Here is a 109990-nt window from a genome sequence, read left to right on the forward strand (position 1 = left end):
TATATATATTTTTTTACACCTTTGATGGATTAATTTTTGCAATTAAAATATTAAATATGTCGTTGTTACGAATATAATAATTGATTGTGCTTTTGGCAATTAGCATTTGCTAAAAATCATTAACTTAGTTAACATTGTTTTATAATTTAATGATAGGGAGTGTGTGAACTTTTGAACTACTAGCCAACAACGTTGTTGATGTGTAGTCGTGGATGATATAATGGTTGAGGGTTTTTTTAATTAAAAAATCATCTATTAAAGTATTCACTATAACAATTAAAAAACTCAAATACCAATCCGTAACTAAGGGAGTATTTAGCTCACGAAAGATTAACAAAATTAAAGTTATTATGTTGGAGTTGGAAAATTTTATTTTCGAGTGGAGAGTTGTAAGATTAAGTTTCACAATAGCTACCAAAAATTTAATCAAAATGAGAAGTATAAAGTTTATTGGTAATGGTAGCATATTAAAAAAAATATAGAGCAATGTAGATGTGATTTTGTCTTTATTTTATAAACTCATGACTTGGTAGTTATGAAATGGGGCATAACTACTACACTATAATCATATTTTATTTAAAATAAAATAATATTTAATATATATTATAATTTGACATTTTAAAATTAATATTAAAATAAGTTAAAGGAGCCCACTTGTTTCGTTGGCTCCTACATAAATCCGTCTATGCTTGGTAAAAAAACTATAATATAAAATGGTGAATTTACTCAAAACGCAAAATATAATAGTGAGTCTTCATCGTTAAAGTTGAGTGGTCTACGTGTAAGGATTAAAATATCAACGTTATCTTGATATCAAGATTTTAATTTTACATATATATATAAAGAAATTTCTAAAAGCCATCGAATTTGTTTAAGTTAATAATAAGTTGTTTTTATGTCAAACAAAATTACGACTATAGTTATGAGTATTAATATTAGACTAAATAGATGATATGTTGTATTTCACATGACAGTTATATAAAAAACATTAAATATATCGACGAATATTTATATCAAAAGAAATAGTAAAAAACAGTAAATTTGACCAAGTATTTACTACATAGTAAAATTTTAGATTATATTAATAATAAACTTCGATATTTTTATTAATACAATTTAAAATTTTGTTATGGTAAATAAATATTTTAATTTATTTTATTTTTTTAAATCTCATATATTAATAAAAATATATTTTAAGCTTTTGTTAGGGTAAAAAGGTGTTTTGGTTTTAAATTTTGATTCGAAGAAGAAAAGAAAAAGAAGGAAAGAACACGCTTTAAATCCAAATTGCGCGGGAGGAAGAAGTTTCCACAGAACTCAGGAAATGGGCGGACACGATTTGGAATTGGAGAGAGCTCGGTTGTTAAGCTTGGCAGCGGAACTCGGTTTCGACGAACAATCGGCCCAGGCTTGCTTGGACCGCATAATCAACTTATATGGTAATTCCTTCCATTTCCCAACCCTAAAATTGCACTTTCAGTTTCATCTCTATAACTTTTTTTCTTACTGGAATGAGGACAATGGATTGGAACATCGTTTACTCTATATTTCCTTGATTCTGAGACTGTTCTGAAGGAATGTGAATTTGGAAACATCTTAAACGTAGCTCTTTTGTTAACTTATGGATTGAGTAAAAGGAACTGTAATTCTTCGTATTTGTTCAGTTTTTTTTCACATCCGAATTCATGTAACAGGAATTGATGGATAGTTTGAGTGAGAGTATGGTTATATCGACATGACATTGAGTGTATTAGCCTAGCCATTATTATGTTTGATGGATCATAAAATTCCTGTTGAAGCAATTCAATTGGTTTTAAATTTTGCTTGCATGGTATACGTTGAAGGTAATCTGACGGATTAATGGGTTGGATAATGTTATTAGATTTAGATTGATCAGTAATAGTACACCTTCTTAGGGAAAACCTTCCACTTCTACTGAACTGCAAGAATAAACTGAAAAATAAGAGAGAAAGCAACAAAAACTAGGAGCACAAGAATGTGTAAAAACTCCAAATTGGAGAAAAGATCAGAGCAGAAAAAATTTACTCTGTGCAAGATTAATACAATCACAAAAAATAATTATTTCTTCCGATCAAATTATAAGAGCACTCTCTCAAAGCCTTTATACTACTCACATACTTTAGTTTCACTCTCAAACTAGAAAACACGAAAGAGACTTTAACTAGAGTTAGCACACCTAAGCGTGAAGTGTTCCTAATTTAGACGATTTGTAACCGAAGGCATAGACTTCTTTTATAGTTGGATCCCGTGACTTCCTTGTACTTCTTCAACGTGGAATAACTGCACTTCTAAAACCCAACAATTTCAACTCTTCTAGTTGAGCTATTAAAGTGAAAAGTTGGCACTGTCAGTTATTTGTTTGTGTATGTGCTTCCTTTTTTAGGTGATGATGGGAAGGAATTTGTCTCTGTTGAGCATTGTGGAGATGATTTTTTGGCTGCTCTAGCAGAATCTGCTCCAGACAATGAGGAATGGGATGATTTACAGGCAATGGAGTCAGAAGCTTGTGGCGCTCTAGATATTATTCTGGATGAAAGTGTCCAGGAAAAAGATGGAGCTCAAAATGTTCATAACAGAGAATGCCCAATCAATATAATAGAGGATTCATCTGAAGGTGAGGAAAATCCAAATTTGGTTAATATCGATTCTTCCAGCGAAAGTGATGAAGATGCAAACTTCAACGCTTCAAAGAAGAGAAATCTTGATTCTAGCACCTCTTATTGTTCCGATCAAGCTACTTCTATACTCACTTCAAGGGTAAACTTCTTCATGAAAATTTATAACATTTTAAATATGAAAGTAAATGGTAATTTTTTTTTACTCTAGTTGCTTTAACATAGTACTCTGAAGTAGGTAAATGCAGGCCTAAACACAATATTTTTTACTATTTTATTTTGGATCAAGGCAAGTAATGTATGAAAACATTACTTATTTGGTCCTTGATGACAGTTAAACGTTTAGCTTATTTTAAATACTGACTTAATAAGTAATGTTTGAAGGCTAGCAAAAACAGCACTACTCGGGGTTCAGTTTATTCAAGTCCAGGAGAAAGACAGTACTCTAGAACATCGGAGGCTGGACCCAAGACTCTTACTTATGAAGAGTTACAAACTTTGGATGATTTTGAATTGGCAAATGTTGTTATTTTTGGAAACAAAGCATTCCGACCTCTACAACATGAGGCTTGTAAAGCAGCTGCATCGAAGCAAGATTGTTTTATACTAATGCCAACTGGAGGAGGCAAAAGCTTATGTTACCAGGTCATTTTTCTCTTACTTTCCTACACACCCTTAAAGATCAAGCATAGAAATAGATGGTTAATCAAATGTGTGAATTGCAGTACAGCTGAGGCTGTGGCACTTATAACCAGTCATATTGGATACTTTTTATCGTCATCCCTTTATTTAAGTTTATAGTTCATTCACTTTCTCTTTTTATGTATATGAAGGCATGCTAGAGTTTAAGTTGTTAGGATTTCTTTGTTCCTGATGACTTTTATCTATCTTATTTTTTGAAAATCCTTTCATCGAGGAAGCTTTATTTATCTCAAAAGATAGAGCAACAGAATAGTTTGTGAGATGCACCATATATCTGTAATTAATGTTGCAAATTTTGGCTGCTATGATCCCTAAAATCATCTGGCTGCTACTTCGCTTCCTGAATTATCCATGGCATCAATGCATGTGGTGTGGAATGTTGTAGACTAATGTCATCCATCTTGAGTGCATTGTCCAGTCATTTTTTGCTTTGTAAGTATATTATTAAATTCTTATAGACATTTTAAATCTTTTGTTTATTATTTATTATTTTTTACTTTTATGTGAGTTTTGAAAACTGAAGAGGAGTTTTGAAGGTTTTTTTGTTGATCATATGCATGGCTTTCTGCTTTTTCATCCCGTTTCATATTTTCACAGTTATTTCTCTCTGTACAGCTGCCTGCAACAGTTCAACCAGGTGTTACTGTTGTCATATCTCCCCTCCTTTCTCTAATTCAAGATCAGATAGTCACATTAAACCTCAAGTTTGGAATTCCCTCAACGTTTTTAAATTCTCAACAAACTTCTTCTCAAGCAGCTGTTGTTCTACAAGAATTGAGGCAAGGTTTACTTCTTTCTCTAGGCATGATATTTGGTGATGTTTTAAATTTAGTAAATTTATGTCCACATTTCTATAATGTATATGATGTATAGTATTCAGAAAGCCGTTTCTTATCTCAGGGAGAATTATATGCATACTACTCTACTTGGATACTTATTTTATTGTTTTCGGAGTTTTTTGGGTCAAGATTCTTTGAGAAAACATGTTGCACGTGCTTTAAGTAATTATATGTGGAAAGTTTCAGAACCTTTTGACACTCATTGAGCATATTTTCAAATTGCGTTTTCTTTTCTCATTTGTAGGAAAGACAAACCTTCATGCAAGCTCTTGTATGTGACTCCTGAGAGAATAGCGACTCAGTCATTTTTGGAGATTCTTAGATTCATGCATATGAAGGTGACCTGTCAGAACTTGCTAAATTAATCTGAAGCAATTTTTAGTTCCAACGTAAGATTTCCAAAATTTTCTCTTACAAATAATGTCAAGTTTAAAATATAATGACAGAAACAACTTGCGGGTTTTGTTGTTGATGAAGCACACTGTGTAAGGTATGGCATGCTCTTTGTTTAATTTGTTAACTTTTTGATGAATTAGATTGCTTATAAGTCTTGGAATATAGATGATACCCTAATTTAAGCAATGGGCACTCCATCAATTTTTATTTATTTATTATTGGTCTTTTTAATGTAGGACACAAGACAAATTGTCAAATTATATTCAATTGAAAGAGGAGAACACAGCCTAAAGGCCTTAGGGATGAGAGGTCCCTGAGGCTAAATCAAAGGTTTGAGAAAGGAAGATTGTCAATCTAAATTAATGAGATAACATTGTGTTTAACAAAAAGAATAGTGTAAAGCACTACACGTAGAGGCTGTTAACTGTACACTTCAAAGAAAAAAGAAGAAGATTAAAGAAGATCATTTGAAGTGGTCTTATCTAAGAACAACTGACTATTCTATTCTAACTGCACTTCAAAGTCCTAGCTTTCTCCTTAAACCACCAACTAAAGAGACTCAAAAAAGCTAGCATTATCATCTTTAGGAGGGCAACGGGCCATATCAAAGAGATTGAAGATAGAAATCCAAACCATAAGGCAAAATGGTAACGGAGGTCGTGGTGGTTACTATTTTCAGAACTTCTATTGCAAAGAAGACAAAAGTTAAAAGAGACGAACGATTAAATTTGGTGTCTTCTTTAGATTCTGTCCACAGTGTTGAGACTACTGCGAGCTAGGGACAATAAGAAAATTTTCACTTTCTGGCTGTTTCCTTCCCAAAGCTGCACACCATCCATTTTTGAAGAAGCACCAATATTAAAGAAGAACTAACATATACATCAATCTAATTGGTTATTTAGACTCCGCTGGGAAACCATTTTGTTTTTAGAAATTAAGGTTATAGAAATTACTTACACCTCTAACTTTTTTCCTCTGTATCTACATTCTACCAACGGTTTAAAAAACCAAGTGAAAATTTAAAAACTAAAGAAAGTGCTTTCTAAATGTTGTTTTTGTTTATAGAAGTTGCTAAAAATTCAACCATTGTACTCAATAAATATGCAGATAATTGTAAGACATAAAGAGGAAATAAACTTAATTTTCAAAACCGAAAATAAAAGGTGAAATGATTACCAAATATGGTCTTAGTGTTCCAATTTTAAGATCATCAGTAATCTGTTTACACGAGGAAGCATGACAATCTGTATAGTAGGTTTTTTCTAATTGAACATGTTTTCTGAAGTATTATATCAAATTGTTGGAGGTTGTGTTGTGTGAAAGTGGAGGAGATAATTAGCAGATAAATGGGAGATAACTTCTTAAATGGCTTTAGAATTTTAGTAAAAAGCTAAATGTGGTGGGATAGATAAATCAGGTTAGTCTTACCTTGATATGATAATCATGCCATAAACTGCTTTCTGTTTTCCAACGATGCAGCCAGTGGGGACATGACTTTCGCCCAGATTATCGAAATCTAGGGTGTCTAAAGCAAAATTTCCCTGATGTTCCAGTGATGGCACTGACTGCAACAGCAACACACTCAGTTCGCGAGGTAACAAGGGATGCCTTAGACCTGACATTTTCTGTTTTGCTTGAAATGGTATTTTCTCATTTCAATCAGTATGCTGCAGGATGTACTAAAAGCTTTAAGAATCCCTCACGCACTCATCCTTGAAAGAAGTTTTGACAGGCCTAACCTGAAGTACGAAGTAGTGTGTAAGACAAAAGAGCCTCTGGTGCAGCTTGGACAGTTCATAAAGGAACGTTTCAAGAACCAGTGTGGAATTGTGTATTGTCTTTCAAAAAGTGAATGTGTAGAGGTATCAGAAACTCTAAATAAAAAATTTAAAATCAAGGCAGCATATTATCATGCTGGTTTAGCTGCTCGACAAAGAGTTTTGGTACAGAAGAAATGGCATGTGGGGGATATTCAGATTGTTTGTGCTACAATTGCCTTTGGCATGGGGATAGATAAGCCAGATGTTGTAAGTTCATTTTATTTTTCACCATCATAATACCAATTTTAGAGTTTGGTTTTGACATTGCATGAATGAATGAATTACAATGACTTCCCTTGGATATAGGTACTGTGTCAATGAGCTTCTTTCTGTCTCTGTCTCTCTCTATAGCACTCCTACAAATTATTGGATTAAATACCACAGCTTTTTTTTTGTCCTGAAAGTTAGGAATTTGTTCCCTTTTTGGTGTTAATCTCTTCTGAAAAGTCGACTTTCTTAATGGTAGCTTTGGAAACTTGGCCGATTTCTTTCACTATGCTTGATGCCTACAAGTAAAGCTATGGTCCAAATCAATCTGTGTCTTTCCTATCCACCACCCTTTAAATTCATCATTGCTTTATGAATTTATAGCTGGCCTCAATTGCTGTAAAACTTTTCTTCTTTTCCATTTCCCGTAGGCTTATCTTAGATCTAACTCTCAATTTTATGCTTAAGCATGTTATATTACTTGCTAATGTATTCATTTGGTCATTGTTACATTATTCATCACCCTTTCATTTCTTCATTTATTTGTCCAGCGGTTTGTTATTCACAATACAATGTCAAAATCAATTGAAAGCTACTATCAAGAATCAGGAAGAGCTGGAAGGGATGGTTACCCTGCTTCATGTATTGTCTTGTACCAAAAAAAGGATTTCAGCCGTGTGGTATGCATGTTACGCAATGCTCAAGGATTTAAAAGCGAAAGTTTTAAGATGTCAATGTCACAAGGAAAGAAAATGCAACAGTTCTGTGAACTCAAGGTTAGTAACTCCATTTCATCATCAAACGTATGCTTTTCCATTATCATCCTTAATTCATCACCGTGACAATTCCTGCTCCATTAGTTTTAGTATTTTTAGAACTTTGATTTGTTGATGCAAACTCATCTTCCTGAATTTGTGGCAAAATTTCACAGGATGAATGTCGGAGACAAATGTTGCTTCAGCATTTTGGAGAGTCATTTGATCGAAAAGCATGCAAATATGGCTCTAATCCATGTGATAACTGTCTTAAGAAGTCTTCCTGATAAGCATATGGCATTTCTAGCTGTTAAGGCGATTTCAAACTGAAGACCATCTCACCTTAAATCACGGGACAACATTTCAGACCTATGTTATTGGGTCAAGGTGCCTTATAGTGCAGTGGAAATGCATTCTTCTTGACTACAACTGGCCTGTCCGCTTCACAATCCAGGTATTCTGCTAAATCCATTATTTTGATCACATTTGCTCTATCACTGTGGCATAATGATTTGTATTTGAGAGCATCGAGTTTTTTTCCTCTCACTAAATCCTTATTATTTAGAGTAGTCATGGTTTAGTACTTGTTTATTGAGTTCCCTTGCGTCAGCACATTTTCGTATGGTTACTACAAGTCTTTCTTTGCAAATACTGTCTAGTTGTGAGTGAAACTCAATAGACATTATTCTTTTGCTCCATTTACCTGGATTGTGAAGCGAGCATGGAGCTGATTCCCAATAACAATAATGGGTAGCTTATACTTTTTAACGAAGATTTTCTCATATTTTGTGTGTTTGTTTTTAAAATGAAAAGGAGACCTTTTATTGAAATAATAAAAAGAGACTAATCAAAATACAAATGTAGAAACAAAAGAAAATAGAACTGAGCCACGTACACTTTGAGCAAACGAGAAGCAAAACTAAAACTTGAGCCGGTAAAAGAGTAATGCAATCTAGTATAAGCAAATGTCTCGAATAGAATAATCTGCAAACAATGTGGAGAGAGAACACCATGAAGAAGCTTTAACTCGAGCAACTTCATAACGGGCAAACCAAGATATAGACTTTCCTTGGGGGTCGATCATGGTGCTTCGTAACTTTTTGAAGAACATCAGATTTTAGTTCTAAAAAATGTCAATTGGGACAATGAAGTCCTGTGATTTATTTTTTCGAAGAATATCAGACTTCATTTCTAAAGCCTTAGGGTCTTTTTCTTTTGAGATAAAACTGTTGGATCCAATTAGAGAAATAGTCTCTTGAAAATAGTTAACGATAAATATTCCCTTTGTTTTTGTCATAAAATAAAATAAAATAAAAAACAATTTAGCCTGTTGATGGTTTGTTTTTTGTTTGTATATTTTTATTTCTTGAAAATTTTAATTCATGCAAGAATTTGAGATTTTTAAGGTACCTTAATTTTAAGAAGACATAAGAAATAAGGGAGTTGATTTTCTTATTTTCTTATTTTAAGTTTATGTTTCCTTTTATATGTATATATAATTTTTTTTATTTCTTAAATTTGTATACTCTTCATTTTCTTTGCTTTTTAAATTAGTTCATTTAAACCATACTCAGCTAAAAATCCATCCACTAAAGAAATTAATACATAAAGTGTTTGAATATTTATCTTCATAATTTCCAACTTGAACTTTTATTTTTAGTAGAAATTTCAACACGTTTGAATCTTTTTGTCTTTTAATATAAAAAGGGAATATCCTTTTTGTATTATTATAATAATGTTAACTAAACATCTTTTTCATTTTGAATCAAAATTTAAATGGAGGTTCAATTAATTGTGTCTATTTAGTAACGTAAAAAGATAGTCATGCCATTCATACAAGTTGGATAACATTTTGATTGAGCTTATATGCAATAGTTTTATACATTAATGTATAAGAGAATTGACAAACCATAATATGATTTAATGTACATTTATTTAGGTTGCGTGTTCCATTCATATTGTTATTTCTAGTCAAACTTCCAAGTCGAATCAACGGACCCCTCAACAAAGTTCAATATTTTAGCAATAGCAAAAAAAAAAAAAAAAAAAAAAAAGTACAAATTTACAATAACTCAAATAATATATAGTAAATTTATACTTTAGAAACTGCACCTGAAAGGTTGTGAAGTTAAATTATAATTTATCCCGAAAATAAAAATATAAAAGAATGAAATAATTTGAATTTTATTAATTGAACTATGGTAATCACTGCTTGATAATTATACTTTTACGAGTATTGTTTTTTATACTAAAGTATTATAGGATGATGTAGATTATTTTGTGAAGGAGACGTAAATTGGTTGGGAGGTGGATAGGAGTGTGTAATATAATAAATTGAAGTGGTACCAAATTGGCTGTTGAATTTGGCAAGAAGCAAAGCCCAATCATGGCTTTACCGACCCTATTTGTTTGTCAAGAATCTATTGTTCTTCAACTCAAATTTTGTATTGGATTATTATTGTTATTAGAAATAAAATCTATGATCTTAAATTCCATAATTAAATACAATCTTGTAGTATTTTAGCGTAATTAAATACAGACTATAAATGGAAGATTGGATATTTTGCAATTACACATCATTGTACTATGTTCAACAACAAAGCATTCAAAATTTTGGTTTAAATAATTTTGTAGGTTGGTTTTGATTAGCTTTTATTCTTTTTCGTCAATGTATTTATAAAATAGCTAATTAGTTTTTTTAAAAAAAGAGTTCATTCTTATATCTATTTGCAAAATTTCAACACAAATTAGATACAAATTTATAGCTACATTTTAAGAAATCACATGATGATGAATAAAGAGACCGAAATAAGATGATAGTCAGTTTGGTTTTGTCGGTTTTATCGGTTTTGTATCGCCTCTTACAACGTTAGAGACATATAGAAGCAAACAAAATTACTATATTTTATCAATCATTTACATATTTACATCAATAAGTGGATGGTGAAACTCTATGTATAGAAATAATAGTTTACTCATTACCTCATACAATTTATTTATTTGTTGGCATTAGTGTTTGACTTGAAACAAATAATGTTTATAGTTGCAAGAGCTCATGGCTACACATTTCAAGAAGAAAAATTAGGAGTCCAAGCTTCTCTCTCATACTTCATGGTTAATCTCTTCTAAATTTCTTCAACTCCTTTTACTACATTTTTAGCAAAGTATCTTTTAGGTTTTGATCCTTTCTTTGGTATTTTAACCTATTTTTATACCTCCTACCAATGATATTTTAGATGGGACGGTGTCTTCGTGTTAGGACTACTTTGTTCGTGACATTTAGACTCATGTGAGTAAGTAACGGAGCAAAAATAAAAAGTGAGATTTGAATCCGAGTCTATAAATGATTGGATGACTATGGACTAACCTACTAGTATTTGTATTATTTCAGGAGTATAAAGTTGAAGGGACTTGCTAGATCTATACTAAATATGTCGATGATATACATAAATCTTTTATTTTTCGTTGTTATTTGTATTATACTATTTTAGGTTTGTTTGATTATTTGTTTGGTATTCTGTCAATATAGTTTAAATGATTAGATGCTTCTAGTGACTACTATTACCAATAATTTAAGGGAGACGAGAAATCATTATTTCTTTTTCTTTGGATTTATTGAAACTTCCAATTTTTATAATATCTTTAATTTTAGCTTCACGACATTGAACGTTCTTATAAACATATTAAAGGAAAAGATCATGAGTTGAATTTATATGCTTTTTTGTTATGAGATATTTCATCTTCTCATTTGGAAATTCAAATTTGTGTTAATTAGGGGCGAGAAGTCCGAACTCGAAAGTTGATAGTTTAATTCTTAAAAATCAGAAACCAAAGTTGGACCCAAAACCAAAGTTTAAATGTTATGTAAAAATTTTGTTTTTTCTCCATTTTGAAATCTCTCACCAAATTTGATAGAATTATAGAGTACCTCTAATTTCAGCAGTTTAAATTATTTGTAACTTTATGAATAATTTTGTTCATATTTTTCTCAACCATTCTCTTAAAATTATTGTACCAAAAAGGAAAGAAAAAACTATTCTCAAATAATTGAAGCCATCAATTAATATATTAATTTCTCTTTTTGTTACCTAATTGAACTTGCAAGTTATTACTCAATACATTTGGCTCTGCTCTCAAAATTAGTAACTACACATTATAACATCGGAGGTTGGACGATTGTTGTGTTGAAAATAAATCATAATTTAGTATTTTGAATTTTAGATGTGATTTTTTGTATATATAAATTCTATAATCGATAAAAAATTGAAATTTGGTTACATTTCGTAAATATTTTCAACAATTTTTTTTATTTACCATAAGATTGAATTTATAATTTAAGCAATAAATATATAATCAAAAATCAATTATTGTTGTTTTTGGTGAAACGTTGAAAAGTTCAATTATCCACAAATATAAAATTGATCGATCATCCCAAAATTTCCATCAACCAATAAGAAACCTTATTTTATTTTATATCTTAAAATTTGAAAAGTTTATAATATGTAACCAATGGAAAGAGAAAGAATGAAAGAGACAAATAATTTAAACAATTTGGTAAAGTTAGAATTTAAGTATTTTTAATAAATTTAACGATTTAGTCCTTTAACGTTGTTATTATTATTATTTTTGAATTTGTAAACAAAAATGGTGCATGGAATCTCACATGCATTCATTGTAATCATGTGGATCTTCTGTGAACTTGATTGTTTACTCACTTCTCTTAGTCTAATCTCAATTTTATAGGGTGTGTTTATTTGAAAGTTTATCTCACGAGTACAATGTCTAGCCTAACACATTTTGACTCCTAAGTTTGGACTGTCTTAAACTAATCTCAAGAGTTCTCATTAAGATATTACTTACTATTTTTTCTTTGAGTTCGTTGATAATGCTATTCATAACACATTTTATTTGACATGTATTTGTGGTTATATGTAAATCCAACGACGTGTGGTTATATGTAAATCCAACGATACTGTTATATCACATAGTTTGCAATTCTCAAAGTAGTAGGTTGTTAGATCAAATGCAACCCAATTCTTTTCATATTATTATACATTAAAAAATTCTAACTAATCGACACCATTAACCCAAACTTTGACTCGAACACACGTTTTTCTACATCGCCTCTAAATTTTTACCAGATGAACATACGTTTAACAAAAAAGTAAAAGAGAAATTAAGTGACAAAAGTTCCATTTGAGAATATATTTGTGGTAAAGAGAGAAAAAAAAATCCAAATATATTGTTTTATTTTTTTCTTATAAATTTTAAAATTTAAAAATTTGGTGTGTGTGATTTTTTCTTTTTGACAAAGTGGGACCCACCTCGAAGTTTGGTTAGTCCCTTTGGTGTGCAAAGCAAAGCAAAGCAATATGGGCCAAAGCACAAAACCTTCTTGCTTCTCACATGGCAGTAGAGAGAGAGAAGGATTAGCATTCAAGTGAGAACTTCAGAGAGGGCACAGAGAGAAAAAGCACAGGGGGAAGGAGGAGGAGCCTTCAATTCCTTAAATTTTTCCACCTCAAACACCGTTTTTTAAGCTTCCTCTCTCTCTCTCTCTCTCTCTCTCTCTCTCTCTCTCTCTCTCATTCTGCCATTTTTAAATGCTCCATCTTCCAACCTGTCTTTTGCTTTCTCTTTCGTCTCTACTGCTTCACTACTGCCGATCTTCATTTTCACCCTTTTTTCTTCTTTCTCAAACCACCCCCTTTTGCTCAATTTTTGTACCCTTTTTCTTAGATCTGTCTTTCATGCTCTCTTTCATCACTTCTGCCCCTTTTTTGCTGGCCAGCTTGCGGTTTTGAAATGGGATCTGTTTGCTGAGAGGTATGTGTTTTGTTTCCATGGCAATGACTTGAGCTGTTGGTTCTGTTTGCAATTTGAAAGAGTAACGGACTGGTGAATTTTTTTTTTTCATGGGTTCCGGATTAAACAATTTGGGTTTGGAGAATGTGGCTTAGTAGATTGTGTGTTTTTGGTGAAATTTGTCTTAGAACGGCGATGGTCTTTACTGGTGTTTTTTCATTTGTTTTTACTTTGGCAAATGTGGGTTGCTTTATTATGAAGCTAAATGGTTTCTTGATTGGAGGATGATTTAGATTTCCCCAGCTTTACATCTCTTGTTGTAAGATTAGGGTTGTGTCTAAGGCTCATTGGACTGGAACAAGAAATGTGTATGTTTATAGTTGTTGCTTGTTCTCTCTTCTTCTTATTCTTCATACTTCTAACTGTTTAAATAGTTAAGTATTGGTTCAATCTCCTCTGTTGTTTGATTATGCTGTTGGGATAATGTGTGAGATAAATTATGAGAAATTTATGGTTGTGGATTCTGTTTTTGTTTGTTTTCCCTGTTGTGAAAACAATGGCTGTTGTCCAGGCCTTTTGCTGATTAGAAGATGGAGGTTGAGAAAAAACGCTCAAAAGGAGGCTTTCTTAACTTATTTGATTGGAATGGAAAATCTAGGAAGAGGTTGTTCTCAAGCAGCAATGAGTTATCTGGTACATAATACTTTTTGGCTTATGTTATTTCAAGGTTCTTTGCTTGTTTTATCCTTATAATGGAATGAATCAAATGAGTGTTGAAGAAACTCATTGCATTGTTTATTTCATTTTATGATCCTTCTGTTTTGCCAAAAAAAGGGCTGAAGCAAGGAAAAGAAAATGTTGATAATTTGTCAAAGTCACAGCTCTTTCAGGTGAGAACTGCCATTGAGATGCATCTTTTCTTCTGCTTTCATTTTCATTACCGTCTTTATTGGATGATTCTCTATCTGCAGTTAGAGGCAAGCGAAGATGGAGCAAGTTCTAGTTATAAATTAAATGGTGATTGGGACTTTTCTTTGACCAAAACCAGTGAAGAAAAATGCGGGGGCCGAGTCCCCAGTGTAGTTGCTAGACTTATGGGTTTAGATTCATTGCCTTCTAGTGTACCTGAGCCTTGTTCTACCCCGTTCTTAGAATCCCACTCTGTCAGGACATCGTCTCATCATGATCACAGTAATGGGGTATGGAACAGTCATTCTATGGAATATATAGATATGCCTAACAAACTAGAGAGGTTTTCTGGGAATCTCTTAGACTTTAGGGCGCAAAAAGTACCTAAGAGTCCAATTGAGAGATTTCAAACTGAAGTATTGCCTCCCAAGTCTGCTAAATCTATACCCATAACTCATCATAAGTTGTTGTCTCCTATCAAGAGCCCTGGGTTTACCCCAACGATGAACACGGGGTACTTAATGGAGGCAGCTACCAAGATAATTGAGGCAAGTCCAAGGAAAACTGTGAAGAGTAAAATGACACCAATTACCAATTCCTCAATGCCGTTGAGAATACGGGATTTGAAAGAGAAATTGGAAACTGCACGCAAGTCATCAGGGATCGAAAAATCAACAGAAAATTATATTGGCAAGTATAGAAAAGGGAAGGCAGCTAGTGAACGGAATTATAGTGGATCAGAACATCTTTTAGTGTCGAGGACAGAATCTACTGGAGGTGATAGAAGTAACACCAACACTTCAAAAGATAAAGGAAAACCAGTTTCCCTATCAGTTCAAACTAGGGGCAATCTTCAGAATAAAGGGGAATCAACTTCTTGTAGCGAGAGGAGTTCAATGGATAGGAATGAACATACTGAAGTAAAATCAAGCCAACTTTTCAAGAGCCAGCCTGGCATTCAGAAAACTATGCAGAAGAGAACCATGAAGAGGAATAACAATATTCTTTCACAAAACAATCAAAAGCAAAATTCTGTACCCAACAAAGAAAAATTGCCTTCAAAACCTCCAGTCTTGAATCAGCCTGTCAAAAGGACCCAGTCTTCTAATTCTCACCTACGTTCTAGGAGAACTGTAAATAAGGTTGCTATGAGCTCTGAAGTTGAATCGAAAATCACACGCACAAGAGAAACAGATGCCAAAAAAGATTTTGCATCTTCCAAGAAAAATGCTGCCTCAAGGAAGAAAAGATCTGTCAGTCAGGATGTTTGCAGTGAAGGGACTTCTGGATCCAATGCTTTGATCCACGACAGTGAGAGATCTGTCAAATATAATATTGCTGTTGATGGTTCAACAAACTGTGATGAAAACAGGAAGCTGGGAATGGACATTGTTTCTTTTACATTCACATCCCCACTGAAGAAGTCTACATCTGAACCTCACTCAGATGAGGATGTGAAAATTAACCACAGTTTGGTCTTTGACTCGTGTAGTGAGAACGATTATTTGCAGAATCTATCATCATTTTCACCCAATTTAAACGTCTTAAATGGTGATGCTTTAAGTGTTCTGTTGGAGCGAAAACTTCAGGAATTAACATGTAGGGTTGAGTCCTCTCAATCATACATGGCCAGAGAAGGCATTTTTGCTTGTTCTGAGTCCAATTCGCAAGACGTTTTTTCCACTTCAGAATATTCCAAAGAAGAGAATGGTGTGAATTGCAGATATTCAGATAGCGCCCATGATTGTGAACACTCGTCAAATGATAGCAACAAACTGATAGCTGATAAATGGCAGCAGGTATTGCATCTTTCAGCTGTTATCTTCATTGTGGTCCTGATACTGAAAATTGAGTCATGGTCATTTGAGTTGTGAATTATCAATTGTTTCTCAACACCTCTTTCTATATACTAAACTCTTCCAGTTCCAGGGAGTAAAAGAAATGAAAGAACCCGAAGATAGCAACAACACTGAAACAATTACCATGAGTGGATCTTCAGTTGAGTATGAATTTTCCCCGGACGATGGAAATAGCATCCATGGTAAATCTCTCTCTCTCTCCCGGACAATTGAGTCGTGTGAAGTACATCCTCCGAAAAGTTAGGGTCAGAAACAAATTTCACTGCAAAATTTATCAGGAAAGCTGCAATATTATTTTTTTTGGGATAAAAGCAACAACTTCCATTGAGAAAAACAAGATCCTAGCTACAAGAATGGACTCTAGCTATAAAAAATTATGAATTGATAAAAAAGAGAGAATATACAGGCATACAACAAAACCAGCCCACAAAACAGGATTCCAACTATTAGCAAACTGCATAATGAGATTCGAATGCAATTTAAATGGAAACTATTTGGTATTATTTTTTTATTAGCATAACTTCTTGAAAAGATATTAGAAATTTGCATCAAACTGAAGGGAATATAGGAACAATTATTGAAAGTAGCTACCAAGATATGGCTGTTCATTTCATTTGGTCAATATAATTTTGAATCTCATGCATTTAGTGGCATAAATTCATCAGCTACATTTTTTGAGTTTCCTTGTATTATTTCCTGAAAAGAAGAAACTATGCAAAGTTAGTGAATATGAGTAGGGGAAAAAATGAGTAGGGAAAAGAAAAAGAAAGAATATTGCCCAAGTTTTCGAAAATCTGCTGGTATTGACCCTTTTTTTCGGGTTGTCTTCAGTTCAACATGGTGATAAAATCAAGTTAGACCCAACAAATCTCTACCCAAGAATGCTTGGCGAGACACCAATATTCGACTCCGCATCAAGCATCGACGAGGGAGACAAGTATGGAACTTTGTCGCCTACAATGACAAGTCCAATAAACTACAACATCTATAGATCAGATGATTGGGAACTGCAGTATGTGAGGGATGTTCTAACCAAAGCCGAGCTAGCATTTGAAAACTTCACATTAGGTGTTACCCCAATGGTGATTGCTACTGGTCTCTACAACAATCTAGAGACTGATGAAAACATCAAGAACAGTGACGAACCAGAACATTTCAAGCTCGAACGGAAGGTTCTGTTCGACTGTGTTAATGAATGTCTAGAACTACAGCTCAAACAAGTAGTAGTTGGAAGCTCCAAAACATGGGTTCCATGGACAAAACTGTTTGAAAATGATTGTCTGGGTGATGAATTATGGAAAGAGATAGAGAGTTGGAAATGTATGGAAGAATGGATGGTTGATGAACTTGTGGACAAGGATATGAGTACCCAACATGGGAAATGGCTAAACTTTGAACAAGAAGCATCTGAAGAGGGGATTTTGATTGAGAGAGGGATATTAACTTCTTTAGTCGATGAATTGGTCAGTGATTTGCTGATCACTGGGGGAAATGCTTAATCCTTTTTTTTCTTTTTTTTTTTGTTAACTTGTTGATGATGTAAATTGGTCAGATGGTGAGTCTCTGTTATGATTTTTTTTTTCCTTCTTGGAAAAGAAAACTTGTCATAGTGATTGTCCTCCTTACTGTAGTGTAGAGATGGTGGTGATGGTACTGATGGATTTCCAGACAAATATTGCAGAGGAAGCTCTGATATCTGGTTTCAAGTACTTTCCATCTTCATTAACATTGTTTTTCTTTTATAACAATATTTCCTTTTATAATACTTACTCTTACTCTTTAGCAAAATTGTAGGGCTGTCATTCTCTTCAAAATCAAAGGTGGGGGAGATGGGGAATTTTTTCTTTTTCTTTTTCTTTTTGGATTTTGTTTTTCAGGATGGAGATGAAAAGGCGACACCTCACATCTTTTATAGGTTCGGTTTAGATTAACTAGAAAAATTTTGTAAGTCATTTTTGCTTAGTTAAATACTTTTTCATACTTGGGATCTCATATTGTTGAGAATTAGAATTTTAAAAGAAATTATACATATTTTTCACTAAAAAGAAATAATTACTTGTCAAAATTATTCCCACATATCATCTAAATTATATATATATATATATATATATATATATATATTTAAAGATTAAATTCAAACATACTTTTTAACTTAGCAGCTAAAATAATTGTATTTTTGGTTATGTTAGTTTATTGTAAATAAATTAAATAATAATATACTAACAAAAGGAAGTTCTTCATCTTTGTCTTCATTTACCTTATAGGGAATATAATATTTTTATTTTAATTTCTAACCTTTACGCAAAGAATTTTTACATTCTTAATATGCATATCTTAACTAGTATAAAGTTAATTATTTGTTTATTTTCTTTAAAAAATTATTTTATATTGAATCGAGTTCATTTTCTCAAAATATTTTAAATAATAATTATATTAGTTTGAAATGTGCTCTTATACGGAGTTAAGAATTAAAACATCAATAGTTGTAAATATAGCAATCTAATGCATAATCTTAGTAAATAAACTTAATTAAAGAACCAATATAGAAATAAAGGGAAAACTTCTCTAATCTTTTTTTTCTCTTAAACTCTCAATTTCCTAAAGTTTTCTAAAAATAAAATATAATAATATAAATAAATAAGGAAATTTTGTTGGAATAGCACAGGAAATGAAACTATGTGTAGCAAAATTTTGAAATAAGTTAGAAAAAGTTTGATGAATTTTTTATTAATGTCAATCTTGTGCTATTTTTTAAAATGTCCCAATAAATAAATTAGGAAAATTAAAGAAAATAAATTCTCTTTCCAATATTTATCACTTACAAATCCACTAAAAAGAATTTCTATTATTTATAGACAAAATGATAAGTAGGCTGTAACAAACGATGAACACTAACGTGTGTCATATCAAGACACATAGATAACAAATGAGATAGTTATAAATTGACACTTGACAATAGATATGGAGAATGTGCGTCTACAATAAAATCAATCTTTTATTTTTTTGTCAATATTTTTATATCAATATTTTTTAATATTTGAGTATATTCTCTTGATCAATGTCAATAAATTTCAAAGGTGTTTAATAATTCAAAATTCATTGTTTAAACGCATCTTGAGCTTGATTTACAATACAAAACTCCTCATTGTTACGACATTTTTTAATTCAAACTTCTTTCTTACTCTTTCCGTTCTCCACAATATCATTTCCATTTCGAGTAATATTATTTACATTCTCTCCTCCAAGTAACCTCTTAAAGCGAAAATGAACCCAGATTGACTTCGAAATATTTCATATTTATAATTAATGCAAACAAATGAAATTACTTTGGTTTGATTATGAATTTAAAGTAAAATTAAAAAAATATGATTAATTCACATGTATTACATTTGACTCTATATTCCTTTTTGTCATATTTTGAAATTAAATAATATTTTACAGCCTACTTGCTTTTTTTTTTAATGTATTTTTCTTTGGTTATTTAATTATATTCGAAGATCGGAATCCAATCTATTTGATAACCACAGTTTATTAAATACTAAATTCTCATCAAAAGTAAAATTTCAGATTTTCACAAAAATAAAAACGATAATTTTGACTTTTTATTTTAATAATTAAGTTAGTTTAAATTATATATTTCCCTTACAAACTTTTAAGTTTACATTTGTTTTATCTTCTTTTCCAGCTATAAATTTATATTCTAAATTTCTATATATTTCAAAATTTATAGATTTGAAAATGAGAATTATTCATTTTTATAAATTTGTATGTGATAGTTTACTTAATTCGTAAAATATTTAAACACAAAATTAAAATTTATTAAATACAAAAAATATAAATATTAAATATTTTTAAAATTTTAAATTTAAACATATACACAGACTAAACTCATAATTTAAACTATTAACTTTTGGAGTTTGTTAAAAAATAGAATAAAACGACAAAATATTTACGCCATATAAAATAATTTCTACATCGAAAAAAGTTCAGAGACCAACAATAAAAAAAATTAAAAAATGTTTCCGATTAATTGGCCTCAGGTGCTTAATATCTTTGAAAAATCATCATTTAGTATTTGGGAAATGATCGTTTAGGATTTGATCGTTCTCCTAAATCTAAACGATCAAGTAACGATTTATTCTACTTTTTAATAATTTTTTTAAAGATTATTTGGTATAAAAGTAGGATGGTATAACAAGATAAAATATAAATATATATGGAATTCCGAAAAAACAACTTTTCTTAGATTGTTTTACTATGTGTAAATATATTTTGGTGTTCTATTTATGAAAATTAACACAACTTTTGTAAAGTACAAATTTAACTATTAACTTAGTTAATTTTACAATATTTATATTATGCATTTTCGTTTATATATATATATATATATAAAAGATTAAAAATCCACACCATATTTAAATTTAGAGTATTTTAAATAGATTAGTTGATGAAGAAAATTTTTGGCTAATCCAAAAAAATTTACTCAACCTACAATTAGTATATACCCTTAGGTAAATTTAATATGAGTATATAGCCCAAAATATAGGTAGATTTAATGCCACAAACTTTAGTTGCAACCTTAATAGTATAAATTCAATCATAAATGCATCTCTTTTTGTTGCGTTTAACCCAATAGATTTAATAAATCACATGCATTTTAGTTAAGTTGGTAAATTATGATTTAAAAAAAAAACTAAACTAAACTAAAATATATATTTTAAAAAACGATTGTTCTCAATCACCGTCAAAACCTTATAACACTTTATATAATTTACCCTCATAGATTTCAAATGACTAAACTATAAAAATAACCTCGAGTTTTGTTTTGTTTAAAAAGAAAATTATCGTTAAATAAACGTAACTCAATTAACATACAAATATATTAATATTAATGAAAAAAAAACGTATATAAATGTTTGAATCAATTCTACTTTTGTACCGTCCAAAATTTTGATTTCCAAATTTTGATTCAGTAGTTTTAAAATATAAGATGAAATTGAAGAGTATTATTGTTTGTGATGTAAATGGCCTAATCCAAATACATGTTTTGGTTGTTTTTGGATTTGTGACCCATAAAAAGGGGAAAGTATTGGAGGGTTGTTTGGGTGCCAATATTCTTGTTTTATTGGGAAGAGAGCAATTAAATAAATAAATAAATAGAGAGATTAAAAAAGAAATTATGGTAACTTAGATGCAATTTTGAGTATTACATTAATTCCATATTCTGATTAATCTCACTAATTTAATCAAACAATTGATGGGTTTCATCATTTGATTATTGATTGAAATTTGTGTCTTTAGGTTCGGATTCCGAGCCTTAGCTTCCGCGAATCTCCCTTTTTACACTCTAAGCTTAGAATCCTATGTGCTAACCCCCACTCCTTATTTATTTCTCCCATTTACTTTTCATTTTTCTCACCCCTACACTTTTACTATATTAACTCCAATTTAGGGTTACCAACTTTTCCTTTTCGTTTTTCTTCTTTTAACTACTCGTTTAGAGCTACGAGATTGTGAATTAAAACAGTTGACAAAATATAGACGACTAAAAAGTGAATTTAACACAGTGATGATTGACGTGATCTTACATATTATAGGTGGGAGGTTCGATCACTCATTCACGTGTCTTTTGTATAATTTCTTAAGTGTTTAATTTTGAAAACATTCCAATAGTTTACCTTTTCAACAATTTATTGTTTTTTTATTAAAAGAGTTCGAATAGAATTATTTTTATAGTCAATCCAAAATTTGATGAATGAGTACTAAATGAGGTTTTTTATTTTTATTTTTTTCATAAAGTGAAATTGAAAACTAACTAATTGATTTAGTACTGTGGATTTTGATTAGTTTGATAATTGATTTTGATTAGTTTGTGTAATTTAGTTTTTGAAAGCATTTGATTTTAGTGTAGACTTGTTTTATATAATGTTTGGCAATGATTAGGTTGCACACCTACATCATGCATTGTGTGTTTTTAATTTTTCTTTTTGTAATATTGTAAAAAATAATATTATTTTACTTTTTTAAAAAGACAAATATTATCATATAACAAATATGTTATATTTGTTTGTTTAGGTAAAACTTAGATAAAGTTTTAAAAAATATAGTAAAACTAGTAGAAAACCGAAAGTATATCGTAAAATAAACTAACTTATTTATAAATATATCAAAATATTAATGTACTGTAACTCTTTAGGAATAGGATTATAAATTTAGATCTCTCACATAGTCGTGCATCCTTTGTGACCTGACAATATCATAATTACTTGTCTTAAAATCTTATTAAAGTGAAAGTTCTTCCTATAAAACATAACGAGTAATTTCAGCATGTTTTGTTCTCACTTATCTGCATCCTAAAGAAAAATTTCAAGAGACCACCAAACATAGAATCGATTTAACTTTGAAGTTTTTATGATCGAGCCACCGAAAAAGAAAATGCACTTTATTAGTATAGGTAATAAGTTTTAATCCTAAGGATCTCTCTCATTCAAATGTGATAGCGGTTCATTCATGTTCCATTTCTAAATCTAGAGCATTACATGAACAATGATAAAAAACTCACGATAGATGTATGTCGGAAAGTAAGTGCAATTTTGTTTTCTTTTGATATGGGAGTTTAGAAGCATTTGCTAAATATCAAGAAATATCATTTAACTTTCTATTGATTTAATGAGTACTTTTGTTGTTTTAAAAGTTACAACATCATCTTTGATCTTTCACGAGTATTTTAAAAATATACTTTAGATTATTATTTGATGGAAATCTACAATTTTCAAGAAATGGACACATAGAATAGTCTACTTTACAATAATTTAATAGATGCTATATATTAACGTATCTTAGGGATACCCATACTTGTGGTCTTTTGATACTACATGATATATCATGACTTTTTAAAATATTAATGTTGAGGCAACCATGTCTTGATGCTTTTCCCATTCTTACTTTCTCTTTTTGGCATCAAATTTATTACAACCCTTTTTATCTATCAATCAAAATTTAGTTTCTAATTAAAATAAAAAGGGTTGTTTTTTAATTAAAAAAAAACTCAACGAAATTAACCCTATCATATATTTATTAAATAAAAAAATATCAAAAATAGGACATTTCATCAAATATTTATAATTTATAGAAAAACGAATGTAATAAATTTTGTTCTATAAGTTTAAATAGTTTGTTTACTTTTTTTTTTTAAAAAGACTCATTTAAATGATATAATATATAACTTAATTTATTTTTTATATTAATTTTAAAATAAATATTGCATAGGTCAATCTAGTTGACATGACCATTTATTTTAGGGTGAAATGTTCGAATCTCCCGACCCATAATTGTTGAAAAAAAAGAAAGTCTAAAGTATGTCTATATATATATATTTATACTAAAGTTTCAATCGTGATTAGGTAGTAATAAAATAACCAAAAAATAATTTATATAAAATTAGTGTAAACTAAAATGGATAAAAATAGGGATTTTTTTTAAAAATTATTTGAATCACTAAAAACTAAAATTTATTAAATTTAATTTGAGGCATTTTTAAAAATAGTAAAATAAATTAAAATATTTACAAATTATAACAAAATTTTAAATTCTATAACTGATAGTATTCTATCACTGTAGCATATGAGTGACTATCCGTAATAGACTTTGTCTATAAGCTGTAACTATTTTATAAAATCTACTATTTTTAAAAATGTTTCTTTCATTTTTCTATGAAGAAGAGTAAATATTTTGTTAAATGTTTTATTTTTAACAAATTTTCATAAAAAGAAGAGATTGAGATTAAATAGTAAAGATAAAAAGGTTAGAGACATTGTAAAATATAGCAACTGAAACTAAAATATTTTGAGATATAACATACAACAAATTTCAAAAGAGTAATATATCTTAAAATCAAATGAAAAAGTCTAGAGTTTTTTTTTTTAAATAATTAAAATTACCATAATGCATATCTTTTCATATACTTTTAAAACGAGAATTGATATTTTATCGGTTTAGATATGATCAAATTAGATATACAATATTGTTTATATATCTTACTATCGACAAATTAATAATGACACAATGCATTATATCGATGTAAAAACAAAAGTACAGAACATTAACTAAAATTAACTCCACAAAACATATATTCGGAACGAAAAAGTTAGATATTCAAATTAGATGGGGAAATAAAAAGCAATAATGAAGCATGACACATATATTTATAAAATATGATATAAATAGGCCAATGAAAAAAAATGTCATATCAAATAATAAATGGGGCCTTCCCTTTACATGTAAGGAATTAATATTTTTCTATTAATATGTTGATACTCACACCACTAATTTATTAAAAGCAAAATACATTTTTGTCAATTTAATAATTATTTATTCTTTTTAAATCAACAAATAATAAATATAAGATGAAATTAAAGGACAGAGATCTAGGGGTGTTTTAGAAATATCATTAAATAATAATGGTTGTAGGTGTAATAAATGGAAAACTTTGAGGGCCTTTTTGCAAACCCATTCCGAAATTAATAAGTTTGCAATAACGCTCCTTTCATTTCTTAAGAGCTTCTTCTTCTTCTTCTTCTTCTTTCTTCTTCTTTGTCTTCTCCGTTTTGGTGGTGAGCTGATGAACAGAGCGATGGAGCTCCAAACCAGCAACAATGGCGGTGAAAATTTGGATTCAGGTATCAAAACGGAGCTTCAAGAAACCTTTAATGGTGGAACTTATGGTGCTCATGAGCCACAGTCTGTTTTTGAAGACGTTGATAGTGCCTGTTCCACTCCTTATGTTAGTGCTCCTTCGAGTCCCGGACGTGGCCCTGTTGGTGGATTCTATTACAGTGCTCCGGCTAGTCCAATGCATTTTGCTATAACTAAGTCATCGAACTCTTCCTCTCAGTTTCCGTCGTCGAAGGACAGTCATTCGTTTTCGTTCGAGTTTGAGTTTTCTGGGAGGTTTGGGTCTAATGGGTCGGGTTCAGTAGGGTCTATGAGCTCAGCGGATGAGTTGTTTTTGAACGGGAAGATCAGGCCGATGAAACTCTCGACTCACTTGGAGCAGCCGCAGGTTTTGGCGCCATTGTTGGATCTGGAAGGAGAAGATGAAGATGATGAAGGGGGTGAAATTGTTGGGTATGTAAGAGGGAGAGATCTGCGACTTCGGGATAAATCTCTCCGGCGAAGAACCAGATCTATGTCGCCGTTGAGAAATACGCCGGTGGAATGGACTGAAAATGACGATGAGGATTTGAATGCTGATGGGTTTCTTGAAAACGATTCCGGAGAAGGGAAAACGGTGAAGAAGATTGAAGAAGAAGGGTTTATGAGTTCAGAAACGACGACTCCTTCAGTTTCAGCTTCGTCGTCAAGATCTTCATCAGCAGGAAGAAACTCGAAGAGATGGGTTTTCTTGAAGGATTTTCTATACAGAAGCAAAAGTGAAGGAAGAAGCAGTAATCACAAATTCTGGTCCAACATTTCTTTTTCTTCAGCAAAAGAGAAAAAACCAACAGCATCCACTTCCACTTCTTCTTCCACTTCATCTTCAACGAAGCAAAAAGCTATGAAACCATCAGCACAGAAGGTGAAAGGGGGAAGTGGGCAAGTTCCAGCGAAGAAGCCGGCGACCGGAAAACCTACGAACGGTGTCGGGAAACGGCGCATTCCGCCGTCGCCTCATGAGCTGCACTACACTAAAAACAGAGCACAAGCAGAGGAGTTGAGGAAGAAGACATTCTTGCCTTACAGACAAGGCTTGCTTGGCTGCTTGGGGTTCAGCTCAAAGGGCTATGGAGCTATGAATGGCTTTGCAAGAGCCTTGAACTCTGTCTCTTCCAGGTAAAGAAAAAATATGAAAAAAGAAAAAAAGAAAAAAAAGAAAGATAAATAAGATCAATCAGATATAGCTAGCTTTTTTCATTTCAAAGGAAATTGTATAGCAAGTTTTCCTTTTTCTTTTCCTCAAACTTTCTCTATGCTAAGATGATGATTATATTAATGTATTCTTGTTATTGATTTGATCCTCTTTTTTCCATCCAAGAGATCTTAGTTTCTGAGACCCAATCTCTAAGAGGGTCTTTGTAGAATCTAGAAATTAATGGGGTGTTCCTTTTTTAACTCCCCAGTATGGCTTTTGTGTTAAGTTACTGTTCATTTCAGCATTGTAATATATACCCATTTTCTCCATGAATCTGTGTCTTAGATGAGCCTCCTTAAGCTTGTTTAAGTTTATGATAATGGAAGTAAGAAGAAGTTCACTTGTGCTAACATCTTTTAATCAAATGTTTCTCTAATGGAGTTTATCTGTTGAATTTTTGTAGCCTTTTTCTCTGATTTATTGATTTTTTCTTTCCTTTTCAGAACTATGATCAAATAACCAGTAAAGAAATCCATAACTTTGGAAACGTTTTTAGTTGTCCTAATTTTTTAAAACACAGGACAGAGGAAGTTTCAAGAAAGATGTTATCCAGATTAAAAGAAAGTAAGTCTAAGAAAAAAACAATCATCCAAATGTATTTGATTGAATTTTGTTCTAAAAAGTTAGAATCCTTGTTTTTTCTTTTTCTTTTAATAACTTGGGTATCAAAGAATACACTCTTTGCATTATGCTCATGGCCCACCTCTACTGATCTCCAAAGAGGTTCCACCCATCCTAAAGCCAGATCCAAGAGACAACAAGGATTTTAGATTCTTAAATTTTTCACTTGTGACACTAGACTTTATAGAATATTTCCAAATGTCTCCAAGTCCTAACCCCCATAGCCATCATAAGCTATTTTCTATAAGCAACTTGGGGAACAACTTCTTAGATTTCCCACTACCTTTTCCACTTCAGCCAAAAAATAAAAGTGCATCCAAGAAAAATAAAGAAAGAAAAAAAGATTGTAATGTGTTCGAATCTGTTACATTTTATTATGGTTGTGCGATGATGAGTGATTTATTAGTGACTTTTATGGGGGTTGTGTTGAAAGATAAAAACCTAAAATAAAAAGTGATGATGGTTGATGATTGATGATTGATGATGATGATGAGAGAGAATGTTGATTTTGGTTAGTGAGAAATGAGATCAAATTATAGGGCCATGGCTCACATGTTGATGGGACATTGCTGTGTGAGGGCTACAGAAGAAGGCCCCATGTTAACCTACGGATCCACAAGGGGATGACTCATTTACAGACAAACAGCAAGAGATAACTTTATGTTCTCTTGGTGCCATTCTTATCTTCTGTGGCCCAGCCGACCTCTTTTTCTACCTCCCTCACATTGTTGCCTGGATGCTTGAAAGAGATTTAAGGTAAGTTTCTTTCCCTTTTTTCTTTTTAATTTTCGATTATCGGGTAACAGACGGTGTTTTACAAAGCCCTCTTCAGTGCTCTCCTAGATGCACTAAGGCGCTAGCCGCAGCTAGTGCCTTGCCTGTTCAAGGTGACGCTCACAAAGTAAGGTATGGGTAGGCACACGTCTTTTAAGAAGATATAGCACGCTAGGCGTTAGACGCTTGTCTAGGGCATGCCTATTTTTCATATTTTCACTTCAACTATGGTTTCTTGTATCTATGCAGTCTACTTTTATATCCACTGCATCTGAAAAGAAACAAAGACTCACGTTCTTTTTCTTTTTTGCGGCTTGCGTTTAAGCTGTAGAAGACTATTGCGCTTGACCCTACTCTCCTTATATACTATGCATGTCCCTGTCCCATAATCTACGGGGAGGTTTTCCCCACCCCAAGACCAACCCTGAGAGACAACAGTTTCACATTATTAGGGCTTTGGTTCGAACTATGCATTTGGGAGTATGAGGGTGTATGGAAATCTTCTAGGGTTGCCCTAGTCCCTAGTACATGATCCCTTTATTATTGTTGAATCATATGATCAGTAGATGTATTATTTATAAAGTAGGGTCTACACTGTTAATTTATTTTAGTTGTTGAAGGAAAATTTTCTGGGAGGGTACTTCTAAGTGTGTAAACATTACACAGTTCTAATTGCCACTGTTATATCTTCATTTTTGAAACAAAAGTAAATTTCTTTTGTTTCAAAAAAGGTTGTGGGGATAAAGGTAAACTTTGGAGAAAAGTTAGGAGTTTGATTTTGTTTTTGCCTGAATTAGGAAACTCAGTTAAAATAATTGGGAATAGGGTGGAAAAGGATATGGATATGTCATGTTCCCATGAATTAACCCCAGTGGATTGTGTTCCTAATCTCTCTGTGGCCATGATGTTTCCTTGATGTTAGCATAAAGGAGAAAGAGATAGGTGGTGGTTGAGTGATGGAAACATTTGACTTTGATTGTTTTTACATGTTAAGCTTTTGGGTCGGTTTGCACATACCTTAATAGATCTTATAGGACCACAACTTGATCCTTTTGTGTCAAAAATAAAACTTGTGGTCGAGAGGGAGATCTAAACCAATGTGATTTTGATCTTTCATGGTGAACTCGGTTTTTCTAAGGGTGCCTTAACTGATCGATCTCACTCGATCAAGACCTGATTCTCTACAACTTTTGATGTCGGAAAATTCGTGTTGTGGTGGAGGAGAGGGAGGTTTGAACCAATGTTGTTGATTTTGATCTTTTTTGGTGAACTTGAGTTTTTTAGGTGTACCACGATTGATCGAGCTCATTGATCGAATCATGTTCATCAAACATCATTTGGGAGGTGTTTTGACCCACCTACTTCATAAGTTGGTGTTAAATAACTCAATTCTATCAACTTTCGTTGTGTTTGCTATTGAAATTTGTAGGTTTATTGAAGAATTTCATCTTCCCCTAGTTCTCTCTCCCTCCGTTACGTTTCTTAATTTCAGACCAAACAACTATGTACCCAAAACATAGATTCCTTAGCTCCAACGTATTAATTTGAGACTTTAGATATGGTCTCAAACACTCCTCAATGTTAAGATTATTTGTGAGAGTGAGTCCTAACTTGATGTTGTTGATTTTCATCTTTGGAGGCGAAATGCAAATAATAACTCCAGGAGAATGGGGACCTCCATTGATCTCACAGGACCACAACTACGATCTTGCAATATCCTAACCGATGTTGTCGATTTCGATCTTTAGGGACGAACCCGAGGTCGAGGGGGAGAAATACCTACTTTCTACCACTAGTAGATGTCTACCTTGTGAAAGGGTGGAAGTGGGAAGAAGTTAAAAAAAGTATTTGTTTCTTTCTTTTCATACACATCTGAAATGACCAACTTTCCTAGACATTTCTTACTCTAATGCTTTGGTTCCCACAAGTTGAAGGTAGGTTTTTTCAGATGCTCACATGGGGCTGCCTTCAACAAACAATATCAATCATTGTGATTTCTTGTAGCATCTCATTGCCTTCTCTTGCTTGCTTCATTTCATAGTTTTATATTTCCTATTGTGTTAACTTCTCACCTCATAGGGCCCAAGGATCTGTTCTTAATCATGAAACTTGTGGTGTTCATTGAATATTTTGTTGGTGAGTTGTGTGAGATATCGTAAAGTTGAGGCTGTTAATGCACTAATCATCTCTATTTTGTAACGTCTTTTCAAACATGAACAAAGTTTGAAAAATCTGAAAGGTTAAATTACATCGAGTTTGTAAGTTTGCCTCAATGCGTTATTTTAACCTTTTAAAAGGCTTTATAGGTTTCCAACTACGTTTTATCCGTTAAATATAAAGTTAAATTGTCTAATAGAGTGATAACCTTTCAATTGTGTATCTAATAAATTTGTAAATTTAAAAGAAATATTTGCTGCATATACGAATTATCATGTTAGATTTTCATCATTTTTATCGTTAATGGGAATATTTAGTTTTAAAGCAAGTTTAGTTCAATTGTGTTTGACATATTTTCTTTTATTTGAGATTGAAGATTCAATTCTCAATCATCACAATTGTTGTACCAAAGAAAAAATAAATATAGTAACATTCGTAACCAATCGATAAAAAAAGTTAAATGAATCTTATTATCATAATGGAAAGTCTGGAAGTATGAGTCAAACTACATGTTAGTTGTTAAAACAATCATGCTGATTAAAGCCAAAAAAGACGAAAGCATCCAACAACTGAGGGGTTCATAAGAAAAGGCTTAGATTAAGGGCAAAGGCATCTTAAAACTATCCTATCAACAACACGCCTCAAAGATTAAAGCCAAATCACCAAAAGAATACAACATCATCAAACCGAGATATTCTTCAACATCTATCAATGTATGTATATATATATATTTATTTCACCATCCCTAAAGAAAAAGATGATTGGTGATGGTGATGGAAATATTATTTAGGGGATGAGAAACAAATCCCCCATGGTCCAAAACCATCATTTTCTTTTCATGCCAAACAAAAACCTCATCAAACAAGAAGTACAGAAGAAATCTCTTTCAGTGTCAACCTCTTATCAAACCCCAACCCCACACCAAAAGCTTCCTTTTCTCAACCTACCCACCCCTTTTTGGGCCTTTTATGGGCTTGTTTTTGTAGCCCTAATGCAATTGGGCTGGAACAGTGTTCGTGCGACGAATGTGAGGCGATTTTATAGAGAATTTTAATTAATCATAGATAATGTATTGGTTAAATTACCATTTTCATCTCTATATTTTGAAATTTATTTAAATTTTAGTTATCTTCAATGAAGTTAATTTTTTTTTATTGAAATTCATTAAGTAAATTAATATGAAGTAATATTAGTAACTAAATTTAATATTTACTAAAACTATGTTAACAAAAATTAAAATTTAAAAGTACGAACATTACAATCAAATCGATCATTTGTTGGATGAATTTAAATTACTTTTTTAAGCAATTTTTTTTCCTTTCACTATAGTAATGATATTTTGTTGGATTTCACTGAATTTTGAAGTAAAATTCTTATTTTACTTTTTAATATATGCAAATACAACTAACATAATTAGTTAATTATCATTAACATATTTAATTGATATACCAATATTTTTTTCTTTGAAGATTTTCTCAAAACTACAAGAATAGTAATTGAAAACATCACCAATTTTAATTAGGAACTTTACAAAAGTTATAATAGCATGTTCTATTTATAACTCGAGTGACATATGGATGTGCTAGTTAACTATCTGTATGGTTTAAAATATATTTAATTTAAAATAATAGATGCTAAGATTAATTGTTTATTTTAAATATAGTAAACTGAATTAAATTATTTACAAATATAACAAAATATCACAATCGATAGACTACAATAGACTATGCTATTAGCTATATGTGCTTATTTGTATCATGATAGACACATATATTGTTATATTTTGCTACATTTGTAAATATTTTCAACAGTCTTGTCATTTAAAACTATAATAATAACAATTTAAGAATATGATTTTTGAAATGTATTACACATTTTTTTTGTTTGTGTAGATATGACACATTTTTAAAGTGTCTCAAATGTAGACCAGTGTATTTTAGTAGTATATCAACTATATATTGTGTATTAGGTTTATTCGTACATTTTTTATTTTTATTGGGTTGAATTTATTTCATTTCTCATTTTTACAAAAACAATAAATCTTACTTTTAAAACTTATTTTTTGAAATATTCAAAAAATGCATAAAGTAAATTAATTTTTTTAAATAAGGGACAAAATAAATATTTTAAAGTAATCAAAACTAAAACTAAAAACTATATTAACGAAAAGTTATCTAAACCCTTTTTTGGGAGAACCAAATTCAAGCAAAAGAAAAGGGAAAAAAAGAACGAGAAAATCAGGGTCGAACCACTGCCGTCGCACTAGTGAAATTGCAGGGACCAAAAGGGAAACTGAAAACGCCGCCGGTAGCCGACCGGCGATTGGGGGCGTTGCGAGAATCGAACTCACGACCTCTCGCACCCGAAGCGAGAATCATACCACTAGACCAAACGCCCTGTGTGTCCTATCACCTTATTTCTCTACCTTAACATGTGATTTCACGCTTTCATCACCTTCTCTCATTTGCTGTTCTGTTTTCGAATCAATTCATGTTACTTTCTTATCTTTCTTATTGGATTCTTTCTGGGATTTGTTTTTTTCAGAAGAATCCCATCTGAGTTTCGGTAGTTAGGTCAAGGTTTTTTTGGGCAGCGATGGCTCATACCAGCAATACTGTAAGTTATAGTCTCGTCTTTCGTTTTAAACCCTAACTTACTGATATTCTATTCACGCAGATTCCTCTGAGAAAAATAATTAAGAATGATCATTAATCTTTGTTTTTTTTTTTTTTTTTGGATTTTGGTGAGGTTTGTACTTGGAAGTAATTTGGTCGATTTCTTGTATGTAGGCAGCTGGAGTTGATAACACCTTTAGAAGGAAATTTGATCGGGAGGAGTATTTGGAACGAGCTCGTGACCGTGAAAAACAGGTTGGGGCTTTTGGAAATTCTCGTTTTCATCGTCATCTTAATGCTTATTCTTTATGAGTGTTCCTCAAATGTTTCAAATTTTGCTGATTGTGACGTCTTTTATCTGTATTTCAGGAGGTTGATAGGGTTAAGTCGAAATGTAAGTGTTTCTTTTCTTCAAGTTCTTGTTGAGCAATTGCTTGTGTTCACGTGTAGCTATAGAAACTAGATTATGTAGATTTGGGTTCAGAAGGATTTAATTTGCCAACTTTCTTCAGTGAAAGGTCCACCAGTGCAAAGAAAACCATTGAAACATAGAGATTACGAGGTAGATCTTGAGTCCCGATTGGGAAAGACCCAGGTTAGTCAGGCCATTTCTCTTTCCCCGTCTTGAATTTATGTGTATTTTAGCCATTTTAATGTTGAAACTGTATTTGCACTTCTCTTCTGTATTTCTCTGGTGAAGTTAAGGCTGTCTTGAGTTGCTAATTGTTCATTTTTTCATTAACTTTCAAAATCTTTAGCATGTTAACTTTTAGGTTGTCAGATTTTCACCTGTGGCCTCTGGATGGATGCTCCTGTAGATTCAAGCTCTCTGTGGCATTATTTTTTGACATATAAGACTTATTTATTATTTCCTGTACCGCACGTAGTGAACCAGCATGTTAGATTTCCCCTGCAAGGCATTTTTATGATGATGGGGAAATACTATTATGTATATTCACTTTATAGTTTGTCTTACAGCTAATAGTGATGGAAAATACATATAAAAGGTTATATCCATTAGGCCTGTCTTGATGAACTCATATATGAATTGGGGAATCACACTTGATTAAAGGCAATCGACTATCACCTCATTATGAACAATATTTTCTTTGTACGTCTTGCACGTGTCAATATAATTTTCTCAATCTTAGGTTTCAGTTGATGTGCTTAATGTCTTATGATTCTGACCTGTTTCATTCTTTTTTGATCTTTAATTCATCTTGTACAGGTTGTCACTCCAGTTGCACCTCTAAGCCAGCAGGTATCACATTTGACCATCTTTTCTCTTAGAATTACTGGAATTAAATCTTGAATAACAATTGAGTAATTCCAAATTTAACAGTGTGTAACTTATTGACTTGAGAAGAAAAACTGGAGGATAAATGAGAGGCTTTGCATGTATGGTTTTGGTTAATGTGCTCTTGAATTGAGTGTCCCCCATTTGGTGCTTTGCGATGAAATATAAATTGCACTTGATCTCATATTGCTTATTTTCTTCTTTATATCAATGAATTATTTTTCAGGCTGGATATTACTGTTCTGTTTGTGAATGTGTCGTCAAGGATTCTGCAAATTACTTGGATCACATCAATGGAAAGAAACGTATGTTATCCCTTTTTCTAGATCTTTAGCCAATTAAGTGGGTGAATATTCAGGTTTTGTATTTTCTTTACCTTCTTTTCTATTGACTCTGTGTTGTAGATCAGAGGGCCTTGGGTATGTCCATGCGGGTAGAGCGGGCATCTCTCGAACAGGTACCACCCTAAATAGTCAGAAAAATGAAACTATTTCTCATCTCTATTATTGTAAATGCTCGTGAAATCTCAGTGTTCAAGAGACTGAATAGCTTTATATGAAATAGGTGCAAGAGCGGTTTGAAGTTCTTAAAAAGAGAAAAACACCAGGAAGCTTCACAGAGCAAGGTAAAGCTTAAGAATTCAGAGTTAGTTTTAATGAGGGGAAAAAGATAGGATTTCCCTCCCAATACTAGTTTCATTGATGAATGGCACTAGGACACCATGCTTTTAACTGCAAAAATATACTAGCGTTGGCTATTATCACTATTCTGTGTTTCATGTTTTAGAATTATGTTTCTCTTTTTTAATGATGCTATCTTCCGTTTTTCCTTAGATCTTGAAGAGCGTATACTAAAGCAGCAACAAGAAGAAGAACAACGAAAGCGCGAGCGTCGAGAAAGGAAGAAAGAAAAGAAGGTTAGTACTATAATAACCTCACGATTTTGGCAACAATTTCTATCATGAAAAGTGGGGATCACATCTTACACTTGTGTTTATTCTCCTGGAATGTAGAAAGAGAAGGCTGCAGAAGAGGAACCTGAAGTAGATCCCGATGTTGCAGCAATGATGGGATTTGGAGGCTTCCGTTCATCCAAGAAGTGACAATTATACAGGTTCATCTTTTACGACCTTAATTAAACAAGATATGTTCCGTAGGTTGTACAACTGTGTGCTTGAGTTCTAAAAAGATTACAGGTTCATCTTCTTCAACTCGAAGCTTGAGCTTTGCTCTTGTGATCCATGTGGAGTTGCTATAATTTGAACTGATGTGCATGGGAAGACGAACTTGGGCTTCCCAGCTTCTTGGACTTGTAAGCTGTATCTTTTAAAGATAATCTGGCCTTTTTCTGTAACATTAAATTAATATGTTATTAGTATACAATGTTTCTTGATGTCTGGAGATGAAGTTTGTTGCTGAGGCAGATTTTAGATGAACCTAATCCAAAAAATGAGAAAGAATATATTAGGTTTTTCAAATATTGGCTGTGAACACCCCTGTGAGGTGCAAAAAGTGAGTGATGTTAAATAATGAGATTTGGGGTATTAAAAGTTAGCCTAACTCAATGGTACATGTCCCCTTCAAATTCATTTGATTTAATCATGGAATACTCAATTTTACCAAGGAAAAGGTTTTGACATGGATATTTAATATTATGGATATCTCAAACTTTATATATATATATATATAGTGGTTGGTAAAACATAAAAACTGCCATCTATTCGGTCTTATGTCAATAGAAATACTAATATCAACACTCACGAGAAAATAACCTACAAATATTCGTTGATATCTATATTTGATTGACATATTCATATAACTTAAATATCAATATCATCTCGTGTGTCATTCATCTAACCTATCTATGATAGAGTACGAGTAAGTTAAAATTCAGGTCGATTTTTTATTTGGTTTTTAACCTTTTAAGAGTTTAGAGTTGAAGGTTTTATTCTTAAGTTGATAGATACAAATTTCATGAGAAGGCAGGTTGATGCCATGGAGGCTAAGTTAGAATTTGCATGGGAAAAATGGATTAAGAAAAGATAAACACTAGGGAATTGACAATAACTCACTGTCACTTTTTTTTTCCTTGAAAGAAACTTCATTGAACCCTAAAATGAAGAGACAATGAAGGAGAAGGGTCACATCAACAACATTTACAGGTCAAGAAGAGAGGGTTCCAACACTTTCCAAAATCTTACCAACAGCTACATAACAATCTGTTTTTGAGCACATGAACAGAAAGAGAAAGTGACATTTTTAAACGATTGCCTCTCTTAATTGTTGAAATTGATAGGTCAAACATGGAATAATTAGACTTCATAATTCATTTCTACTTAACTAAACTCAAATATCATGTAACTTCAAATAAGATGAAATTAGAATGGTCAGTCAAGCTCAAAGGTCAAACAACTTCAAAAATTAGAATGGTCTAAGAAGGAAAAAAGAAAAGAAAAGAAAAGAAAATGAGATGAAAATAAAATGTGAGAAATCATTTGAATTAACATTTTTTAGAAAATTCATTGAAATAGTTTTTCTCAGTTAATTTCAGCCGATCGATTATCGAGATTTAAATTTAAAAAAAATCAACCTTTTCATTTTATCAAATTTCTTAAACTTACAAAGTTCGAAAAGAATTAATCATTAATATCAAAATTCTATATATTTCAAATAATTCCACTCCCCGCCAATTTTCATACTCTTCGTTCACTTCTTCTTCTTCTTCTTCTCTCCTCGATAACATGAGCAAGAACTGTATGGAGATCGAGCGGAGAATCCTACGCCTTCTTCACGGCCACAAATCTCGAACCCATCTCACTCAAATCCACGCCCACTTCCTCCGCCATGGCCTCCATCAATCCAACCAAATTCTCGCCCATTTCATCTCCGTTTGCGCCTCTTTCAACCGCATTGCCTATGCCGATCGCCTCTTTTCCCAATCTCACAACCCCAACATCTTCCTATTCAATTCAATCATCAAAGCTCACTCCCTCTCTGTTCCCTTCCATCAATCCCTTCTCCTGTTTTCCTCCATGAAGAATCACAGGATTGTTCCTGATCAGTACACTTTTGCGCCGTTGCTGAAATCCTGTGCCAATCTCTGTGAGTATAGTCTTGGTCAGTGTGTGATTTCTGAAGTTTTTCGTCGTGGGTTTTACTGTTTTGGGTCTATTCGTATTGGGGTTGTTGAGTTGTATGTTTGTTGTGAGAAGATGGAGGATGCATGGAAGATGTTTGATGAAATGTCTCACAGGGATGTGGTTGTTTGGAACTTGATGATTCGTGGATTTTGCAAGACGGGAAATGTTGATTTTGGGCTGTGTCTCTTTAGACAAATGAGTGAACGTAGTCTTGTTTCTTGGAACACTATTATTTCCTGTTTAGCTCAAAATAGGCGTGATGTTGAAGCTTTGGAACTCTTTCAACAAATGGAAGAACATGGGTTTAAACCAGATGAGGTTACTGTGGTCACAATGTTGCCTGTATGTTCTCGTTTGGGAGCTCTTGAAGTTGGACAAAGAATCCATTCTTATGCAAGTTCTAAGGGAAATTTGGTAGGTATTACGACTGTTGGGAATTCACTCATTGATTTTTACTGTAAATGTGGTAACATAGAAAAGGCTTACAACATATTTCAGAAAATGACTTGCAAAAGCGTCGTCTCTTGGAATACAATTATTTTGGGCTTTGCTTTAAATGGGAAGGGGGAGTTTGCTATTGACCTTTTTATGGAGATGCGAAAGGAGTACTTGAAGCCAAATGATGCAACATTTGTAGCTGTCTTGACTGCTTGTGTTCATTCGGGATTGTTAGAGAAGGGTCGAGAGCTATTTTCTTCAATGGCTGAGGATTACGAAATCCAGCCAAAACTCGAACATTTTGGTTGTATGGTTGATCTTTTGGGACGTGGTGGGTGTGTGGAGGAGGCTCATAAATTGATTAAAAGCATGCCAATGCAACCAAATGCCACTTTATGGGGAGCTGTGCTTGGTGCTTGCCGAACCCATGGCAACTTGAAACTTGCAGAAATGGCAGTGAAAGAGCTCATCAGTCTTGAACCATGGAACTCTGGTAATTATGTATTGTTGTCAAATATGTTGGCAGAGGAAGGAAGATGGGAAGAAGTTGAGAATGTCAGACAGTGGATGAGAGAAAAGAGCGTCAAGAAAGCACCTGGGCAGAGTGCAAGTGGGTAACTGTTAATGTTGTGGGGGAAGTTACCTCATCATTGGGTTGTAACATACAGGCTTCGAGTCTGGTTCAAGGCATATTGTTGAGAATATCTGTTGAAATGAAATGAAGTTCAGCACTTTCAGCCACCTCAACGTGCTCTGACGTGATTAGTAATACGTAAACTCTATTGAAACTAGTCACCGGCTGTGGAACTCGGGTGAAATCAAACTGAAGAGGATAGAATGAAGTTTGAACTGCTGTGTCGTGCTGAGTACAAAACTTTGCCTTCAAGATCCATTGAGTTGTTTCTCTGTAGTCTAAAAGAAGATTGATCAGAGGCTCAAGAGTCGAGAAGAATAAGGAAGAAGTAAATGGGAACGAACATGATATTACATGTAAAGAACAAAGTTTCCTCATCAAAACGTCAAACTTTGAGCCACAATGTAATAATTTCTACTTTTTAATAATATTCTGTTTTCTCCCACAACGTAAATTTTGACACAGACCACATATATTTCTTTTGATTTTTGGATCAGTTATGTGTCCTGGTGAACGAAGTTGACCACAAAAAGAAAGAAATGGAGATGCGGGGTATCGATCCCCGTACCTCTCGCATGCTAAGCGAGCGCTCTACCATCTGAGCTACATCCCCATACATGGTAATCAAAATCTCCCTTTATATTTTATCTAAATTTGTTGCAAATAACATAGCTTTTTCTCTTACATTTGGGTCAGTGTCAGTCATGATGTAGGGTATTGTGAGCCATATTTCTCGCATGCTAAGCCAGCGTTCTACCAGCTGCATCCCATTTGGTTGAACAAACTCCACTAATTTTTTTCATCTAAATCCAAGACAAATAACATAATTTGCCTCAATCAAAAGTAAGAAAAAATATAAATTGGAGATGCGGGGTATCGATCCCCGTACCTCTCGCATGCTAAGCGAGCGCTCTACCATCTGAGCTACATCCCCATATATTTCAACTAACTTCTCCTTTCATATTTTATGTAATTTTATTGCTGTCATGATGAAATTTTAAAAATGCACATTGGAGATGCGGGGTATCACATTGGAGATGCGGGGTATCGATCCCCGTACCTCTCGCATGCTAAGCGAGCGCTCTACCATCTGAGCTACATCCCCTTGATGTTCCAAGAGTGTAGCTCCCAATTATTTACCTACTAAAAGATGAATTGTTGCTAAATTCATCATAAATTCCTCACATTGAAAAATAATTAACAAATTCAACGAAACCTCAATTAGTATTTGAGAATTATAGATTACTGCCTCTGTGAATGGAATGACAACCGTCAACTTTTAAAGTGCTTTGTAAATGTGCAAGGATAACCATCCATTTTTGATGAACTATTCGACCTTTAGTGCTTAAAAAATATACATAGAAACAAAAACCTCCCAGAATACAACTTTATGTCTGGTATGAGATAAATTGTGTTGTATAGGGCACACAACTCATATATCTTCTTAATTTGTATGAGACAAATAATCAATTAAAATAGATCTCGCTCAAATTAATTCATACAAGTTTTTTAAGAATATCATCCTGAACATAATATATATTGAATGAAGTATCAATTACTCTCTAAAAGGATGGATCAATTTCTCAACTAGCAAGTTTTTAAATCAAAAGAAAAGAAAAATTGCACAAATGATAGAGAGAGAGAATTGTCCACTGATCACAAGTGTATGGAGAGAAGTAATGAAGAATAGAGTAGTCAGTTCACTACAGCATTTATAATCAAATTTTGGTGTGGGAGTTTCAATTGGAAATGAAAAAGGTAAAAAAACAGATCTTACCCTCATAGATTCATACCAACAGAATGACAAGTAAAAGGTTGAACAAATAATTTGTTTCTCAGCATAAAGAAAATAAAATCTATTTAATATACTGAGAAAGCCATTTGAAACCATCCCCATAACCCATTTTCCTCACAATGCTACACATGAAAACCTCCAGAGGACGAACGTTTGAGTCGCCCAAGTTTACCTTGCCTTTACCAGTGGTGAAGTTTGTTAGGCCTAAGTTGTAACGTAACTCATCTTCAGATGCAGCATATGGAATATCAATCTTATTGCCCAGAATCAGAAATGGAACGTCGGCTAATGATTCATCGGAGAGGAGAGCGTCCAACTCTTTTTTTGACTCTGTAAATCTTTCCTTGTCATATGCGTCGACCAAATAAACTACTGCATCCACCTTCATACAACAATGCGAACATTATTAGTAAAAGACTAGGACACGATAAAGCATGAGGCTAAGATGAAACAAGAAACAATCGGAGCAGCATGAGGCTATACGAGACCACTAATGGCATATAAAAATCATACATGATAGAAAATAAACAGCTGAAAACAGATGAATTTGAAACTTGTTGTAGACCACATCTTATAGCCACATTTTCAAAAAGGTAGATGAATCTAATATATATGTTAAAACCATTGTAAGCCATTACAACAATCAAGTAATTTGGGATCTCAAATAAGTTAAATAAAATATAAGATATCAGAAGGTATAGTTTATAGTTAAAGAATGTTTTTGGTGACAAGAAAAATCTGCGGTTACATACTAAAAGCAGACCCTTTCAGTGAGAAGATATGCTATCAGCGAATAACCATGTAATTTCTGCCTCCCATGAATCAGAAAAACACAAAAAAGGTTTGGCTGGGATTATGAAGGCAGGGAAAACATTATTTAAAAGCAAGAGTATGTTCAAGAATTAAAATAAAACCCTCAACCTCTCAAAATCTCAGAACTTGGGATCTTAGATATGGAAAATGTCAAGCAAAATATCAGCACATAATTTACAGTAATTCTTTCCAAGAGCGGTTCTGTTGATGAATAAAATGTATGGTTATGTACTAAAAGCAAACCCTTTCAAGTAGAAGATGTACTATCAGCGAATAACCATGTGATCTCTGCCTCCCATGAATCAGAAAAACACAAAAAATAGTTTGCCTGGGATTATGAAGGCAGGATAATGTTATGAAAGCACTAAGATGGTTCAAGGCTCACAAAACTGCAAAGGTAGAGAAAACAGTGTATGATAAATGCAAGTAAAATTCAGGCCATTCCACAGAAAAGGCAATGCTGTAATTCAGTACATTGCACCTCAACGATGGAAGATGGAAAATGGAAAAATATCAGTGGGTACAATTTATAGTTCAAGAATAGTTTCAATGACAAGAGAAATGTACGGCTATTTACTAAAAGCAGACCCTTTTCAAGGAGAAGATATGCTATCAGCGAATAACCATGTAATTTCTGCCTCCCATGAATCAGAAAAACACAAAGAGGTTTTACTGGGATTATGAAGGCAGGAGAACAATTTGAAGAATGCTAGATGGTTGAAAGTTGAAAGACAAAATGGTGAGTCCAATAACTAAGCAAAAAATGTATGGTTGTATACTAAAAGCAGACCCTTTCAATTAGAAGATATGCTATCAGCGAACAGCCATTTAGTTTATGCCTTCCATGAATCAGAAGAACAAAAGAAGGTTAGTCCGGGATTATGAAGGCAGGGAAACATTTTGAACATGGGAGATGACTTAGAGTTCAAATAACCACAATGATGATAGGTGAAATCAATGTACATTGACATCGTAGTTAGAATTTGGAAACAAACGTTTCAATCACTCCATGACAAAAGATGCAAGTACATTCGATTTCAAAACTGGAAAATGAGGTACATCATATTCAGGCAATATGACTTCCAATTTATTGGTTTGAATGATGAAACATTGTATGGTTATGAACTATAATCAGACATTTTCAAGGAGGCAAAATAGCAACGAAGTACATGAGATTTCAAATCTGGTAAATGAGGTATACATCACATTCAGACAATATGACTTGCAATTTATGGATTGGATGATGAAACAATGTACGGTTATGAACTATAAGCAGACCTTTTCAAGGAGAAGATATGCTATCAGCGAATAACCATGTAATTTCTGCGTCCCATGAATCAGAAAAATACAAAAAGTTCGTCTGGGATTATGAAGGCAAGAAAATAATTTTGAAAATGGAAGAAAGTACATTTAGAGGAGCTCAATGTGTTGAAATCATAGTTAGCCTTTGGAAGCAAAGATGTGACCTTTCCTTGAAAGCCTTTGGATGTAACACATCCAGAATTAGGAATATCAAATAAAGAGGTGGACAAAATATACCTTGGCATAGTAATCTTTCCAAACTCGTCGAGCAATCTGATGCCCTCCTAGGTCAAAGGCCTTGAACTTGATCTTACCAATACTCAACTCTTCTGAAGTTGGATGCTGGGTCGGCTGATGTTGAACTAATCTCTGCAATATGATAACAAGTTAACCAAAAGAACTCTTTAATAAGCCATCTACTAAATCTAAGCAACAAATCAGATTAAAAAACAACGAGAAATTAACGAAAAGCAATCATTTACGCTTTCTGATTTCTAAATCCAAACATCTATTTCCCTCTTGGAAAGCATTTCCATACATTCCATCCATTTGGGTAATGATTCGGAACTAAAACATGATCCAAAAACAGCAAAAAAAAAAAAAAAAAATCAAGATTTACGGTTTGTTATATTGCTATCTCGCCATGGAATGCGTTGCATCGATTTTCAATCATGTACACAGATTGAACAAAACGAATTAAGAAATTAAACTAAAAGAATCATAAAGAAATGCACCTCGTCTTTCAACATATGAAGCAAGGTGGTTTTGCCAGCATTGTCAAGCCCTAAGAAAAGGATCTTGGCCTCCTTTTGCCACAACCCAAGAGATGCAAGAACTCCATAGAACCAATCGACCAAAAACATATTGTAACTTCCGACAAAATGGAAGCCAAAAAAGACCTCGAAAAGCTGCAAAATTTAACCGTGAACCCACCAGATCGAGCCCCTAAAATCCCCAAAAACCAGAGCAGCTAAGCAGCTCTAGAGATTTAGAATAATACAAATAAAAAGAATATGAATCTGGAAAACGTAGATATTAACATAATAAGTAGGTAAGAAGAGAGGAGATGGAGGAGAGGAGAAGTGTGGCCGCCATTACAGTTGGAAGCATAGGGAAATGAAGCCCTAGACAGGCCCATATGGAGATTTAATGGGCCAATTAATGAGAGGCCCACATTGAAGTTTAATGGGCCTACATCTTCCCTCATAAACTGACCCACCTTTTTCTACAAAGTTGTTTATCCTCTACACTTCAAACATATATATATCTAATTACTTGAAAAAAATCACCCAAATCTCCTTTATCCTCTAAACTTCAAATTTTCAAATTAATTAACATTCATCCCAATTTAATCTTATATAAACCAACTTATACTTTAAAGTAATTATAATTCAAGATAATGAAGTTAAAATTTAGGGTTATAACATATGTATACGTACGTGTATGTGTGTGTATATATACCATGTATGTGTGTCTCTTCAAATATCAATTGTTTTAGAAGGGGTTGTCAAAACCGACAAACTATTTACGCTTTTAATATGACAACCAAGTGTAATGAGTTTTTGTTTTTAGTGATTTTTTTTGTTATAAAGTGTAAATAGTTTGTATTCTTTTTTATTATTCTTAAGAAAAAACCCCTTATTCAAATCTTAGCAAAAAGTAATAATTTCTTTTGATCACAAAAAACAATCTATATAAGTCAAAGGCACGACAAATGTTATGAGTTGTAATGTTAAAGATAACGACGGAATATATAACAATATAACTCTTTTGGTCTATCGATTATAAACCATCAACGATTTAGTATATTACTGATAGACATGTTAGTTTATCAATGACAGAAGCTTACTGTTGATAGATTTTGATATATTTATTATTTTTAAAATGTTGTCATATACGCTACAATTTTGAATTTGATTGTTGTAATTGCAACAGTTTAAACTATAATTTCCTAAACATTTAATCCTTTCAAAATCAACTAATATAGGAAGTCACACTTTTAGACCTAAATTTTTATTAAATTAAAATTGATTTGGATTAAAAACATATTGTTTCAACAAAATTTTAAGTATAGGACAAAAGTGATTTAAAAAATTTAAAGCATATTCTTAAATTAGTTACAATTCAAGCTTCTTACTTTATAATTTTAAATTAATCTTTATATTCAATATTAAATTAGAATAAGTTTAGTGTCATATTCTTAACTTAGTGATTTATTTATGGCAAAAATGTTAGAGATCCTAACTTTTATTATTCTCCATTAGTTTTATGGTTTCTTGTGAAACTTTATTATATAAAATAAACACAAACTATCTTTTTCTAAACGAAAATTAATAAATAATGCTAAAGAAATTCTAACCTTCATGATTAAATAAAATTAATCAATAAGAGAAGATTTAAAAAGAAACTTGCTCAAGGTGTATCATTTCATTAAATTATTTGAATTTGTGTTAAACAATTAGCAACTTTACAATTTTTATCTTATTTTTAACTTTCATATCTATTTCTTATTTCTAATGGTAGAATTTTATATTCGAACCAAATTATTTTCAAAATATAGTAAACTACGATAGATCACGATAGACTATTATCTGTGTCTCTATTTATATCATGATATACATAAATAATAATCTATCTCGATCCATCGCATCTATCACAAATATATTATCATGTTTTACTATATTTATAAATATTTTAAGAAGTTTTTCTATTTAAAATAAATTCGGCATCGGTCCTGACATTCCCCTATAACCTGATAACTTATCTTAAAGGTTTATTGAAGTGAAAGTTGTAGGTATTTTCAGATGCTTCATTTTCATTTACATGCATTTTATGAAAATCTTCAGGTGATCACCTAACATACAATGTTTCAAAGTCAAACACGCTTAACTTTGACGTTCTTATGTCTTAAGCCACAAAAAAGAACAGTACATTTTGTTAGTATGTGTAGTAATTTTTAATTATTTTAAAATTTTCTTAACCTTACTTTTGTGTTTTTTGTGATTTCTCTAAATGTGGTATCAGTTCATTGATATCCTCTTTTAAACGAAGAGTCTTACACTTTTGCTATTAATCATGTAGTAAATGATCCTAAAAAAAATCCAAATGTCTATTAACATAATTGAGATATAGTGTTGCCACATATCCAAATCTACTTCACGTAAATACACAATGGTTAAGTTCTTTGGAAATTTAAAATTTAGAGATTTATTAAATCATATAAATTTTTAATAGTAATAATAAAAATATATGTGTATATTCTTGGACTCAATGTCTTAACTCTAGTTTTTGTTTTAATAATATATAGATTAAATTAGAAAAATGATGAATAGTTTGCTTAAAAAAACACTTTAAAATTTTAAAGTTTAAACACTCCTCATAAACATAAGAGATTTTTAAAAAAATATTCTTACCATTAATTTTGGATAAAAATCGTTAAAATATACTTCTAAATATTGAAAAATACTATAAATACTCTTAAATTTAAAGAAATAAAAAAGAAACTCTCATTAATCTAATTTTATACCAAATTTCTTAGTACCTAAAACAGAGTCAAAATTTCCAGTTAAAATTATAATACTTGATTTCTATCGATATTCTCACGTTTTCACGGGTTCGATATTGATATTTGCATTACATCTTTAAAATATCCACAAATCATAAAAAAATAAACATCAAAATTACACTAATATAAATGTAATATAATAATAGACATGTTTAAATAAAGAAAATTAAAAAAAATAAACAAAATATTTATACTTCATCGAACAAGTATATTCGAATTTTGTCTCCTAATGATTCTTTTTCTTTTGTAAAGTATAAATAAATTGTTTTCTATTATTTAAAAAAATATATTTACGATCAAAATAATAAGGGATCAAATAAAGAAAATTTCACAAAATTAAAGAGATTGATTGTATTTGTGATCTATCACTGTAATAATAGTCAAATAAAATTTAGACTCTAATTTTAACTTAAAATTCAATTTTTTTTACTATTGAAAAACTTGATATAAAATTTGAATGAACCAAAAATATTTTTGAACTTTTTATAAGTTCAATAGTATTTATGAAAAAGATTTCAATAGTTGAAAATTTTTTAAAACAAAAATTTAACAATTTTATCAATAACTATTTTTTTAACTCTTTTAGCATTTTCGAAACTTTTAAAAGTTTATGAATATTTTTTTTAACGAAAACGACAATGTTGGTGAAACTTTTTTTTTCTTTCTGATTTAAGATAGTCTATATCATGGGAGGGATATTAAGTAGACACGTGGCAAAATAAAAATAAAATAATTTTCCTTTCAGAGATAAAGAGATAGATAAGCTCGAAATTTGAATTGATGCAATAAGAATACATCAAAGTGGAGCCTACTTCCCTTCTATATTAAATACATTAATAACTAAATATCTCTAATTAAACCCTTTTTTTCTTTAAATAATAAACCAAAATAATACTAAAATACAAAAGAAAGAAAAATGAAAAATTACTGTTTTAGTTCCCCCAGCTTTAAAAAATACAACATTTTATTTGTTAGATTTATTGGACTATATCTTTATATTAATTTTCTTTTAAAAATAAACTTATTTTTTCTAAACAAACTGAAAAATATATTTTATTTTTCAGAAAAAGAAAAATGGCCCACAGACTTATCTGTCTTCACACCTAAAAACCGGAAGCCCAAAACCCAAAACCCAAAACCGCCAATGGTTTTTTTTCTTTTTTGGTTTGGTTTTAAAAAAACAATTTAAAAGAAATTATAATTTGATTTTCTGTGCTATAAATATCGCCGGTGGTTTGAACTCTGTATTTACCAAACAAACAGCCTACGACGCTGAGAATTTGGAAGCCTTCATCGGAGATATCGTCAGATGGGTGAAGTCTCGGAACGTGAGAGGAAGATCGTTGTGGCGGTGGATGAAGGGGAGGAGAGCCTGTACGCGCTGTCATGGTGTTTGAAGAATGTAGTTTTTCAAAATTCCAAAGATACCCTCATCCTTCTCTACGCTCGCCCTCCTCGTCCCATTTACACCGCCATGGATGGCACAGGTTCCTCATTTTTCTATTTTACTTTAATTTATATATATATACTTCATGAATTATTTAATTACTCTTTACTTTAGGGGTGTCGATTTTATCGTCTACTTAATTTTTTTTTTTAAAAAAAAATCAATCATTTGTTTTTGCTTTTATTTCTAAAAATCAAGCTTATTTCTTTTCCTTTTCCTATAATGATTTGCATATGCATTTTTAAAAAACAAATGCAAGCTTTGAAAGGTTGCTTTAATTTCCTCAGTTTTCAAAATGTGGGTTATAAGTTTCTTTAAGACAGGATTAGTTTTAGAAAACAGAAAGACAAATTAAAGTAAAATGGTTAGTTTTAACAGTAACTTCATGCTTAGTTTTGATGAAGATTAAAGTAGAATTATTATAAATTGGAGATTAGATAATCATTAACCATTTAAATAATTATTAGATGGCGAATTTCAAACTTTGCATCCAACAGAAGAACTACCAGGTTCTTTTTTTTTTTCATTTTAAGTTTAAATTTGTGGTTTAAAGGGTTGTTTTGATAATTTGAGGTATTGATTTGAGACGTAGGGTATTTGTTCTCGGCGGATATAATGGCGACGTTGGATAGGTATAGTTACGACGTGGCAGAGGCCGTGGTGGAGAAGGCCAAAAGACTATGCGACCATCTAAACAATGTCTCTTCTCTTCTCTTCTCTTCTCTTCTCTTTTTTACTAGGAGTTTTAAGAAGTTTTATTTAACAAGGGGTTGTGAATGTCATTGAGAACAGGTGAAGGTGGAGACAAGAGTAGAAAGTGGAGATGCAAGGGATGTGATATGTCAAGTGGTGGAGAAATTGGGTGCTCACATCTTGGTAATGGGTAGCCATGGCTATGGTCCAATTAAAAGGTCACATATCAAATTCCTTTCTTTTGTCTTTTAAATACTCACTTTTGTCTAAATCAAAACACAAAGTTAAAGAAGTATATTAAAGCTAATTAGCACTAATATAATATGTTTAAAACTGTAAAATTTTGCAGGGCATTTATTGGGAGTGTGAGCAACCATTGTGCAAAGAGTGTGAAATGCCCTGTTTTGATTGTAAAGAAGCCTAAAAACTCATCACCATTATCTTCTTCTTCAAACTAAATTAATTACTTAATTTTTCTTTCACCTTATCATTTTGTATAAGCTACTTTTTTTCTTTTCTTTTTAAGTTATGATATTATATGTAAACTGTCTGTAATTATAAATTATCTTACCAATAAAGTTTTACTTCCTATCAACTCTCAATTATTAACAAGTTAGATACTTTAATTCATATTTTCGTATATTTTAGTATTTTGAGTTTTGTTATATCTTGGTTTTTCTCTGATTTATTTATAAGTTATTGAGGTAATGTCATTTTTAATTAAAATTAACTTCTGTTATTTGTTTAAAGTGTATGACACAAGGATCTGTTTTACAAAAAATGTACTTTTTTTTTTTTTTCAATTCTTGGTGGCTTTGATTTTCATTCCACTTTTTTGGACTCTACTTTGAAATTTCATAATGAGATAAGGATAGATTATTGCAATTATTGACATCTAACAATCAAAGTAACTATAAAAACAAGTTTTGAAAAGAAAAAGATTAGTGGGCATAAATCATTGACTTGCTTTGTCTACATCTTTTTAGTACAACAAGACATTTAATTTTAATTTTTTTTGGCTTTATGCACAAATCTTTAAAAAAATCCTCTAAGAAGGCTTTTAGGGTTAATGTTTCCATGAAAGAACTAAGAATTTGAGTATGAAATGTAACAGTGAAAAGGGAAAAGACAGGATGAATGAGAGAGAAGCAATTCAACTTCCAATGACAGAAGAGACAAAAGAGGGAGCTCAAAAAGTTCTTTCTTTATGTTATCATTTCAAACTGAACAAATTTTTATGTTATCATTTCAAACCGAACAAATTATTAAATTATCTTTATTTTATAAACTCTTCCTTTCGAGAGTTGAATTTTTCAAGAAGTTTGATTGAAATGAAGCGAGATCTGAAACTCCTAAACCCTTTATTGTGAAAAAGAATCCAATTTTTTGCGATTGAACAAATTCTTAAAGTATCTTTATTTTATTTGACAATGTTATTTCTAACATATAATTAATTTCTCTATAAACTCGCTCATTATAACTATTATTGGCAAATGTTTTACTTATCCAAATATGACTTGACAATTTCTTTTTGGATTGAAGAGCAATGAAAATTATTTTGATTGCTGTCTAATCAAGAGATGATTCTAAAAAGGTTTGGGGTTGTAGCTAATTAAAAACGTATATATATAGTAGCAAAATATAGATATTATGGTTTTACATAGTCCTAACTTTGTTGAAGAATTAATCATCAACCTCAACCGTCAAAGTGAGTTTAGTTCACACCTTTGAGATAAGATGAGATCTCCATAATTGTCATGAAAATAGAAAATTGAGCTTTAGTATCTTTGTCAACATCTTACTTTTGGGGGGCACACTGCCATGTGCCTTTTCTAGTATTCCTTAGACTTCATTAGTAGGACATTATTAGGCTTTGCCTTAAACAACATTCAATATACTTATTTTGTCGATTAATACGTCAAATGTCTCAATATTTAATTTAAAAATATACATGCAGAAGCGAAAAAGAATCACAATCTGGCTTTAAGAGGGGATGGGAAAGAATTTTGTGATGAATCTTATGGAAAATTAATTATGGGTACTCCCCAATCCTAACTTTTGACAACTCACGGATATCTATATTAAACCTGGTACAAGGAACTGCAAGAGAAAATTTCATTATCCAATTAAGTGAGAGCGACAATGACAACCCCATCATTATAGAAAGTCTAATACCTTTCCCTCTTAGGATAGGATAGGATAGACTTCAATCAACTTTTTTTTTTCTCTCTTTCAAGCTGTTTTGATACCTACTTTGTTAGCAAAACATTCTGACAAACAGTTTAATTGAAACAATATTAAAGAAAAATGTCAAAGGTAATTGGAATATTCCCCAAACAAGCATATGACCTCTTTGTTCTTTCCTAAATTAGGTTAAGTACTTCTACAATGTTCTTCTTAGAGAATAGAGATTGAGAAATATTTTAATTACTTAATTTTTCCATCGCCTTTTTCAAACTCTTAAAAAAAAGAGAACATGGTACAAAAGTAGTTTTGTTAAAATAAATTGCTCAAGAGACCAAAAAGTGGTTTGAACTACACAGATAATACTCAACTCAGCAAGTCCAGTTCAAAGATGATAATATTGAGAGATAAAAACTACATATATATTTGGGATCCAAATAAGAGTAAAGATAGAATTCTTCTATGTAAGAGAAGTCAATTTAAAATCCAGCATAGGAAGGGGAACCCCATTCATTTGATTCATCAAATTGTTTCTAAATTCTTTCTTAATCTCTTTCCTAATGGCTCAAACTCAAACTGAAATTTAAGCAAATTCAGTCATTCATTCATGCATAAAAAGCAAATCAAGAAGACTGTTTCGTTTCTCCAACGGATAATACTACTACACCTAGAAAAATAATAAAAAACAAAACAAAAAACCAAAGGTGGAAAAAAGGGAAAATTTTCTTCTAATGAAACTCCACCTCTTCTCCCTTACAGTTCATCATGTTTGTCGTCTTCGTCTTCCTTTTTGTCCAAATCTGCCTCGGCGTCGGAGTCATCTGCATCTGCGTCGTCTGATTTGTCGTCATCTTCGTCCTCAACCTAGTAGAAAGAAAGAATGCATCATCAGAATATTACAACAGAGAAGAAATCATCATTCTCAAAAGCTGCAGTTTTCAACATGGAAGGAAAGCTTCTCTTTTTATGATTACTTACATCTGAGTCAACGGGATCATTCTTGGCTTCCTGATGAATGAACAACAAAAACAGAGTTAAATGGGCCATTCAAAAAATGCCAATTTAGGACAGGATGTTTAAAGTTGTTGAACAGTTTGTTACCTCCTCTTCTCTTTTCTTCTCTGCCTCCTCGAATGCAGCTTTCTCCACCTTAAAGGATACATGAAATTCAATTAGTACTATGTAGGTCAAATACGGGGAAAGAAAGGCGACTGCAAGAAAAAAGTTTATAATATGTACCTCCTTATTCTTGCCCCATGTATCTTCGGCGACCTGCTTGGCATATTCTGGATCGTCGGTGATCAAGACATTGTCAAACAAGGTGCCTGATTTCACCTGATTTCCAATGATTTTGACCATCAATGAACGAAAGAGATGCATACAGAAATGGTTCACAAAGAAACAGAGAGAGAAGTAGTTGTACCTGCCACAACTCAATACCAACGTATTTCAATTTGGGGAAAACATAGAGCTCGGGGTCATCCTTAAAGTCTGCAAAGAGATGAAGAGAATCAGCAACAACGTTAATAAAACAGAACTAATGATTGTTGAAACACGACTGAGATTTGATTGTTGAAACACGACTGAGATTTGATAACATCAATAGAAAACAACCTGGGTTGTCAATCATTGGTGCCTTCCATTTTCCCTTGTAGTTAGGGTTCTTAATTTTCTGAAAAGAACAAAAATAATGTTTAAAATCTTCCAACAGAAAATAGAAAGGTGATGATACTAATGTCATGGACTAGCGTAAAGAAAAAACATAAACCAACCTTAGGTTCCCATGGGCCTTTGTAGTCAGGGTTGGGAATGGTTGGGGCGACCCATTCACCATCTTCCTCATCATCCCAGTCTTGGGGCTGAAACAAGTAGGTTTGGCTCGTTAGTAACAGAGTTTCTTCTTAAGGAGTTATCATTAATATATGTACGCAGGGATTTAGTAACAGAAAGCTTGTGCGTTAATATAAGAAGCTGACTGTGTCGCAAGACCTGTGTATAATTAATCTATGCCCTCAAAACGAAATGTCCAACCATTTAAATGAATGTGTGGACATTAGATACCACGGGCAATAGTTTCTACATAAAAAAGAGATGGCTAAAAGAGAAATTTTCAAATAGCTACCTTGGTGGCGTCTGGATCAGTTATCTCTTTAGCCATGTCATCATATCCCTGTTTACACAAAACACGTGAATTTAAGAACACGTATAATCATAATATATGCTACAAATTTGTATACCACGCAGGAAGTGAATAACTAGGGCATCCTTACCTCAGGCTTCTTATCTTCTGGATCAGGAATGAACTCTTTGTCATCCCAATCCGCAGGCTGCAAGTAATCAAAATAGAGACATAAATAAAGATCCACAACGTCAAACATCATTCTCTAAAATGGGCTCCTCATTAGTGTGCTTGTAGGGTTCTAACCTTCTTGGCTTCAGGATCCTTGATCTTCTTTGGAGGGAGGAGGCTCCAGTCACTGTACAAACTACCTGTTTGCTTCTCTACATTGTCGATGAGGATGCTGTAAGTTGCATCAGGACGAATGATGAAGGTGTAAACGTGAGTGAGTTGGTCAGTTTCACAGGGAACTTCCTTCTTGATCAAGTGATTAGTGTTATTATAGGTGAGAATAGCATGCACTTTCTTGGTACTGTAGCCACAGATATCTGGGCCAAACATGATGCTGCAGGCAACAAAAAACACATAATCATAAAGAAAGTCATGAGATTATCAGTCATAAATAATAAAAAAATAAATGAATTGAAATTGACACTTCTCGTGTTCAGTATTAACCTGTAAGGAGTTTCACCACCGAATTTCTTCTGATCAACGTCACCACTAAGCAACTTCATGTATCCACCTCCACAATCAAGCTTCTGTTCGTTCTTGACGGAAAATTGGAAAACAAGAATGTTGTCTTTGTTGCTGAATTCAGGGTACTCGGCTGAAATAGCGTAGAATCTATAGTCTTCGCTAGTTTGGATACCTAAGACACCCAAATAACAGAATAATTCAATACTGCTTGAAACAATTCAAACATAAGTATTCACCCCGCCAGCAAATACGGGAAGCTTCAACAGTACGGAAAATTAAAACTAATAATGTTAAGCAATTAATTTAACAAGAGCTTTATACCTTTGTCGTTAGCATCTCCGTGCCATTTTCCAGGGGTGTAGTTCCATTCTCCCGCTAAACTTTCGTCTCTTTTCCAGTCGGATTTAACCCATCTCTTCTCCCATCCATCTTCAGTATTACCAAACGTAGTCAGAATTCGAAATCAAACCAAACAAAACAGCAATAGGTAATAAAACGATATGGATATACCACAAGACAGTTCGACATATCAAGTTCAACACCAGATTCATATTCTAAAACCTTTGGAAACGTATCAAAGAATAACGATAAAAAAAAATTAAATCGACTATATACCACACCAAAAATTTGACGTCTAGTCGACCTAAGGAAATAGCAATGCAATACAATTCAATATATCGAAAGCTTTAATCAAAGAGCATCAATATTTTTCAACGTACATCATCAGAGAAAAAATAACAATACGGAAATTTCGTGATTCTAAAACGACAAAACACAAATAAGCCAAACAGATCTACACTGAACAGTCTACATTGTGAAGTGAATGTCAATTTTCCACACACACTGAACAGTCTACATTTAGATCAGTAACTGATGGAACAAAACAACCGATCCACCAAAATCAAACAAATTCAACTTCAACAATCTAAACACACGTTCTATATTCATCAACATCTAAAAATGCACGTAAATTACAGAACCAAAAAACAATGGATCTAAAAATTACACAAAACAAAGCGGTAAAAGAGAGCGATATCATACCATCAAAACGCTCCTCGAAAAACACCTTAGCCGAAGCGAAAGCAAGGAGAGATAGAAGGATCAAGGAAAGTAAATTAGGGTTTCGAACCCTAAACGCCATGGCTTCAAGCTTACAAAGCTAGAGAGAGAGAGTTGGGAAAGAAGAAACGAAATGGCGAAGTTGGGGGAACGAAACGAGAAGCACTGGGGACTATATAGGGAGACGACGTCATATATTTCACGATGGGATCGCGAAAGTTAATCAAAAAGAAAATATATGCCGACGTGGAGATAGTAGCCAATAGGAAAATACCAATTAGACAGTTGTGATACGTGGCGTTTTATTATTGGTAACTACACGAATTGTGAGGGGTTTCTATTGAAAGTTACACGTGTGTAGAGTTGGAATGGATTTTATTGGACTGATCGATATGACCTGGTAAAGGGATGCGGGAGGGCCACGTGGGGATATTTTATTGGGTAAGTTAAAAGAGAAATATGTAGTGGAGTTGCAGTGGATCTATGCTCGGATTTTCCACATTTGAAATATTGTAAATTTTGTTGGATGGAATTATCCGGAAGACAAAATGAATGCCGATTTGAATAATTTATTGTATGAGAAAGGTTGTTTAATTAAATTTAAGAAAGACATAAATGTATAGATTCCCTAAGTAGTGACGGATTTTTTTTAAAAAATTTGCTAATTATTTTTTAAAATTAGCAAATCGTAATATATATATATATATATATATATATATATATATATATATATATATATATATATATATAATATTTGAGAAAATATTAATAAAAAATAATCTAAAAAATTCAAATTGATTTAGTGAAAAGTAATGAAATTGGAATCAAATAAAATCTAAAATAAAAAATGTAAGGTTATATCCATTTTGAAACTTGGGATCAAACCGAAGTTAAATTCTAAATATGGTAAAGTTATAATATCTTGAAATATATAGAACAAATGAATGTATCTTAATTGATATGTTTTAAATTTTTTGTATCATATTTTTTTAACCATTCTTGCTAGTTTTTCTTTCCAAATCTTCTACTAAACTTGGATATAATTTAGCTGTCAATTCAAATAGAAAGGTATATATTAAAAAAAAAAAATTTTGTTTTTCAAATTCAATTAAAATTTGAAACGGACTAAACAAATATTGAGTTGATATGGTTGTAGATTTTAAAGTAAAATCATTAAATTATTTTTTTTATGACAAATCTTGTAAATTTAAAATTAATTGGGAAATTGCAATAGAGGACTATTTTAGCAATAATAATTAAGGATATAACAATATTTTTAAAAAATTGCAAATATAACAAAATTATCACTGATATACTTGTATAGCTGATAGACTTCATATGTATATCACGTGATAGACCAATATTTGCAACATTGTCTATCATTGATAGAATTTGACAAATTTTGCTATATTTGTAAAAAATTTATAATTGTGCTATATACTTAATTAATTCGAATTTAATTGCTAAATTTGCAATTATTCCAAATTAATTCGTAAATTAAGATATCATGATAAAAAAACGAAATCAAAATAACCCACGATTTCGTTTAATATAATTAAAATCATTAGAAAGTAAATTTTTAAAGGGGTAAAAAACAGAAAAAAAATAATAGTGATAGTTTTAGTTATAATCGACTTTTTGATATAAACATTGGGTTCTTAAACTTGAACTTATATAATTATTACAAGTTTTAGAACTATTTAAGTTTTAAATGTCTAATTTTAATATTTATATAAGTTTGAGGATATAATTACGTAATGTTTTTGTGACAAAAAAAAAAGATGATCAAAAGTTAGGTAGAAGGAGATAAACAAGTTGTTTATATATACACGTAATTAAATCAAAAGAAAAGCCTTTCAAATAAGGAAATTGAATACATATAGTCAGGGTCTTTATAATAATCCAATTGGGAAATATGTTATTAATATGAAATTTGAAAATGGTTTAATTGTGAGATCATGAAATGTTGAGGCAATAAACAAGAGGCCCAAACGACTCTAAAATAATATATTATTAAACTGGATTCATTTAAATTAATCATATCATATCCGTGTGATCTTTTCGATATTTGAATTGAAAGTCAATTAAAGATTAATATTTCGTAAATTCATTCATATATAACAAAATTTGTCATAGTCTACGATAAGCGATAGGAGTTTATCAGACGATAGACTTTATGCTATATTTACAATTTTTTAAAATTTGTGTTATTTGGTTGGTTATTGTTACTAAAATTTGTTTAATATGATTACCTATATTTTTTTTTGCCAAAATCTATATTTTTGAGTGATTTTTAATTATCATATTACATTATGTTGGTTGAATGGAAAACTAATTGGGTTTAATTAGTCAAACTCTTAACAATTAATGATACTGTTCTTATAGGTTAAAGCCTCCTCACTCTTGTTGTGATTATTTTATATTTTGAACTTTGTTTGGAGTGTTGTAACTTATATAATAATTATTGTTAGTCTTTGTGAAAAAAATAAAACAGTATTTAGTAAATTTCAGCTTTTGAATTTGAAAAAATAGGCTATTTGGGGAACAAATACAAAAACATCTTATTTTCCATAGAATTAATTCTAATAATTTTTTTTTGAAATTTAAAATTTAGAATTATTGTTGAGTTTAATAAAATTTGTTAGTTATAGATTAACTTTTAAACATTAATTGAAATAGTTTATTTTTTTTAAAAAAGGAATCAACATCGTATACTTATTTTTTAAAAAAGAAATCTATTTAACTCATCAAAAATAGAAAATATATTTAATTATGTGAAAAATAGATAAATAAAATGTAAAAGCAAATATTAACAAGAATTTTTACAGAATCTAAAATCTACAATACTGCTTTTAAAAACACATAAAAATTAACGTATTTATTATTAAAATTTTCTTTTTTAAATGTCAAAATTAATTTTTACCAAAATTGGTTCAATTAAAGACGGTTGGTTGCATGTGGGAAACAAATGTTCGTGAAACCTTAGTTAGGATCCAGGGAGAAATGATAATATCTGTCATCACTTACAAAATCACTCTCTTTAAAACTTTTGATTACCCACACTCTTTTTCCCTCATAAATTATAAAATACAAAAGTAAAATACATAAAAGGTTTAAAGTGTATTGGATTAAGACATTTATAAACAAGGAGTGGACTCCTTTTATGAACTCGAAGGCATACCTTCTTACAAAATAACCAACGTGGAACTTCCACATCCCACCTCGCCAAACCCAACAAAGATAAAGAGTGCACTAAAAATAGTAAGAACTAACCAAATATATATGTACTACTAAATTGTAACTTAAATAGGGTAAGAATCAACTTCACAACATAATTTAATTATATTATCATCAACCCTAACACGTAATCCAACCTATATAGTATATACTTTTGCTTCCCTCTTCCACCTTACTTCAACAAAGGAAAAGAAAAAGATGTAATGATCAACGCTATTCCAAACAAAACTACTAAAAAAAGTTCGATTGTAAATTTGGTTTTGTAACGTGAAAAAAGTTAGAATTGAAATCTTAAAGCCTCATAATCAATAGTTATATGGTTCGATAAAAACATCATACATAATTCTCACATTAGGTATTGTTTAGAAGAGTTTTAACGAACTATAGGGACTAAATTCTAATTATAACAAGTAGCCACGCTCGATTCTCCAACCATAGGAATTAATTAAATTATAACTTTTTTTCAATTGGTAAAGACAGAATTTGTAATTTAACAGAAAATAAAGAAATTTACATTATAATTAAGGTATGATCATGAAGGCAAAAAGTATTGGGAATGGTTGTTGTTTATATATATTTGAAGATGATGCCACCATGGGCAGCAAAAAAAGGGGCAAAAACTAAAGACTCAACGGCCATAAGCTTGATGAGAATATTGAGTGAGGGGCCGGAAGTGTCTTTGAGAGGATCCCCAACAGTGTCACCTATCACAGCTGCCTTGTGAGCATCTGACCCTTTGGGACCAAGTGCTTTCGCATGTTCACTTCTTCCTGCCTGCATTTTATTTGTTGAAACTGTTATATCGTATCGAATTCACCCTATAAAAAGTGTGTTTGAGAGTGGTTTTAAGTAAAACGGTTAGTGATAAAGTATTATAGCGGATTAAAGAGAGTTCTGTTTAATTTTAGTCATTGTACAATTTCAAAATAGTCTTAAAAAAAGTGACAGCGAAGGTCCCGTTTGATAACTGTTTAACTCCGTTTGGTAACCATTTAGTTTTTTAAAATTGAGTTTATAAACACAACTTTCACCTTCAAACTTCTTCCTTTCTTATCTACTCCAAACGAATGATTTATAAAATCAAGTCAATTTTAAAAACTAAAAAAGTTTTTCCAAACTTATTTTTGTTTTAGGGATTTGATTAATAATTCAATAATTGCACTTAACAAAAATGCAAATCATTCAAAGAGATATTAAGAAAATTGGATTAAATTTTGAAAACAAAAATAAATAACAATTCAAACAAGCTAGTATTTTAAAAAAAATTAAGTTTATAAAAACATATTTTTTTTCTTTGTCTTACATTTTTGGACGTTTATAAAAGCGAAGCAAAACTTTGAAATTAAAAAAAAAATATATATAGTTTTCAAAAACTTTATTTTTTAATTTGCCAATAATTCAAATGTCTACATAAGAAATATGAAAAATATGATCAAGTAATCAAGATTTGATTACTTAAGGACTGTCAAGACCAACTGATTATTATATTCGATGGTTTTATAGTCTTTGAGTTATAATAGTTTGAGTTCAAAATGCTGACTATTTAGTCTGTGATACAAATGAGCAGAAATTAGAAATGATGATTACAAAATAGTAAAGAAGGTAGACAATGAAGGCTTTCAAATAGTTTTACTATAACGCTTTAAATTATTATAATACACTCCACCTAGTGAATTCAAACTTTCCAAAAGCATTTTTAAATATACATGTTCAACAACAAACATTTCGGAACATGAGTAATAACTTTCCAAGCACGTAAAACGTTTGTTCTAACACTTAAAAAACAACCATTTTTAGACACTTGAAAATTCATTAGAAATCTCAAGAAAAACACTTCCAAATACATTCAAAGGTAATCACAAGACAAAATATCTATAAAAAAAATAATGTTAAGTGGTGAAAGAAGTCTAACCTCAATGTACTTTTTTGCATTATCCCAAGCCCCACCTGTGTTTGAAGCAGAGATAGCAACCTAACAAAAACAACTTGAGCCATTCAATAATGGTATTAAAGCCGATCATGATGATTCCCACCAAACAAAGCTTATTTTTCAAGCAATAAGGTTAAAGCATGCTAAAAGAAATATGACAATGTTACTGCTATAATCATTCAACTATTCTCTATAATTCAACATCATGTATATCGATCTTGTTTAATCGGGTTGGGACATGACACAAGATATGAATGATAAATACATCTACATTATCGTATGAAAACGTGTTCGGGGACCATTGGAGAATTGAAGACACAAAAATTGGAGGTACAAGTATATCGATGACTATAAAGAAAAGAAGTTCACTTATAGACACAATCTATCGGTACGACCGAACAATTTTTTTTAAAAAAAACTAAAACCTCCAAATCATTACAACTTTTATAAGTAAAGAAACTAATTTTTTTTAAAGAAAAAGAAACAGTAATAGAGAAACAAAAACAATGTTAAAAAAAACTGTTTTAGTGAAACAAATCAACACAAAAATATTATGAAATTTCTCACAAAAAAAGAAAAACTTGTTATGGATGGAAGGAAAATGATGTATATACCTGCACTCCAGAAACAAGAGAACCAGCCAAAAGGCCAGCAAGAGTTTCAACTCCAAAGAATGTTCCAGCAATGAGTGGTGTTACCAAAACAAGACCACCAGGTGGGATCATTTCTTTAAGCGAAGCATCGGTTGATATCTTCACACAATTTGCATAGTCTGGCTTCGTCCTGCCTTCCATCAGCCCAGGGATAGTGTTGAATTGTCGTCGAACTTCCTCGACCATCTTCAGCGCTGCACTGCCAACGCTCTTCATTGTCATGGCTGAAAACCAGTATGGAAGCATTGCACCCACTATCAATCCTATGAAAACTTTTGGATTCATTACGTTGACTGTTTCGATGTCTGCTCGGCTTACGAAGGCGCCGAACAAGGCAAGGGAAACAAGAGCAGCTGATCCAATGGCAAAGCCCTGCCCCATTATAAGAAAACAGTAAGAAGTTTTGAAGCAGCATGATGCTATGAAATCAACAAATGAAGATAGCAGAAAAATGTAGACAGTAGAGAATCGACCCAGATATATGTGGTTAACTTACAGTGTACTAACTACGTCCACTGACATAGAAAGAGAGCAGTTAATTTAGATTACGGATCAAAAGGAACCTCTAGAGTTTATTATATAGTGCACTTCTTTAAACTCTAGAAAAATCATTACACATGACATAACCTAGCTCTTAGAATATTAAGAGAACAAAGAACATAATTGATTGATTAATTGTTGAAGAATTGGCACCTTTCCTATGGCTGCAGTCGTGTTTCCTGCAGCGTCTAAAGCATCGGTTCTCTCGCGTATCTCGTGGCTCATTCCAGCCATTTCGGCTATTCCACCTGCATTGTCACTTATTGGACCATAAGCATCAATGGCTAGACCAGTGGCAATGGTGCTAAGCATTCCCAAAGCAGCCATTGCAATACCATACATAGCTCCCAAGCGGAAGCTCACATAAATGGATAAGGCAATTGAAAATATCGGAATGATGACGGATTTGTATCCAAGAGCTAATCCAAATATTACATTTGTTGCGGCACCAGTTCTGCAAGAATCAGCTACATCCTGCACTGGACTGCACAAATGATTTCATTTTAAGTATCAAATTGCTCAGGCTATAAACACAGCTCATATCAGATTGCATATCAATGCTTCTCAGTAAGCTTGCAAGACTTCCAGTTTAAAGAATACATTGCTAATCTACTGCCACAGTGAGTTCAAACAGTCAGGTTGAAAATATTTATTGTTTTAAATATGTTTATTTATAACACTCCCTCCTACTCATTGGCTCGAAAACTATTCTGAGATTAAACAAAAAAGTCAATATCAACTAGAGAAAAAATGACCAACAGAAATAATGATATTTAAATATTGCTAAACTACTACTGTACCAACAAGTTTAAGTTGTTAGGATAGGAAGTATTTGTTCTTTTAAATATATCTTAGACACTCTCTCTTATTTGTTAGCTCGAAAATTATCTTGAGTTCTACAAATGACAGTCAATGTGAACTATAGAAGAAATAAAATTACAGAAGTTCCAAAATCATGTCAGACGACTAAATCCAAAAGCATCAGTTGATAGGTACCGAGTATGCTTTTTATTTATTTATTTTCTGTATGTATCAAGGAATACGTTTAATATTATATCAATGCTCTAACACTCTGCCTCACTTGTGGGCTTGAAATATGTAAAAGACCCAATAAGTGAATATCAATTTTAATTGGGGACGAAACTCAAATAAAATTGTAAATGGTTTGAACACATAACCTCTTGGACCTCGAGCTTTGATACCATGTTAAATCAGTAATTGATCCAAAAGGTTAAACCGATGGGTAAAGGTAAAATTAATATCATATCAACACTCTAACAGTATGATGTTTTACCTGTAAGCATTGCTAGTGTAATACTCAGTTGTGTATCCAATAACAAGTCCTGCCCATAATCCTGTCACAACACAGAAGAAAATGTGCCTGCATTTTGGATGTAATTTTAGTCAGCATAAAAGACTTATGCTTATGAGGGAAGGAAAAAATCTTGTAAGTTATGAAGTTGTACCAGTTCTTTACGACCTTGTCGCTACCGAAATCATAAAGAGTGAATTTTGAAGGTAAAGCAACAAAGCTGACTAGAGCTACTCCTACTGTCATTAAAACAGTGGAGATAAGAAGTTGCCGCTTTAATGACGGTTCGATTTGGCTCACTTTCTTAATCTCAATGAAGTCAGTTGCAAAAAGTGTAGTTATTAAGCAAATCACAATTCCCATTGAGCTTATAAGTAGAGGGTAGGACATGGCTACATAGTTATGTGTAGAGCCAAAGGACGATATTGATGCCACGAAAAGTGCGGCACAGGTTGATTCTGCATAAGATCCAAATAAGTCAGATCCCATTCCTGCAATATCTCCTACATTGTCACCCACATTGTCAGCTATGACCTGAGAAATAAACAACACAAGATCAGTTTGAACAGCTTAAGATTCCCACACAGAAATCCATTGGAAAACAGGAAGAATATATAGAAATTACAGCAGGATTTCTTGGATCGTCCTCCGGAATATTCTTTTCAATTTTCCCTACAAGATCAGCTCCAACATCCGCCGCTTTTGTGTATATACCACCCCCAACTCTTCCAAACAACGCCATTGAAGAACCTCCAAGACCGTAACCCGTGATGGATTCATACAATCCTTCCCAATCGTCGCCATAATACAGTTTAAACAAATTGATGGAGGCATACAACACAAGGAGACCATTGGCAGCTAGAAGGAATCCCATCACAGCACCAGAGCGAAAAGCAATAACAAATGCTCTTCCAATGCCTCTCCGTGCTTCTAGACTTGTTCGTGCATTTGCATAAGTTGCAATCTTCATTCCAAGAAAACCAGATAGTACTGAGGTGAGAGCACCTAGCAAGAAGGCAATTGTGCTAAAAATGGCATTGGCCAGAGCTGGTTTACACATTTGTCCTTTGTTGTACGTGCAAGGTTCACTTTTGGTGCTGAAGCTCTTAACAGAACCAAGGAATAGGAAAATGATGGCTCCAAATGCTCCCATGAAGACAACAAGGTATTTATACTGTGTGAATAAAAATGATGTTGCTCCTGAAAAGCAAAAGGCAAAAAATTCAAATCAATATACAACTATAGCTTTTACAATATTTGGGAAATGTCAAAATTTTAATTCATCTTATACACTACAACAACAATCTTCAGTCCCATATTTTTTGGAACATACCATACATTGCAGCAAAGCAAAAATACAAACTTTGGAATTAACTGAAAAACATATTATGACATCAGGATTCAAATCCAATGGATCTTTACAATGTCACATAAGTTGTTAAGAAATCGAGAACATAAAGCAATAAAGAAGCGATAAATTCACATGATTTACTAACAAGGTAGAGCAGTTTATCATTATAGAGAATAATACATATTACAAAGTTAGTTGTGACTTTAGGGTTAGAGAGTTTATATATCACACTTCTCTACACTCTATTGTAAAAAATGTAAATAATATAAATATGACAAATACAAATACAACTTTGACAAGTTCACGCTAAAGATCAAATTTGTCATGATTTGAGTTAGAGAGTTTATATAGCGCATTTCTCTAAACTTCTGTACTTAGTCGTTTGGGATTACATATCAGATTCAAGGCATCTGACAAGTGTTAGAAGTGAAACACCGCTCCTTTTGGCTAGGAAGGAAGAGATTTGTGAAATACAAAAGGGCAATTACCATTACTGGTATGAGGCCTTTTCGGTGAAAGTAAAGGAAAAGCCATGAAGGCTTGCCCAAATTAGACATCATACCAGCATGGAGATATGTGGAGGATCGATTGTGGTTATCAACTGGAGAAAAACGAATGTCGTTCCATAAAGCAAAATTTTTTCTGTGGGGTAGTTTTGCATTAATTCATGTTCACCTTTTCTGTTCTTGCATCTTTAAATGTTTGTTTGAAAGACAAAGGATGTCCTGTCATAGGACCAACTTTAATGATTTCATGGCAGTTGATATCCAACCTCTCAAAATGAAATAAGCATACACCTTTTAGAAAGTGGATAGAACAGATCCTAATTGAAAAGAAAAGCAAGAAATTTTCAAGACGAAAAAGGAGGCTTGCTCACCAACAGAAATTGCCTTCTGGATTTCGGCACACTTTGCGACAACCTCGACGTCATCAATACCTTCCTCTTGTCCTCCTTCAATCAAGTTGTTTTCTTGGCTTTCATCATCAGGGTAGCTATAAACCTTAACTCTTGAAACCAAAAGCCATTGAAGAAGAGCAAATCCAATACCAAGAAGAGCAGCTGCAGGTATCAGCAACTGTGTTAGACCCTCACTCAAACCTCCCATTTTCAAAGATCAAAATGGTTTTTGAGGTTCCTTGGCCTATATATGATCAAGAGCCAATCTCCAAGATTTGATGAGCATAAAAGTATAATTTTCAAAATAGTTTGCCTTAGTAGATAAGCTAAATTAGCTGGTTTGACCAGAATACTGTGGTTGACCTTTTAGGATTCATCAAAAGTTTTTGTGTACAATAAGCAGATCAAGAAATGGAAATTTATGGTTGAATATATCTCAATGAAACAGTCGAAGTGCATAAAGTGAGAATTAATTCACTATTTAATATTGATCAGAATAGAACGTGGTAAAGTAAAAGATAGCTTTTTATTGGCTTTTGTGGAAAAGCCTCCATTCTGAAGTCATATTAAATAAAAGTCTTTATTTTCCATGGAAAATGTTATGGGTTGACTAAATTTATAACTATGGAAAAAGCAATTTGGCTAGGTTACTTGTTGCACTAACCTAATTCTGTTGACTCACATCACAAAGTTGGAATTCTTTAAGTTTGAGAAGGAGAGAAACTGAGGGTTACTTGGTTCCTTCATTGCAAAGTTCTCTTTTGGTGGGTTTCATAGAAATGGATCTAAATCTTGAAAATTATGAAGTTAGAGATGGCTTGAAACTGGATGAAGTCTGGATGAAAATAAAGAATTGTGGTTTCACATCACAAGTATGTGTTGTTGCCTAATTTAGACAAGACAACAGTGAAAAAATATATATCAGAAGACAGAAAAAGAGGGGGGAAAGGGAAAATGAATCGTCAAACTTTTGTAACTTTCAAAACCAAATCATGTTGAATTTAAGAAAAAAATAACCATGAAAAGGAAAGGCTGAAGGTTCAATGACTTCCGTTCCTTAACGTGTAAGGTTCATTTGGCCTCAGGTCAAACATATATTAAATATATATAACTCTCTGCCTCTTAATTTAGATTTAAGGTGGTTGAAGTGAAACAAATAATTGTCTACTTCGTGCTTAAATGTTCTAATCTTGTACTTAAATATGCAGTGAAAAATACTTTTAGATAATCGATATTCGATACGTATTAGTACCAATGCTCTTAGATACATATCTAATATATGATTTATCGTATCTATTTCTTTTAAATATCGAATACCAAATGTCCCTTCTAAGCAGCCTATTTAAAAGTTAATTGCCTCAAACAAAAACTAAAATAAAAGAAAAAATCTAGAATCACGTGATCTTCATCTTCAAGTCAGAGTCCTCACAAAGTCATGCAACAAACAAACTACTTAATTATTTGTTTGTCCTAAACAATTCAACGAAGAAATTTTTTGTACTTCCTCTAATTTTAGTCTTCTTTGATGGACCTGACTCTGATGTGCTTACACTTTTTTATATTGTATTTCAAAATATCTAATGTTGCCTTCTTTCAATGTATGTATTGTATTTGTATTTCGTGTTGTTACTTTCACATTTTATGTTAAATTTACATATATATTGCCATAGTTATATATATATTACATGTATTTGTATCCTATAGAAAATGACAACATGGTTGTGTGCTTCACACGCCACACGCCTCTACCTTGATATAAAAGTTACAAATTAGTTTCTAAATTTAATTCATATGCACACAAGTAGGTAAAAATCTAATTCATATAATTTAAATTTTATACTTTGTGATAGTAATTAATATCTTATCTATTAAATCATTAACGAATTCTATTAGATTATAAACACAGTTGATACTTACGCAGATCTATAACGTTTTTACGGTAGGAATTAAATTATAAGGCAGACCTTTGTTTTTCCTTCATCTCTATTCTTTCAACCTTTTGTCTCATGTGATAAAGAACCAACAGTCAAGTTCATTCTTCAACTATTTGAAACATCTGTCAATAAAAATGTATATAAACCACAACATGTTTCTCATTCTTCTATTTATAGTTCATAGCCGCATAAACATCATACCAAGTTATTCATCATATTTTGATAACAAAGTAGCATAAATGGATGGAAGGGGAGTCAGATAACAATTGAGCCCCAACATAAATCAACAACATGCCAACCATATAATTTGGCTGTTTCAGCACCGTACATCAATTTTATCGATAAAACCACAGCAGAAGAACCATTTCCAAAGGGCTTTGCACAAATTTATCAGCCTTCGACACACATGATTCTCCTGTCATTTCCAGAATCCATTTCGAGCTCAAATTTTCAAGAAGAACTCGGATGGTTGATTGGTTTGCGAATCTGCGGACTTTTTGTAGACACTGTCGTGCAAACAAGAGCTCATTCAATAGATGAAAAATTGCAGACAGCAACTTGACAGTACAAAAACTGTCTGCAGTCGCACTTTATGAATTTGAATGATCTGCAGTTGCACTTTACAAATTGGATTGAAGATCGTTCCATTTTGCTTCAGCGACACTCTTCGACACCGAAACTCTTTGTATAGTAAGGGATATATTTGGTTCGCACTTAACTGTATTGCGCCAATGATTTTCTTAAGGCATAGTTTTGAAGGACTGTGGAGAATTCACTTCATGTTGTTGGGGCTGCAACGCTTGACTGGCCCATGATGGTAAAGGAGCTTGAAGTTTGAGAGGAATACCTGTAACAGGGTGCACAAAATACAAGCTTTCAGCATGAAGCTCATGGCTATCGTAAATTTTTTCATTCCACTCTGTAACACCCTCATATTTCACATCCCCTCTTATAGGAATTCCGAGATATTGGCAGTGCAGACGGATTTGATGAGTTCTTCCACTGCGAGGTCGTGCTCTTATCAAGATCTCGTCCTTGTGACTATCAATGTCCACCAAAGATTTTGTATGGACTACAATAGTTTCTTCTTCACCTCTCCTGAATTTTTGTAATTCCTCCATAGTGTTTTTTCCATTTACAGACAATACTTCAAAATATGTTTCCATATCTCTGACTACGGAACCCCCAGGTAAGGAACGACCCACATCAGCTGCAGCATAGACACGCCAGACCCCAAACTTTGACCTTCCATGACCAGATTTGACGTTGATTTTTTTCCATTTTGGAGATGTGCCAACACAGAAGGCTATATATGATTTTGAAACCGTGTGGTCAGTAAATGCCTTCACTAATTTAGAAGCAACTTTATGTGACTTCGTTATAACCATAACCCCACTTGTATCGCGATCAAGGCGGTTAGCAAGATGAAGCTCTGGCAAACTGGTTTTGATCCCTGCATACAAAGAATTCAAGCTAAGAACACTCCCGAGAAATTAACGATAGAATTAGCAAAAGATGTAATTACATGGCATTATTTTAGACAAACGTTAAAACTTCAGAAACATTCAAGCACCCCTCTCCTCAACAACCAGGATACATCTAAACCATTTATATCAACTATCTAACAATCAGCAACATTGCAAGGCAATGTAGATTGTAGGGAAAGAATCAGAAATCAGTTATTCGGCCTTGCTTCTTGAGTAAATGTATTATTTTCTTTTAGAAACACCGATTTTTATTGAAAAAAATGTGAGAAAATACACCGGCATACAAAAAAGCACAGCCCACAGAAAAGGCACCTCTCCATATGTGAATGGACTCCAACTATGCAAAAATAACACCTACATGATAATTACAAAAAGATAGTTACAAACGAGGAAATAGAACTTGAGAAATTGAATTTTTAAGCAGCTTAAAGCAATAGAAATCACTTGTTCTAAAAAAATTTGATGAAAGATCAAATCCTACCCAAAAACTTGGCAATATGAATCAATTATTACTCCAAACTTCAAATTTTCATCAAATTGGACCCTACACATAGATAAGCATTACGATTTTAAACTTCTGTTAAACTTCCATCACATTCGCTCATAACTTTCAGCTAACTTCAACAGAAACCAAGTTACATTATCAATATACAAAAGTTTGATCTAGAAAACCAATGCAAATGATCTATTTGGAACAAACTCTTCGAAAACTGTCAATTTTAACGAAAACTCAGTCCTAACATCTTTCGTAATCCATGGAAAGCCCATGATTACACATAGCCATTTTACAAATCTTCAAACGAAAGCAAGTTAAAAGTTGCAAATCCAAAATGTAAGGAAAAGTTGCATTCGTCTGGAAAAAAAAACGCTTTCACAGTAAGATTCACAAACCAGCGTTAGCCGAATCACCGAGAAGACGAGGAACAGCAGCCAAAACATTTTCACAGTAGATTCCTTGAGGTTTATTGACGGCAATGAGCCACTCGTCTTCGTAAATAACATCGTTAGCCGATAAAGCATAGAGGCTGGATTTAGAGGAGGCGACCATGGCTCTGGCGAGCTCTAAGTTCTTGGATATGGCGGGGAGTGGAGGCGATAAGGGCACCGGATAATTCTCTGCGGTTGATGGGCAGTTTCCGGTCACCGGTTCCGATGAGTCAGTCATGCTATTGCTGACGGATTTGAATCTATGGAAACAGAAGGATTTTGTGAATGGGAATTCGGTGAAGGTTTTGGGGGAAATTGAGAAATTGGGATGAAGTGAGATGAAGAGGGCCATTTTTGTAATAGAAATTAGAAAGAGTTTGGTCCTAAGGACTAAAAGAGCAAAGAGTTTTGGAAAGAATTGCGTAAATGACTCATTTTAAAGTACAAAATGGCAAATATGACATTAGATTTTGAAAATATGTCAAATGTCTCTTTGGATAAGTCATAATCACACAAAGTTACAATGTTACCCTTTTGTCATCTATCCCGGAGTGGTTGGAGTAAGAAGTAAATTATTGTAATTTTAGGCTATTATAGTTGAGTTATAATATTTTAGTTTGAGTAATAATAGTATGTACTTGTGGGGTAAATTATTTTAATTTGAAAAAAAAAATAGTAAACGATGTAGCAAATAATAAAAAAAAATGATGGATGTCAAATAGTAAGACCGTGAAAAATAGTAAATATTATAGAAAATTGGAGGTCTGAAATAGTGTTTAGGATAGGTAATTGAAATTTTTTTAACAGGATTCATTGTAGCTGGAAGTGGTTACTAATAGTTTTGCATAACCCTCACCTCAAACGGTTCCTTATAGTTTTCTTATTCTTTTCCTGCTACTTATTCTTCAGTCTTGTCCTCTTCTTCAACACGATGAGTCAATGCTAACTCCACCACCAACAAGTAGCATCGTCGTGACCTCATGAGAGCAAATGAGTGTTTTGGTTTTGCATCGAGACTGTGAAAATGGGTGTTGGGAGCAGTAGTGATGTCGTGTTTGAGCAAAAGTGACACCGATTTGAATGAGAGTGGGCGAGAGCAACATTGAAATTGAGTAAGAGAGTAGTGATTTGTGAATGAGGAAAAGAAGAATGAGTGAAAAGAGTGGAAACGATACAACTTTTCTACATATACATAAGTATGTGTTGATAATTTCACTCGAATTTGACATAAGTAAAGGATTGATCCTTCATCACCTTTTTTTCTTCAAAAAACGGGCTATTTGACATTTTCTTTCTAATTATTGAATCAATTATCCAACGGATTCAAAGTTTTGAAAGGAAAATTTCTCTTATGATCTGTTTGAGTGTTGGATTGTGGTATTCTTTTTGCTTCTTTTTTACATTTTAAAACAGTCTTCTTTTCTATTAAATTTTGAGTTTAATTTCTATGTACTTTTTTTATAGTATACTTTCTAATAGTTAAATCTTAAATTTCGTAACGATAATTTTATCAAATGGTCAACTTTAAACACTATGTGAATAAATTTAGTTTCATATTTTATAAAAGAAATGTTAATAAAGATTAAATTTTTATTTAGAAATCTTTGACAATAGACTAATGAAGTAGGGTAGTTTTAAAATTTATTGACTAAAATGAAAAGAAATTTAAAGTAAATAAACTAAAATAATATTTTGATCCATAAAAGATAAATAATATTTTAGCCTCTAATCAACATTTTCACATTAGATTTTGGAAATATATTAATATTACATGATTTAACAATTACTCCTTGATCAAAATTTTAGAGTAGGGTAGAAACTTCCTTTTATCTTAAAAAAAAATGAATAAATAAACAATATTTGAATTATATTTTCACGTGTCTAATTTAAAAAATAAGTTATTTTAAAAAAAAATAAAAATGACAAGAAGTGACTGAAAACAACTTTTTAGTGTATTTCAAACAATTTTTATATCTTGAAAAACATTTTTTCTTAAGTTAATCCAAATGGACTATTTATTCTCTCGTTTTGGTAGGTTATGGGAGGGTGACTCTCAATCGGTCTATTTGTTGTGGTTAAAAGGTTGGGTGCTCTCTCACCCTTTTTATCAAGCTTATTAATGCTTTGAATCATTTGCATGTAAAACTCTCTGCACTTTTGAAGCCTGTTGAGTATATATCGTATTCGACTTCCTCCTTCTAGTGTAGGCTTTTGTGCGAATAAGTGTAAACTTTTGTGTGGTGTCTAGGTGCTGCGAGTGGGTTGACATAACGGTTGGCGTCACGGTTTGATTCATGGTAATTAGGGTTTTGAAATGAATTCATTTCAATTTTTTTAATTAAAAAAACAAAACATTATGTAATACGATAATTTAACTCAAAAATTGACCAAAGTAACAAACTTTATGATTTTCGTTTTCGTTTTCGTTTTAAATGGTAAATTATCAAAAGCTTAGTATTTTACCGATTTTCCATTTAACGAATAAATAATTAAAGGAATTCTTCACCCTTACGCGCGGAGTCTGTGTTTATACATATCTTTGAGAACCCGAGATAGAAGAGAAGAGAAGAAGAAGCTCTGATCGGAATAAACCAACGAGCAGGTGCGAAAGATCTGTTTCATTCTGAAATCACATTGAAAATTTTGAAATAACCCATTTACGAGATTTTCATCTCTTCTATTCGCTTTTCCGTGTTTGTTTTCAATCGAATATTTTGATTCCCCAGCGAACTTTTTCCTTTTTTGAAACATTTGAAATCATGGGGTTTGATGATTATGTCTGTTCCTTTCTGGGTATGGAACATTTTTTCGAAAAGATTACAGTTTTGAGGAATTTGGGCTGTTTTTTTTAACTTCTTTTTATGAATTTTTCTGTTATGTTTGTGGTTTTAAGACTGAAAATTGGAAGAAGAATTTGAAGACAAAGATTCATGAGTTCTTCTTCAGTAATAACTCCAGAAGACGTGCTGGAGTCGTTGATGAATGATGGTACTATTGATTCTCTCAGGTTGAAGATCATTAACCAGCTCAAAGCCAATGTCAGTATCGCTCCTTATCCACAATCCTATCTTGTTTTCTTTGAGTTTTAAATTGGTTCTTTTGATCTAACTATGTAGTGCCCTGTTTAAAATGACCTCCTAAGTGTTTGGTTTTAAGCTTTTGGAAAGTCATTCCAAACATATCCATAATATCTAGCTCGTAATGAAGAAAGATACACAAGGATGTTTCACTCGTGGTTCGTTTTAATTCAACAAAAATTTACGGTATAAATTTGAACTTCTAATCAAAGGAGATATTTCTTACCGAATTGAGGTGAAGTTGGTTATTTGACTTGCGGGTTTAATAAGTCTAAGGTTGAAAAGTTTGGTTGAAATAAGTTATAGAAAAAAATTGGTTATGATGTAGAAGGCCAAGATAAATCTTATAATGTGAGTTTATGTAGCTGGTCGGATTAACAAACTTGTAGTCTAAGCAAATTCACATGCTTAACATAGTATGGTCTTTGAGTCTGTCTTTTCTGGCTTGGTGTGGGAAATATCTCTTAATGTGTATTTCTCTTGTTGCAGGAGGAGCTTAAGAATACCACCATTAAAATGGTAGAACAAAGCAAAGTCCTCAACACTCCTGGGGCAGAGAAACAGACCAAAAGGGAGCTATTTGATGCTCTTCGACAGGAACTCGAGTTAGTATTATTTCTACTTCACTGTCTAATTTCTCTTATCTCCCCATTATTCCCTCTTCTTTGTTCACTATTATTTGAACTGAATGCAACACGAGGAGACACTATAAATTTCATTACCCCATATCTTTTAAATTTGTTGCAAGGATTGCACACTTAGAACTGAAACAAATGCCTTTTTTTTTTTTTTTTTTGTTTTCTGTGTTGGTTTTCTCACATTTTCTTTACTATGGTTTCACCTCACTTGAAGATATATTTAAATTCTTCACCAAATTTCAAATTCCAAAAACGGTCTTCTGTAATATATATATATATGAATTATTTGAATTAAACAAAGAAACTTGTAAGTGAAAGCAGTATTTATAAGCTTAATTTTCAAAGCCCAAATTATTATCAAAATGGTCAGACCCTGACCTTTTTGTTTTTCCTGAGGTCTGGTTGGAGCATACTCAGGTTCCTATGGATTATGTATATTTGAATGAGCACGAGTTGTTTGTCTCCATCAGGAACTAAAACTTCATTAACAATAAATTTTGTTAAGTTATTCTTACAAAATAGTTGAAGATCGGCATCTTGAAGCCTAACAAAAAAAATAAAAATAAAAAAGGATTATGCATTCTCTTATGTGTTCATAGTTTTATAATGTTGTACCCCATCTGGAACTGACGGTGATTGTTTGAGAGAATTCCGCTCTCTCACTCTCGTGTCTTTTCCTTTATCTTGTTCTACTGAAGTGTGCGTCTGTTTGAACGCTTTGCTGAAGATGCAAGTGAACAAATGACTTTATACATGTTAAGTTCCTGACAATTAAATTACTCTTGGACGTCATGCAGAGCACCAGTACTTGAGAAAGCCTCTAAATCTGTTTGGGAATTAATTTTGGACAACAATGGATTAGGCAAAGAAATAAACGACACGGTGGAAAAAGTATTTTGTCGATTGAGTGGCAAGGAACCTCCATTGTTTCTTCCTCAAAATGGGGATATGCCACCAGTAAAAGAAACTGAGCACGAGAAAGGCAAGGGAAAAGAACCTGAAGATAATTATCACAAGGAGAAATCACAACCTCTTAGGAAAAGGAGTTTCAATGACATGAATGGCAAAGAGGAAAGCACTATTGCAGATGGAGCTGGAGAAAGTCTAGCCGTACCTGAAGAACATAGTAGGTCACCTTAGTTGAGTTTGAAGACATAAAAATCTATTGAACCGTGCTCTATAATGACAGATCTTCGAGTTGTAGAATGTGATCATTGGTTCGAGCTCTTTCAACTTAATCTGACGCGCATGGCCTGTGTTGAGCAAGAACAAAATTTGACAATGTGCACGGTGCACACACAATTTATTGGAGTCCAAAATTTTGTTTGTGTTGATGTAGGTGAACACTTCTGTGAACTTTAATGTTCCCCTTAACTTTATGTTTAGGAAATAGGATGGTTAGTCGTAAAAGACTAGCTTTTGTTTGTAATCTAATCTATCTACCCATGTGAATGCTGTGAAAAGCCACATAAATATTGATTGGCCTTGTTGTGCAGTACTCAGAAGACTAAATAGATGAAGCTTTCAAGAACTTTCTTTGTTCCGTTTTTGAGTGTGGTGTGCTACTCTGGTTTGTGTTGAACTAGATTTGAATTCAGTTTATAGGTGAAGAGGCAAATTTGACTTGGAGTCGGGTGCCTTGTGCAAGCTCTACACTCTACTGAATATCATTATTTTAGATCCTTCAAATTTGGATAATTGGCTAATGTAGGACAAATTTAGGTGGGTTGAAGAGATTTGGGCTCTTTATTTTTTAGATTAATAAGACTTTGAGGGTGTGAAATGACAGTTTTGTCCTCGAAAGCAAAATAGTAACCCACCCCCCATCTTTCATTTTACTCTCTTTTCTGTATATTCTCTTAAATCTCTCTATCAAGCTCGACTTGTAGCATCTCTCTCCATACTCTAAAATTTCTAAAAGGGATTGAAGTATGGTTTATATTTTTGTTGGGGATTTTGACTTCTCTTACTTGTTTAGAAGGTGGGAGAAGTTTTCTATCAGCCAATGTTTAAGATGAACTTTTTTTCATGTACTCGAGAAGATGCTAGAAAAATGTTTGATCTTTTCTCCATGACAAGCTAAAGGTAGGAAAAGATTTTGGCATGAGAAAATTGTCCATGAAACCAAGTGCCACATGAATGAAAAGAATTTAGAATTTAGAGTAAAAGTCTAAAAGAAATTACTTTATGTTGCATGGACGGATAAAGAATTGAAAAGTTCAGAATAATCAAGAGTTCAAAGTACTTAAAAAGTCTATTTACATTCACTTGATATTGAATCATGGCCAAAGACAAACAAAGTCTTCAATGGAACAAAAGCATGGAGTGCCATACAAAATGAAATGCATATATGTGAGTAGGTGAATTTCGACATTGCCACTATTATCTCATATCCACATCTATTTTCAAGCAGAGAACATGAAAGAAGGGGACTCCTATACCCAAAATCAAAAGAAAGATGCAGTTTCACTTCAAAAAAATTTCAAGAACAAAACATTTTAGAAAAGAGGCACGAATGGCATCCCTGTACTGTCTCTAACAAAGGAACCGTTTGGCAAGCTTCTTCAACAGGACGGTTCATCCATCTCTTCAATATGTCTTCAGCAACAAATGCAAGCTGATGTTGCAACACAGCTGCACCCAAAGGTCCTACTAAATTCAATCTTGTTGCAGCAGAAATAACATCTCTCAAGGTAATAAACAGATATGCTCTTTGTGACATTGTGCCATCCCATCCAAGTAGACCGCAGATTAGCCCAAAGATGGGAGCATGGTGGAATGAAACAGCCCCAGTCCCATACAAGTTCTCCCTCATTGCTTTCAGAGATGGGATTTCGGAAAATACTATTGCTGAAACTCTCATGAGTGCTGACCCTTGCGTAACAGACGCCTTTCGACTAACTTCATTAGTTAACATTGCATCCAATAACATGTCGTTTTTCTTCCAGGTTTCAAAATCAGGCGATTGTGTGGCTGAATGAACAAAGGGAAGAAACAAACTTCCAGTGTTGTCCAATAAATGGATCACAAAAGTTTTGAGATCATCTGGACTTGAGACGATTTGAGCTTGTATTGCAGCCTCAAGGCCGAATGAATGAGCGAAGCCACCAGTTGGAAGGATAGAATCGAGCAGTTGCCATTGGCTCCAGTGACAATGTTTGTCATCCATGTCAAGTTTGTACTATTGCATAGATTCTGCAAAACAGAAACAAGAAAATACAACTGCATTAAAGTTACCTATCTAGAAAATGAATATAACAAACTCGAGTTTTAAGTAGCTAACTTCAAATTTATCTAAAAAATGATAACAACTAAACATGTTTACACTGTCAAAAAGATTTTTTTTTTCAGGGAATATGCCCTCTGGATAGTATACATACACAAAGGGCTCACCAAGAAATGCTAACACAAAGGGCTCACCAAGAAATGCTATACATACACAAAAGGCTCACCAAGAAATGCTATACATATACCAAGGGTTTACCAAGAAGTGCTATATATATACACAAAGGGTGCATCAAGAATCAATAAATTACACATCTCTACTCGATGTCAAAACAATCTGAATCCACAATATTTTCTTTTGTGTTTGAGAAATTTGATTTTCATTCGGAAAAGAGAAAAGAAAGAATACACAAACAAACAAAATGATAAAGCCACAAAAAGGAAGTTAACAACAAGACAAAGGTCCAATCAAGTAAAAAAAAAACCTAACGAATAATTTCAGAACGCCTGAAAACCGAAGCACAAAGAACAACGAAGAAAGTCAACTACAAGACGGATGTCCAATCATCAAGTGAAATGAAACCTAACGAATAACTTCAAAAGCCCTTAAAACTGAAGTCCAAAGAGAAACAGAGAATCCAACAAGGTTTTGAGACTGAACTCCAGAGTAACCAAAACTAATCTAACCAACCATGTATTTCCTGTTTGATTAAAACCAACTCAAACCCTGATCAAGTCAAGATTTCAAAACTCAAGAATCGTTGAATTGTTTCTTAAACCAAGACGAAGACGATCAACATTGTAATGGGCAACCACTAAAAACCTCATTAACAGCCAAGAATCAAGATACGAACCCTAGAGCATATGACAGATTTGTTTCACAAAGAAGAACAAAACGAACAAAAATGGGAAGAATGAAAATTAACCTTAAAGGGAATGAAAATTGAAATCCGCCATTTCCATATGATGTGAGGAAGCTCCTGCTGAATTTTGCAATTTTCTTAATTGTGCAAACATGTGGATTTGTAATGAACGTATTAATGCACAATTAAGAGCATGTTAATTATCTATCCATTTCTCGTGCACGGTTAATAAGGGATTGGGAGTGTGAACACGAGGAGGAGGGTATGGGTAAATGCAAAGAGTTGTAGAAAGTGGAAGCACTTCTGTAGTAATTGAAAACAAGGGAGAGAAGAGGAGTGTGAAGGGAGCGAGGGAGAGGTCTCTTGTAGGGATGACTTAATTTTACATTCACTAAGGTGGACAATTAGTGGGCATTCTCACAATGCCCAAAGGTTATACTTCATCATTTTAGTGTCTGTACTTTTAAAATATCCATTTCATTTTCATTTTATTTCATTTTTAAGAGGCTATAAGAATTATCTCCTAGTACAAAGATCATATTATTTAAACTAAAAAAATTTGATAAAATTATTTATAAAAAAAACAGAAGAATATATTGCTGTTTTGGGTCTGTTGATGAGGCTATACTTGAATTTGAACTAAAAGAAGAAATGTTCCACTCAGCAATACCACCATTGCAAAGTGTTGCTCTCACAATATCTAAAACAAAAAAAACAAACATTGCTTTTATGATATATTCTAATCATATAAAAGAAAAATAACATATTAAGTCGGACAACTGAACACAATGTTGATCATCACTCCTATTGTTGTGCCTAAAAAACCTTAACGAATGTGACATTGTCGAATATGAACATTTAATAAGATATAAAAAAGCTTCTATGTTGCTACTATGCTCAGCTAAGAAATCAGAAGAACATAGAATAAGAAGAGAACAAGTGAAGAAAATCAAGAAGGATAATGCCTAAACAATCAAACTAATAGTCAGAGAAGAGAACAAGTCCAAATATTGAAGGGAGAAAAAGATTGATCTATATTTATTTAAAATAATGTTCATAAATATTACACTGAGAAGAGAGAAATAGGTGAAAAAAATGGGTGATGTTAATAATCAAAGCCTCCCTCCGTCAAATGAGACATTTAAATAATAAATATACTGGGTAGTTCTCATAAATAAAGTCGTGAAGGAACCCAGACAGATGGATGTTAAATCCAGAAGTATATTATGATCAAATGTCAAAACTTTATGTTTTTTTCACTCTGATTTGTCCTCAAATGCAAGGTTGAATATCTGGCTGTATTCATCAACAAAATGAACATCAAGACCCTCTTTCACATTGGAAGCAAGCTCATCAAAGTCCCTCCTGTTTGCAGAAGGGAATATTATTGTTTTTACTTCACTTCTTCTTGCAGCTATGGTTTTCTCCTTCACCTGTAAAAACAGTAAAGGAGAAGCAATTTGAATAATCTGTTGAATGAGCAAACCGATGCGATAAAGACTAGAAACCAAACCAAAGTTGAGAAAATCTATCTAAATTGGATGGGACTGTTTTTCAGTCTTATGATCTAGAATATCAAATCAACTAAGTCTACTTCAACCAGCCAATCGATCATTTTTGTCCGTTTTACTAGAGTTTTTTCTCCACATGACAAATTTTAATTGGATGCACAAAGATAAGTGCAAATCGAACAGTATCTAAGGATTTTTTCGCCTTAAATCCAGCCCACTCAAATTTTCATATACAAGAAAGATTATAGCAAATGCTAAAAATTCTTTTACTTACCCCACCAATTGGAAGAATTTTTCCAGTCAAAGTTACTTCACCGGTCATGGCTAGATCCTTTTTGACAGGTTTCTTCATGGCAAGTGACAATAGAGATGTCATCATGGTGCAACCAGCACTTGGCCCATCTTTTGGTGTTGCTCCAGCAGGAACGTGAAGATGAAGCTTGGTATTCGCAAAGAAAGGATTGTCTGGCTCTTTTTCAAGCAATATAGCTCGGGCAAGAGTGTGAGCAATTTGAGCACTTTCTTTCATAACATCTCCAAGCTGACCGGTTATATGGAGAGCGCCTTTACCCTCTCCTTGCTCAACTTGAGTGGTTTCTATGTAGAGAGTGGAACCTCCCATGGCAGTCCAAGCAAGCCCCATCACTACTCCTACTGGTATCTGGTTGTAAATGCGCTCTGCATGGAAAACTGGTTTTCCCACATAATCAGCTAGATTGGTTGAGTCAACAATCACTTTCTCAACTTTGTTCGTGACATCTGATTCATCATCCTGCCAAAGCCATGAAAATTTCAGGGCATGAATCGGACTTGGTGCAAGGAAACAACTTTGATAGTGACATGCACAAGTCACCCCGATTTTGCTTATATTTGAGAGTCGAGTTATATTTCACTCTCCAATGCAGACAAAGAGGGAGGAATTCCAACTAGATTTGCATGGATAATGAACTTATATTTCTTAAATACCTTGGCATCCACAGGTTGATTGGGAAGAGAATCATCTGCTAAAAGATCACTAGATATCTTCTCAGCTTCAGCAGAGGATTCAATTTTTTGATCTTGGCTACTTTCATCGATCAATTCACCATCGACTTGACTCTCGCTTCCACTACTGCTTTTACTTGATTCATCTACAATATCTGCCTTTTCTTCATTAGATTCAACAATCTCTGCCAGTTCAGCTTCATTTGATGCTCCATTTCTTACAAGATGAAGAGCAATCTGCCACATTACAAATAAAATTATTCTTTATCCTTTGATCCATGCAACAGCTCCAAGATATTTCACCGAAAATTCATACAAGTACCATGGGAATAGCAAAGAAAATATCTAATGACTTGTCAAAACCCTAATAGTTCTCATTACCAAATAAATCCCAAGATCAATCCAAAAAGCTAAGCACTTTACAAACCTTGCGATAAATCTTTTCAATGTGCTTCTGGAGATTTCTAACCCCAGCTTCTCGGCAGTAGTTTTCTATGAGACCAAGAAGGGCAGCATCAGTCACTTCAACCTGAAATTAATTGAAATTCAATTTTGATGGTATCATCCAGAAACAGGTTCCTCAGCTAGGGAGTGAGAAAGAGGGAGACCTGTTCGGGTTTAATCCCACACGCTTCGCGTGTAGCTTTTTCCAAGTAGTCCCTTGCTATGTGCATCTTCTCATCAGTAATATATCCAGCGATGGCAATGACTTCCATTCGGTCAAGAAGAGGATTGGGTATCATTTCAATAACATTTGCCGTGCAGACAAAAAGAACCTGTAATAGACATTTCCATACAGTAAGCCACTTATAATAGAATCTGAGCCCCAATTTCAAGTGCTAACTTCCATTTAAATGAATTCTACAAAATTATTCAATATTGTGACCAACAGAGAAACTTATCACCTCACCGGCTCACCCACTCACCTTTGAAAGGTCAATTGGGACATCAAGATAATGGTCCAAAAAGTTAGCATTCTGCTCAGGATCAAGAAGCTCCAACAAAGCACTAGCAGGATCTCCAGCATGACCTCTTCCAAGCTGCATGAAAAAATAGATGAATACCTAAATTATCAAGTTTTTCAGATAAAATTGTATCGAAAGATTTATTTGCCTTAGACTATACTGTAGACTTCACATGAATGAGGTTAGTTCAGGTTCATTCTCATGTAATAGTTCGTAATATGTGCATGAGAGAGAGACAGAGAGATGTTAAATCAATCAGACCATCCGACCACCATTTACCTTGTCTATCTCATCAATCAAGACAAGAGGATTAGCAGTTCCAACACTTTTAAGACACTGCACCATCTTTCCTGGCATTGCACCAATGTAGGTTCGCCGATGGCCCTGGATGCAGTTTTGCAGTTAGCATATATGCAAATAACTTCATAGCTATAAAAGGATACAGATGAAGACATATGCTTAAGTACCTTAATTTCAGCAACATCAACTAGTCCTCCAACAGAAAATCGGAAGAACTTACGATTCAAAGCCCGAGCTATTGAACGACCAATGCTAGTTTTTCCCACTCCAGGTGGACCAGAGAGACAAATAATTTTTCCTGCCATGTAGCAAACTCCTTGGTTGGCAAATCAATAAATTTAAAATATAATTATCTTTTTCTTTAAGAAAAAACCAAGAATTGCTAGAAGAATAAGATAAAAAATAATAGTTGATTGCCATTTTAAACATATTGCAATACATGTCACAAAAAATTAAGCAAATTCCATTTGCTTCAGCATTGCCTAAAAATAAAAGAATACTGCTCAATCATGACTAGCACATTGTTCATCCAAAAATCACCAAGCATATCAAAGAAACAATGCAGATTTCATCGGACATCTAACTCTACAAATGATAAGGTTATAAAGAAGAAAATATAGTGCAGGAAAACAATCAAGATATAGTTTTCTGGAAAAACATCAGCAGGCCAGAAAAAAGAGAAAGAAAGTCAAGGAGCTTCTTTATCAATTATCATCATAATATATTATTTTAACCATAATCAAAAAACAAGAAGGCACAGAAAACCTTGTGAACTTCCTCTGAGCTTTCCAACAGCAATAAATTCGAGGATTCTTTCTTTGACATCAGTTAATCCATAATGATCTTCATCAAGAATTTTTTGGGCACCGAGGACATCAAAATTCTCGTCACTGCAGTAGTAATGTAAAATAACAATTTCTCATCAAAATTCTCATCATTGCATCAGCAAGTTGTAAATAACAAATTTATACCGCAGGTGTAGAGGTTGAGATTCACAAACCTGTAAACTCCCCAAGGAAGTACAGTCAACCAATCCAGATAATTTCTTGTAACATTAAACTCACTCGAACTGGCCTCTAATAACTGCAGTTTCGCAAGCTCTTCTTCTATGACTTGTGCCACGTGTTGTGGACATTTGTCTTTGACTGGTTCAAGTCTTTCCCTAAACTTTGCTGCGGCAGATGTAAAGTATTGGTATAATTATAACAGATGAAAAGAATAAACAAAAAGCAAAGCCTAACATCATCTATGTAGGCTACCAGGCAAAAATCACCACCATAACTGACTGGTTTCTCATCTCTTATTAGATTAAAAATTTAGAAATAAAAACAAGCAGTCATCGCCATAACATTTTAAAGGATGGAGAGTACATCTGAATTCATTATCAAGCATGTTCCCAGAAATTCAGGAGTTCCCTATGATAATCAATGGAGGATTAAGAATACATCATTGTCAATTATTCAAATCTTCAACATACAAATTCTTTTGTGAGACCTTATAATGCACTTCAAGTCCAGGGTCATCTATCCATTGCAGACACTTTCACAATGGTTTATTCAATCAAATACCAAGTTAGTTTGCAGGAATTCCCAATGCAATTTATGTACAGTATATATACAGATCAATACAGAATCATCACTGGCAAGTTTTATCATAGGCTCACGGAAAAGAGGCTCACCTGAAAGAGCTGTTTTGTCATCTGTCTCAAGTCCCAGCTCCTGAACATAGACAAATCCAATAAAGTGTCAAAAGTTTGAAACAAGAGGAAAGCCTTGCCGGTTGTTACTAGTTAGTCGGGTCGACTGTAGCGGTTTGATAACAATGTGGTGATCAAAGTAGTACAAACCTTCTTAATAGCTTTAAGTTGCTCATTCAGTAAGTAACGACGTTGCTCGCCACTTATCTTCTCCTCAATGGCCTTCGCTATAGATTCCTATTTTAACCATTTGAAGGATAATATCAGTAAGTCTAATCACCTTCAATATATTAAGAGGAATATTTGTGAATCCAATCGAACATCTCCAAACATATATCCCCTTCTTTCAACCACTCTTAGCACATTGATAAATAGCACCAATAAATGAATGTTAACAGAAAATGGAAAGCCGAACCAATGTTGTTATAACTTATAATGAAAATTAAACTCACTAAAAGCATGTGTACATGGTAATTGACTAGTTTATTACTTACATATTGTTCAAAATATGAAATATCAAAACAGAAATTACAACATACCTGAATTTTGTTTATTTCCATCTCCTTCTTCAACAATTCTAGTGTAATTTTTAACCGTTTATATACCTAATTCAGAGGGAAACAAAGAGTAAGAAAGCAAACAGAATCAATGAAATAAGCTGCAAAGTCAATTAATGCCAGACCGCAATGAGTTAAATCTGCAATCATATTTATGAAGATGATTGTGATCTTTTTGCCTTAAAAACGTCTAAAAACCTATCTTCCCGAGGATGTCATCTAAACCCAACATATAAACCAGAATTTTTAAAAGAGTTGGTCAAATATCTGCTTACGTCTAATTCTTCAAGCACTTCCTGACATTGTACTTTATTTGCTCCAGATATTGCTGCCCCAAAATCTGCTAATCTTGGAAAATTGAAATCACCAATATGCTGCACATCACAGGGAAGAAATCACAATCAAAATAGAAGTATCCTGAAGAATCAGAACAGCCATGCCAACTTCTGAGAAGTAAAAGGAGTCTGTCAAGTCTACTTACATCTACTTGTTTGAGATGCTTAAATTTTATTTTGTTTTTTTTTATGTCTGAGATCTTTCTTTACTTTGATTTTATTTAATTTTCTTTGTTTCTTTCTCTCTAAAAGGGGTACCTGGGTGTATGTTTGAACATGATCCCTCCAAAGTGAACTGGTCTTCAAAACATCCCTAAGGGTAGATATAACCTCAAATGAAGTTGCCTTTATAACATTATCATCTTTGTTATAAGGTTTATCCTGAAGAAAAACAACATAGAATGAAATTCGTTCTCAAAGGAAACCTTATAAACTGATTCAAATGAGAAATGTACAACCACATACCTTGAGATGATCAACTTTCACGGTTAAGGGATCCTCACTAACCTATACAGAAACCGTAAGTATTGTCAGCTCAGTAATTCACATGATCCCATAAATGCATGATTCAAAATCATTTAAATATCGGCAGCTCATGTAGGTATCTTTTAGGAGTAGAATAACATATGGTCAGGGAAGAGAAAGGACAGAATGGCCATGTATTAACTTATTCATGTTATACCATCTCTGTAATTCGAAGTCTTCTATGACCAATAAGCACCACCTGGTCTCCTTGGATACTTGAAATCTGAAATAAAAATTCAGAGCACATAGAATCAACTCGCTATGAAATAGACGTAAGAGCTACATCCTGCTAAAGAAAGGGGCAAAAAATAACAACAGTACCTGGGCAAGTGTGCCAACTTCATGAAGCCTATCATATAACTCCTTGCCTGTCAAATCACTGGTATTTTTTTCTGTCTCGGATCCAGATACTGTACTAGAATCAGTTCCCGGTTCATCCTTAAGAAGGAAGGCACCAGCATATGGAGCTTGCCTTCTTCTGCTTTCTTGCAGAGCGGCCAATAGTTTAGGATCCTGCAATATAACATCACACATCTCAAGTCACTTCCCTGTAAAAAAGCCGATGTCCCTAAAATATTTGTTCAACAAGCAGCTAAGAATTGAGTAAAATTGAAATATAGAAACATGACACCAACATCACAAAAGGGAACTAAAAGATCAAAGTACATGGCAGCTCCTCAGCACAAATGCAAGGCAATGTAGTCCAATCATGTCCAGTACTTACGATACCTTTACATAAATTGGCATGTAGAATCCAGGAAATAATGGCCTATGAGGCAATGGCAACGCCAAAACCTGTCCAAAGAGAACAAAATAATAATAAATAAACCTTTTGGATCAGTCAAAAGATTTTTTAAAAAGAAAACAAAACAAAAGAAACCGAATTAAACTAAAGACAACATTTTTATAGCATAAATCAAATTGGTTTAGGTTAAATTCCCAAGCTCAAATTTTTATAAGGATAAAGAAGTGTCCTTTTTTGTTCTTCTTTTTTTCTCTTTAACCCTTCAGACAAGTTAAGCACCAATTAGAACACCAAATTCAATCCACACAGAACAAAACATCACTAGTATTTCAAATTTTCCAACTTCCCACTTCCTTCTTGGTTCGGCTTTTCCCCAATTAAACAGAAAAACCAATATAATGAAAGGCTCCTCTCTCCTTTTCCCCCATTTTCTTCATCCACACCTCAAATACAAAATCAAAAATCAATACCAACCGTCAAATAATCCTCCGGTCGAGGATTCGTCGAAACGATAGCAGACGAAGACTTCACCTCCACATCCTCCTCCTTCACCTTAGCCTCAATTTCAGCCTCCCGTGCCGACACATCATTGGCATCGGAGCAGAAAAACGCCCGACAAGTCAACCTGGTGCTTCTCCCACCCAAGCCTCTGAGAGAGCCAAGAACCCTAAGTAGAGGCGATTCCGACTCGGTGGCCGGGCGGAAACTCGGAGCCAGATTGTGGAGGCGGCTCCGGAAACATGAAGAGTTCAAAGCCTTCAACATTGAATGATTCCTGATGAGATTCTGGTAATGGGTCTCAGTTGGGTACTAATGGGGACGGTGGTTCCGTTCGGCAAGAACCGCCATAGACGGAGGAAGAGCTCTGCCGAAAAAAGAAACAGAAATAAGTAGTAATGTTAAAACCCTTCGTAAACCCTCGCCCAGTCACTCATTTGACGGAATTACCCCTAATACTTCCATGTTTTATTTTATTAAATATTTTATTGAGATTTGAATCACGAACCTCCCAACATTGTCACCTTCTAATTAGATCTATTTTTATTAGCAATTTTGTATCAACTTTAATGATTACAAAAATAGTTTTAAATCATTTTATGTCACGTGGTAAACATCTAAAATGTTTAGTGTTTTTTAATGTTTCTTATTTAGTAAGTTTTATCGAGAACCATTCATTAGGTATTATCAAGAACTTCAATAACTCCACTTCTTCATATGCTTGTTTTCTTTTATTTATGGACAAATTTAAGACTATTGAGGCGTTGGATCACTAAACAATTGTTCGTTGAACTTTACTGAATTGGAAAATACACTGAATGAGATTAAGGGTTTAGCTAAGTGTTTGGACAATGTTTCTTTTTAATTTTGTCTTCGTGATAGAAATCAAGTTACGTACCGTATGATGATTTGTTATGTTATCAACATTTTTTTTTTTTTGTCTTTTTTCATTTTTCTTTATAATTTGAAAAAAATTAGAAAAAAAAAGTTAGTTGCTAATTTCTTCAACTAAGTTTGTCATTTGAGAACACCTCTCTAAAATTTAGGGATGATTAGTAGATGTTATTATTGGTGTCATTTTATTTTAATTGCTCCTTGAATTTAGGGTTTTATGAAGTTTGTTTCTTTAGAACAAAAACCTAATAATAATAATGGGAAGAATTTATCAAGAGTGGTTCTTTTAGCATATAATTGATGACAAGTTATTTAAAACAATTTAATTACAATCAATGCCTCTTAGCATTATTGATAACAAATCATTTAATTTTAAATTCTTTTAGTATTTTACCATAGAATACTAACATTGTAAGTTTTTTTTTAGGAATTTTATATTTACAACTTATAATAAATTCTATCACAGATAGTTATTGATATATTATAGTAGTATAATTCAAAACTTTACTATAGCTTGTAAATATTTTAATTTATTTTGTTATTTTTTAAAATGACTCTTTATTTTATTATTGATCTATTTTTAAAAGTAATAAAAAATACAACAAAAAATACGTTTGTAAAAATAAAAGTTAACTAAACAAAAAAATTGTGGAGACAGAGAAAAATAGAAAATTATCAAAATAGAACATTTCACACAATATTTACACTTCAATACATCAATTGGGTGCGTAAATAATTTGTCGATATTTTTAAATGGAAACAATAAATTAGGAGGGAAATAAAATACTTAAGAGAGAGCAAAATAAAAGTAAGAGAGGAGAAAATGTTGGAGCATAAAGTTTAGTAGTGGGACAAAATGATAATAAAAGAAGGAAAGATATATAGATATGTAACTTTACCAAGAAATTTTAGTATAGTGACAAAGAAAAAGTTGAGTGAAGTGACATAAAAGTTTTAAGAGATAAAAAGAAATTAGATTTGAACAAAAATTATTGGAGACAAAACATAGTGAGAAAATATATAAATATTTTAGAGAGATAATGTAGTTATAAGTAAATTATGTATCCCTAATCTACCGACGTATAGAAAAGTTCATGTGAAAATTTTGCTATAGGTTGTAAGTATTTGATCAAATTTGCTATTTTTGACATTTTTTTTTGTTCGTGTGTGAAGATGAAGAATAGATGAATGGGAATCCAAACATATGGAGGAAGGATGAAAAAGAGAAAAATTGTTGACAACCTATGATCATGATCAAGCAATTGACGACTGTTGTCGATGACCATGGATAGCCAACTATTGAGCACCATGGTCACAATAGCATACCGTTTGATAAGCGTCCACAATGTTTGTTAGATGAAAAGTTAGACGTCCTTCCATAATCCTTGCAAAATTCATAAAGAAAACTAACTTAAGATCAAACATAGAATCTATCGTGGTCACTTTTAGACCTTAAGACAACTCGCTCCAGGATTAGGTTGATTAAGACTATTCTAATAGATTGATTTTTAACATCAAATCTAAAACAAGGTTTGAAAAGATAACATCAAAATGGTTTTAATAGGCACGAACTTTTTAAGATTGATTCTCCTTCCAAAATGTGAAAACTACGTCCCTATTTATACTAATTTAAAATGTTAAAAGAGGACACAACATTTAATTTTATGCAATTTCAACTACTATAATTATTGAAAACACACAATTCATTACGAATGTGAATGAAAATGAATTTCTACAGTCATTATGACTTTAGGGTCCAAATAACTTTTGAAGTTCCAAGTAGCTCTTGCTAATCAATGTCAGTTATTTGGTTATTCACTATTGGTTGTCATGCAACAACTAGTTGCAAAGAATCAAATGGTCGATCATTTTTAGCTTGGAACAATTTTATGTTTAGTGACCTCTTAGTAATTTAGAACAATTATATTGTAGCGTCAGTTCTTTTAGGATGATTTGTCCTTACTCACATGCATCTTATAGAAAAACTATCAGGTGGTTATCCAACATAGAATTACTCTATGATTGAGCCACGAAAAAAAAAGGTGCACCTTGTTTGCATATGTATTAAGTATTTCTTAACACTATTTTCACATCCTACTTTCATGTCTTTAGGATTCCTCTCATTCATATGTGATAAAGATTCAATCATGTCTCCCTCTTAAACTCAGAGCATTACATGTATGTTTGGTGACCTCTTGGTAATTTTTCTAAAATGCATGTAAGTGAGAATAAAACATGCAAAAAAAAAAAAAAAAAAACTCATGTTGGTTTATGGGAATAATTTTCAACTTAATAAGTCTATAAGACAGGTAAGATAATATTGCTAGGTCGTAGATGATGCAAGGGATTGTCGGGATTGTCAGTTGCCGAATTTAGATTCTAAATCTTGGGCTTGGAAGCGCTACAAGTGTTATCAAAGACGAAATCTCTCCTCGTAAGATGTGGTTCAGGGACAAACTAAACAGAAGTTAGTGGATGCCTGAAGGGGAACATGAATAAACTGATATCAAATTTGAATGAGATAGATCCTAGAACATGAGAGTAAGGTTGAGAAATGCTTAAAAAAATTGGAAGTTAACCTATACTAACAATGTGTATCATTTTTGGTGGCTTAATAATATGAACTCCAAAGTTAAACGTGTTTAGCTTAGCGCAATTCAATGTTGGCGACCTCCTGAGATTTTTTCTATGATGTATGTGAGTGAGGACAAAGTATCCTGAAAGAACTCGTGTTAGGTTGTCTAATAAGCATGGTTTTTGGAGGAAACTTTCACCTTAGTAAGCTTTTAACTTTTTAAGCAAGCAAGAAGATGTTGCCTAGTCGTAGAAGATGCAAGGGAATGTCAGGCCATTAGTTGTCGAATTTCGAATTTAGAATCTTGAGCTTGGAGCACTAGAATGATCATGAGGTTGAGACAATCACATGGTTGACCAATGGTTATGGGCAATTGATCAACAAAAGATATAATTCCTCAAGCTCATGATATTCATTAAAAACAACCTTATTCCAAACGGGTGAGTTCGACTTTTCAATTGTAACACAAAAAGATTTGAAGTATTTTTCTCAGCTCAATTGTTAAATTTTGGCAAGATTTTAAAGATTTTTGGAAATTATTTTATTGAAGATTGACGAGCAAAAGATTTAATTGAATGAAAAAAAATTGAAAAAAATAAGAAAATGGAAAAGTAATAATAATAATAATAATATAACAACAATTATAATATATATATATATATATATATATATATATATATATTTTTTTTTTTTTATTTGTTTTAGAAGGCTCAATCGCGTGCCCTCATCTCCCTCAACACTCTTCCTCTTCTCTACGTGCCCCAGCCGCCGCCCATAGTTTCCTCACCGCCGGCCGCCCTTTGCTTTTCTTTTTTTCCGTTCATCTACAGCTGCCGGCCGCCCAAGAACCGTCGCGTCTCCGTTAGCTTGAACCGCCGCGTCCCGAGCCGCTCGCCGTCCCGTCAAGTCGCAGCCTCCGCGTCGCGCCGTTCGAATCTGAACCAAACGGTCCGTTCCTGCTCCGTTTTGACTCCATCCGCGAAGCGCCAGCCGGCGCCGCTGAGTTTCGCGCCAATCTGTCCTTCATCGAACTACCTCCTCTGTCATTCCAAGCCGCGCGCGACTCCTCTTCCAGCCGTGAGTGCAAGCCGACGTCTACCTCCAAGCCAGCCGCTCAGATCTGTTTTGCACGCCGTTATTCAACTCAATTCGTACGCGGCTGTCCTTTTTATCGCCGTGGCTTGCAGTGGGTTTTGGTGGTAAGTGTGTATTTGTGGGATTCATGATTCTGCATTGTAAATACATTGAAGTGTAACGTTGGATTATTTAGTTGGTTGCTATTGTTTGTTGAAGGTACCGTTTGAAGTTAGCGAGCTAATTCTTGAATTTTCAAAGCTCAATTTCTCAGAAGCTTACGGGAGATGAAGGAGAATGTGTCAATCCATTTTGGTTAGGATGAACATGAGAGAAAGCAAGCCAGCCCGACGAACAAGGATGAACTTGTAATAAGCTTCAAACTTTACAAGGATGAACTTTACTTTACCTTAGCCCTAACCTTTTTCTCTTGGTTTTCTGGGAAATTCCAGTCGATGTCTTCCGAGTGAAAAACATGAACGTCATCATTCGCCACTCCTCGGCGTCGAGAATTTTCCCGGCGAAAATTGATCGGAACTGCATTTTCTCGACGACCCATCTTCCGTTCTGCACTTACAATCCAACCTGTACGGCTCCCATATCGAACGATTTCGACCCACTAATCATCTCAGACCTTATTTCCAGGCAACAATGGTCAATCCTCAAATCCCATGTCAAATTCAAAAGTCCCATCGATTTTCTTCACCAATTGATGGGTTCGGGAGACGTTGACCCATTGCTTGTTCTCAGGTACTTCAATTGGTCCCGGAGAGAGCTTAATGTTAATTACAGCATTGAACTCATCTGCAGGCTCTTAAATTTATTGGCCAATGCTAAACATTACCCCAAAATTCGATCAATTCTCGATTCTTTTGTAAAGGGTGAAACAAACTGCTCGATTTCTTTGATTTTTCACTCGCTTTCGGTGTGTAGTGGTCAATTTTGTGCTAATTCGATAATTGCTGATATGTTGGTGTTAGCCTATGTGGAAAATTCGAAAACAGTTTTGGGATTGGAGGCGTTTAAGAGAGCTGGTGATTATAGGTATAAGTTATCTGTGTTATCTTGCAACCCATTGTTGAGTGCCTTGGTGAAGGAGAATGAATTTGGGGGTGTGGAATTTGTGTATAAAGAGATGATTAGAAGGAAAATTAGTCCTAATTTGATTACATTTAATACTGTGATTAATGGGTTATGTAAGGTTGGGAAATTGAATAAAGCTGGAGATGTTGTTGATGATATGAAAGTATGGGGATTCTGGCCCAATGTGGTTACCTATAACACTCTCATTGATGGATACTGTAAAATGGGTAGGGTTGGGAAGATGTATAAAGCTGATGCTATTTTGAAGGAAATGGTGGAAAATAAAGTCAGCCCAAATAGTGTAACATTTAACGTATTGATTGATGGGTTTTGTAAAGATGAAAACTTATCTGCTGCTTTGAAGGTGTTTGAGGAAATGCAGAGTCAGGGTCTGAAGCCTACTGTAGTAACATACAATTCGTTAGTAAATGGTTTGTGTAATGAAGGAAAACTGAATGAGGCTAAAGTTCTTCTTGATGAAATGTTGAGTTCAAACTTGAAGCCTAATGTTATTACTTATAATGCTCTGATTAATGGGTATTGTAAGAAGAAGTTGTTGGAGGAAGCTAGGGAGTTGTTTGATAATATTGGAAAACAAGGGCTGACTCCCAATGTTATAACATTCAATACATTACTTCATGGATATTGCAAGTTTGGGAAGATGGAAGAGGCATTTTTGCTCCAGAAGGTAATGTTAGAGAAGGGGTTTCTCCCAAATGCCTCAACCTACAATTGCCTTATTGTTGGTTTTTGTCGGGAGGGAAAAATGGAGGAAGTCAAGAATCTTTTAAATGAAATGCAATGTAGAGGTGTGAAAGCTGATACAGTGACGTATAATATTTTGATAAGTGCATGGTGTGAGAAAAAGGAGCCAAAAAAGGCAGCACGACTTATTGATGAGATGCTCGACAAGGGATTAAAACCAAGTCATTTGACATATAACATTTTGTTGAATGGCTATTGCATGGAAGGAAACTTAAGGGCTGCTTTGAATCTGAGGAAGCAAATGGAGAAAGAAGGAAGATGGGCAAATGTGGTAACGTATAATGTGTTGATTCAAGGTTATTGTAGAAAGGGGAAATTGGAAGATGCAAATGGACTTCTTAATGAGATGCTGGAGAAGGGGTTAATACCGAATCGAACTACTTATGAGATAATTAAAGAGGAAATGATGGAGAAAGGATTTCTTCCTGATATAGAAGGTCATCTTTATCACGCCTCCCAGTAGAAGTTAATGCAACTGTACCGGTGGAATAAAATTGTACATACACTTTAAGTCGTTGATCTGGCCAACATGATCAAAGGTAGAGGACATTTCAAGGTAACTAATATATCCAAGGACCTTACTTGACCTTACTTGAACATGACCGATTCTAAAAATTAGCTACCCAGGAGTGGAACAAACACCATCTTTAGCATTTGAGAGCTTAGCTTATGATGTGATGTGATGTTCCATGTCTTTAAATCATATAGATGGTATATAATTCACTCAATCAGGTTAATTTAGTAGTCAATTGTTGTACTGATGCTGATATACCTTCTCCATTGTTTAATGTAGCATCATAACATGCAGTTGCTTTATTACTTAGACGTTTTATGTGCTCAATGTGTATAATTATTATATTTTTTGATAGAATAAGACATGCATGGCAGAAACTAGATCAAATTCTACCTAATTGCACTTAATTAATGAGTAAATTCTAAACCAAAAATAAAACGAAATTAGGGTTTTGAGAATACTTACGTTTGAAGCTCCGATTTTTTTTTCAAACAATCGCTAAGGTTGACCTACTATCCTTCAGACTCAAAATCGGGTTGTGGGACTAGTTGGATGAAGAAAACCGAGAGAGAGAAAGAAGATGGAAAAGAAATTAAGGAATAAGGTTGGACTTGAAATTTGGTTTGTTTATTTATTTATTTATTAAAGTTACAAAAGGAAAACAAGAAGCCCAAAATTTGATACTCCAAAAGACCAACCCTTTCCAAAATAACATAGAGCCCATTTGATAGGGAAATCATATGCAAAGTTGCAAATGCATAATTTGCATCTTTAATATTTAAATACATTCACATATAAAGCTCTATCTCTTGTTAATGTTCTAAGTTTATTCCATATAAGCCAATACTACGTGAATATGAGTTCATAGTTGACTCAAGGTTAAAATTAAGTTACCTAGGTCATCAATAATTGAAATGATTAGTTTTAAACAGTAAATGACGTTATAATGTAAAAATGACTATTTCATGCTTAAGTCTTATGTAAACATTTTACATAGGATGCTCCTAGGATAATCTCGTACTAACTATAAAGCGGCCACACCCATAGTTTTTTTTGAATAAGGCGTCCAACCTTTATTCATATACTATAGACTATTTATGTTATATATTCTAACTTGATCTACATTTATGTTTTCACAAAAAATTTAAATTTACTATAAAAAAAAACATCTTAGTCTATTGGATTTTAAGATTATAGTATTCAATTTGTAAATAATGACTTTTATTGAAAATAACATGATTACAAGCTACGGGTTTTATGACATAAATGCCAACATTTTCATCGTTGTTGAAGGCTCAAGATTGATGTTCGGCTATAACCCAACTTGGGATGAATATTTACAACCATTAGGCTTTTCAACAATCAATCTTTGCTTCCAATGATGTCAATTGGCTATTCAACTGCTGAGTTATGGAACTCAGCAGTTTCCTGTATCCCGATCATCGCTTCAAGTCAGAAACAAAGTGTATCATCCACGGATCGGGTTGGTCAATAGCCCACTCCTTGCTTCATTAGATCTCTTCGTAGTTCTGTACATTTCCAACTTTTCAAGTTTGGAATGTTTATGTATTCTGTATTATTCAACCGATCCAATAAGAGGTGGAATTCTCACTCTACCTTCTTTTGAACTCAAAAGAAAATGAAAAACAACAAAAACTCTAATTGGAAGCTTAGTATTGATTTTTGTTTCCATTTGGTTTTTACATTTCTTGATCTATACTCTAAATTTTTTATTTAACATACTGATTTCTATATTTTAAAACTTTGTTATCTCAAAGGATTAGAATCCTTATCTTTTTAAAAAGTTTAAAAAATAAATAAACATTTGTATGTACAAAAATTGAAATAAATTTAGAGAAATTATTTTAAATGATAAAAGTTAAAATATAAATTAAAAAAAAAAAGAAGCAACGGCAACGGGTCAAAGAAGCAAATCACATTCATTATTTTAAAGAGTCTTCCACACTCTCGTCCTTCGAACCTTCTTCCATTTCTTATTTCTCTTCCACATGTTTGGAATTCTCGTGTCAAATTCCTATCAAACTACTATTTTCTTACCCAGATTCGAATTGGGTCGAGAGATTTTCCGTTGTTAGAGCCTAATTCTACTCGTGGGTTTCAAAATTTTCCATGGATTTCGAGTTCGATTTCGAGAAGAAGCGCATCCAGTTACTGGTATTCATAATCGGCACCATCGTCCTCAGTTTCACCGGTACGTTTAATTTGGATCGAAACTCTGATGTAAATATGTTGAAAATCATAGTTGAATCAAGAATTCATGTTGCGTTTTGTAATTTTTAATTGCCTTGTTCCTTTTTCTTTGATGGGTATTTGATTGTTTGTTTCCTTTGAAATTAGAGAGTGAGCGAAAATCTTCGTGTTTCTTTGTTGGGTTTTGTTGCGAGTGTGTTGAAGAAGTGGAAATAGTAGTTGTAATCTTGTTGCATTAGAAATTCTTGGAATTAGAATCTGTGAAACTGTGTGGAGTTGTGAAAATGAAAATCTTAGTGGAATTGAATTCTTCTGGTGATTTTTCTTGATCTTCTTGCTTGAATTTCTCTCATAGATTTGGTTCCAGATTAATGATACGTGTTGAAGAAGGCACATCTTAAAGCCATTTTATGGTCTATTCCTTTTGTTTATTTGGTAAAGTATTACATCTAGAACATGTTTTTCTGACTGTTTCTTTGTTCTTTTTTACACTCTCCCAATAAATATTCCAAGATGTACAGAAGAAAGAACCAAAATTTTAATCATGTTTCAAATTAGAGCGCTTTTTGAAAGAACACTTGTAGAGTGTTTTTGACGTGAGTGATTGTTGTGGAAATAGTTTGAAAATGTAGAACTAAACTTCCAAATGATTTCATCAACCCTTTTCATTGAAGTGGTTTAATCCCAGTATTTTTGGGAAAAGTTACTTATTTTAGAAGCACTCTCAGCTGCACCTTTATGGCTATAAACTTTCAATTTTGGAAATTAAAGGGGAAATTAGAGGGAAAAGTTTAGAATCTCAATTTTGTGTTGCATATTTTTTGAATCTAAGACAAACTAACATGCCCTCTTTCGTCGGTGGCTCTACTTTGGTGAGTTTACTATGATTATTGTATTACCCAAGTATTAATGTACTAATGCTTATCTTGACAAGAGGAATTTTATTGGCGATAAGTGATGGAAGAACTTAAAGTATTTTGTTAAGAAACAAAAATGATGTATGAACATGATTGAAGTTTTTATGTATTGGATGTTGGTTTTGTTTTGTAGACTGAATTTTACTATGTGTTTATATTCTGGATTTGCAATATTTGAAGGGTTGTCATAAAGGAACATCTTTTGGTTATATCATATCAATACATGTATGTTTGTTCCTCATTTGTTGACACATTTATTTAGTATTTACTGTTTCTGTTTCTCATCTTTTAAAAACTTTTTATAGCGGAGAAATGTCGCCACCTGGTCGGGGAGGAAGCTTCATCCCAGAGTGGAAAGTTCACATTCTTGAATTGTTTTGACATGGGTTCTGGATCTGTTGCTTGTGGTGTGAAGGAGGGGGTAAAACTCTACTTTTATAACATCCGGTCCGCCCATGTTGAGAGTGTACGGCACACAGCACTCGAGACTGCATTGGCCGATGCAATTACTCAGGGAATGTCTGCAAAGGAAGCAGCAAAACACGCACAGAAAGAGGGAGTGAAGGCAGCAAAGCTGGCAAAACGACAAGCGAAACGTATCATAGGACCGATCATTTCTTCCGGGTGGGATTTTTTCGAAGCTCTATACTATGGTGGTACTATCACAGAAGGCTTCCTTAGGGGCTCAGGGACTCTTTTCGGTGCTTATGCTGGAGGTTTCATCGGCGACCAAAGGCTTGGGAGGTTCGGGTACCTAATAGGAAGTCATTTAGGTAGTTGGGTTGGAGGTAGAATTGGACTTATGGTATATGATGTTGTCAATGGAGTGCATTTCTTGCTCAATTTTGTTCAAGGTGAAGAAGAAAGTGAAGTCCATGAAAAGGAGGCAGCCTATGTTGAAAATGAAGCTTCCTCCGATGGCTCACATGTTAACGATGCTCCTATTTACAACAACTTGGAAGATATTGAAGAATCATACCACTATGAATCATCGCCGTCAGATGAATCTTTAGATCACGAGAACTCCGAGTTTAGATGATGTATACTTGTGAAAGATTTAAGTGTTTACAAGGGAACATTATTTTAGGTTAGATATTGTTGGGGGTTCATGGATGTAGTACAGAACTTTTATCTTTTTTAAAACTGTTTCGTTCAATGGAATTGGAGTTGATAGAAATATTGAATTGAAAGAGGCATTTGATGGATTTTGGGTATTAATTGAAAGCTTTGATGAATGTTTGGTAGTGAATTTGAAGTGACACTTCAACTCTAATTATTTTTGACAGCAAAGTAACCTTCTTAAAATAAATTGGCAATTGGTTTTGAAATATGTGTCATTAAATAAATAAACATTTTCAAAATTTGACACCATTCAAATGTTCATTTTGTTAAACTGGACTTAAATACACAACAATTTTTTGAAGGGCATTTGATCTGGATAACAAAATTGATTGGTTTAGAAATTTAATTGATCTTGTAATACAATCTGGATGGCTTTAATATAAAACTAAAAGGAAAAACAAGAAAGAGAAATACACATTTTTAGTTCCATACATTGTGACTTAAATTTGTGTTAGTTTTTAAGATTAAAAGTACTCGAAACAAAATCGGTAAAATTGTAATATTTTGAAATTTAAGGTTTAAATTAAAATTAGTTTTAAAATTTAGGACTAATGGTACGTTTACAAAACAACTATAAAAACTGATGTAATAGAAATGAGATTTTATTATGAATGAATTGTAATAATTTTATATTGTAAGCAAAATTGAATTGTTTTGAAGATGTTTACTTAAAACTATGGAGACACAGACAGAAGAAGAAGAAGAAGGTGTTTTTACAAAAAATATAAAAGAAAGAGAGAATTGAAATGAAAGGAAAGAAGGGGGGGAGGAGCACGCGCGAAGATGGATAGAGCTCAGCTGGCTGTGGCTACAACGAACGATTGACCAAGTGGCGAGCACGCGCCATTACGCCAACGCCAAAGCAGAGCTGCTGGCTTTACGAATAAACAACAACCCCCAAAAGAACAATTCCCAAATTCGTAGCCGAGCCAAATCCCGATTCCCATATCCAACCAAACTCTTCTTTCCTCTCTTTCTCCTCAAGCTAGCGGCTCTGCTCAAAGCCCCTCTTCTTCGCTTTTCAACTCTACCTCTACCTCTTTCTCTCTCTCTCTCGGCTTTGATCCGGCTCAGATCCATCTTGCGCCGCTCCTCCCCTTCCCTCCATCCTGATCAGAACCATTTTCAGGTTTCCGACGACCCCTTATCGTCGAATTTCTCGTTCAATCTTCCTCGCTCATTTACTAGCTCTTTGGACTCTTCCAAGTGGTGGGTTTGGGTTCTTGTTCGAGTTGGGAGATGGGGTTCTTTTTCTTTGGCCGTCTTCTTGGAGGACCCTTTATTGAGGTTGTTCTTTTGACAATTGGGTTCTCGTTGGAATAAGGGGTGGGAGTCTTTATGTTTCAGCTCTTCGTTCCATGTATTTCTTGGTAAGTCAGTTAATTTTAACTGCTGAAATGTTTTTGTTTTAATGTTCATTTTTAGTCTTTGCTCTCATTTGGATTGCAGCTTGAATGCTTGTTGAGATAGAGTGAGTGTTGATGATGTTAGTATTTTGTAGCTTGATCATAAGTCAATGAGCTTGCAATTGGCTCTGTAGTTTGAGTTGAAATCACCAACTAATCGAATGAGATTGTTTAAAATGTCAAATGAAATCATATGTTTCCTCCTTAAAAAATAGTGAGATTCTGTGCCGTGAAATTCTAATGGTCTTGACTGAAAATGGTGCTATACTCTTCGAAGTGAATCCTCTGCTGCAGAAGTACTTTCTTGCTCGATAAAGCTAAAGTGCAGGGCTTTGGCTGTTTCATCTATGCGCTCCACTTCAGATTGTATACCATTTATAAATGTGTTCCAAACAAATTAGAACAAAAGAGGCAACCAATTTTGTTTGCTTATATGAGTATTCTTGTTGCTTACGAAGATGGCGTATTTTCAGATTTTCAATTGGCCTTCAAATGGATATTTAAGCTTGTTGGATGGGAACTGGGAAGTTTAAGCCTTTTGCATTTTAAATTAATTTTCTGTTTGTGTTTCTGACAGTTGGTTGATTAGAAAACTGTTTATTTTCTAAGCTTTTCCAGCCGTTTCAAAGTTGAATTAAAGGCTGTTATGGACTCAAATGCTCTGACAGTACTTGGAATTAGACTGTATGATACATCATGATCAATAGAATTTTGTCTTTTTTTGGTGTTTATATTAGGAATGTCTTCCTAACAAGTTCCTGCAATAAAGAAAGAACAGGTAAATAACATATATCGTTCTGTTCTATCGTTTCTTACTGGAAATAAATCAACAGTTACGAGCTATCAAAGAGTAAAAACAGTCAAACATATTCAAACCTACTGATTAGAGAAAGATGGGAAACTAATGAACAAGAAAGTAAGAACTTAAAGCAACATAAAGAAGAGCAAAAAGCATGAGAATCATGCTACACCACAAAACATGGGAAATCAAGATTTTTGAATTAAAATAGATAACAAGAGCACATGATGCTTAAAATTGAACTGGAAATAAACAGCCTTCTAACCAGTTTCTAACGGCTAGAAACATTAATGTAGTTAATCTAAAAAGTACTAAATAATAGAAGGCTTAAAATTCCCAGTAAAAAAACTCAAATAACTTTTAGAGGGAATTGACAATCTTAAATTACATCAGAAGGCAAGATTGTTTACCAGATTCATGCACTAATAAGTGAATCTTTTGATCGAAAATGGGCTGATGCTTAACTCTTCTATTTATCCTTCCATTTTCTGAATCTATTGTTGCTGTTAGCCAGGGACTGTTAGTGGGAAAGCTAAAAACCAAATGGACTGGAGTGTGAATAATGCATTTAAAACATTTAAAGGTAATTGTATACTTATGTATGATTAACGGTTTTTTTTTCATCTGCTCCAAATTTGATGGTTTTTCAGTATTAAGGCGCAGAAATATAATGATTTGATGAGGATTATCCTAACTCTTATGAGTTAATAAAAATAAAACAAGCACACATAAACTTGATCACACTGAGTGTGTTCTTTGGCACTCAGTAATGAAGTAATCAACAGTGATTTGTACCATTAAGAATACCTTTTGTGTGTTTAAAAATTATTCCACAACTGAGTTAAGTTCACTTACAATATATTTTCTTACAGGAAACTATTCAGTTTTCATTGTAATTAAAATGAATGCTAAGGGCATTTTTTAATCACCCATGAAAAGTGGGGTGCAATTTTTTTGCAGTGGACCTGGTTTTTAGATTCCTACTAGCGTGGTTAGGATGTGGAAACGTTGTCTGTGGTGTTTCATGTGTGTACGTGTTTCTTGGAAGAGTAGTTGTAATTTGCAATGATTTTGTTTGTGTATTGCTTCTTTGAATGTTGGTTCTGTGCAATCTGCGATGATTAGATAGTTCATTTTAATGAATGTAGCCTTTGTTTTTGTTTCTACAAGTAGATTTGGAACCCAAGTCCATGATGGATGTGTCACTGATACCACACGTTGAGCCAATTGATATCGATTTGCGCTCTTCTGACAAGGGGAGTCCTAATACTTCAGCAAAGCCAAGAAAAAAAACCATGACATCCGTTTATCTCAAATTTTTTGAGACCGCTGCTGATGGAAAAAGCAGAAGATGCAAATTTTGTGGACAGAGCTATTCCATTGCAACCGCTACTGGTAATTTTGATGCTATTTTTTGATTGATTACTTTTATGTAACGGCTTGGAATTGAGGAATAAAACAAAATGCTTCAAATAACATTATAATTATTCTGAAAGGAGTAATAGACACCGAGATTAGAATTTACGAGTTTTATATTTTAGTAATTGGTTTTGCTCCATTTTAGTATCGAGCTTAAATGTATGTTCCTACATGCCCCAACTCAGCAAGTTTCAATATTTTAGCACCTTTATGTCTTTTCATTTGTGATGAAAAATCTTATTTTCATCGGTACAGGAAATTTGGGAAGACACCTAAGTAATCGGCATCCAGGTTATGATAAGTCTGGTGCTATTGTTGTCAGTAATCCAGCACCACAGCCTATCAGCACAATGAAGAAATCTCAACCTCAGGGGAAACCGCAACAGATTGACTATGATCATTTGAATTGGTTGATAATTAAGTGGCTTATATTATCTTCTCTCCCTCCTTCAACCCTGGAAGAAAAATGGCTGGCCAACTCCTATAAGTTTCTCAATCCATCTATTCAACTATGGCCTACTGAAAAGTATAAAGCAGTTTTCCGGGAAGTTTACAGAAGCATGCAGGAAGATGTAAGAGCCTCTTTGGAACACGTTTCATCTAAGATCTCGGTCACTCTTGATTTCTGGAATTCCTACGATCAAATTTCTTTTATGAGTGTAACGTGTCAGTGGATTGATGAAAGCTGGTCCTTCCAGAAGGTGCTTCTCGATATCACTCACATACCTTATCCCTGTGGAGGTCTAGAGATCTTTCACTCTATTGTGAAAGTTCTTAAGATGTATAACATAGAAAGTAGAATTCTTTCATGTACCCATGATAATAGCCAAGACGCCGTGCATGCCTGTCATGCTTTGAAAGAGCATTTGGATGGTCAGAAAGTCGGGCCATTCTGTTATATTCCTTGTGCTGCTCGTACTCTAAACCTGATCATAGATGATGGGTTAAGGCCTACAAAATCAATAATTGCAAAAGTTCGGGAGTTTGTACTAGAGTTAAATGCCTGTTTGGATATCTCTGAGGATTTCGTTCAATTTACTACAGTTTATCAAGAAGGTAACTGGAAATTTCCGCTTGATGCTTCAGTAAGGTGGAGTGGAAATTATCAGATGCTCGATATAGTTCGCAAGGTAAGTTCTCTTATATCTAGATTTTTTCATCATGCTGAAATAATTTCCATGATTTGTAATTTTTTTCTTAACCTTTTCTAGGCTTCATACATAAGTAAATCTCCGAGTTTAAGAGAGGGAGGTGAAGCCTAACCATCTTCTCTCTGATTACATTCATTCTGAACAGAAACAAATAGAACTAGGAATCTGCATTTTCCGGTTTTTAGAATAAATAAAAGAAGCTGTATTAGTGTCTGTGTTTTTACTTTGTGTTCTTATAAAACCTCTCATTTCATGATTGAGTATGCCTCATGAAACTTTGGTTACGTTCATTTCCTTTATGGAAGATGGATAAATTTTCAATTTTGGTTTAATAGGACATCCAAGTTCAGGACGACCATAGTCATTCAATTCATTTTAATTCCTTAGGTAAGGATTTGGATAATACTGGATTTCTGCCTTTACAAGAAAATTGCCGAACTTTGAGATGACATGTTCTTTTGATCCAATTTGATTTCTCCTTATGGGGTAGTAATTCAAATTATGGTAGGAAATATTGTGTGTTTGATACTTGATAAAGAAATTCTTGGACGAGCTGTAAAATTGGATGTTTTCCTACAAGCCATGTGTCTGAATTTGACCATGCCCATCAAGTGCCCTTACGACTTTGGAATTTGCTCAAACTTGAGTATCAAGAACTTACTGCTTTCTAATATGTGGGCATCTAAGATGGATATCTTAGAACCACGAATTGATATGAACTGCCTTAGGCTCCCACAAAAGAATACTATTAGTTATAATGTTTGCCTCATTATACATCAATAGAATGTTTATTACTTTTTTTCGTTTTCTTTCCTCTGGTCATTTTTTATTTTTGGTCAACTAAGCTTACGTTAAGTCTTTATACAATGCAGTCAGGGAAATCCATGGAAGCTGTTATCAGGAAGTATGAGGAAACACTTGGCAGCAAGATGCTTCTGAACTCTGCTGAGAAGAACGTAGTTAATATTGTGCATCAATATCTAGAACCTTTCTACAAAACCACGAACAACATATGCACAAATAAGGTAGCAACTGTTGGGTTAGTTCTTTTCTTCATGGATCACATTTCTGAGACTATTGCTGCCTGTCGAGATTCTCGGCACAACCCTGACTGGCTAAAGAGTGCTGCAGAAGACATGGCCAAGAAAGCAAAGAATTATAGTAGTCAGGTTTGCAACATTTTCACATATATGACTGCAATTCTTGATCCTCGAATCAAAGGAGAGTTGATTCCAGAGAGTCTTAACTCAGGGAATCACTTGGAAGAAGCCAGATCTCATTTCATGAGATATTATTCTTCCAACCATTTTCCATCAGTGACCAGTGGCTATAGTGCTCAGGAGATTGAGGATGGAGGAAGTGTTTCTTTCGCTGAGGAAATTGCTCGAAAGAAACGAAGGGCGAGCATGAGCAATGCAACGGATGAGCTAACACAATATTTATCAGAGCCTCCAGCTCCAATACCAACAGATGTTCTGGAGTGGTGGAAGGTTAACAACACACGCTATCCACGACTCTCTGTTATGGCTCGAGACTTCTTGGCTGTGCAGGCAACTTCACTGGCTCCTGAAGAACTGTTTTGCGGGAGAGGTGATGACATAGATAAACAAAGATACTGCATGCCTCATGATAGCACACCAGCTCTCCTTTGTATCAAATCATGGATTCAAAGTGGTTTCAAGTTGAAATACAAGTCTAGTGAGATTGACTATGAGAGGTTAATGGAACTATCTGCCACATCAACTGTTGATAGTAGTACTGCTGGTTCTGATAAGAAATCCAAATGATTACAAAAAAACCATGTCGGAGCTTGGAGGTCAGTTCAAACTTAGAACACATGAAAGACTGATTTCTTAAGAATCAAAATTTAGTGAATCCTGGCTTCTTGTACCCTTTGGTTTAAGTGTAGAATTAATAGATCTTGTTGTATTGTATGCTTCTTATTCCACATATTTGATGAATTTCATAGTGTACAACATACGTTTATGGTAATGCTAAATGCTAACCAAGTAGACAGATTAGTGTCTTATGATGATGATAACATTATAAATTATTTAATCTTTATGATACGTATGATGTTGTGCTCTAAAATATTGAGAACTTTGTCCTTTTATTTTATTTTCATCTTTTTATTTTCTGATTTAGTACTTTGTCTTTTTATTTTCTGATTTATCTAATTTCTCTCTTGGAAGGTTAGTTGGATAAGTAAGGTCTTAAAAACTAAAGGGACCAGTTTAACTTTTAATTCTGAGCATTGGCGGTAAAACAGCAATGGTTCTAATTATCATAACAAACAATGTATCAACATTTATATGTTTTAAGAACATGGCCAGTTACATTGTTTTTCTAACCATTGATTCTGAATTCTCTGCCTTTTGAATATTCTCTTAGTGGTACGTGGCATAAGCCTCAAGTTGTGTTTTTGAGCCTGAAAAACCTTTTGAAACACTTTATTAACACAACTTTAATCCATTGTAATTACTCTAGGGGAGAAAAAACATTGTAATTACTCTCACACGTAAATCCTTGCATATTCTTGAACTGAAAAAAGTGATATGCTAATTCCAAATAGAAATAAAGAAGATACGCAAAACTAGAGCATGAACCTAGGAGTTCTTAAAGGAAGATCTGGAAGCTGTCAGTAGAATTCTTGAAATGAAATTCTTTCCATAATAGAAGTAAAGCTGGAGATATTAATGGTGCTTAAGTTTAGTTACTGAGTTAAAATCATACAGAGGATATGACAGATGCCAAATCTATGAATCTTCCTGTAGGGTATAAACAATTAACTATTTCTTGCAAACAAAGAAACCGAGTTAAGGAGTGAAGTGTTTTATTCCAGGAACAATGAGAATTATTATTTTATGGGATGTATCTGACCAGCTAGTTAAGAGAGTGAATCTATGTAAGGAAGTTACTAGATGAGTTTGTTGGTTGTCTGGACTTCGATCGATTGTATTGAAGACTTTGATTAAAGGTCTCTCTGACAGGTAGTGATCGTATTATCTATGATTGAGACTGAATAAGTTGCGGCCGTGACCACGCGGATGGCGGATGCAATAAAGCCAGTTATCTTTAGGAACTTGCACACCAGGAAATCCAACTGACATGCTTATTAACTTATGGAATCAATGCCCTTTACAAAGGCTTAAATAGAAAGGTACGCCAACCGATCATAAAAAAGTCGAGGGATATGTGCAGCTCATTGACCTCCAAAACATACTATGTCGAGAGTTTGATTTGAGCCATTTCGGATTTTAGCAGGTAGTTGTAACCAATTATTATTCTGTTCAACTTAACTTTTATGAAAAAACATGTAGGGTGGGATGGGGGTCGAGGGTGGAGTCCAACAAAAGTTTCAACTATTTATGCAGACACATTTGTTTTTCGGTCGCTCCCAACTTTCATCTCTCAGGCTTAAGTCAATGGAGGCTAATGAAGCAAAATGAAACATCCAAAACATAGAACATAGTATCTCACTTTTTTTGTGAGACATTGCAATTTCTAGTAGTAAGTTGTTGTAATCCATTATTATTCAATCCAACTGGCTTCTATGAGAAAGACCTATAGCCAGGATTCAGCCATTTACACATTGATCTTTTCGAAGCAAAGACACGTTTGCTCAGACTGAAATCAGTGGAGAATAAAGAAGCAAAAAGAAACTATAGGAATTGCATATGATGATCAAGGCCTATCTTTTTGGTGGCATGGGAATGACACACAGGTAAGGGCAGCAGGGAAGAAGCAAGACATGCAAGAATGTGTGGTGGGCACATGTTGCCATGCAATGCCCACACTTTGATATATAAATCACTTCCCACTTTGGATTTGAATGGCTAATGGCCTTTCAAAATGGCAAAGGATTCATCTTCAAAGAAGGATGATTGTATAAATATGTCTTTATAATAACACTTTTTGGGATCATACAACAGTGATCAAAGAGGAGGAAAATGGAACCCTTACTTTGCTTCCACCATTAATCAAAAGCTATCATTGGATCACAATCTAATTATGATTAGAAGTATTATATGTTGACTCCAACATTAGTCCTTCCTTGTAATAAGAAAATTTTGGCTTAAATTCTTTTATGGTTTAAATATTTGGACTTTACGTTGTAAAAAAAACATAACACAGCTAAAATGAAATTTGTGTTATCAATCTTGTGATTAAAGGCTCGATTCTCTCACTTTACATATTGTTAAAAGAAAACAAAAAATGATAAAAAAAACCTCGAACATTATTGACTGAGATTATTGTAACATATATAATTCAAATCTCTCCCATTTCTATAGTTAAAAAGGCCGAAGAAAGAGATTGAACTAGGAGATTGTTGCATAATGTTTTCACTCTAGTTTCTAGCTTTTTGTTTTTTTTTTAATTCATTCATTTTTATTCACAAAAAGTAAAAAAAATACAGAGAATTATATTTACAACTATTTTTATATATAGCCAAAGTTAGCTTAATTTAATAATAATTAGTGTGATGGTCGTCTTCTTTATAAATTGAAGATTTGATCCCTTAAATATACAATTACTTAACCATAAACAATTGAGGCAATTTGTTTAATTATATTGTAAAAAGAGGAAATAACGGTTGGAAAATCATTGGACAATGAAAAGCCAAGTTGTGTTATTTATGGAAAAAAAAAAAGGTTAATTGAAAGTTATATATATTTGGACAAATCATGATTTAATAATAATGTTTATGAGCCAATGATTTGCAACAATACACCTAACCAAAATAAAATCTAATTAGGAAATAGTGAATGTCGACATAACACACTTCACACTCTTTCATAAATTTATGTCTTTTCAATATACATCCCAATGCAATCAATTATATATATATATGCTCTAACATTCTAGAAAAGCTATCCAATATATATATGTATATATATATTAATTTGGTCTTGTTTTTGGAGAGATATTTTAACTCAAATTTCTTAGTAATACATATGTAGATTATCCAATCCAAATAACTAAAAAAAAATAGTTTTTTAAACCATATTTTTTCAATTTCGTATTCCATTCGTGTTTTATATGATTCATTCAATATTTAAAGCAAAATTTATTGATGGGTTAAAATTACAACACTTTTCAAAGTAAAAAAAAAAAAAGAAGAAGAAGAAGAGAAGAAGTTAAAATTGCAACAATTAGGTGTGAGTGTTTATGGAGTTAAAATGTTAATACTTACCCAAACTTTTGAGTATAATTTAATGAAGGTAAGATATAAGTTTTACTCTAAAATTGAGCTTCTTCCCCTATAAAAAGGAAGAAAATAAAATAAAAATAAAACCCCATAAACCCTTTTGATCATCACCTATAAAAAGGAACTCCATTCTTGAATAATAATCTACCAAATTAATTACAATTATTGTGTTCTTCATCTTTCTTTTTCTTCCAAAACCCTATTTGTAATTTTCTTGGCTCTTTCAAACTTATACCATCATCATGTGTTGCCAAAGTCTTCTTTTGGTCCAAAAAATCTCAGAACTTTACCACAAGATCTCCACTCTTGAGAGCCTCAAACCCTCTAAACATGTCAACTCCCTCTTCTCTCAACTTGTACTCCTCATTTGCACCCCTTCTTCCTCGTCCATCGACGTCTCCACGCTCTGCTCCACCATCCAAACCATGAGATCCCATCTCATCAAGCTCTGTGGCGAGGCCGAGTCCCTTCTCGAGCATCACTACTCCACCATTTTATCTTCCCACCAAAACCCTCTCGACCATCTCTCCCTCTTCCCTTATTACTCCAACTACCTCAAACTCACTCACTTAGAATTCTCCATTTTGAACCACCACGCCCCCCACAGTACTACTACGCCTCCCTCTAAAGTGGCATTTGTTGGCTCCGGTGCACTTCCCTTCTCGTCTATCATCATGGCCTTGAAGTACTTCCCAAAAACCGAGTTTCACAACTTCGACCTCGACCCGTCTGCCAATGCGAAAGCATCGATGCTGGTAGCAGGCGACGTGGAGCTGTCGAGGCGGATGGTGTTCCACACGACCGACATCATGGACGTCGGGTCGGAAGAGTTGAGGGAGTTCGAGGTGGTGTTTCTGGCGGCGTTGGTGGGGATGGAGAGAGAAGAGAAGGGGAAGGTGATCGAGCATTTGAGGAAGAATATGAGTGGTGGGGCGTTGTTGATGTTGAGGAGCGCATATGGTGCACGGGCGTTTGTTTATCCGGTGGTGGAAGCTTGTGATCTTCGGGGGTTCGACATTCTTACGGTGTTTCATCCAACGGATGAAGTTATTAATTCAATTGTGCTGGCACGATTATAATAATTAATAACTAATAATGTGTGTAATTAACAATTAAGCTAAGTAATCTCTCTACTTACTTAATTAATATATATATATCTATCACAAATCAAGGAAAATTAAAGGTAACAGTATGGTATTTTCTTGATTTCGTGGTTGAGGAATAAAATTGGAATGATATTGAATGAATGAAATTTGATTATTTTGATTTCTCTCTCTTCTTTTAATATGAAGAAATGATTTTATATTCAAGAAAAAAAATACATATTTTGTAACATTTCTAATTTCTTTGTCCTCAAAATAAAAATATGAAAAGCTAACATAAAATGATTTCAGTAAATTTTAAGTCATTTAAAATTTAGATTTTAGAAGTAAAAAAAGAAAAAGAAAAGGTCAAAGCAATAGTTTAATTGAATGTTTTGGATAGAAACATAATTGAAAATATATTATAGTTTCAAATTTTATCACTATATTTTATAAATATTTTAATTCATTTTGGTAGTTAAAAAATAACTGTGATTTTTTGTTGTTGTTTAAAAAATACAACTTTATAAATGTTTCTAAAAAACAAGAAACTGTCAAGATCATCGAGCATTTTTATTTTTTAAAACTAAAATCATAAACTAGAAACGAAAAATTAGAACAAAATTTCTCCTTTGATAATCCAAATTATGTGTAATTCCTTCTGTTTTTTAGTGATTTTATTTATGAATAGTTTGTCAATTATTTTATTTCGAATCAATTACATTAAAGAAAAAAAAAAAAAGAAGATCAAGAAGAAAAGAAATCCTTGATTAATTCCTTGCTAGTTTTGAGTCATTGAGGCCTCTTGAATTCTTTCTTTTTTATTCCCTCAGATTTACAAAATTATTTGTTATATCTATCAAACATTATTTACTAAAAAACAATTCAAAACTAACGTTGGATTTTCTATCCATACGAGCATATTCATTCAACTGACATAAAATTTACGATATTGAGATCAAAATTAATTCAACATTTCTCTCACATATAATATAAGAAATACTTGTTTTCTATTTCAAGAATGATATCACGAGAAAAATTTAGATTTTAAATGAACTATTTAGAAATCGAATTTTTAAAAAGACCTGAGGCATTGATTGTTTCCATGATATAGGAATGAATCGTCGCTATGCTTTGGACGTTCTTCTTTTTCATGACGGACTTCACTTCACCTCTTGTACATAATGTGACAGTAAAAAATCAAATAGTAAAAATTGCAATTTTTAAGTTCATACAATACAAATATTTAATTTATTATAAATATTAATGTAATCGTGTACATACCCATTAGTAGTATACTTAGTGGCCATATAGCCACATTTAGATGCCCATGTCATGTGTCTATAAGAGACTCACTTTCAATGGCTATCTAACTCATCATCCGCTTGTCAAATTGCCTATAAATAATGACATTTGATGAGTTTGTAAGTATAAACAACATTTGAGTGAAATAGAAAGAAATAGGAGAAAGCAGAGAAATTGATAAGAATTCCCAATTTTCTTAATCTCTTAATTTTTTTAATTTATATTATATATTATATTTTCTCGACTCCTAATTAAAATTTTGGTAATGTTAATAGACATTTATTTGTGGTTGGGCCAATGGTAAGTGGGCTTAAATTTGGACCATTAACATATGAGTTATATCCAAATTCATAAAAGTTAAGTGACGTCTCTAATTGGCACAACAAAATGGGTTGAACAGCAGATATTGGGAAAATGATATTATTGACCCAATCTTGAACGTCCAAAGACAAATGCCTCACATTTTAAAAATCATGCCCAACATACTCTTCAACTAATATACCAACCTTATAATAATATTAGATATGAAAAAAATGGACAACATATTAAAAATGGAAAATGTCACTATAATATGTTATATAAAAGAAAATGACATTCTTGGATATGAAAGAAATATAGAATGGTCTAACTCGAACCAAACCCCTACATCCCATCGTTCTCAATTCTTTGAGGCCACATTATGGTGTGGAGGAGTGTGGCATTCACACACCCATTGGGACAAGTGGGAAGGTTTTTGCTTAAACTTCACTTTCATTTTTGGCCAATCAACTTAATAACAATATCATTGTTTTAAACTTTTTTCTTATATATTCTTCATATGGCCCATATAATTTCAATCTTTTATCTATCTTTTTGTTTGAGATCACGACTTTATAATGAAATGATCAGCACACATATATATATACATATATATATGTATATATTCTCTTTTTTATATATAATTTGTCTTTTAACACTTCTTTAATCTCACAAATGAAGACAACCATATCTCTCTTGTGGTGCCTTTCATCACTTTGTTTATTTTAAATCATCCCCACAAAATTTATGGTTAGAATCCATATATACGAACATCAAATAATAAATGTAACGTGTTTGAATAAAGAAACAACCTAATATACCTTGACATTATAATGAAACCAAAATATATTTTAAGATGATTTACTATGTTTCAAATAAACTTTCGGTATATATTATACACGGACAAACTTGTTAGACATAAAATTGAAATATGAGTAAAAGTTCTTGGGTATATTTTTAAAGTTTAAATATATCTACTAAATACAAAATATAAAACTTAATAACTTACACTTACAAGACAAAGTTGAATTACATAATTTAAATCTAAAACTTAGATCTATGTACAAACTAAACTAGTTTGAGGCATGCCTCTAACCATATCCAATATAATAAAACCATAAAATCTAAAATAAAGAATATGAACAAAATATATTATTCTTATAACCTTCTCTAATATATATATATATATATATATATATTATAGTAATATTTTAATAATAGTCCAATATAGTAGAAACAAGAATTAAAAACTAAAAGGAGGTGTAAATGAAAAATATAAGATTCAAATATATATAAATTTGAAAATAATAGAACATTTAAAATACTCACTATAAGAAAATTTTCCTTTTACCCATTAAAATAAATGTTGCCCAAAGTTCGAATAACCATCGGGATAAGTTATATCAACGATTTTTTTTTTTTGCGTAGGTAAGATTGTCGTTGTATCCATTACTTGCGGACTAAATTGAATTTTGTTAGCATAAACCTTTTTATCAACGTATTACCTTGAATCGACATAGAAATTTTTTCGATAAAAATACACTTTTTGTTAAGATAACAGTTGTTTCAAATGAGGCAAAAAAATATGACTGTCGACGTGGTTTTTGTTGGCATAAGTGGTTTACAGTTTTATATAAAAATTGTAATCGCTCAATTTTTGTCAATAGTACCTAATTATGCACAAACAATAATTAATCGACAATCAAATGAATGGAAAAACACATATAACAAAAATAAGCTTATATATTAAAACCAGTAGTTAATTCAGTAACAATTAAACATTGATAGTATATATAGTTACATTTTGAGGATTGCTAAGTTTTCACAAATCTCATGTACAAAAAGAGTCTGTCGTTCCCGAAACCAAAGTTTGTCATTCTAAATTTTCACAAATCTCCTACAAGAAAAAAAAAGAGTTTTATACTCTAACCCAAAATAAGTGAGATGCTCCACCAAAATATGTGATCATCTCAAAATCTTCTTGCAATCTTCAAAAACCGATGTTTGAGAATTCACATGTATAACCTGAAATAGAAAATACAATACAAAGTGACAAAGTAACCAAAAAAACGACCAAGTAGCAATAAAAAGCGACAAAGTAGCCACAAGTGGCATAAAACACATTCATCAGACTCCTACAAATACACGAGAAACAAATTCCTTTTTAGTGCACAAATTTAACTTCAAGGTAGTGTAAAAAGACCATTAGACGAGAAGATGTACGTCAGAATAAAAAGTATCCGAACAACTAAAAATTCTTCTAGTGACTAAAGAGGATTTATTGAAATTATAATAACTAAATTCAGATAATACGCGCACGCGCGCGTATATATATATATACAAATTTCAAAATACAAAACCACAAATAATTAATATTTTAATTTTTTTATAAAAATAATTTATCTTATCCTAAAATTAATTGATTGTAAATCATTTATGGAGAGTTTCTAATTAACACAAACAAATGATATATGCAAGCCAAAATAAATTTGGTATATTATGAAAGTTTATAGTGTGAAAGAAAGAAGGTCAAATAGATTCTTCCAACCATTTACATCATAATTAACCAACCTTCCAACCCATTCCTATCTTTACAATATATTTTTATAGATCCAAAACCCTTAATTTATTTTTTTTTATAAAGTTCATTTTTATCAAAATTTCTATAAACCCATTAATTAAAAAAAAAAAAAAGAACAAAGTATGTTAATTCAATTTCTAAATTAAATGGCATGTGAGAGCCACATAAACTTTGGTAATATATTTAGCTTAGATTATAATTTTGAAATTTTA

The 109990-nt window shown here is 32.9% G+C and overlaps 17 protein-coding genes and 9 non-coding genes across 42 annotated transcripts; 11 read left to right on the forward strand and 15 right to left on the reverse strand.

Moving 5' to 3' along the window:
- Positions 1-1235: 1235 nt before the first annotated feature.
- LOC101206869 (ATP-dependent DNA helicase Q-like 1) lies at positions 1236-10970 on the forward strand. 4 transcript variants are annotated; one of them, XR_004214292.1, is made up of 13 exons: positions 1236-1439; positions 2405-2778; positions 3021-3281; positions 3954-4117; positions 4422-4515; positions 4624-4667; positions 6053-6167; positions 6247-6600; positions 7152-7376; positions 7532-7809; positions 10399-10469; positions 10592-10648; positions 10747-10970. XR_004214292.1 is itself a non-coding variant. In XM_011650551.2 (10 exons), the coding sequence occupies exons 1-10, from the start codon at positions 1325-1327 to the stop codon at positions 7640-7642; spliced, it is 1857 nt and encodes a 618-aa protein (XP_011648853.1). In that variant the 5' UTR covers positions 1236-1324; the 3' UTR covers positions 7643-8137. The 4 variants fall into 4 exon arrangements, 1 of the variants encoding a protein (XP_011648853.1); XR_004214291.1 differs by having other exon boundaries at positions 10592-10644; XR_004214290.1 differs by having other exon boundaries at positions 10399-10970.
- A 1750-nt stretch (positions 10971-12720) lies between these two features.
- On the forward strand, positions 12721-17710 carry LOC101220295. 2 transcript variants are annotated; one of them, XM_011650552.2, is made up of 6 exons: positions 12721-13181; positions 13732-13853; positions 13995-14050; positions 14132-15868; positions 15993-16110; positions 16760-17710. In XM_011650552.2, exons 2-6 carry the CDS (start codon positions 13751-13753, stop codon positions 17425-17427), a joined length of 2682 nt encoding a protein of 893 aa, XP_011648854.1. In that variant the 5' UTR covers positions 12721-13181; positions 13732-13750; the 3' UTR covers positions 17428-17710. The 2 variants fall into 2 exon arrangements, with proteins under 2 accessions (XP_011648854.1, XP_004144816.2); XM_004144768.3 differs by having other exon boundaries at positions 12722-13181; positions 15999-16110.
- Positions 17711-24469: 6759 nt separating this feature from the next.
- LOC101206622 lies at positions 24470-26188 on the forward strand. The gene has a single exon (XM_004144714.3). The coding sequence runs from the start codon at positions 24549-24551 to the stop codon at positions 25761-25763; it is 1215 nt and encodes a 404-aa protein (XP_004144762.1). The 5' UTR covers positions 24470-24548; the 3' UTR covers positions 25764-26188.
- Positions 26189-31561: 5373 nt separating this feature from the next.
- Positions 31562-34779, forward strand: LOC101206387 (zinc finger matrin-type protein 2). 3 transcript variants are annotated; one of them, XM_031881310.1, is made up of 12 exons: positions 31562-31823; positions 31935-32006; positions 32180-32260; positions 32375-32399; positions 32518-32600; positions 33234-33266; positions 33529-33607; positions 33707-33759; positions 33867-33927; positions 34136-34218; positions 34315-34415; positions 34498-34779. In XM_031881310.1, the coding sequence occupies exons 2-11, from the start codon at positions 31986-31988 to the stop codon at positions 34402-34404; spliced, it is 609 nt and encodes a 202-aa protein (XP_031737170.1). In that variant the 5' UTR covers positions 31562-31823; positions 31935-31985; the 3' UTR covers positions 34405-34415; positions 34498-34779. The 3 variants fall into 3 exon arrangements, with proteins under 3 accessions (XP_031737170.1, XP_011648855.1, XP_011648858.1); XM_011650553.2 differs by having other exon boundaries at positions 34315-34779; XM_011650556.2 differs by having other exon boundaries at positions 31571-31788; positions 34315-34694.
- Positions 31716-31787, reverse strand: TRNAP-CGG. Its single transcript has one exon. It is a non-coding gene; the product is annotated as a tRNA-Pro (tRNA).
- Positions 34780-35958: 1179 nt separating the features above from the next.
- Positions 35959-38160, forward strand: LOC101220056 (pentatricopeptide repeat-containing protein At1g09190). Of its 2 annotated transcripts, none has more exons than XM_031881309.1 (2): positions 35959-36855; positions 36940-37977. In XM_031881309.1, exons 1-2 carry the CDS (start codon positions 36043-36045, stop codon positions 37495-37497), a joined length of 1371 nt encoding a protein of 456 aa, XP_031737169.1. In that variant the 5' UTR covers positions 35959-36042; the 3' UTR covers positions 37498-37977. The 2 variants fall into 2 exon arrangements, with proteins under 2 accessions (XP_031737169.1, XP_004144815.1); XM_004144767.3 differs by adding an exon at positions 38011-38160 and having other exon boundaries at positions 35961-37917.
- On the reverse strand, positions 38054-38126 carry TRNAA-AGC. Its single transcript has one exon. It is a non-coding gene; the product is annotated as a tRNA-Ala (tRNA).
- A 214-nt stretch (positions 38161-38374) lies between the features above and the next one.
- Positions 38375-38447, reverse strand: TRNAA-AGC. Its single transcript has one exon. It is a non-coding gene; the product is annotated as a tRNA-Ala (tRNA).
- A 98-nt stretch (positions 38448-38545) lies between these two features.
- TRNAA-AGC lies at positions 38546-38618 on the reverse strand. The gene has a single exon. It is a non-coding gene; the product is annotated as a tRNA-Ala (tRNA).
- Positions 38619-39147: 529 nt separating this feature from the next.
- Positions 39148-42549, reverse strand: LOC101206151 (GTP-binding protein SAR1A). Its single transcript, XM_004144712.3, has 3 exons — positions 42158-42549; positions 41661-41792; positions 39148-39690 (listed from the first exon to the last, which is right to left on the reverse strand). Exons 1-3 carry the CDS (start codon positions 42284-42286, stop codon positions 39370-39372), a joined length of 582 nt encoding a protein of 193 aa, XP_004144760.1. The 5' UTR covers positions 42287-42549; the 3' UTR covers positions 39148-39369.
- LOC116402265 lies at positions 40043-40162 on the reverse strand. Its single transcript, XR_004214779.1, has one exon. It is a non-coding gene; the product is annotated as a small nucleolar RNA snoR83 (small nucleolar RNA).
- On the reverse strand, positions 40336-40456 carry LOC116402263. The gene has a single exon (XR_004214777.1). It is a non-coding gene; the product is annotated as a small nucleolar RNA snoR83 (small nucleolar RNA).
- LOC116402264 lies at positions 40681-40800 on the reverse strand. The gene has a single exon (XR_004214778.1). It is a non-coding gene; the product is annotated as a small nucleolar RNA snoR83 (small nucleolar RNA).
- Positions 40883-41001, reverse strand: LOC116402266. Its single transcript, XR_004214780.1, has one exon. It is a non-coding gene; the product is annotated as a small nucleolar RNA snoR83 (small nucleolar RNA).
- On the reverse strand, positions 41371-41488 carry LOC116402267. Its single transcript, XR_004214781.1, has one exon. It is a non-coding gene; the product is annotated as a small nucleolar RNA snoR83 (small nucleolar RNA).
- Positions 42550-46222: 3673 nt separating the features above from the next.
- On the forward strand, positions 46223-47744 carry LOC101205748 (universal stress protein A-like protein). Of its 2 annotated transcripts, XM_004144710.3 has the most exons (5): positions 46223-46475; positions 46903-46944; positions 47028-47134; positions 47228-47346; positions 47478-47744. In XM_004144710.3, the coding sequence occupies exons 1-5, from the start codon at positions 46298-46300 to the stop codon at positions 47584-47586; spliced, it is 555 nt and encodes a 184-aa protein (XP_004144758.1). In that variant the 5' UTR covers positions 46223-46297; the 3' UTR covers positions 47587-47744. The 2 variants fall into 2 exon arrangements, with proteins under 2 accessions (XP_004144758.1, XP_004144759.1); XM_004144711.3 differs by lacking the exon at positions 46903-46944.
- Positions 47745-49782: 2038 nt separating this feature from the next.
- On the reverse strand, positions 49783-53371 carry LOC101205515 (calreticulin). The gene is made up of 13 exons (XM_004144709.3): positions 53169-53371; positions 52449-52556; positions 52107-52299; positions 51738-51996; positions 51583-51639; positions 51435-51482; positions 51085-51171; positions 50927-50984; positions 50736-50803; positions 50552-50647; positions 50414-50461; positions 50291-50320; positions 49783-50176 (listed from the first exon to the last, which is right to left on the reverse strand). Exons 1-13 carry the CDS (start codon positions 53266-53268, stop codon positions 50066-50068), a joined length of 1263 nt encoding a protein of 420 aa, XP_004144757.1. The 5' UTR covers positions 53269-53371; the 3' UTR covers positions 49783-50065.
- Positions 53372-56864: 3493 nt separating this feature from the next.
- LOC101205277 (pyrophosphate-energized vacuolar membrane proton pump 1) lies at positions 56865-63546 on the reverse strand. Its single transcript, XM_004144708.3, has 8 exons — positions 63087-63546; positions 61484-62058; positions 61013-61392; positions 60841-60927; positions 59700-60030; positions 58968-59378; positions 58336-58395; positions 56865-57197 (listed from the first exon to the last, which is right to left on the reverse strand). Exons 1-8 carry the CDS (start codon positions 63313-63315, stop codon positions 56991-56993), a joined length of 2280 nt encoding a protein of 759 aa, XP_004144756.1. The 5' UTR covers positions 63316-63546; the 3' UTR covers positions 56865-56990.
- A 1622-nt stretch (positions 63547-65168) lies between these two features.
- LOC101219820 (RNA pseudouridine synthase 1) lies at positions 65169-67846 on the reverse strand. The gene is made up of 2 exons (XM_004144766.3): positions 67420-67846; positions 65169-66494 (listed from the first exon to the last, which is right to left on the reverse strand). The coding sequence occupies exons 1-2, from the start codon at positions 67805-67807 to the stop codon at positions 65782-65784; spliced, it is 1101 nt and encodes a 366-aa protein (XP_004144814.3). The 5' UTR covers positions 67808-67846; the 3' UTR covers positions 65169-65781.
- A 2091-nt stretch (positions 67847-69937) lies between these two features.
- On the forward strand, positions 69938-72713 carry LOC101204620. Its single transcript, XM_004144705.3, has 4 exons — positions 69938-70057; positions 70349-70493; positions 71022-71137; positions 71968-72713. Exons 2-4 carry the CDS (start codon positions 70386-70388, stop codon positions 72308-72310), a joined length of 567 nt encoding a protein of 188 aa, XP_004144753.1. The 5' UTR covers positions 69938-70057; positions 70349-70385; the 3' UTR covers positions 72311-72713.
- A 682-nt stretch (positions 72714-73395) lies between these two features.
- Positions 73396-75677, reverse strand: LOC101205040 (urease accessory protein F). Its single transcript, XM_004144707.3, has 2 exons — positions 75322-75677; positions 73396-74365 (listed from the first exon to the last, which is right to left on the reverse strand). Exon 2 carries the CDS (start codon positions 74337-74339, stop codon positions 73653-73655), a length of 687 nt encoding a protein of 228 aa, XP_004144755.1. The 5' UTR covers positions 74340-74365; positions 75322-75677; the 3' UTR covers positions 73396-73652.
- Positions 75678-76268: 591 nt separating this feature from the next.
- On the reverse strand, positions 76269-83785 carry LOC101204375 (lon protease homolog 1, mitochondrial). Its single transcript, XM_004144704.3, has 20 exons — positions 83351-83785; positions 82861-82926; positions 82453-82644; positions 82289-82354; positions 82072-82113; positions 81865-81987; positions 81547-81645; positions 81254-81319; positions 80865-80951; positions 80697-80736; positions 80019-80190; positions 79784-79908; positions 79186-79316; positions 78998-79102; positions 78680-78793; positions 78362-78529; positions 78181-78282; positions 77736-77990; positions 77044-77541; positions 76269-76691 (listed from the first exon to the last, which is right to left on the reverse strand). The coding sequence occupies exons 1-20, from the start codon at positions 83639-83641 to the stop codon at positions 76515-76517; spliced, it is 2919 nt and encodes a 972-aa protein (XP_004144752.1). The 5' UTR covers positions 83642-83785; the 3' UTR covers positions 76269-76514.
- Positions 83786-87538: 3753 nt separating this feature from the next.
- LOC101219579 (pentatricopeptide repeat-containing protein At1g09820) lies at positions 87539-90606 on the forward strand. 2 transcript variants are annotated; one of them, XM_031881016.1, is made up of 3 exons: positions 87539-88042; positions 88137-88285; positions 88370-90606. In XM_031881016.1, exon 3 carries the CDS (start codon positions 88393-88395, stop codon positions 90226-90228), a length of 1836 nt encoding a protein of 611 aa, XP_031736876.1. In that variant the 5' UTR covers positions 87539-88042; positions 88137-88285; positions 88370-88392; the 3' UTR covers positions 90229-90606. The 2 variants fall into 2 exon arrangements, with proteins under 2 accessions (XP_031736876.1, XP_004144813.1); XM_004144765.3 differs by having other exon boundaries at positions 87540-88042; positions 88137-90606.
- A 1565-nt stretch (positions 90607-92171) lies between these two features.
- On the forward strand, positions 92172-94656 carry LOC101204135. Its single transcript, XM_004144703.3, has 2 exons — positions 92172-92491; positions 93713-94656. Exons 1-2 carry the CDS (start codon positions 92410-92412, stop codon positions 94444-94446), a joined length of 816 nt encoding a protein of 271 aa, XP_004144751.1. The 5' UTR covers positions 92172-92409; the 3' UTR covers positions 94447-94656.
- A 616-nt stretch (positions 94657-95272) lies between these two features.
- LOC105434558 (zinc finger BED domain-containing protein DAYSLEEPER) lies at positions 95273-102888 on the forward strand. 8 transcript variants are annotated; one of them, XM_031881090.1, is made up of 6 exons: positions 95273-95899; positions 97245-97317; positions 97905-98129; positions 98409-99283; positions 100177-101120; positions 102295-102888. In XM_031881090.1, exons 1-5 carry the CDS (start codon positions 95888-95890, stop codon positions 101089-101091), a joined length of 2100 nt encoding a protein of 699 aa, XP_031736950.1. In that variant the 5' UTR covers positions 95273-95887; the 3' UTR covers positions 101092-101120; positions 102295-102888. The 8 variants fall into 8 exon arrangements, with proteins under 8 accessions (XP_031736950.1, XP_031736951.1, XP_031736949.1 ...); XM_031881091.1 differs by having other exon boundaries at positions 102299-102888; XM_031881089.1 differs by lacking the exon at positions 102295-102888 and having other exon boundaries at positions 100177-101395.
- Positions 102889-104635: 1747 nt separating this feature from the next.
- On the forward strand, positions 104636-105779 carry LOC101219339 (nicotianamine synthase 1). Its single transcript, XM_004144764.3, has one exon. The coding sequence runs from the start codon at positions 104756-104758 to the stop codon at positions 105590-105592; it is 837 nt and encodes a 278-aa protein (XP_004144812.1). The 5' UTR covers positions 104636-104755; the 3' UTR covers positions 105593-105779.
- Positions 105780-109990: the final 4211 nt, after the last annotated feature.

This window comes from Cucumis sativus, chromosome 2 (assembly GCF_000004075.3).
Source record: "Cucumis sativus cultivar 9930 chromosome 2, Cucumber_9930_V3, whole genome shotgun sequence".
In the NCBI taxonomy this organism is placed as follows: Eukaryota; Viridiplantae; Streptophyta; class Magnoliopsida; order Cucurbitales; family Cucurbitaceae; genus Cucumis; species Cucumis sativus.

Bases quoted from the DNA above. Each gene is read 5' to 3' on its own strand.
- LOC101205040 (XM_004144707.3), bottom strand. From the start codon at position 74,339: ATGGATGACAAACATTGTCACTGGAGCCAATGGCAACTGCTCGATTCT.
- LOC101206869 (XM_011650551.2), top strand. From the start codon at position 1,325: ATGGGCGGACACGATTTGGAATTGGAGAGAGCTCGGTTGTTAAGCTTG. The intron at 6,168-6,246 runs GTAACAAGGGAT...AGTATGCTGCAG, and splicing joins CAACACACTCAGTTCGCGAG to GATGTACTAAAAGCTTTAAG. The intron at 7,377-7,531 runs GTTAGTAACTCC...AAAATTTCACAG, and splicing joins AACAGTTCTGTGAACTCAAG to GATGAATGTCGGAGACAAAT.
- LOC101204620 (XM_004144705.3), top strand. From the start codon at position 70,386: ATGAGTTCTTCTTCAGTAATAACTCCAGAAGACGTGCTGGAGTCGTTG. The intron at 70,494-71,021 runs GTCAGTATCGCT...CTCTTGTTGCAG, and splicing joins TTAACCAGCTCAAAGCCAAT to GAGGAGCTTAAGAATACCAC. The intron at 71,138-71,967 runs GTTAGTATTATT...GACGTCATGCAG, and splicing joins GCTCTTCGACAGGAACTCGA to AGCACCAGTACTTGAGAAAG.
- LOC101219339 (XM_004144764.3), top strand. From the start codon at position 104,756: ATGTGTTGCCAAAGTCTTCTTTTGGTCCAAAAAATCTCAGAACTTTAC.
- LOC101206151 (XM_004144712.3), bottom strand. From the start codon at position 42,286: ATGTTTTTGGTCGATTGGTTCTATGGAGTTCTTGCATCTCTTGGGTTG. The intron at 41,793-42,157 runs GTGCATTTCTTT...ATCATATTGCAG, and splicing joins TTCATATGTTGAAAGACGAG to AGATTAGTTCAACATCAGCC. The intron at 39,691-41,660 runs GTATATTTTGTC...TGTTGTATGAAG, and splicing joins GGAAAGATTACTATGCCAAG to GTGGATGCAGTAGTTTATTT.
- LOC101206622 (XM_004144714.3), top strand. From the start codon at position 24,549: ATGAACAGAGCGATGGAGCTCCAAACCAGCAACAATGGCGGTGAAAAT.
- LOC101220056 (XM_004144767.3), top strand. From the start codon at position 36,043: ATGAGCAAGAACTGTATGGAGATCGAGCGGAGAATCCTACGCCTTCTT.
- LOC101220295 (XM_011650552.2), top strand. From the start codon at position 13,751: ATGGAGGTTGAGAAAAAACGCTCAAAAGGAGGCTTTCTTAACTTATTT. The intron at 13,854-13,994 runs GTACATAATACT...TGCCAAAAAAAG, and splicing joins AAGCAGCAATGAGTTATCTG to GGCTGAAGCAAGGAAAAGAA. The intron at 16,111-16,759 runs GTAAATCTCTCT...GGTTGTCTTCAG, and splicing joins CGATGGAAATAGCATCCATG to TTCAACATGGTGATAAAATC.
- LOC101219579 (XM_031881016.1), top strand. From the start codon at position 88,393: ATGAACGTCATCATTCGCCACTCCTCGGCGTCGAGAATTTTCCCGGCG.
- LOC101205515 (XM_004144709.3), bottom strand. From the start codon at position 53,268: ATGGCGTTTAGGGTTCGAAACCCTAATTTACTTTCCTTGATCCTTCTA. The intron at 50,985-51,084 runs GTTGGTTTATGT...TGTTCTTTTCAG, and splicing joins AAGGCCCATGGGAACCTAAG to AAAATTAAGAACCCTAACTA. The intron at 50,177-50,290 runs GTAAGTAATCAT...TCTTTCTACTAG, and splicing joins ATGATCCCGTTGACTCAGAT to GTTGAGGACGAAGATGACGA.
- LOC101219820 (XM_004144766.3), bottom strand. From the start codon at position 67,807: ATGGCCCTCTTCATCTCACTTCATCCCAATTTCTCAATTTCCCCCAAA. The intron at 66,495-67,419 runs GTTTGTGAATCT...CTTTGTATGCAG, and splicing joins CGGTGATTCGGCTAACGCTG to GGATCAAAACCAGTTTGCCA.
- LOC101206387 (XM_011650553.2), top strand. From the start codon at position 31,986: ATGGCTCATACCAGCAATACT. The intron at 32,261-32,374 runs GTTGGGGCTTTT...TCTGTATTTCAG, and splicing joins CTCGTGACCGTGAAAAACAG to GAGGTTGATAGGGTTAAGTC. The intron at 33,928-34,135 runs GTAAAGCTTAAG...GTTTTTCCTTAG, and splicing joins AGGAAGCTTCACAGAGCAAG to ATCTTGAAGAGCGTATACTA.
- LOC101205748 (XM_004144710.3), top strand. From the start codon at position 46,298: ATGGGTGAAGTCTCGGAACGTGAGAGGAAGATCGTTGTGGCGGTGGAT. The intron at 46,476-46,902 runs GTTCCTCATTTT...AATAATTATTAG, and splicing joins CACCGCCATGGATGGCACAG to ATGGCGAATTTCAAACTTTG. The intron at 47,135-47,227 runs GTCTCTTCTCTT...CATTGAGAACAG, and splicing joins TATGCGACCATCTAAACAAT to GTGAAGGTGGAGACAAGAGT.
- LOC105434558 (XM_031881090.1), top strand. The intron at 97,318-97,904 runs GTAATTGTATAC...TGTTTCTACAAG, and splicing joins TGCATTTAAAACATTTAAAG to TAGATTTGGAACCCAAGTCC. The intron at 98,130-98,408 runs GTAATTTTGATG...TCATCGGTACAG, and splicing joins TTCCATTGCAACCGCTACTG to GAAATTTGGGAAGACACCTA.
- LOC101204135 (XM_004144703.3), top strand. From the start codon at position 92,410: ATGGATTTCGAGTTCGATTTCGAGAAGAAGCGCATCCAGTTACTGGTA. The intron at 92,492-93,712 runs GTACGTTTAATT...AACTTTTTATAG, and splicing joins CATCGTCCTCAGTTTCACCG to CGGAGAAATGTCGCCACCTG.
- LOC101205277 (XM_004144708.3), bottom strand. From the start codon at position 63,315: ATGGGAGGTTTGAGTGAGGGTCTAACACAGTTGCTGATACCTGCAGCT. The intron at 60,928-61,012 runs GTACAACTTCAT...TCCAAAATGCAG, and splicing joins GACAAGGTCGTAAAGAACTG to GCACATTTTCTTCTGTGTTG. The intron at 58,396-58,967 runs GTATATACATCA...TGTTTTTGTTAG, and splicing joins CTCTTGTTTCTGGAGTGCAG to GTTGCTATCTCTGCTTCAAA.
- LOC101204375 (XM_004144704.3), bottom strand. From the start codon at position 83,641: ATGTTGAAGGCTTTGAACTCTTCATGTTTCCGGAGCCGCCTCCACAAT. The intron at 82,927-83,350 runs GTTGGTATTGAT...CTCTTTGGACAG, and splicing joins GACCGGAGGATTATTTGACG to GTTTTGGCGTTGCCATTGCC. The intron at 80,191-80,696 runs GTGAGCCTCTTT...CATCTGCCGCAG, and splicing joins TGACAAAACAGCTCTTTCAG to CAAAGTTTAGGGAAAGACTT.